Source organism: Microchirus variegatus (genome assembly GCF_963457635.1).
Source record: "Microchirus variegatus genome assembly, chromosome: 1".
NCBI lineage: Eukaryota > Metazoa > Chordata > Actinopteri > Pleuronectiformes > Soleidae > Microchirus > Microchirus variegatus.
In genome coordinates, this window is record NC_139802.1 from 15,539,416 (window position 1) to 15,673,924 (window position 134,509).

At 40.4% G+C, this 134,509-nt stretch overlaps 4 protein-coding genes across 12 annotated transcripts; 1 reads left to right on the forward strand and 3 right to left on the reverse strand.

Moving 5' to 3' along the window:
• Nucleotides 1-6,208: 6,208 nt before the first annotated feature.
• Nucleotides 6,209-86,023, forward strand: oxr1a (oxidation resistance 1a). Of its 8 annotated transcripts, none has more exons than XM_083893694.1 (15): nt 6,209-6,317; nt 43,509-43,591; nt 53,920-54,027; nt 55,626-55,739; nt 63,896-64,048; nt 64,886-65,070; nt 66,767-67,440; nt 69,875-70,040; nt 73,710-73,875; nt 78,318-78,398; nt 79,778-79,903; nt 81,975-82,127; nt 82,269-82,364; nt 83,684-83,757; nt 83,875-86,023. In XM_083893694.1, exons 2-15 carry the CDS (start codon nt 43,553-43,555, stop codon nt 84,008-84,010), a joined length of 2,271 nt encoding a protein of 756 aa, XP_083749820.1. In that variant the 5' UTR covers nt 6,209-6,317; nt 43,509-43,552; the 3' UTR covers nt 84,011-86,023. The 8 variants fall into 8 exon arrangements, with proteins under 8 accessions (XP_083749820.1, XP_083749819.1, XP_083749814.1 ...); XM_083893693.1 differs by having other exon boundaries at nt 6,210-6,317; nt 69,872-70,040; XM_083893688.1 differs by lacking the exon at nt 6,209-6,317 and adding an exon at nt 25,981-26,221 and having other exon boundaries at nt 69,872-70,040.
• A 1,766-nt stretch (nt 86,024-87,789) lies between these two features.
• On the reverse strand, nt 87,790-96,800 carry sqlea (squalene epoxidase a; the record flags this gene model as incomplete). Its single annotated transcript, XM_083893634.1, has 11 exons — nt 87,790-87,982; nt 89,053-89,140; nt 89,266-89,362; nt 89,476-89,618; nt 90,964-91,059; nt 92,219-92,390; nt 92,495-92,608; nt 92,727-92,823; nt 93,821-93,998; nt 94,849-95,110; nt 96,519-96,800. The coding sequence occupies 11 exons, from the start codon at nt 96,798-96,800 to the stop codon at nt 87,790-87,792; spliced, it is 1,722 nt and encodes a 573-aa protein (XP_083749760.1).
• Nucleotides 96,801-98,035: 1,235 nt separating this feature from the next.
• On the reverse strand, nt 98,036-102,385 carry LOC310924383 (uncharacterized protein). Its single transcript, XM_083886097.1, has 14 exons — nt 102,306-102,385; nt 101,772-101,848; nt 101,208-101,280; nt 100,729-100,841; nt 100,589-100,614; nt 100,273-100,410; nt 100,086-100,195; nt 99,888-99,983; nt 99,710-99,793; nt 99,505-99,631; nt 99,304-99,409; nt 98,622-98,804; nt 98,438-98,512; nt 98,036-98,172 (listed from the first exon to the last, which is right to left on the reverse strand). Exons 1-14 carry the CDS (start codon nt 102,331-102,333, stop codon nt 98,089-98,091), a joined length of 1,320 nt encoding a protein of 439 aa, XP_083742223.1. The 5' UTR covers nt 102,334-102,385; the 3' UTR covers nt 98,036-98,088.
• Nucleotides 102,386-103,197: 812 nt separating this feature from the next.
• Nucleotides 103,198-116,375, reverse strand: rnf144b (ring finger protein 144B). Of its 2 annotated transcripts, XM_083887892.1 has the most exons (9): nt 116,247-116,346; nt 113,805-113,866; nt 113,448-113,720; nt 111,836-111,940; nt 110,956-111,016; nt 108,589-108,802; nt 105,961-106,105; nt 105,738-105,827; nt 103,198-103,996 (listed from the first exon to the last, which is right to left on the reverse strand). In XM_083887892.1, the coding sequence occupies exons 3-9, from the start codon at nt 113,622-113,624 to the stop codon at nt 103,832-103,834; spliced, it is 957 nt and encodes a 318-aa protein (XP_083744018.1). In that variant the 5' UTR covers nt 113,625-113,720; nt 113,805-113,866; nt 116,247-116,346; the 3' UTR covers nt 103,198-103,831. The 2 variants fall into 2 exon arrangements, with proteins under 2 accessions (XP_083744018.1, XP_083744017.1); XM_083887891.1 differs by lacking the exon at nt 113,805-113,866 and having other exon boundaries at nt 116,247-116,375.
• Nucleotides 116,376-134,509: the final 18,134 nt, after the last annotated feature.

Genomic DNA, 134,509 nt, shown 5'->3' on the forward strand with positions numbered 1-134,509 from the left:
TCTTTCCTCTGTCTCTACCTCATCTCCCTCTTGTCCTTTCACCCCAACCGGTCGAGGCAGATGGCCGCACATCTTTGATTCTGGTTCTGTCAGAGATTTATTCTTCTGTTAAAAGGGAGTGTTTTTCTCTCCACTGATGTCTCGTGTTAATTGAATGTAACATAGCCATCAGTTCCTGCTAATGTGTCGAAATGGCCGCTCTGAAAAGAGCCAGATTAGTGGCCGATGAAGCCCTAGATTTAGCAGTCTAGAACGGGGCCTACACAGTATTAGCAGTGTGGGAAAGGAAATCTTATACATTTGGTTAACACTTGTTTTTTTTTGTTTTTTTTAAACAAACAAACATTATAATAGAGGAAAGATAGAAATCCCCTGCACAGTTGGTCAGTTGTCGGAACAAAAAATAACATTGAATATCCACCGCGCTCAGATATGACTTAACTTCCATTTATTCATGCGTGAGTGAGGGAGCTGAGGTAACCTGAGGAAACCACAGCCCAATCGTGCCGTTCGTTCGTGAATACATCAAAGTAATGTCATATCTTTTTTAATTTTGTTAACATAAAACAGGCTCCGGAATGACCATTTGTTGTCTGTTGATGCATAACGACATTAGTCTTATACCTGTTTCTGTCACTCTCCTTTTACTTTTTGGGTACATCTTGCAAAAAACCTGTCACTAACTTTTCTGAGTTTGGTCATATGAGTATAGTGTTGTTAGTAGACAGATTAGTGAGACGAGACCATACGTTATGTCTGCATTTTTGGAAGGAGGATATCATCTGTCCACTCTAAATACTTTGCAACAACCTCAGTCAACTCCCTGAGGAGTTAGCTGTCAATAATATCTTACATTTCTTTACCTGACGAGAACTTGAGCTCCACTGCAGCACATTATGTTACTCCCTTGGGTTTCCATTAAGTTAATGTGCAATAGAATTAATAAATGAATCTGATATGTGTTTTCACCCAGTGTTTTTTTTCCAAAGTTACATAAGCAGCAGCAGCATTCACAGTATGGGGACTCCAAGGCATCATTACTGTCAGACGGGTCATTGTGCTGCCAGCGCTATAACAGAGCGTGACGTCAACCCAGCCTCCCTATATGGGCTTTATATAGCACAGCAACTTATCTGCTGCTATATGTAAACACTGATTCCCTAAATGTGTTATGTTGTTGCTGCGAGGCAAGAAGCGGGAAGAGAAGCTAAGATGAGAAATTGAAGGCAATGCGAATGCAGCCGCCTTCTTTTTTTTTTACCCTCGGTCTAATCCGTCATAGTAGGGGAGCGATAAGCTTTTGAGTTAGTCCCAAATTTCCTGTTGTTTATGCATCTTTTGCCAAACCATGTGGATCCCGGTAGAGTCGGATAATCTCAGCGATGCCAGTTTGGCAGAGCTGCTAACATACTGCTGCCTCCTGGTCAGATCACAACAGCATGCTGAAAAACAAAATGACTCTGTGTCTGTTTGCCTTCATTTCCCATCAATTTATTAATCTTTGAAAGCGTTTGCTCGTAGATTGGAATCAGTCAGAGCTGCTGGCTTTATTGACGTGCGGCACTGTGCTGCTCATGAACTCTTTGCTTAGAGGAGCAGAAGACGGAGAGAGTGGTGCAGTCTCCGCTCAGGACAAATCCTATTTACAGAGAGAGCGAGAGACAGAAAAACACACCATGTTAAACCAATAGCACCACGAGGAGCAAGTTCCTCACTGGTGTTCGAGGAAAAGCCTGTTAATCTTGCTCCCATTTTTCCCACCACTGCGATGGCTGTGATTGTAGGGTCGTCAGTCGGACTGTGGGCCATTCGGTGAAAGGACAGAAGCTGTCAGGGAAGCGAAGGATGTGCTTTACCATCTGTTAGGACAACCTTTAACCCTCTGTATGCTTCTAATACCTCATGCGCTCTGTTTGGCCTGTGTGAGATAAGAGTGTGTTCACACTGTACAGTGCACATTATCTCTGATGTTGTAAATTCCTAGTGTTGATGAGCGTCTATGCCTCCATGCCACTGCCATGTGCTTTCACGGGTGTCTGTATGGCGAGCCTTTTTAACATTTATCTGGTTGTTGTAATAACAACTATAATTGTGTGTGTGTGTGTGTGTGTGTGTGTGTATATATATATATATATATATATATATATGTGTGTTTGTGTGTGTGTGTAAGTTTATATAAATGTATATGTGTGTATATATATGTGTATGTATATGTATATGTATATATGTATATATGTATATATGTATATGTATGTATATATGTATGTATGTATATATATGTGTATATATGTATGTATGTATATATATGTCTATATATGTATGAATATGTATATATGTATATATATATGTGTGTATATATATATGTATATGTGTGTATATATATATGTATATGTGTGTGTATATATATGTATATATGTATATATGTATATATATATATGTATATATGTGTGTATATATATATGTGTATATATGTGTGTGTGTATATATATATGTATATATATGTATATATGTGTGTGTATATATATGTATATATGTGTGTGTATATATATGTATATATGTGTGTGTATATATATGTATATATGTGTGTATATATATGTATATATGTGTGTGTATATATGTATATATGTGTGTGTGTATATATGTATATATGTGTGTGTATATATATATGTATATATGTATATATGTGTGTATATATATATGTATATATGTGTGTGTATATATATATGTATATATGTGTGTGTATATATATGTGTATATGTATGTATATATACATATGTATATTTACATATAAAAACTGCATTACAGATATCTGTAACTGTAGTTTTGACTTGTAAGCATGACGTTGCATATATGGAGAGTGAATATCGTGTTTGTTTGTCCATCCATCCACTCATGATCATGATATCCTAAGAACAATTTGAGAGCATTTCTTGAAGTTGGATTCCAAGGTTCTCTCAAGGTCACTGGGGCCATGCATTCATTCGTTTGCTGCTTGTACAGTTTGAATTGGTTGTGTTTGAAAATGATTTACAACAGTGTTTTCCCAAACCCTGGTCCTCAGGGAACACTGCCCTGCATGTTTTAGATGTTGCCCTGCTCCAACACACCTGATTCAAACGGTCAGCTCATCATCAAGCTCTGCAGAAGCCTGATAACCAGCTGTTCATCTGAATCAGGTGTGTTTGAGCAGGGCAGCGTTCCCTGAGGACCAGGATTGGGAAACGCAGATTTACAACCTGCACACATTTACACATTTCTTTCCATCCTTCTTTGCGAGTCAAACACTCACACACACTTGGCTGTTTTGAGACGGTTTGGCCTTGTATGTCAGTGAAACGGAGCTAGAAAAAGGGCTTGTGCTCTAGTGATGAGGCAGTAATTAGTACCAACTCCTGAGGGAGTTGCGATAGACTTCACACAGGTTGACACACACACTCTGTCTCCGTCTTTCTCGCCGTGTCTTGTCTGTTCTGTCCTCCACCGCCATTAAAAGCAGCGGCAGGTCTTTCTCTGTTTCTTACTCATTTCCAACCTCATTATGTGCCAGCCAAACAAACAGACAGCTTCCTCAAAATAGTCATTAGTAACATCGGCTGCCTTTGTTTGGCTCTGTTGCATCTTGCAGTTCTGTATAGAGAAGATAACAATATAAGAGAGACAAATCAATACAAATAAAACAAAAACAGAAGGGGATACAGTGTTCTCTTTTTTTGGTTTTAGTGGTTAGTATTTGTAGAGAATGGTAACTGAGGGTGTCTGTCGTTCTTCTTGCTGAACAGACGGACTGTGGGTAACACTTGTGTGATGCCGAATGGTGTTCATTCATAGTTCACTCGGTCTGCTCTGTTTGTCTCCCTCTCCCGACTGTTATGGTTTGTTCGATTTGGAAAAGAACACACGTATGCAAATGAAGAAGAGCAGCGTTTCCATCACGTGTGGAAGTGTGGAGTTTGGCACACTCGGGTGAAATGGGCAGAAAGAAAGATTCTGTTTGCTTCAGCAGTTTTGCTGGAATGATTGAAAGTGTATGGGAGGGAGTGGAGTGCTGGGAATCTTGTATTGCTGTTTCAGGACTTTTTTTTAGGACTATAGATAGATAGTGTTTCACAAGCTATTCTTCACTTTAGGTTTTTACTGTAGTGGCCAAAAATTATTATTTCCCCCCCAGTGTGTTATGATGTGATGTGTGTCACTCTTGCTGTCAGTGTGGATGCGAGTTATACATGAGTGGATTGACATAGTGTTTTGGGATTACCTGTTCAGATTAGCCCACATCTATAAATGTTGCAGATCCAGGACCCCGTTTCCCCTTTAATTGGCTTTGAGTTGTTGTTTTTGTTGTGGGCCAATTTGATTTGACCCAGACTTTGAGCCAGCAACTTTTGATGCATTTTACATAAGCAGTCTCTTAATCTTTTACCCCAGAGAATAGAATAGTGGGGAGAAGAGTGTTGTTGTTTTTCACTTTAGGGAATGCTTGTGCTACTTTTGTCACATTTGAATGCAGAAGCGGTATTAAAGAGTTATTTATTTGGATGGATATGCCAAATGGCCTTTGATGTGATGATGCAATCCACAAGAGTATCAATCACCAACTTTTAATTCTATCCAACTCTATTTACGTGAACCAAATTTCACGCCACTGCTTAATGGTCGTGGTCTGGATTCTTTAACGTGCCCACAACCCCAAGTCCAACTTGAAGATTCCAATTTGAGCAACACCAGGATAAGATGACGGGTCATTATAAATGTGTTAAGATTTATTTTGTGGGAAAAGTGACAGTGCTAATATGTGTTGTACACTCTGTTTCTCTGCCTGTGAGGTTTGGTTGTTAGTGATAAAATGTTCTCCTCGCCAAACTCATTAATGAGGTGATTTATGGAGGAGGGCTGGAAGTGGTAACGGCAGCACTGGAAAGGAAATTTGACACATAAAAGTCCGTAGAAAACACTGGTGACAGCAGCGTTGACACCATAAACAGAGATGGCCTATTACAAAAGTATACTTTTGACATGAATGAGTTCATTTACATTGGTCCATCTTGTATTTTATTTACTGTAGAGAGACAACCTTTATAGGTTGTGTGCATAGTTTTCTTTAAAGGGGACAAATTATGCAAAAATCTACTTTTTAATCATTTAAATCCTTATGTTTGGGACTCTGGAGGCCCTATCAGTCGGCAAAGTGTGGAAAAAAAGATGACTCACACGATGTCCGCGAAACGTTCAGTTCTTGGCTCCACAGTGCAGCACAGAGTCCTACACAAACTTCCAGCCTCAGAGGATTTATCTGTCCAGTAGATGCATGTTATATATGACGGCAATGTGCCTGCTAGAACCTGCAAATTATCACTTTTCCAAATTCTAACTGCTGTTGGCTCCCAGTAGCCTCTGTGGCTGATGTAATTTCCTGTCCCTTAAGTTTTGTTTTACTTTTTTTTTTTAAGGTGGACCTAAAGAGAAACTGCTAAACCGAGCGTTCTGGAAAGGGCTGTTTTGTCAGGGTGATTTAACTGTTGTGGCACATGGTATTTTGACCAAAGCATGTCACAGACATGTGCATTAGGACACCAGGGAACTAGGTTAACTAGGGTGTAATATGACCCCTTTAATTAAATTATCAGAAATATGAGTAAAAAAAATATGGAAAAACAATAAATGATTTGATGGTTGATGATCTCTGATATACGTCTTTAACTTAAAAGGTTTTTAGAGTGGACTTGTTTTCGAGGTCAGACGTCGCGACGGTCTTTATTGAATGAAAGAACTACACAGACATAGGATGTTACTCGCTGAGATGTTTGTTCCCAGCTAGGTTTAACTGTGACTTTGTTCCCCCGCTCTCCACCTCCAGTGAGTCATCTCTGCAGGGCAAAGTGATGCTAATAAATTCACCCTTAACAAGGCTACAAGTGGACTATTGATTCTTTTGTCTGAACTTCTTTGCCACTGCAAAAATGGTCTTGGTCCTGATTACAGCTCAGTGACATCAACAGCCTCGCATGGAAGTGTGCTTTCATTCAGCAGTGTCTGTGTCAGTGAAGTAAATGTAACACTTTTCAGTCGTATTACGCGTGGTAATAATGCCTTTGCTTCCGTGGTGTGTTTATTTCCTCGCAGACTGAAGCAGAAGTCTCAGTCCGTGGACATTGCCAGTCAAGGGTTCTCCCCGACTCTGGTGCCGGCCTCACCCCTCAACAGGGCTTCGCCACCTGTTGCCAAGACGACCACCGTCCTCGCAGTGCAGGAGAACAACACCGCCAACTCCCAGCACCGCAGCCCCCGATGTGGCGAGCTGAAGAGGGGCTACACCATAGGTAAATGACACACTTTATATTTATGTAGCAAGTGATTCAAAACAACAACGTTATTTCTGTGGTAGGACATTTTTATTAACTCTAGGCAAATGATTTATCTGGAAAATTCCTCAGAAAAGTATCAACAAACTATTATGATTTGCTTTTGCAGAATGGTTAATTCTGTGTTTTGATCAATGACTGGCCTTCACTTCCTGCCATGTAAACTTTATTTATGAGACTCTGGTGAGATTAGTCCCTGTGATGGCTCCTCCTGTCTGTCTACTCCTGTGTCAGAGGGCTGGTGGTAAGTCGACTTTCCCACTGATGATGAAATGAGTTTGAGCTAAACTTGTTATAAACTCCTAAATGCAATGAATCTTTGTTCACTTCATTGATGGGATTCAGTTAGCGAGCTGCGCCGGTCAAGGTTAGAAGGAGGGATTGAGTATGTGCCTTTTAGCTGATGCTAAAAGTCTATTTTATACTTGTACTGACATCTTTGATGCTTGTCATTATACTCCAACCATTCTTCTTCATCTTACAGATACAGATTTGATATAATCTATTGACATGTGCCTCACAGTCCTACTTAGTCATCACGTGTATATGCACGGTCAATCGAGCTCCTTCCTACTCCACCTCCGTTTTTCGCCACAGAAAAACAAACCGTGAACGGGAAGATGGATCTTGCTTTGGTTCTATGCTTTACATGTCAGTCGTGATACAAATTCATCTCTAGCATGACTCTCGTGGTTGCTGTGTTGTCCAAAGAGAGACGCAGCTGCCGCCGTATGATTTCTGGCAACAGTACTGTAGTTTGTACGTCGTCTCCTTCTACTTCCCGGTCAAAGACCGGAGAGAGAATTTCCGTTCTCCTCCAGTCCGACTAAGTCTATACATGCACTGTGTGTTGGGTAGCAAAGCGTTATGATCATAACATTACTTTGCCCAATAAGGTTTTTGTAACCGTGTTACCGTTTACTGTCGATCCTGCGGATCTGAACTCCAACATCCTTGCTTTAAGATTGTTGGATCGTCGCATGAGCCGTGTCGAAGTTATGAGGTAGCAAACGGCAGGAAGCTTTTCATCACGCCTGTAATTTTTATGGATTCATATGCTGCAAAAATATGTTCTGCCAGATTGAAACCTTCCGAGCGTTGACAGCTGTTGTGCCAAAAAAGTGATCAGCTGCCAGTAATTGATTGCCAGTTACGTCTTAAAGCCTCTTAAAGCTGTTTTGACTCCACTTTATATAGCCAGCGTCTCCAGCATGCTTTTATCTGCATTAAACAGTCGTAACCTGCACATACACTTATCTCAATGTCCCTGGTAGCAGCGATGGTTTGTCTTTGTGATATGTTAATGTTTCTTGTAACTAAACAATCATATTTTGACCAAAGAAGTGTTTATAGATTAGGGCATAATCAGGCAAAACATCTAGATGATGCAATTCGAGGCAATATTATTGTTTCAAGGAGATGTAAAATGAAGCTAATGGGGTGTAATAGAAAGGTAATATATCTATAAATGCAAGTCCGCCTGCCTGTTAATCCCACAACTGTCATTTGACTCACCAAGGGCATGAGTGTGTGCACTTTGACGTTGTTTGGAAAAGGAGAGAATGGTGATGGGTTAGTGTGATACATAAAGCAACAATTTACTAAAGTTTTAATATAACGTTATGTTTTATTTGATCCAGTCGTTTTGCTTTTATAAAACGCTATACAAGGTTAATCTTTTAAAAGCTGGAAAAGTGACATCCATTCATTTCTATATATATATCTGACTCACCCTTGAGGCATATGCAAAGACATTTCAGGAATAATACATCATATCATATCTTGGGTATATATGGGGATATGTTGGCGCATAGACTCCAAACGATGCATGTGATGAATTTAATATAGTGTGAAGAATTAGTAAAATAGAATAACGGGCTTGTGTTGTGGTAAAATGGTGTGGAAATGTAGAGAAGGTCGGCCGTGAGGGAGAATCTGAGAAGGTTCAAACCACGAAGGACTGAGCACGTACACGAACAAAAGAGAGAGCAGAAACGGAGTCAAAGTCAAAGTGTCTCGTCATGAGTGATCTCATCAACAACAAATTAACTGCTGACATTTGAATACCTCATATCCGGCTCTTATTTACCACTAATCATTCAATTGCTCAAATCACTTCTCAAATTTGGAAATACAAAAAAACGCATTTAGCCATTAAAGCGGACCTAGACCGGAAGTTCCAATTAGCGCTGTTTTTTAGTGTGTATCTGCGTCATTACCTCGTTTACGAAGCCCTGAATTTTCGAAACAAACAGTTCAGCCATTGCTGAGAACGCTGTGTTTTATTGTAATCTCAGGCTCAGCGAGATCTCTGAAAAAACCCGGTCCGGTTACGTAAACAGCGGTTCTCCTGAACAGCAGATCGTCCTGCTCCGGGCACTAGTCCGGGCACATCCGGTTGCGTACATTGAACCGCAGAAGAAGAATAACGTCCGTTGTGGAAGTGTTTCACGAGCGACAGTGTCTTCTGACTCTGGGTCTGACTCCGCATCAAAGTCATGAAAGGGACTGCGGCGGGGAGTCGTGACGAAGCTATTTTTAAACATTGTTAAAACAATGTTTTGATAATGAGAAGCAGTGCATCCACCGTTCCAGAGGGGGGAGCTGCCCTTCTGAGAGCGGGTGTGCTGATTATGTCACTTCTGGGTATTGGCCAATCGCAAGACAGCTGGGAAGGCTCTACGCTGGCTGGCCAATCACAACACAGTCTGTCTTCTGGGTGTGCGATACTTCAGAGAGGTCTGAAGTATCGCGAAAAGAGAATTAGAAAAGAAAATTAGAAAAGAGGGATTTCTATCAGCTTGTTTACAGCAACTAGGAGGTTTTTGACCATAAAAACAAGTTAATGTATGTTAGTAGACCTCCATAACTAACATATATGTGCAACAGGACCACTCTATGTGAGCTTTAAGTACAAGTTGAATTTAAGGGTGGAAAAACTGCTCATTTTACACTGCTCAACTAAAGGCAAACAGTGAGTTAATTTTGATCCACCCGTTTATTTTGGTTTAGTTTGAGTTCTTGGGTTATATGAATGTCCTTGAGCAAAGAGTCTGCAATTAGTGTTGCAAATCAGTGCAGCAGCTGAGCACTTTGCTGCCCTGGCTGCTCTGCGGGGAAGGTCAGGGCTGCGGGTGCTCAGCTCACAAGGAGAATATGCTTCCTGCTCCTCATGCGTTTGTATGAAGCTCACAAGAGTGCGACACTAGCAGAGTCATCGCGCTTCGACTCTGCTCCACTGTGCCTGGGATTGACGCTGGAGAACGGATCGTCCTGCAGTCGTCCGTAATCGGTATGGTCGCTGATAATCACTAAAGGAAATTGCAGGATAAAAGCTTTGGCAGGAGGACAGGTTCACCGACTGTTGATGTTTCAGCCCTCTCTTATCAGCCGCTGTCCATTCTTTGGCAACGGAGAGCAACTGTTGTTGAAATGAGCGGTCGGAAGTCGCGGTCAATCAGCCGTTAAATCAAACATGACTCCACTTATTGGGCTACGATGTACACAATCTCGTAAAAGTGTGAATCACAGCACAGCAGTGGCCCAGATAAGGACGAGTTTTCACTCTAGAATGTTCAGCCGTTTGTTGTCTTATTACTTCTGTTGTATATTTTATAATGAGACATTGATTAGTGATTGTCCTGTGTCTCTAGTCCCTGTCTCTATTAGAAGGGCCCCGTGGCCAGGCTTCTACTTCGAGACAGATCATGTTAATTTATTCTAATGGGATAGTAATAATGTGGCAGGCAGCATGCTGCGCTGTCTGCCAGGCTTCAGACAGACCAGTCATTAGAGACACATAGAGCATTCACCACAGACGTTTTTAATAACCTGAGCGTTGATGATACTTCTACCAACCAGGATTGGCACCAAGTGCATTTCTCTCCTCTTGAATCACAGCAGTGATTGATATGCTGATGGTGCTCGGATAAAATATATTTTCACGGCCATCTAACTGTCCTTTAACTCAGAATAAAGAGGAGCTGGTGGGAGTCGGTTGCCGCTGATGTGGGCAATGCAAAGCTGGAAATGGAAAAGCGAGCGATAGAAAGGAGGTGGTGGAGGAAAGGCGGACAGTGTATGAGGTGTTACAGGAGGTGAGACTAAACTCATTTGTCTCCTTTCTCATGTGAGTTTATTCATTTTTTTAGATAAGTCCAGAATACATGTATTCACATGCAATGTGACAAACAAGATAATGGGGAGAGGAAAGAAAAGAAAAGAGGGGAAAATGTTGAAATTTAAAGACATTGAAATGGCAAGAAATAAAGAGCAAAGAAATGACAGAAGAGTAAAGAAATGACAGAAGAGTAGGGGCCAAGAGAAGGAGAGGTATGGTAAAGTCTATGATCCGCAGATGCCTGCAGCGCTGCTTTGTGAGAGGGTGTGACTGTTGACACCCCTGCCAGGCTCCAGGGATCTCCGTCTGACAGCCTCAGAGTCCCACCACCATGTCTGACCTTTACATCATTATATCCAACCTGTAGCTCCTTTCAGGAGGCTGGCAGGGGTAAGAGAACTCAAAACACGAGATGAACCCAGTGTCCCCCGCAGCAGTACATTCATTAAGTGTGACTTTTAGTCTGCCTGTCTACAACGAGGGGCATTTGAAAACAGTTCCACGATGCTGCGTTTTGAATGCACAAAGTACTCTTCTATCTTTTGTCTTATATTATACAGCTCTGCATGCACATGGCAGTTCTTTGTGTTTGTTCACTGTCCAAAGTAAACAGGAGATATGCCACTGTCCCTCCTGTAGATGTCTTTACATGGGCACCAAGGTAGAGCCTTCACAGCATGTCACTGCAGACACTCACTTTCAAAAGAGCTGCTGCACTTCTCACCCTCCTTTAACTTCCCTCCATGGCTTCTTCGCCAGTTCCTCTTCTGTTCCCCTCACCCATTCATTCCCTTCTTGTTTTTGCTTTTTTTTTTTACCACCCTGTGTTGCTGTCCAACTTGTTATTTTCTATTTCCTGACCTGGGCGTTATAGGAAAAAAGGCGCAGCATTTACAGATTGCTCCAGATTGTGGCACCAGCCTTGGCTCCAGTCTAGAGAATAATTTTTATTCCCAATATGCCGGGGCCACACGACAGTAGATGCAGAAGAGCTGGGAATGGCTGGGGAACACCCTGAAGCACTACTTACTTAAATTGTGTGAACACCAAGTACTATTCCCAAGTGATGCAAAGAACCGTCTCGCACTCGTCGTGATGGTTTTGAGCGTCTGGCGTATTTTCGGCACGTACTGCGAGCCAAAATCTACTGTTTTAAGTCAGACTTTGATGAATGATATCATGTGTATAGTGTTTTCATTCTGGCAAATAATTTAGTTTACATTGAAACTGCACAGACACACACACACACACACACACACACACATATATATATATATATATATATACACACACATGTATATACATACATACATACATGTATATGTATACATGTATGTATGTATGTATGTATATATATATATATACATACATACATGTATATGTATGCATATCTCGTGTGTACGTGTATACGTATGTATATACATGTATGTGTGTATATGTATATACATAAATGTATGTGTGTTTATATATATATACATGTATGTGTGTGTATATTTATGTATATACATGTGTATATGTATACATGTGTATGTATATACAGTATATATATATATATATCATAGTGAATCAGAACTTAAACTGTCATCAGATATTCTGTTCAAATGTTGCCCTTTCAATAATTTTGTGTCCATGTAGCAACTCCTGCCACTAATGTGCATCGTTACCTCAGTGACGAGTGCATGGCCTGCAGGCAGAAACAGAGGCCCAGCAGCACCGTGTCTACAACACCTGACAAGGGGAAAATGCTAATGAGCAAGACAGAACCACACATGTTATCTTACCCTACGCCTGGAGAGTGGTGGACCTCGCCACTGCCTCCGTGTGACTGATTATTCCCCTGTTAGTTATTCATTGGCTTTTCACTGCAGGGTCGAAGACGGGAGAAATCGGTGCTGCTGTAGCAATACACTAACTTGCTCCACGCTGCCGCCAAAGTTTGCTCGAAATGCAGTTTCACGATGGGGCAATTTCATGACGGCCAGAATTTAATTAACAGCTATTCAATGTATTGATGCAACAGTCAGGAGTCCAGTGAAGTGGCCTTAGTGACTGTTGCTGCTTTACTTCTGGTACTTGCATATTTTGTTTGCGTGCAGACACACAGAAACGGTTTTATATACGGTGTTCAGCAGCAGGTGTATGGTCACAGCAAGACATCCTTTGAGGAGCTAATCACTATGGCAGTTGACAGTTAGTGCCAGTGCTGCAGGCACTATACCGGTGTTCCTCTCTCCTTTTTATTTGATGTAATGGTCTCAGGTGGCACGTCTGTTGTGTTTAAACCTCCACATCATAGCCAGAGGTGAAGTACACACAGGCCATTGGGAAACATCCTTCTGTTTTTGCTATGAAAGCGGGACAACTTTCATGTCTGTCGCTGTTTTCCACCCACATATAAATAATGTGATTGACCTCAGTGGTAGTATTTATTCTCTAGCTGGTTCCAATGCCTAATAATTGCGTGCCGTGATTACCACTGTGCACAGAATATAACAAGCAGCCACTTACGCGTGCACAGTTTTTTGTCCGTATTGATTCACATTCCCATGCTCATGCCACAGAGAGACATGTCTGCCTCATAATTATCAAATGTGACCAAAGCAGGGACCACATCCTCGTACAGGCGAGCTTTGACCAGCACTCGCAGCATCTCCTTTAATTCCATGTCAATATATGAGGCTAGCAGCTCTGTATTCCTTGGGGCTGTGGGGCAAAATAAATTGACACAAATAGAGCAGCGATATGCGTTCTTCTAGTTCTAGATAACATATAAAATGTTTACTTTCTCACATAATAAATGCATTTTGCACATGGTATTCATTCACCTACCCAGTGTATGCTAACAGGAGTGGCAGCAGCTTATTTCTGTCAGGTTCTGTGGGTGGTGGCTGTTAAAGGCTGTGACATAAACCATTGTCAATTGATGTTCTAGATTTACTTGAACGGAGTCTTCTCTGAGGCTTTAAATGTCGATTTTTATGTAAAGTTAAAAAGAAAGCGATTTAGAAAACATTTATATTCTTTTTAGATGCAAAGTAAATGGGTCTCACCCACATGCTGTTACTGCAGACACTGTGGGATGCCACTCCTCTGTTTTGAAATCCCCCCCTTAAGTATGAATCGTCCCCATGTTGCGCATCAGTATCAAACCTGCACACGCTCTGCCCCAGTGAATGAGCGAGAAGGAGAGAGGGATGGGGTGAAAATGGGAGGAGAGAGACAGTGTAAGAGCGATCTGTCACGCTCCGACAGCAGCACCCACAGCCGTGCCACGGTGCCGTTGCCAGCAGAGCTGCTTGCGCACAGCGAGATAAGCCCAGGCCTCCTCGCCTTGGCGGTATAGGCTGGTCACGTTGCACCAGAAGGCAGCTTAGCTTAGCCCCCACCACAAATCCAATGCAGGGTCTTTCTTTCTCTCTCTCTCACCCCCTCTTAATTTCACTTCCTCCCACGCAGCCGTTCTGTGTCTCACCGTCTTCCTGTCTGTCTCGTGGTCTCTGGCTTTTCTCTCTATACTCCATTTGTGTCCGTCACTATGTGACACTGCACATTGACTCAAGAGATCAATGTAGCACCACTGAGTGAACAGGGCGGTTAATGAAAAGAGATCGAGCATTTGGAATCTGTTATCGCCCCCAAAAAATAAAAGTTTACTCCCTGATTATCATGAATATAAAGGTCAGAATAAAATGGGTTGCGAATGACGTCTGCTGTGCTGTATGTATTAGCTTTATATAACACATAAGTGTCGGAGTTTTGTAGCATGTTAGCAAATCTAGGTTCACTATAAGATAAAGTGGTAAAAATTAGATGAAGATGCTTGATTTTTGCATCCACAATTTTAGAGAAATTTCCCTTGCAATAGGTATTTTTATATTCCTAATATGTGTTCATTGTTATATCTTGTTGAGGTGTGACCTACACTACTGTTCAAAAGTTTGGGGTCACCTATACAATTTTTTTTTTTTGTTTTCCATTAATTGTCACACTTTTATTCATCAAAAGAGTTGCAAAATGAGTAGAACATATCGTCAAGACATTGACAAGATTAGAAAATAAATAATAGTAATAATAATATAATAATAATTTTGCCCTTTCGTCAAATAACCAGCAAAACTGTTTTCAGCTGTGCTAACATCATTGCGCAAGGGTTTTCTAGCCTTCTAACGTGATTAGCAAACACAACGTACCACTAGAACACTGGAAATGGACCTCTATACACCTATGTACATATTCCATTAAAAAACAGATATTTGCTGCTAGAATAGTTGTTATCCACATTAACAATGTATAGAGTGTATTTCTGATTATTATATTAATTGAAAAAAAAGTGATTTTCCTTCAAAAATAAAGACATTTCTAAGTGACCCCAAACTTTTGAATGATAGTGTATGTTGAAAGGGTAAATATTAAGTATGATATTAACAGAATGCATTTAAATGATAAATGTAGACTTCAAAAATGCCTAAAATGTGCGTTCTCGTGAATGACCATAAGGCTGCAACTCCCCTGGTTGGACATTCCAAATCTGTGTCTGCAGAGGTCCATTAGCGTCCACATGACTGACATTACTTTGTCCCTAATTATCCTTACTCTATCCAAACGACTAAAGCCAATCTTTCACCAATCTTTCTTCTAGGTACGAGTTCTGTGCTTATAGTCTACACAAGAATCCAAGCCTATTATCTTGGCCCCACACAGACAAACTATCATCTGCACGCGCTGGAGATAAAAGCAGATGTGAATTATATTGCACAACAACAACCTCCACGGTTAATCCCGTGAAAGTGGTGCTGCCCACAGGACACCGCAGTCTGTACGCCGTGCATTGATAAGAAAAGCCACACAACAAACGCACCACTAGGGCTAAACGCTAAACGACACCAGAGGCAGCCAAATCACACTGTTCTCACAAACTTAATTGGAATATCTGACACGTACTCATCCACTCTCTCTGTAAACAAGAAAAAAGCTAGTGGAGTTGTTTTTGTTCCGCCGCCGCTTGTGGAGAACGCGCAGTGTTTGCAAGACTGCGTTTCTGATGGACGTTCCATGTTGGCGTGCCTCAGACAGATGGCAGCGTCCTCGTTTTTTGGGAGTTGAGACGCTTCCGTTGTATTCGTGTCAGTTTAATAATACGCACTGCAACACGAGCAGGGTGGGCAGCCATGCAAATTATACACACACGCACTTACACACATACACACACATATATACTTCAGACACAATTTCCACAAAGGTTAATAGTTTGTTTCAGTCATCTCCAGATAGCAGTGAAGCAGCTTTGACACAGGCTTGTTTATTATGCAGAGAATGTCACCGCGGTTTTTCCAGGTTTTGACTTTTTACTCTGGGCTTATTACTCTCTGTGCGCCTTCATATTATCATTCAAAGCAAACCGGTGACATCACTGAATTAATCACTGATTTGTGATGCTGGCTTGAACTTTTTAAGCTTAACAGCATGACCTTTTTTCTTTTTTTTTACATGAGGGTGGTTGGTCATCATGCAAAGCTCACTGATTGATTCAGTCTGACCTTGTCTGTGTTTGTAGCCAGAATGCAAGAGCATATGGTTTCTGCCATGGTTGCATCAAGTGGAAGATCCCTGAGGGAATTAAGGTGGATTGACATTTAGTTCCAACGCTGGAGCAAATGTTCAGAAAAGAAGGTCTTACATTGTGATACTTAATAACACATGTGGCTGTAGGTATTTATAGTCTCACTAAAAGGAATTACAGCAGAGGTCAAGGTGTTCTCTTGTGCATGCAACACACACACACCTGGGGGAAGAGAATCACTTATCCTTGGTCTGTCTCAATGTCATGAAAGCCAGTATGATGTTATCTCTGCCCCAGATGATACATTTTGTCTGACATTTGTCATTTCTAAATGCCCCCCGTAGACATGTGCGTGTGCGCCGCGAATCAATTCCGTGCTTTCCAGCTGCTCCCGTGTCCTCCGTGTGTTTTTGTGTGTGTGGTTTTTTTTTTCCCCAAAAGCAAATAGCATTAGCTGGACTTGCAGAGCACTTCACATTCTCCCGTTTCAAGGGTACTGAATGCAGATTGTCCTCCACAGCGTGCTCCGCTGTCATATGTATGAGTCAACGCAGTGTTGTAGAACTAAATCTCAATGCTGACTCACAGCTGTGCCAGAGGCAAAAGGCCACAATATCAGTAACTACCAAGGCTACTGTGTTTTTCTTTCTCCTTCTTTTTACTGGAGATGGAAACAAAAAAAATAAAATGTTTTCCTCTGTAGTGCAAGAAAGCAAAGTAAGGCAAGCCACTTGCTGCTAAATTTACTGCAGTATTAGTGTAATACAAGCGTTGGTCGGATTTATTGGCTGGCTGGTGTAATTATGTCGACTGGGAGTCTCTTGGTGGCCCTCTTCTCGTTGGGTACAATTTATAAATGCCACAGAGCAAGTAATCCCACAGTTTCCCCGCTTAGTTTGGAAAGGGCTCCAGCCATCCTCTGGCTACGATTGATTACATATAGCTCAAATGAAGAGTAAGCAGTTTTCGGCCCAGGCCCCAGCCCCTGCTATTGATTCATTTTACAGTGGAAGGAAAATAAGGTATGCCACTTCACATAACTGTTGATGTTTGTTTCCCCCGTAACTCATGGGTTCACAGGCTGCTTTTGTTTAAAAGCAGCTCTATATTCTGCCTGTAACTAATGTACATTTTCTGGTGCAGAGGTGGAGTGAAAAACCCATATTTATGTGAGGATCAGCATCACACAGAGCAGAGTAAATCAGTCAAAGCTTCCAAGAAGCCGATAACTACATAGTTATGAAGTTATATTTGCACATATGTTAACTGGATTTACCAAAGCATGAGAGTTGGTGTAAAAGAGTAAATGCAAAAGTGGTAAAGTGGAAACCCATTCATATTTTTGGATCAACCTACCATGAATGATGACATCTAACAATATGACCTGTTAATCTGTTACTGAGTTCATTCATTCAGTCATTATTCAGTCAGTAATCACTGTATTTCAAGAGTTGATTTTAGTGTTTTTGTAGAATTCTTTGTCCTTGTGAGTTTCACTTCCTCACTGCCATAGTGACTGTAAATGGGAATATTGGATCCAGGCCAGAAATGGTTGGAATAGAAGAGAATGACCACTGATTGTCATCCATCCACCTTGAGCCATGCGCCCCTCCCTCTGCATCCTGTCCTCCAGCTCCTCTTGTGAGAATGTGGAGGACTTCAGTGTTGTACATGCTCCGGGGTCACATTTGCAATGTAGCAAGTTTATCCAAGAGGAAGACTAGCCAAAGGACAGGATTCAGCCGGGCCAGGGTAGTATGATGTCTCCTCCACATGGGTCATTGCTCTGGACATTCAGTGGATGGCACGGCTCTGAAGGACAATCACAAAGAAACATGGCAGCATAAACCTCCTTCTCTTCCACTGTGAATGCATAGAGAAAACACACAGGACTTTTTCATTCGGTTTGTGTTGTCGCCTCATTTTAAATCTGTTTATGCCTTCACTTCTGGAGCACACTTGCAACAGCAGCATTTTTGTAGAGACATGCCAAACCTTGTTGAATAAAACAATGATCCATAAATTACATTACTAACGGTATACAGCGGATGCTGGGTCATGGCCGTGTGCCCTCCGTGCTCAGACAGCTTCTATGTGAAGCCTGAGGTGTGGTATCAGTCTTCTGCTCAGACATGACAAAGTGCAAACTGAGGGCATTAAGCTGCCACATTGGTTTGATTGACGCGTGTTGTCATGAAGGAGCAGCATATACACATTCACCCCCTGTCCTTACTGCGAGAACATGCATCAACACACACTGGACTGAACATCTCCTGCACATATTGTGTTGCGTTGTGTTAATTACTTGGTAGAGAATGTTTGTGACTTAACGTAGAACAGTATAAGAGATTTTTTTTATATATTTAAAACAAGATTTCTGATCTTCCAGCCTCTTAAATGTGAATATTTTCTGGTTTCTTTCTTCCATTTGACAAAATCTATAAAGCAAGTTGTGTCTGTGTGTTGAGCTGACCGTTATTCAGATCGCCCTAAGATTTTGGATATGGGTTGAGCATGGCCCGATGGTGTGCATCCTTGATTTACAAATTTTTTTGGAGTAATTTTAATTTTCGCTGATTTATCATGCTACATGACGCAGGGGCGCCATCAGGATTGTCAGAGTGTTAACAACGGGTGGGCAGGAGGAGAGGCTGTCCTCACGGTGGGTGAAACATTTTCACACGGTTCAACTCAGAACATGGTGTTATACTGAAACGACGAAGTCGGTATCCATTCACCAATAAGTGCGCACATATTTATTTAGCATTAGCTGTTGTGGAAATTCTCTGCTGCTGGTGGGGAATGAAATAGAGAACTTCTGCGGGCCGACAAGTTTTTGTTTTTTTTGCAAAGAAAATCTTCACAGGAGTGATCCTAGCTGGATAAAAGACCCAGGGCATAGTGAGCTATCCACATTTATACCTGAGCAACTCCCCTTTCGCATTCCTCCAATAGACAAGTATTCTACCTTTCCAGGCGGTTTTCACACCTCTTTGTCCACTGTAGTTATCGGGGAGCAAACTCCCTGCGGATGATGCAGGAAGGTGCAAGTTCAGGCCAGACATGAAAATTACACAATATACAATACACAATACACAAAAGGACCTGGTATTCTGTGCTGGGCAGGTATAGGGTGATGGGCAGTTTAGCTCTGAGTCAGAGACATTGAATTTACCATTACATAGCATACTACTATTTTGCTGCTAACTTGACGAACCGGTTTCCGAAGGTAAGCGATTAAGGCTACGATTAGCATTAGCGTAGCTAGCTGTTTTGTGACCGTCAGCCACGCTAGAATCTCTTTACAAGGCGTATTTGATTTGCATTGTGCCTAATGAGGTCTTTGTGTTATGTGTTTACGTTGCTTATCATGCATTAACATAACTGAAAAATCTTCTTCAGCTCCCACTATAGGAATACATTCTTCCTGCGGGCACTGCACTAGTAATCATTAAAACAGAAAGATTTTGGTTTGTGGACAAAACAAGACATCTGAGCACGTCATCATTTCAAGGTCTGGGGAACATTTTTCAACATTTTCTGACATTTTATGGACCAAACAATCACAACAGATTAATCAATTATGAAAATAATAGTTAGTTGTAGCGATATGGCTAATGGCCATGCTAACAGCCAGGAGATGCATCTTAGCTTTGCGCCAGAAATGACTCCAGACTTTATATCACTGTTTAAAAAAAATTATGCAGACAAAGAAGATATTAGTTTAAACACGTTTTTGGCTATAACGCGGACTAGCAGCAGCAGTAGTAGCTTACGTGTAATTTTAGTAAATAGTAACGTTATCTTCAGCCACAGAGGTAGCAACTTGTGTGCTAATACTTTGATATCATAAGAAGACTCGGTGCGACTCTTTATCAATGAGTCCCTTCACAACACAGTTAATTACACCTTCATTGTGTCCCAATTCACCCATGTTACAGCGATTGCCACTGCGTCCATTTAAACACACCGTCCTCTCACACCTCCGATGATGCAAATATGTCCCCGTCTAGTATAATGTAAGAAACAAATTATCCGTCCACCGCATCTCCTGGGGTAGACAGATTCATTATCCAATTTAGCACACTTGTGGAACTATCAGGTGATGGATGAAGAGTGTCCAGGGGTGAAGACAGTTTTACAGCGGATAGAGACAGTGCAGAGCCACTTACCATCTTTGTCGTGTTTAAGACGTCCATTTCTTTCTAATTTCCTCGCGTAGCGCATTGCTCTGGTGTGGTCTCCGTCTGATCCCTGATGCATGTTGAGACAGAGAATCTTTGTTCTTCTGCTCTGGCTGAGTGATTTATGAGAGGCTTTTTAGCGTAATGATGAATTATATGACTGTGTCTGAGTTTAAAAGCAAGCAATTAACTCCATTCGGGAGAATCCGGCTCAGATAATAAAGTGGACACAGAAATAACAGAACATTTATTTTGTTTATTTGCCTGACAAAGCCTGAGTCCTGCAGACTCTCTTCTCCCTGTCAGGTTTATTGTGGCCTCAACCTTCAGCAGCACAAGGCTGTGGCTTTATTATTTTAATAAATAGCCCTGTATGAAGCAGGCAATGATGCGTGTCTGATGCTTGTCCCTTCTCTTTTCCCTTCTACACTCACCCTCTCCTTCCTTTTCATCTGCCACTGTTACACCTTTTTATTCCCTCACTTGTCTTGTGTCTTTCTTTTTCTCTACCTGAAATTAAGTGCACCCTCATAATTAGAAGGAAAAAAAAAACAAGACGTAATGCAGGCACAGAGAGAGGAGAGGAAGGTGGGAAGTCTGGAGGAGAGAGCACAGCTCTCAGCAGACTGATGTGTTCTTCCTGCTAAGCCTGCGGCCATCAGTCGTCGAGGCCACCCAGCGTCTCGGAGCGGCCTTAGACAGCACAGAGGCCCAGAGAGGATAGATGACCACTAGCGGGGGCAGTGGAAGCGGCGGTGAAAGATAGCTCATCGATCACAGCCAGCCACCCTGTTGAACTGTCCTGAGAGGAAAGCCCAGGCAGTAATGGTGTGTTGAAATGTTCCGTCAGTGGTCCGGTGTCAACACTTCAGCGTCTCCTCCTTGTCTTGTTTACGGTCTCTTTTAGAGGCATTAAGCTGGATGGCAGGGGTTTATTTCCACACTTTGACATCATGTATTCACACAACATAAAATAAAATACTGTATGTGTCTCTGTTTTTAAAACCACAAGACTTGTCCCCTTTTAACAAGAACTGAATCTGTAGCAAAAGGCGGAGATCTTGGGGATGGGACAGAGGGTTGCCGTGGAAATGTCCTCTCGAGTTTCCTACAGCTCAGGGCCGTGTGGTGTCCTGTGTAACTCCACTTTACAAGTGAAAAACACTGAAGGTCTTCTGACCTTGAAATAAAACAGATTTTTGTTTACAATCTTCATTATCATTCCATGTTTCCAACATATTTAGTATATTGTTTCTGTGGAGTTTGAGACAGAGGATAGAGAGACTAAAGAGAACTGTATGCTTGCTCCCATTTCCTCTCTTAGTTTCACTGTATAGAACAGGTGAATTGAAAGGTCTCATTTCCTGATTTCATCAAGGTGAGCATGTGAATTTCTCTCTGCACAGTGACCTATCAGGGGCGCACGATTTCCTTGGCCAGATTACATCTGTTTCACTTCACTTTAAGCCTTATTGCTAATCTACACTGACTACACGTTATTGGGAAGAATATGGTTCAGTGGTAGAGTGAGTCATGTTTTAAATGGAAGGTTCAATTCCCAACTCCACTAATCTACATGCCGACGATGGGTTCTTGGGCGAGACACGTAACCCCAGCTGTTCTGAGTGTGAATGGGTATGTAAGATGTGCGATAGAAAAGAAAGCACTGCACATAGATGTGTGAGTGAATGGTAAATCTGCAGTGTAGAGCAACTTTCATCAACACGAGGCACATGAGCATGTTTCCCTTAATGTCCCACTTTCCCTTTAACTCGTCTTTTCCTGCAGCGGCAGGCCTGTCCGTTGCTTTGTTTATCGTTAATCGTTTCTGTCGGCGAGCTTGTTGATCGAGCGGAGACTAACCGAATGATTTTAGTATCAATGCTGATGTCGTATATATTAAATGACTCATGGACCATAAATGTTGGTGTAGTGCTTTCACTGCGGCCCACACGAGCTGCAAAAGGCTCCCATATGAACAATGTTCATGTGAAGTAAAGGGGGGGGGGGGAAAGAGAGTGAGTGACAGCAGTCAGACGTGTGTCACCACAGTCGTGACTAATTGAACAGCACATTCCAACACATGATCTAGTGATTCAGCTCGCCATTGTCACAGCCTTTAAAAGCACCAGGCTCTTTTGAATATTTGGGGCCCACTGCTGGTGTTAAAGACATGTGTGTTTGTTGTGTAGCTGACAGCGCTGAGGAGCTCGAGCTTCACCTCCCAAATGAAAAACGGAGCGAGGGTGGGATGTTCTGACAGCACCTGTGATTACAGCCATTGTCTGGATGCCTCAGCCTGATTCTTCAAGCAGCAAACTGTCTTCATTGGTCTTCATGCCTTTTTCATGCCTGGCTGCGATATAACGGTGCAGAATGCTTGTGGTTCATGACGCCACGTGAGATCCACGTCTTCTGCAATCACTTAACCCATTACCTCTCAGCTAAAGGCTTGTTTGTGTCTACCAGCAGGTGCGTTCGTGTCACATGACCGCGATGTGTTGCTGTGTTTAAGTCGCACGGTTCTACACTGTAATTGGAAGAACGGAAAGGAGCAGATCACGGTTGTGTGTTTGTGTGTGTGCATATTCTAACACAGTCGCTCCAATGCTCTCACACATGCTGGCGTTAACTCCAGCATTCTGCTGCGGCTCTGCTTTCGTAATCTCGGTTGTGTCGTCCGTCTGTCTGTCTTTCAGTCAGCGGCCGGTAGAAAAGCATCAGCTCTCCGTTAGCCTTCGTGTGTTGTTCTGCAGAGAAACCGTTTTCCTTCCTCCCTGCTCAGGATTAGGCTGCGGCCTACCTGCCTCTCGAATGGAGACGTGCTGAGATTAGCACTCACTCCCTGGTGCCCCACTCTCAGATGATGACAGAGCCTCATACACAAAACCCTCTCAGGGGTTTTGCTGGCAGCTGCTGACACCAGGAGGTTTTTATACGGGTGCTTGTATAACAAGACTTCACAATTTTAATGTCATTCAGTAGAACGATTCCCTGACTTGCACTGTGCTCTCAAGAGCTGTTCTGCTCTCATTAGATAATATAAAAAAAGGGAAGTGATGTCATGGCCCTGTGATGGACTGGTGACCTGTATTTTGAACAAATAAAACACAGCAAATGTCAGTTAAGTCTCTTTATGTGCCTTTAAATACAGAAATTGGACAATGTATAACAAAATAAGTTTGATCATTTCCATGCAATGAGGGTCTTGTTGGATGAGCACAGAGGGATTTCTTTCATTTTCTGTCTTTGGAGTTCTCACTCTCTAGGCCTTTATGACTAGCTACCGCTTTGTGTTTGGTCTGCACTTCTGCCGAGTATATCTGTAGAGCAATTAAGCTGAAATGCAAAGCAAACTGTGCAGGAGGAGCCCAGTCGGGCACCTTCCCAGGATGTTAGGGATGATTTTATGACCGCTCTGGGCAGCTGGTACAGCAACACAGTATATCAGGCAACTACAAGGCTTTGTGGGGGTGACAGGATGCCAGACTGAGACCCAGTGATACACACCGTCTGTGTGCCAAGTGTGCCAGCAGGGTCCTGTGCAAGGTCGGAGAGGAACAAAATTAAATCTCCATGAGTTGTTCACTCAAATGTTTGAAAAGAGTTAATATCCAGCATACAAGTCTGAAGATTCTAATTTGTAAAAACCTTGTTGTACAACACCGATTTGACCATTTAAATAAATAAATGCAAAGGTTTCAATTCATTTCCCTTTTTTTTAGTTGATTATTTATTCTGCAGGAAAATTTGACACAAGCTGTTTCGAATAATCTACCAGATATTAACGATTTTGTTTCTTGGGACTATGTTACATTGGATTGTCCCGATTAAATAAATAATTTCCATGAATAAAAATCCAAACGTTATCTTTTTTCAGTTAGTCAAAAATAGGTATTGCATGGTTCCCCCCCTCTGGTTGATTTTGTATTACAGTAACTGTGATGCATTCAAGGACTGATCCTTGAGTCAGACAAAACAAATAAAGTAAAATATTGTAATTGTGTGCGTTTGTCCTGCACTGCCCTGTTTTTCCAGCAGATGGCGTGTCTTCAGTGTTGAACATGTTGCCCTGCTGCTGTCTCTGGTTCATTGGACTCACTTATAACAGCTGTTTGAACCTAGCACTGATACCAGGAACTGCTGTGATGTTTTTTTTTTTTTCTTTTTCTGGTGTAATTGACACACACACACACACACACACACACACACACACACACACATGGTGTCAGCACCATCCCCACATTCTTCTCTACTTCACCTGAAACACCTCAGGATATATCTGCACTCGTGAGCCCTGGCCCTAAAAATGAATAATGCAAAACAGTATTTCTAGTTCACTGCTCCCCAGAGTCTGCTGCCCCTATTATTACACCCTGTTCTGGTCTGTCATCTTCTTATATCTCTCTCTGGATAAGCATACACTTATATGTCATAGTTCTTAGAGTTCTTGTCTTGCCCTGTGAGTCACATAATGGCACAGAAGTGTACTTTGACCCTCCCAATGTGAAAGTCTCATTTTATTGGAGTATTATTATGGTCGGTGTCAAACGAATGCCATTCCCCTTGGTCCCATTAAGTGCCACACTTAGGGCTAAGAAATGTCCTAGCCGAACTCTGGAAATCACTTGGGCTGGGATGGTATTATTTATGCATTTGTTTATTTAACTCCTAAATAAAGATTTATTTTGAGTCTTTTACGTGCACAGACTGACTAATATAGCTGCCCCCCCCCCTCAATCTCAACATAAAAACATAACATAGACCCAGGCAGTGAGTAGACAGATACTGGAAAATGAAATTAAACATCTTAATACCTCCTTTAAATTACTTTCTTCTTCTCTGGGAAAACTACTACCCCTACTACCTGGATTGTTGGAATAATGACTCATCTGAAAACAGGTTAACTCTTCAAAGAATAAATGTAAACATTGCAAATTTAAATGTTTTGCATTGCAACTGTCAAACCAATTATCTTTTCATTCCTCTGCTTGACAAGCAACTGGGATATGAGGGTGTTGTGAAAATGGCAACATTCACTTATCTGTATTGTGTTATTTGTATTCTAGCAACTTTTAATTTTACTCCATTACATTTCCCCAAACTATCTTTGTTACTTGTTACTTCCAAACAAATTCAAAAGAGTTGTTAATGGTCTGTATTTATATAGAGCTTTACGAGCCTCGATGAGCTGCTTTACACTATAATTTTGCAATTCACCCATTCACATATTTCAACGTGGGGTTTAAGTTTCTTGCTCAAGGGCAATACTTCAATACTTTTACTTCTTAAAACTTAAATCCATTTTATATCAGACAAATTACTTTTTACAGTAAGTACAGTAAATGTCATACTTCAAGACTTGTTTTACGTAAGTAACATTATTAAAAAGTGACTTCAGCTTCTACCAAAGTCATTTTCTGCTAAGATATTTGTACTTTTACTCAAGAACTTTATAAGAGACTGTCAATAACACATGATTATACACGGAGTGGTGATTCATTGGTTAAATACACAGTAAATCTCTTGTAAATGGCTGGTGCGCACATGCACACACACGCACGCACGCACACACACACAGTTTTAGTGGGTGTGTTCTGTGAACGGGGGCAGTATAACTGTGTGACACCGCTTGGCTCCACTAGGGGGAGGAAAAAGTTTGCGCTTGTTGACAACTCTCATATGGTTCCTGTTGAGGAATGTTTGTTGTCGGAAGCTCGCCAAAACTCTGACGGTGTAACTTTTTTAGCCCGCCGAGCGACATGTCCGCGTAGTTTGCGACGCTTCCTAAACGTTTTGTCGTGAGTGAACACGGCGACAATGGACTACATATATTCTATCACGGGCAGCGGCGCCAGAGTTGTCAGAGACGCCATCTCTCACGGACTCTGGTCCGGGTCGGAACCTCAGGACGCGGATAAGCTCCGGCAGGAGCACCACCACCACCACCACCACTCAGGACCACAACACGAAAGCGTGTTCACCCTCTACAGACCAGGTCAGTGTGTGTAACAGTGGACACGTAGGCCACTCGTCCGTGCACGTTGCCGAACTCCGTTGAAAAACTCTTCACTTTTATGATTTCAAGGTCTAAAATATTTGTTCTTACTCCATAGGACACAACTGAGTATCTCTTCGTGTACGACGCGTGTCCCTGTGATTTTCGGCTAGGATATCTTTCCAATTTAATGGAACTTTATATTCCGTTTTAGTTTTAACTGACATTTCCGCAGCAGTGTCATCAAAGTAGAACGCCTTCGCTGTCGGTTTTGAACTGCCTGTTAAAGTTCAATTTATTGAGGTTATGCAGCCTTTTTTTTAGACAAAAGCTGTTTAAATTGCAAGCCGTAAATTTGCACATGGCATTTAACGACAAGTTTTTTGTTTTGATGAACTTATCGACTTTGAAATCCGTGCTGTTGCATGGTGTCAGCAGCTCAGTGAGTGACTGTCAGTACTTCCTAAAACGCTGTCATAACCGAAGGCTACTCAAAGTATGTCGACAAGAAGACGGAGTTAAGATTTCACCAAACTCTGTACTCGTGTGTGCCAGTTTGGGCTGAAGGGGGAAGGCGAATCATGATGCAACACTAACTGTTGCACACATCTTGAGGGGTAGACTTCCTCTGTAGTCAGTATTACTGTGTTCCTCTGTGCTTTGTGGTTTCCCCTTTTTTTTCTTGAATATTTTAACGTATCAGAAGGTTCATGTACTCTGCAGCTGGTATGTCCGTCTTTTCACTTAAATGTCTGCTGAGGTATTATAATACCCAAATATTTCACATCAGCAGACAGTGCATGCTGAAACCATCCAGCCAGTTAGTGAACAAGCATGTCCTCGAGGCTTTTCGTGTCACAGAGCATCTCCATGTTAACAAAAATTGGATTTGTTTTTTTCCCCTGTTCATACTTTCCCCTCTCACATAATTTATTATGAGGCCCATCGGTGCCGTCTCTGAATTTGAATTAACAGGGAGAAATCTGATGCTGTTGAGTTGAGACAGATATCATCATGTATATTATTGCAGATTGTGCAGTGCACTATTAGTTAGCATGAGTTGGTTGTTGCCAACCAAACACGGACGTTGCAGTGTGAGGGCATCTCCTCACCCTGCTCTGGTTTAATGTACAGGCGTTTTGCAGCTCCTGCGGAGTCATCAGGCCCCAAGGCTTGGTGCGGGGCAGGTTAATTGTTCGATCTAATTAGGGCAAAGATTAATCCGATGCATGCTCAGCTGCTCTTGAAATGCAGTGGATGGCAGTGGGGGTCATTAGCAGTTCTCGCACCTTTCTTTCCCAGCAGCAGTGTGGACTGAGGGGGTGGCTTGTATCTGCAGGCTACTGCCCTGCTCAAGGCCTGATATGATGGACATGATTCAGGTAGTGGAAGTGGGCAGATGATGGGAGTGGACCATGGTTGGAGCTGGAAAGAAAGAAAAGTTTTAAAAACGAGAAGTATAGAAATGCTGCTGCCTCCATTTTTGTTGTGTTTTAGTAAGGACATGCAAAAAAAAGTTTTGTGTGAAATCTTTTCACAATCAATGTTTGTGGTTGGTAGTGCTCTCTGAAACTGATCAAAAAAACTTCCAATTTACACTGGCTTGAACATGTCCAGTCAGTGTACCTGAATAGTCACGTGATATGTGTTTTGACACATATTAGCCTTGATAGATGACATGAGCTAAAATGTTGGACAGTGGAGTTTTTGTTTGAAAATGTGTTTTTTAAAAGAATGTTTTATAATATGGATGTACCCTCAGCAGGGCTCGAGAGTATGACCAATTTGGTCGCATATATGTGAAAATCATTCAGCCGCGATTGGTCTGCCCCTTCTCTCCAGCCTGTATCAAACGATAACTAATGTTCATGGTATTTTTTCCTTCAACAAACGTCTCGGTTTGCAAGTTGGGCAGATAGTTTTTCCCCCGTTGATCTAACCAGTGAAGCAATGTCACCTTTTAATGTACTTGAACCAGTGCAACCAATGCAATGACGACTTTGTGAACTCACATTTCCTGGGGCAACGACACCTCTGTGGCCAGTAAAGTGTGAAGGTGATGTTTCATTTTTAGTTTAATAAGACTGGGCATTTGTTTCCCAACTTCTGAATAAACGTCTATCGGGCACTATCAGGAATGTGAAGAAAAAAACCATAGAGGCCCTTCATGGTGATGACTAAAACTAATGAGACAGGGATACTGTATCGCCACTGGTTATCACATGACTTGAGGGCTCCACATTTAAGTCATATGATGGCACCTAAATCATCACGTTACTGTACTGTCTGATGATAATTTTTAGTAAATAAAGGAAAAATCGGGCAGTTATTTTCTCAGTAAATGGGAAGAATAAGGAAATACCCTGACCCTCAAACAAATCTGTCAAACATTTGCATTTAAACTAAAAAAAACTTGTTAGGGAGCCTTTAGGCTCTGTCAGATTTCACGGTGACACAGCTTTGAGCCACCGTAGCGTCACTGAGAATGCGTGTCAAAGTTGGGTTCACAAGTTGTTGTTTTTCTGTCAGAGCCAGGGACAGATTTTAAATAAGCCACATGATGCGACACATGCCACTTTGCTTTCACATGCACAGCATGACACACGTCACCGCGACATGAATTATCCAACTTTGTTTTCTGCTTTGACTTGTCTATTGTTACTATCACACAGCAATGTCTGGTATTGTTTCAACTGGCAGAGACAGATCTGCGATCTCTGGCAGCTCCACCTGTAGTAAGGTGTAGATGATAATATAGACTAACACCTGCAGCTATTGAAATTACATACTACAGCAAAGCGTGCTCCTCAGAATTGTAATCAACAATCACAATCATGTAATCTTTCATGAAGTACAGCAAAATTACTTTTTACAGGCACTCTGTAGTCTTGAAATTAGCTTATTTTTGTTGTGTTTTGATTATCAATGTGAGTGACAATACTAGGAAGGCTGTTTTAGACTGATGTAGGGTTTGCCTTTTCTTTGAAATGCCATTATAACAGGTTTTTGTTTTGACACTATGGGTATCTGTCAGTGCAGTGCTTTGATATTTTAAAGTATATTGATGCAAGCTACTTTCTGGAGAGTAGTTTAATGTCAATCTGTCCTCTCAGCCGCTTCAAAGGATGTTTAGCAAAATTCTATTATTTGCAGATCCTCTCGGATGTTAATTCCCAATGTTAATTAGGACTAAAACTTTGGTTTGTTGACACAATATTTTTCAACATTTTCTGTCATTTCATGGACCAACTCAGGCAAATGTGATATTTACATCATTTGTAGGGACACAAATAGGAATCATTTCAGGTAAATGGGCAGTATTTAGTAAGACACACGACTTGTGATCGTGCCAGTAATGGAAAAAATTTAAATAAGTTCATTTTTCCAGCTTTTTTATCTTTTAATTGTCTTGTGACTCCATGACATTTGTCTTGGGAGTTCTTGGGATCATAAACCCCTTTTTGGCAACATAGAACCTAAATTCATCTTATATAAACCAATATAAACAAGCATAACCAAGTCTTTGCTTGTTTGTTTGTCTATTAGTAAGATTTAAAAAAGCCATTGATCTCACTTCCATAAGGTTTTCTGGAAAGGGTGGATTATCAGCCGGGGGTGAATACCCATTCAAATTGTGATGCAGATCCCAGTTTGGAGGTGGAATCATGACTTTTTACCAGAAGTAGGGTTTTTTTTCACCCAGCATTTTCTTAAATTTCACACCAAACACTGCAAGATATCAGTGAAAAAATATCTGTCTCATTCAGAGAAGTAGAATGACCTGCATTGTTCTGTTGCCTCAGCTATCAGAGCTTGATTGAATTTAAGGGCACTGTTGTGCTTTGGTGGAGGCATGTACTCTACTGAGTGCCATTATAGTTGGCTACTGTAATACATTTTGCCATTTTTAAAAATATAAAAGACGTGCGCCACTCTTCTTTTAATAACATCAGATGATTCATCAGAGCCACAGAGGAAGAGCAGCGTTGTCCTCTTGACATTGAACTCTTTCTCTGCATTGCTTAAACTCTTTCTGTCCCCAGGGTCTTCATGTATTTATCACTGTTCACATTTACCCTACGGCTGACACCAACTATGCCGCAATTACCAACGTGATTCAGAGAGTGCAATCTGCTGGTTCTCTCAGCTCTGTAATTGGTGATTTCAATCACCTTAATTTCCAGGAAGTCCTTGAGCAGTTTGTATTTGCACGCTGCTTGACCCGTGCGCCATCAAGAGGATCTGTTAAGGGAACATTAGTAGCAGGATTCCCAATGGGAGTGCCAGACCACAACACTGTACACCTGCTATGCTCCCACAAAGATGGATCGAGGGTCTGAACTCACGACTGCTTCTAGACTTTTCAAAGAATGTTTCGGGTGGCAACAGAATCAGACACCAAGCTGAAACCATGTCCTTCTTCAAGGACATTGTCTTCAATATGATAACGGTCTGACTCGCTAACAGTATGACGTATCAACTGTTCAAAAAAATCATAAGATGAACAGTGTTACCAGTTTTGTAAAACTGAGCACAACCGATGTTTATGGGAAGGTAATTATGTTTTAAACTAGTAATAATAAGTAATTTTAGATTCTACATGTTATGACAGTGATAGAATACCTTCATACATGTCAGATTCAGAAGCGTGTAGGGTTGGTTTGCTGCTCTTTTCAGTCCCAAATTAAATCTCCAGTACTTCTAACCTATGATGCTATTGGAAAAACTGGTGCCATATGTATTTTGACACCAGGTATGGTTATTTGTGGCACTTTTGTTTGTCCAAAAAATGAGGTCAATGTTCCTCCTTCCTCTGTAAATGTTTGACAAATGTTTGTTTTGAACTTTGTGTTCTATATGTGTTAGTCAGCTCCTTGACAAATCCATGGCAAGAACACTGAAGCAGTATTCCTTTTTAACTTCTTTAATCCTTAGATTTTTTTTATTATTGCTATGGAGACAATTTATCACGTCAAATTCCTTTCCCCACATGCGATTGATAGTCAAGCAGATGAATGTGAGGAGACACTATCGCCGTTTGTGTTCCTTCTGTCTTGATCTCAGCAAACTTGTCTGGCTGAACGGAAAATAAGCCGTCTGTGTTGGCAATCCAGCCTCTGTTTCTGGTTTTCCATTTCAGACTGCGGTGAGACGAGGGCTGCACTTTGTGGAGGATTTTACATTAATCATGTCACTGATCGCCTTCATTTAGTCCTGTAGACACATTTGTTTTTCAGAGCCCTTGCTTCTACAAAATTAAACCGCACTGTAATTTAAAACGCTTTCTTTTACAATTAAAGGCCCTGCACTGAGAATTGTTCTAGTATTACCCGTTTCTTACAGGTCTAAAATGTATGAGTGGGAATCTCTATCGATGCCTTATGATTAGGTTTGTTCACGATTCTGAGGGCTACCTCAAATTGTAAAACTATAGTCAATGCATCAGGTTATCGATCCACATAGCTTGCTTCTCTTTCAGAAACACTTTCTTATTGTATGTGTTGATCTTCTCACCCTGATAGAATGAATTCCTATGTTATGGGCAAGAACTTTGGGTGGGCTGACTTTAGAGGTGGGATGTAGTGATTGCATTTTTTTTTTTTGCTTTTGCTAGCTTATCCAAACATCCAGACTGATTTAGTCTTTGACAAAGTCAATTGCAATTCACTATTAAAACTTACTCTAACATACACCATGAGATATTAATCATACCAGTGATTACTAATATTAGCAAACTATAATGAACTCAACTCAGGACAATGACGGTTTTCAGCTAATGTGACTAAGGGAAAGCCAAGTTAATGCACATGTTATTTGAAAAATCTACATGAACCACTCCCCTCCTCAGTGCATTTCGACCCTTAATGTATACTCCCTGCCTGTGCATTTGGCCTGTATTTGTCTAAAGGCCGTCTTAAAAATTGGTTCCTGGACAGATCTCTTTGCTTTTGGCTCAATAAAATGATCTGATAATGCAGAGTTTGTGTTTCTCATAGCTGAGCTCATCACTTCTCCTGTTATTGATCAGCGCTGTAACCTGAGTGGTTAGTGTGTTGCCGGCTGGGATGCAGAGGGCCAGGGATCCGAAAGATGATGTCAACCGATAAAAAGTGCACTGATGGCGCTGTAAAGGTGGATGACTACTATGTATAGATGTGCATGTGGAAACCTTGCTCTATTTTCTGCCATCTGCTCTTTACCGTCAGTGTTCTCATGACGCAATCCTCAGATTGATTTATAAATCCAGTGTCATTACGTAATAATAATGAGTGGACGTTGGTCATTAATGTCTCTTTCTCACATCGTTTGAGCCACAGGACTGCATTACTGTCATAGTAGGGATGAATTGTTATTGAGGCTACTGCAGGCATACATTATGTGCACATATCATCACAATTGATCGAATACGGAGTTGCACATCAGCCATCATTCATCATGCCCCATTTTAGTACTTTCACACACACGGACACAACTTAAACTTGGAAAGAAAGATTACTCAAAATGCAATAACCTTATCACCAGAGGCTGGGTGTTAAATCAGTGAGCCTAGTGGTGTTAGCGCTCTGGGGCGACCTCCTGTTTTAAGCTGCATGAACTGTGGACCGCTGTGTGTTGCAGGTACAGTGTTATTGTGGAGCACAATGTGCAGGATGTCGTTTCATCCCAGCGGTGTCGGTGTCTGCATTTCAGTATCGACTCGTCAGCCATCAGCGGCTGTTGGTTCAATATATTGGTCCAGCTATTGGATGGATTACCATTACATGTTGTACAATACAGCTCATTGTATCATCTGTCCATCAGTCCATCTTTATCCTTGTTCTTATTCTTCATTTGTCCTTTTAAGAACAGCTGACATTGGAGGAGAAGCACCTTCAGTGAATTTAGAGGTTCCATTTACCCGAACCATAACCTACGTGTCTTGGGACTGTGGTATTAAGCCTGGGTACTTGAGTTGCAACCAAGAGTCTTCTTGCTGTCAGTGCCCCCTGTGCCATCTTGTAAAGTACAGTGATTCTCTGAAATTTCCCCTAGAGAAATCTCTAAAAATATCGTGAAATATCATGAAATATCTACCTAATATTACAACAGACACAGTTTACCCACAGGATGCCACACTTATCATGTAGTGCCAGCATCAGGTCAAGCTTCCTCTGAATATTGCAGACAGGTTTGTGACTAGAATATTTTCATCAGCACTCCTTCCTCTGAAAGCCTTCACCAGGTTTGTCACTATGGAAACAGTCATGTTCGTGCTGTCAGAATGTTAATTAAAATTATCATCCCTCAGCAGACTGAAGTCCCATCGTTAAAAGTGTTGCAGTGTAGGGAACTTTAACCGTATTATCAGCAGCCCTGCTGGAGTGTGATCGGCCAACATGGGAGAGTGTTAATAAGAGGACAGGGCAGATCCAGAGCCTCCTCTCCTGGTGCGGACATGCCCACATGCACACACAAATCTGCAGTTCAGCAAAGTTTCCTATAAAAGCTGAGTGGTATAGTGGCTGGCTGGTCTGCGGAGGCTGGCTGCTGTGTAATATAGAGCTGAGTGGTACTGAGAGTGTTGGCAAAGGGCTGTTCCCTGTCACACTGTGTTCTCAGTGTTTAAGGTGACAGCTCCACTAGACCCATGTACTGTATATTCATTACAATGGGAAGGCTGCAGCCTCTGCAAGCACTGTAGTAAAGATATACAGCAATAATGGGCTTATTCTTGGTGCAGGGTAGTTGGACCCTTTCTCCTTCTAAGTTCTTATTCAGCGCTCTTCATATTGAGACTTTAGGTTAAGAAAGTTGGAGACCAACAGAATTTTTTTTTTTTTACTGCACCTTGAAATATGAGACCTAATAAAAGGATAAGTAACTTTTAATTGCTTCGCTGCATGTTGGAGACATTTGAAGGGACCTATTCAAGTTTGTTGTGTGTTCTATAATGCAAAGATGACGGCTTTTATACATGTAAAATCAATCCCTGTAAGAAAAAAAATCCAGTAAAAGCTTTGACAGTTTTTAACTAAAATGTCATGCACTCGGAGAACGTGAACTTTACATCCCACGTTAAAAATAATATTGAACTTTGGATAGAAAGTGACAGCCTTAGTATCTACAGTAAAAATATATTAAAAAATAATAATTTTGAGTTGGGTTTTGTGGTATGTTATGACTCTTTTGGTGGATATGACGGCAGTTAACAAGAGGATCCGTTGGCATCCTCTATTATTAAGTGCTCAATGTGGATTGTATCTGTCTATATTTTTGTCTGGAGCCACACAGGCCCTGGCTATAGCTACAGCCCTCCTGCCCCCACACCACACTGAGCTTGGCCTCCGACCTCTCAATCACACTCGTCAGACGATGTGTAATTATGGTACCCAGTGGATAACTTTCTTGTGCACATGAGAAGGAAAATGGCTGCAATAAGATACTCATGTCTATCAAATGACACAGTGTTAAGATAACAGTCCCAGCAGCTTACTTTTAAAATGAGTTTTTGGCTGTATCAGCACTTGTTACTCTCATTTCTGTTTGACTAAGCATCTTAAAGACTTTAATTGAAGTCAGAGGTGAACTAAATGTCATGACTTGGTGTTTCTTTTTTTCCCCCGATGTTGAAAAGTTACACAAAGATATTACTTTATACAAGTAGGTGCTGACTGTATAGTCCATTTTGCTTTCCTAGCACTATGTAGCTATTGTGCTTCTGCTTGTCTCACTCTGTGCATCGCAGGAATGTCTCCACAGACAGGAAAACTAAACACAGAGTTGTGCAGTTGATGGACTTAATCAGCATTGCGTGAATTGATTCCATTGACAGTGGTTTGTATGGAACGGCTTTTTGTTTAGATTTCAAAGTTACTCACTACAGCTTTAATCCATCTTCACAACTAACAGAATAGAAACATTGCCATGAAGCATTGGTTCATTGATGTGCAGTATTGCCTACAACGCTACAGCGCAATTTGAAGACCGTAGTCAATAATGCAAATCAATAAGTCACAGTATGATGTGAATGTGCTCAGATTTAACTTGACAAACCACAAAGGTTTGATGTGTTGCAAGTGTGTTAAGTCTGCATTTTAGTATAGTTATGTTAATATATCCATCCTTTGTGCACCATTAACTACTAAGCCTCTATTCTGCCCCCTCCATCACAAATATTTTGGTCTCTGGCTCTCAAACTAAAGTCCTGTACAGCACCTGTTTAGTATGTCTGTGGTGCAGTGCTCTTGCCTCCCCTACTGTTATGGGGTTTTCTAAAAATAACATCTGGTGAGGGCTGCATATAGCCAGCAGGCAGGGACAATAAAGGGAGCAAAGGGAAATGGGCTACTTGTATATTCAGTCTGACCATGAGGGAATGTTAGTCATAGTTTAGATAGTTGTTGACTCTCCTATTCCCTATCTTCTTAATTTTTGTCATGGCTGTGTACGAAGCAAAGGGAAACTCCTATATATTTATAGCAGCTGTGATTCATACTCGACAGATTGTGCATGAACAGTACACAGCCTCGTGTACAAGTAGGATGCGTTCACATTTCTTCGTAGCTCTTTGAATCTGATTGAGCAGATTCAGGGTATTCTTAGCATCTGATGGTTTAAATGTGTAAGTGATGAAATGTTTAAGTTGGGAGAACATTGTTGCTAGGTAATGGCAATGTAATTATAACATAATGTAACATAACATAGTGCCAGTAATGAAGGCAGAGGGAAAATGTAGCATGTATGGGAACTTTTCCTAAGTCGATATAAATTATCCTGACCTCCATATGCCTGGATGATAGTACATCATGTACAGAAGAATATTAATTTCCATTCTACCAAATTTGAAAATCTCCCAGCTTGTGATCTCATGACTCATCTCATAAACCGTAAACATGATACAATTTGAACTTTATTCGTACAGGACCGTCATTTACAAAATGGATATCATGCTGTTTAAGAAGGCCCGTAACTAGTGATTGGGAAAAAATAGTGGGAATGGGTGGTTTTCTCAGAGTAGCATACAAGTTGACTTCACTTGAATGATGGCTCACAGAAGGTTGCATAGCAGTTACAATCTAGAAAAGCACTCGGAGAGCGCAACTGAACCCCCCAACCCGCCACGGATCATGTCCAAAAATCATTATCGTTATCATTTGTTCCTGGTCCCATTGTGGACTGTTTCCTGAAAATTTCATCCAAATCCATCTGTGACTTTTCGATTTACAGACAAACAAACTCTGGCTAAAACATATACCTCCTTGGCGGAGGTCAATAAACATGTAAAAGTAACTTCTATGTGCAATAAGTGAAGTTGCTCCCTGATGGCCATTTAAGAGAATACAGGCAATTCCATATTGGAATACAGGCTATTCAAACTAGTTGCAGATTTTTTACGGTCAAGTCAAGTCAGTTTTATTCTTATAGCCCACCATCACCAACACAATTTGCCTCAAAGGGCTTTACAAGTATGTACATCAAGTGACGCCTTAAACTGTCACATCGAGTGAGACAAAACTCCACAAAAACCCTTGTACATGGGGAAAAATGGGAGAAACCTCAGGAAGAGCCACAGAGGAAGGATGCCTCTTCCAGGAAGGACAGACATGCAGTAGATGTCACATCTACTGCATGTCACTTCTGTTCCCATACAGAAGATTAGGCAGATTACGAACAAAACGGTTGCTGTTCTATTAACGAGATCATCAATTTGACTATGACTAAAACGAACAAATTACCTTGAAAGATCACTCACATAATATTCTCTTTCATTTGTGTTGAATAAACCTTCATCATCATAGCCAAACAACATCGCGCACTGATACATGCTGTGCAATTTTCTAGAGTGTTGGGTAGACAGAAGACTGTGTCCTGGGCCTTAACTCAGCCTTGCTCAGATAGGCATGACTTCTTGTGACTCTTTACATCCCAGATTGGTGAGAAGGCAGGCTTTGTTCTTCCAGACACACAAAGCAGCTCCTTTCTGAGTGAGTCATACAGTCGACCCATTGTTGTTGTATTTCTGCCCATTAATTAGCCGAATAAAAATTCCTTTATGGGAAATGACAACAGTAAAATTGTTTACACTGTGGTATCTTCTGTTTTACTTGGTTGAACAACAAATTAAACTAGCACCGCAAGCGGTGGTAACGGGTTCGAGCTTGACGCTACGTCGTGATCCGCGCCCACCTCGCCGCTTGCGCCCTGATCTCGTCTCTCGTTCATTCGCTGCTTGCTGTCGTAGTTCTAATTGGTGCTGTCCGTGCGGATGTTGGGCTGTGGAGTAAAGTCATATATTATTTCCTGTTAAGTGCGTTACACTTTCTGTCGGGAGGACATTGTTTGCGTGTTCAGGATAGGTCCCTGGCCTCACATACCAAGTTCCATGCAGAGCGGTCAATGTACAGTAAAGTTAGAGGGCACTTCCTGTTAAAATGGCTGACTTCCTGTTGGGTCAGAGCGTGTCTATTAACATGTTCAGGGAAGTTCCCTTGACACACATATAATGTTTCGTGGAGATAGAGCAACGTACGGCAAAGTTACATTCTACTTCCTGTTTTGGCGTTCCACTTCCTGTTTGGAGTTTAGCTTTTGCAGACATGTTCAGGATAGGTTCCTGGTCTCACGTGTCAAGTTCCGTGCAGATTGATCAATGTACGGTAAAGTTACAGGGGACTTCCTGTTTAAAATGGCTGACTTCCTGTTTGGTCAAAGGTGTGTCCATTAACATGTTCAGGGAAGTTCTATTGACTCACATATCATGTTTCGTGGCGATCGGGCAATGTATGGCAAAGTTACATTCTACTTCCTGTTGCGGCGGATCCACTTCCTGTCAGGAAGTCATCTGTTGCTGACATGGTCGGAGCGGTTTTGTGGTCCCACATATCACGTATGAGGATTATACAACAATCCCTGTTATAGCAGCATAAAAAAGTGTGATATGTAATGTTATATCCAGCAACCAGGGGGCGCTGTTTTATAAATTGAAGATTTTCATATAGACTTCTTCAGGGTCGGACTGTAATCAATCCAAGGAAGTTTGGTTCAGATTGGAACAGGATTTACAAAGTTATACCAGTTTCTTTAGTGTTGCACAGTAGATGGCATAGTCTGCCAACACCAGGGGGCGTGGTTAAGACATTGAATATTGTCATATAGACTACTCCAAGGCATCAATCCAGGGAAGGACATTGGACCCTCCATCGCAAAGTTATAAGCGTTTCGTTGTCTGTTTTTACATATCAGAATGTTTGCCAACTTTAGCGCCCCCTATCTCGTACGCCGTGCGACATTTTAAAAAACTTTTAATAACATTTGATCCTCAACTCGTCCACATTGACCTCGCCAAGTTTGAAGGTGATAGCACAAAAGTTCTAGGACAAGTTTGTTCATATGCCAAATGTAGTTATGTCTGCTAACACCAGGGGGCGCTGTTTTCTAAAGTGAATATTTACATATACACTTTTTCAGGGTCGGACTGTTATCGATCCAAGGAAGTTTGGTTCAAATCGGAACAGGATTCACAAAGTTATCATCATAAATGTACTATTTTTGGTAAATAATCCTCTCACCACCAGAGGCGCTGTTTCCGAACATGATCGTTTTTTCATATTCGTCTTTAAGACCTATCGATCATGAACCACGGCAAGTTTGGTTCATATCTGACCTTCCAATGCAAAGTTGTAAGAGATTTGGTCAACATTAGAATGATCGCCAACTTTAGCGCCCCCTATCTCGTACGCCGTGCGACATTTTAAAACAGTTTCAATAACATTTGATCCCAAACTCGTCCACATTGACCTCGCCAAGTTTGAAGGTGATAGCACAAAAGCTCTAGAACAAGATAGATTTTATAGCAAATAAAATTCTTTCTGTTGCCACCAGGGGGCGCTGTTTTCGAAATTAAATATTTTCATGTAGACTTGTTCAGGGTCGGACTGTCATCGATCCAAAGAAGTTTGGTTCAAATCGGAACAGGATTCACAAAGTTATCATCATAAATGTACTTTTTTGGGTAATATTCCTCTCACCACTAGAGGCGCTGTTTTCGAACGTGACCGTTTTTTCATATTCATCTTTAAGAACTATCGATCATGAACCACGGCAAGTTTGGTTCATATCTGACCTTCCAATGCAAAGTTATAAGAGATTTGGTCAACATCAGAATGATCGCCAACTTTAGCGCCCCCTATCTCGTACGCCGTGCGACATTTTAAAACAGTTTCAATAACATTTGATCCTCAACTCGTCCACATTGACCTCGCCAAGTTTGAAGGTGATAGCACAAAAGCTCTAGGACAAGATAGATTTTATAGCAAATAAAATTCTTTCTGTTGCCACCAGGGGGCGCTGTTTTCGAAATTAAATATTTTCATATAGACATTGTCAGGGCTGGAGGAACATCAATCCAAGGAAGTTTGGTTCAATTTGGACCAGGACTCGCAAAGTTATAAGAGTTTGTTTTTTTGTCGCAAAAATCCGACTTTGCACCTCGCACCTCGCTACACCGTTAAAGAATGTGCTATCATATTCAACACGCATCATCTACCATGTGTTTTCAATGTTTCAGTGTCATTTTGAGTCGGATACGACAATCTCTGTAAAAGTTATTACCGAAATCGTAAATTAACTTTTTTTTTGTATATTCTCTTCCACCACCAGGAGGCGATGGTTTCAAACGTGATCATTTTTGCATAGGTGTCTTCAGCAACTACCCACCATCAATCATGGCAAGTTTGGCTCCGACTTGACCTTCCATCGTAAAGTTATAAGCGTTTCGTTGCGTGTTGGGAAAATTTGGAATTTTCGCCAACTTTGGCGCCACCAAATACGTCCGCCATGCGATATTTCAAAAAAAATTTCAGATTAGATCGTACCTCAACTGGTCCACATCGACCTCGCCAAGTTTGAAGGTGATTGCTCAAAAACTGTAGATTTTGGTATCTACGGCAAGTTATGCTGTAAATTCGCCAAAAACGCCTCCGTTTTCGCCTTCAATCCAAGATGGCGGCCTTCCTGTAGGTTTCACAGAAAACTTGTGATTGACTTTTGCCCATGGCACAACCTAATGAACGTGTGTACCAAGTTTCGTTCATGTACGTTATTCCCGACAGGAGTTGACCTAGTAGCACTTTTTTGCGACAGTCTGAAGCCCCGCCCACTTCCATTTTTTGACGCACATTCACCGAACCACTATTTTACAAAATTTTCAGCAAGGTCTGATATTGTCCCGAAAATTCGTGAGGTTTCGGATACGTTCAGGCCTTCAAAAAGGCACTTTTTTTTGGTGAAGAATAATAATAATAACTCTTTCAATTACAATAGGGTTCTTGCACAGTCGTGCTCGAACCCTAATAACTAGCGACCTCAGGTCGCTTCCATTAGGAATTTCTCTACTGTGCTGTTCAGCTGAGATAAGTGAATTGGCTTTATCTAGATTGGCACTGACCACAGACCCATTTTTTCCAGGTCTTTACATTGCAGCCTCTTCTGCACCTCCTATTGCTCCCGATTCTGCCATTCTGGGTATTGCATCATGCTGTCTCCATGCATGTAATACAACATCTTACTGCTATTATACAAAAGCAAAGACCATGCATCTGAACTGCAAACACTTGTCTACATATTGATGATAAAACCATAATAACCAAAATCTTAATCGCTGCATATTAAAAGCTGTGATTTGGATATCAAATGATCTTTCCTTCTGCAGAATCAGGGCTTATTTAAAGATAACAGATTACCCTGTTTTCCCGTACAGTAGGAAGAAACCATGACCTCTGTTATTGAAGATGCCCTGGTTCTGTGCTCTACTGTGTGTCTGGAATGTGAATTAAATGCTCATTTCTTGTGCCACCAACCATGGCCAGGTTTAATTTTAGACCTATCACAGACTCCCTGTGTGCGAATCCCCTTGCAGTTGCTAATGCACATCTTTTATTCCCTCTCACTTCCTCTGTCTGTCTTAGTATCTCACTGTCACTCGCTCTGTATTATTTTAAAGTCTGAGGCACATCTTTGCATTAACCCTTGCTGTGCTCAACATTGCTCCAGCAGAAAGCTGTGTAGCTGTGTGAAAGCAAATCAAACTGCTTCAAAAGCAAGCCTGTCTTTGCAGTCCTGCAGTGCACAAAGTAGATTGACACCTCTGCTGTTTGATTACAGAATTAGGTTACATGTAGTCTGTTGCACTTGCATGGCCTGCAGTTCAGCAGAGAAAAATTGGATTATATTTCATAACAGAAAGGCATGGAATCACACTCATGAGCTGATGGTTCTATATAGGCACTAAAGCACAATCAAATCACACTAATATGTGTTCTCCCACTGAAGGCTAAAAGGGATTTGGTACACCACAGTTTTTGCTCAACCCAACTCCTTATCCAACGTTTTAGAGATGCTATAGTTGTCAAGCTTGGCAGTGCCGATAAAAAATAATCTAGTATTTCCAGGAGAGTGCCTTCATATTGATTGAAATACATACATGTATATTATGTGTCCAATAATGTCTGGAACAATCATTAGTTCCTGACCTGGGGATATACACCCATGCGTGGGGACATAGTGTAAATCTAAAGGTGTTGATATGCTAGAGGAGCACTGCTATGCACAACAAAATGGTTTCTAACGCCACACTCAAGGCAGTGCACGTTTGTGTGATCTGGAAAATACTCATTGGATGTACAGGAAGAAAATGTTATGTAGAATTTAAAACATCTGAACGTTTTTGCAGCAATGCTTGCTTCATTCTATTCACGTCCTGGAAATTAGCTGAACAGCAGCCATTGGTCTATGAGCTATTGTTGCTATCCTTGGTACATTGACTTCAGAAAGTCACAATAATTGTCATTCCAGTGTTGCACACAAAAAACAAAATTTTTGCTAGTTAATGGTAATATGGTGAGCAAAATGCAACACAATATTTAGTGTAACATCACAATCTCAGTATCACAACTATCAACAACTGTACTTAAGATTTTCTAGCTTCAGACTGCATTTCAGGAACACAATCCACAGTATCATCTTCACAAGGCTGCTGGTATTTACACCTGCAGCTCTGGTTTCCATTCCCCCTTATTTTCTGGCAGACAGTCCTGAGCCCCAGAAATAGCAACACTGGTGTATGACTCATGTTTTGAGCTATCTGGGATGCCTGGTGAGAAATACAATAATACAGGGATCCATTAGTTATGTACAATGCCTACTAAAGAAAGATGTGTAAACAGGAGGCATCGGAGGACTCTGGGGTTCAACGCATGTCCAACATTAATCTTTAACCCAAACCTTCTCCAGTCGGCTGCTTTCTTTGCTCTCACATCTTCTTCTTGTGCCAATCTGCAAAGGCTCATATGTTTATCAAGCCCATTCTCCCTTTTCAGACTAAAGTCAAAGACCAAAGTCAAAGACCAAAGTCAACCCTTTTCCTAGATCTTCTCCATCCCTAGTAGTGTCCTTCCCCCTTTCTTTCATCTACCGTCTTATTTTTCTTGTCTTTCATCTAGTTGCTTCAATATTCCGTCCACCTTCTTGCCTTCATCACCATCTTTCTCGATTTCTCTACTAGGTCCAATAATTCCCATGTACCATCCCCTGCATCTCTACATCTCATGTTTATTCCTTACATTCTCAAATTTGAACCCTTTGAACTGTTACCTGTACTTATCGGTCCTTACTTTATCTTCCTAAACAGTTTTAAACCCTTAAAGGAATCCTAAAATATTTGCGTCTACTGTGATTACAGGCATTTCATGCCTCCACTTTCTTCTACTACCGTCACATCCTCATGCAATATCCCCTCATTACCCAACCAACACACAGCCCTGAACCCTCCCTTCTCCTTCACCCACCCTCTGGTTCAGCCCCCACTTTCCCTCTTCTGCATCTCCAGCTTTAGCCTCTCTGCTTCCCTGTTGAATCCGTCCTCTTCTCCTCTTGCATCCAGAACGGCGGTGCTCTGATGGAGGTCACCATGGTCTCTGTCTGCTGTGAGAGGAAACAGGGGGAGGAAGGCAAGGTGAAGAGCTTTCAGCAGCTGTCATTGCACCGTTTGGTGGGCTCAGAAAAAAAGGAAGGGACAGTGTGATAGTGAGTGAGAGCGGAAGAATAGAAGCAGAGCGAGGAAGGGAGGGTGAGAGAGAAGAGAGAGAGAAAGTGGTCCAATGCTCACAGCTCACATCGCTGGCTGGCTGGCTGGCTTGCTCACTGTTGACGGATGAGCTGTCTACCCACGGGGCTGGGAAACGGCAGCTTGTGACAAGCTGGGGAGAGAGGAACATGAATGTAATGCGTACCTTGCCTCGCTTGCTTTCAGATACCGGCCAGAAGAAGACCCCAGAGAAGAAGGATGGGAGGCGCATGTCCTTTCAGAGACCTAAGGGGACCATAGAATATTCTGTGAGTAACATGCAAGCAACTCAGCTGTTTCTGGTATCTATGTTATATGTTTTAGACACATCTCTGCTCTCGTCGCTGCTGCTGCTGCTTCTGTGTGTGTATGTCTGCTGCTGCTGGTTTCTGGTGCGCTGACAAGCACCAGTAATATTCTTGTTGTAGCTGTTGTGTTTCTGTGTTGTGAAGGCAGTGCGTCTGACCATGCTTGATAGCTCATTAGTTAGGGGTAAAGCCCGTAACAAGTGTGTCTAATTCTCAACTGTTTACATAAAGATGTATGTGAATCTATAATCCATAGGTGCAAAGTTGCTCATACAAAGCTTATGGAAACAATGCATGCTCTGCTACAGACTCCCTGTGCAGGGACGAAAACACCTAGCTCCATTTTGCATGTTGACATTTAGGAAGGAGACCTAAACTGTCGCAGCTCCTTATGTCTCTTCCAGTCTGACCAGAAGAGGACAGAGAGGCATGAGAACTGGCAGGACATCTATTTGTTTTTCCACTCATTCTACATGCAATGCATCGACAAGCATTCCACCACACAGCCCACTCTGCTTGCGAATGACCTTCCAACTGCGTTGTCATTTCAACTGATTTAGCTGTTGTATAGGAAGGGGAGTTGAGACACAGAAAGAGAGACGGACAGGAATGCTCTGGTTCCCGAACATAAACTGAAAATGCTGCCTGTCTTAGCTTTGCCTGGTTGTGTTCTTCAAATGACCCTCAAATCCAGCTGCAGTCAAGCTGCCGTTCCTTGCCTCTCTCTCCGTGGCAACAGTGAGGAATGAGATTGCTGTGGCTCAGCTCCGAATGTCTGCCTGTCTGCTGAGGAGAGAGAGAGGATATGAACAACAACAACACATAGTAAGGGGGCTTGAGTCCGGTGAGAATATTTAAGGCAGTATTACCCAGCTCCTCCTACACTTTGAGGGTCACATGACATGACAGTGTCCCAGTGATTGAGCCACAGCTTTATCTTAAACTCATCTCCCCAGCCTGTCCCATAGACAGCAATGTTTCCTTATTTCGCTTTCCAGCAGATAAGTTTATAATCTATTTCCTGGCACCTACAGGAAAAATGAGGGCTTCCTCTTTTGCTGCCTTATCAATACCATCTCCCTCCCCCTTCTTTCTCCTCTACCTTTATACACAGGTTTCTGTCTGTCCCTTTCTTTGCATTGAGAAATGACATGAACAGCGACAAGCCATCTGCTTAGACACTGATAACGCTAGCCCATTCAGCCAAGTACAGCCATTGGCTGACCTCCATCCAATTTAAAAAGTGTTTGAAGTCTCTTGGAACAACAGAGATAGATGATGAGAAGGAAAGATGCAGACAGCACAGAGGTGAGCCGTGCAGTGGGTGGGTTGGCTCACGCTTTTCCATAAACTGCATGAGAGGGCGGCCAGTCAAAGTCAAACCAAATGAAGAAATCAAATGAAAACAAATGCAGGCCCCACACATCTATCTTCAGACATGGAGTTATCACACTGTGTACATGGATTCTCTTGTTGGACTGCTAGTTTGCTTTTTGCTTGTACGTTTTCCACATTCCCACGTCTAAGCTTTTAATTGTGTAGCTTCGAATTACTTAGTGGCATTGCACTCCTGGTTAAGTGAAATAAAATATGGCGACAAGGTTAATCAGAGATTGAACATTGCAAGAGACAAGAGCAGGCATAATATTATAAGACAAGTTGCAGGCAGGTTAAAGATAAGGGAGATTATTCTGAGGTGTTCTTTTGTCCATCCATTCATTATCAACCACTTATCCTTTGAGGGTTGTGACAATGGGCATTCGTGTAGTGCTTGCACACTTTCTCTCACACATACGGCCAATTTAGAGGCTCCAATCAACCCCAATTGTCATTACTTTGAACTGTGAAAGAAAGTGATGATACCCTGAGAAAACCTGCATACAGGGAGAACATTCAGAACCTTCCTGTTGTGACAGCAATGTCATTGTCCTAGACCAGGGGTCACCAACCTTTTTGAGACCGAGAGCTACCTTAAGGGTAAAGAATAATATTAAGGGCTACCATATTCACATATTACGCACCATTTTTTTTTTTTTTTATCATTTAAATTATTAATATCATGCATTCAATTGCATACACAGTCATTCCAGTACAAAACTCCTAACAATTATCAGTTTTTATAAACAATATCAATGATATTTTACTGAGTAATCATATGGATACATGCAAGTGAAGTGAAGTGAAGTGAGCCCGCGGGCACCTTATTGGCTGCCTGCGGGCTACCAGGTGCCCGCGGGCACCACGTTGGTGACCCCTGTCCTAGACTATTATTATTATTAAGTCTTAATATACATTGGAAATAGAGTGATATGTTGGAGTTGGATTGGACATGGCTGACATATCCTGTTGCATTGGTAGTGACTGGTGAGATGTCTAAAGGTATTAACATCCTTGGCAGGTAGGCAGAACTCGGCATAATATTGGTAATTTCAGGTTTATGGTTAGGTTTAGTCTTTAGATTGAGCATGTTATTGCAACAGACATGCACTTTTCAGCAGGCAGACAGACTTAGGAATAACACCCTTTCCGTGCACCTTGACCTCCTAATTTGTCCTTTTACCTCTTGCTATCAATGCAATGTTGCAATATGGCACCGGTTACCTTTTTACATGCTCAGTGTGTTCATAACAATGATAAAAACCATAACCAAAGGTAAAATCTACACTATGTGACAGACTGGAATTGTTCATTATTATTAAGTCGTGTCTGGTGGATCTTTGGCCCGAACCTAGCGAGTAGCTGCCCGCACTCCCCCTTATTCTATCGCTGTGCTCTCAGCAGAAATGGCACAGCAAAGTTCTCGTTGGTTTTTGTATAGTGACACTAGAGAGCACTTTGTAGTGGGAAGTGCCGTCTGAATTTTTGTTTGGAGAACAAAGAATGAACATAACATATAAAACATTGACGTTGAGGAAGATTGGTGTGATGGAGCAATGTGAAATGTCTAAAATGACACCACTAATGGTAATAAAGATATTGCTTTATCAAATTGATGCTCTTATCAATGGCTTTCTATAATATGATGCTGAGGACAGGCTTTTCTTAAATGTGTCTGCCTTAAATGTTATTGAACCTGAGTACTTTTAGTCTAGTCTATAGATAATATTCTCTTTTCTTGTTCTTGTGTTTGCACAAAAATACATTAAAGGCATTAACATTAATTGCGGTTCCTCTTATCTCAACACCAGAGGGCAGGATCTTCTGTTTAAACCAACAAACTCCTCTGTGGTGAAGCACTATCTAGCCTTAATAATAACCTTAGGGACAGCCATGTGAAATGACTCACTGAATGTCACATTTTTACACGATACAAGTTGTTTCGTTTAGCAAAGCGTGCCCAAAGTTTTGAGCGCTGATCCACCATAATGGCTAGTGAAAACAACACAGCACATCACACACGATCACATGACATTAGTTGCTTCATCATCATTATGTGATGGCTGGAGAGAAATGTACATAATATAAATATCAATATCGTGGTATCGTTTGTCCAGCTGCATATCGATATTTCAGAGTTGACCGATGACGGACTTGTAATTTAATACTGGTTCCTGACATCCATCCCTATTTGTGATAACTTAATACTACAAAATAGTTATGGTGGCCAGTACAAAATATTGAGGTTTCATACCCAGTACCAACAAAATGTTGACACGGTACATAATCTGTAGTAGGATTATGATTATAGTTTAGTGTTAGCAAAGACCAGCAGAGTCTGTCGCTTTATAAACAGTCTTGTTCCATACCACATTCACTGCAACTGAACTACAAGCTTCTCACCATGCCTGGCTATGCCTTTTACACCGGTTACCTCCAGTTACCCCATTCTCTGTCACATTCACTGTCCTGTCCTTCATTTTATTTGCATGTTTAATTCATGTAAAATTCTTGCCGGCACCCATACCATGTGAAGGAAGGCAAACATTCATTCAAAAGACGATTAGATAATTTTTCTATTGTCACACAAGCTTGTTTTCAGTCATTTTAAAGTACATTGTGTCAGTGTTTTAATCTTGGGATGTTTAGAGCTGAGCAGCTGCTCATCTTCAGTCAAACTTTAACGTTTGTATATTCAGCATTCTACTAAAACAGTATAGTAGATCCTTTTGACCCCTCATAGTCGAGCACTATTTTAGCTTTTGCATTTTCTAATTTGCCTTGCTGGTTAATGTGCATCATAGGTTCCCAGTTTTTGTGAGTCTGTGCAAGGGTTATTAAAACCTGAAGCAGGAATTCAGACCTGACCCATGAAGGGATTTATGAGAGCTTTAAAGTGAGACAACACTCGTGTTCCCCCAGAAAGGGACAGAATAATATGATTTTCTCCCCATCACTTATAGCCGGTCTAAATTTAGGCCTGCAAATGATCAGCAAAGATGTCGTTCCACACAATACACATGCCATTAGGGTAGTAACGACAACGTCACCATGGCAACTGTCATGCTAAAGCTGGTCTTCATTCTTCATTGTAAATTGAGAAGCGATGGCTGTGATAAAGTATTATGGGTGATTAAACTGAACACAGGAGTTTTAGTTCCAGTTTGATGACGGAGTCGAAGCATTACATTGATTGTTTTTTTTTTTTTTCACTCTTTTCCACTTTTAATTTGCTCCTCGTTGGATAGACCAGGTTCTACGTTGATTAGCCAACGTAGAACCTGGTTATGCATATCTGCATATTAATCTGACGAAGAAGCCATAGCTCTGAGATTGCATTTTACTGCCTTGACTGACCTTTTGCTGTAGCACTCATAGATTTGTTCTCATGTTCTACTCTTAATGTGCTTACCACGATGTCAGTGGACTCTTAAATGGAGCTATTAGTCTCTAGCCATCCAGCTGACTGCCCTTGTTGAATCTCTAAACATCCTTTCCTGTTCAACAAGGTGACCATTAGCAAGGTGTCAGTCATTCAGTCAAGATGGCTGCCACAGCCTTCCTTTACCCTTCTCCTTGGAAGGACAGAACTTAAGATGAAGAAGCTCAATTATTCATCCCCATTTCTGCATGAATAATGGGCATTATTGATCCAGGGAATAAGAAGATAGGGTTCACCTGTCGTTAGTGGCCATGATCCTGATTACGATTACTCTTTCTCTGTCTTTCTCTCCCACCCTTGTGCTGCTGCCAATGTGTCAATAACAGGTCTTTAGCAGTGGGTCACATTTGCATGTCCCCTGTACTCTGCTTCTTAATCGAGTTGGAGATGGCTCCTTTTACACTACGATCAATTAGGGTTGGTGGAGTCATTTTAAGGTGCCTTGATGCCTCTGTGACATACTAAGCTTAGTGTGTTGCTAATTATAAGTGAATAAATTACATTTTTGATTCAAATTTATTTAGTGACAGAATTGGCATACAACCTTTGGCAATGTTTATTTAATTGAACCCCAGACAATTTTACCCACATTGATTGTCTGAGCTCCTGATACGAGATATCAGAGCAGTTATTATAGATTAGGTTAACAATAAGAATGTATGTAGAATAAGATGAGATATTTCTGCAACATAAGCCAAATATGTCACCCCTGCTGATGATTAACTCTTTACCTTCTCTGTTCAAATATACAGAGCAGCTTCTTTTTATATATAAGGTCACAAATCCTAAATTAAAGGTTTTAAATACTTGAGTAGATGGGTTGAATGATGATCACTCATTACACACCACAGTACTCTGTAATGTGTAATCGGGCTTTATTTAATTGCTTTTTATAATACATAGTAAGTCAGAGGGACTTTGCCACTATGGATCAATGACACAGAGTTTCTCTCAAAAAAATTAATTAAAAAAATGCTACATGAGAAGATGTCAGTTGTCAGAGATATTGTAGATCATACACATTCTGAAGTCGTTGGTATTGTCACCTTTTTATTGCCACGCTCAAGAAGTTTGAACCTGATTTACTTGATTTGATTACCTGTGTAGAGACACGCAAAGTAGTATACTGCTTTAAAGTAATTAGCAAAATGACTAGAAAACTCCAGAGAATCAGAGATTCTTGTTTGCTCAGCTGATAATTGAGGGTATCCAGAGGTTTCTCACAGCTTGGTGATAAGAGTTTATTCGTACCTCTGAAACCAGATTATGTTGTTCTTTACATGCACCATATCTAACTTGAAAAAACTGTATCATAATTGGGATACTTGCATGTAAATGCAGCAAGAGCAATTATGGAATTATATCAAACTTAAAAAAAACAATATTGGTGTATGTTGTAATCCCACTCTACTTGTTTGTCTGTCAATAAACTCCTGAACTATCCTTTTAAGGGATAACAGAAGCTCATCTTTGATCGAATGATTATATTACATTTGAGCTGATGAACAAGTGAGACTCTGAAGGTATCAAATAGCATTTTGAAATGTGAAGGTTACCTTCTAATTAGATTTTCTTCTGCAAAGGTTGACATTTAATCAAGCTAGACGATTGAATCGGCTAAACAAAACCGCCGTTATTGTGTTTCTACACTTTGACCCTTCAAAGTGATACATGTGTGAGGTAAAAATACATTAAAAAGTAGTTTATACCAACATCACTGTACTTTGTCGTGAAAGGTCACTGTGACCTAACAAAACACGTTGGCCATAACTGAAGGACTCGGTTAATAATAATGAAATAACTGACATTTATCATGATATGATTCGTCTTTTGTTCTAACTTCAAACTTAAATATCGTCTATCTATACGCACATAAAATCAGTGTCCGACGATTGTCGGTACTCGTGACTTAACTTTGTTTTGAACACTGATCACTCTCGCACTTGGACGAGAACAATTACTGCACTGGGGACTGCTGGGCATATTTTGGAAGTGTATTTTGGGTTCACAATTTGACATAGGAGTGTGACGTATTACTATGTTAACACTGCTATATCACACTGTCTTCAAAATATTATTTGCTAGTGTTCCAGTAGATGAACTCTTAAATGGCAATTTGTGTTTATTTGTTTTTAATGTCTACCATATTAATTTGTGCATCAACTCAAAGTGGAACCTATTTTAGGAAACTGACTCAGATTCAACCATGATGACTCAGATTCATTTGATGGGGATGCAACTTGGACTTAACTCCAACTCTTCTTGGTGTCTCTGGCTCAAATACTGCTGACTCGATTTGACTTGACAATAGCTTTGCTTATTCGACAAGAATATCCTGGAAGGCCAAACAAACTCCAACCTATCTTTTCCTTTTCTACAAGAGAGAGACAGATTTTTCCATTTTCCTTTCTAGTGCAGAGACTTGCTCACCATGACGACTTGGAAAATCAAACTCATGCTTCCAACCCACCACAGTCCATACTGGACAATGCATTCCCTTTTTTGTTCACTGTCACCAAAGAGAAAGGCACACATTGCTGAGTCAGGCAGACCAACAGCGTGACTGACTGACCTCAGCTGTGATTAGTTTGTTCCCCTAGAGGACAGGGCATCCAAACCCAGTGTAGCTCACAATCTGGTCCTTGGTCCCCACTTAGCAACCTCTCAACCCAGCCTTGCCCAGTGCTTTCACGTCTAGTGTTAATAGACCTATCCACTCCATTAAGGAAACGGGAAGATGTGTAAGAAATAACCCGAGATTACAGGACTGCTGATTTGCAACAGTAACTCTGCAATAACTTTTTTCGGCCGCTTTTGTGAATCATTAAATGTTTCTTGATCACAAACTCTCAATTTATGTTTGATCAAACCCCATCCCACACTTTTTCAATTACTCTGTAATATAGAGCAAAAGGAAAAGACAGATTGCAGTGTTGATATTAGGGCTGAACAATTTTGAATAAATATCTACTTGCTGATTATTTTTGACATTAAGAAATGTTGCGCCTCCTGCGATTTTAAAATTGCAGTAGGCTGTATTGCGATTTCATTAAAAATGTGATTAATTGATCAGCCCTCGCCGCTGTCATTGCACTGCAATCATAATTAGACTTTAGAATTGCTTTTTATAATAGCGCTATTTTTAGTACACTGTCCTCTAGGCAGTGGCAGTGTTATTGTTATTAATCTGTAGTAGCTTTGTTTGGCCCGAGCATATTGGATGTATTCAGTGGTGGATCTTACCTTGTTCCACATAACCACAGTTGCAAATCATACAAAATTACTTGTTAAAAATATGGAAATATAGAACTATGGGCAAACTTAATATGTAATGTTTGGATTCGCAACAGATCCAAATAGAGTTCACAGCCTTTATGTCACTGAGTTTTCTGTTATTGGGGTTATAGTGAGTGTGAATATCTTGTGGTCTTGCTTCTTGCTGTGTTTGCAACACTGTCCAATACTCAGATAAGCATGATTTTTCCCTGACTGACACAAATCATGTGAGTCTATAAATGGGATATTTACCTTGACATGTCACACACTAATGTGCCGTCTTGTGCGTCTTGGTTTCCCTTAGTCATTCACCGGTCTGTGACTCTGTCTGTCTGTCTCTTTCCTGCAAGGTTGTTCTCCTGGAAACAATCCATCATGATATGAATTTAGAGTCACACACACATGCACACACAGAAAGAGAGCAAGAGAGATAGTCCAATGACTTTTGCACAAACACACGGTGCGATTATCCTGTCCTAATTATACACAGCTCGGAGTCAGCTCTGCCTGTCTGGTTCTCAGGGGTTCTTGCCCTGAGCCCTTTTTATCACGTTTGCGGTGGCTCTCTTTACCTCTCTCACACAGACACTTCCTGACACGGCTGTCATCCTTATTCGGAATGTAGAAACTCCCATGGTTACTACATGGTTAACTAGTTCAGACACATGGAGCACATCTCTGTTGCATAAACTGTAACTGGTGGAGACAAGCAGCACCTGTGTCACACTGTGATTCAGTGCAGCTGAGCACAGGGAACAGACACAACAGCAACAAACTACATTAAAAATAAACCAACATGGTAGCGATGTTTCTTCTGCTTGTGTGTACCTTTTTAAAAAAAATTAAGTTTATTGTTATGTGAATTAGAGGATTGAGTGATGAGTGAGGATTGTCTTTATTGTGATCTAAATATGTGTCGTGTTGGAGCTGCCAATCAACCAAAGTACTGTTTTGATAAGCCCAACCCACTTGGTTAGTGTAGCCACACCTGTCGCACATTTTGTTCAATCACATAGCACATGCTGTTCACAATTATGTAGATGTATAATCTGAAACAATCTTGAGTTCATACAGATTGAACAATGGCGGTTCAGTGGCAGTTTTGCTGGCTGAAATGGCAACTGTGCTGCCGCCATATTTTAGCAGCTGTTGCTAACAGTGCTAATGTTAGCTAAGCTGGTAGTAAAACATGACATCTTAATGTTTCCAGTGGCTGTCGAAACAATATGTATGTACTATTTGATACTGTGATGAAAGACTGAGGCGATTCAGCCAGAGATATACGCGATATACATTTAGACGCTAATAACAACTGTGCATTTGCTTCTTGCCTTAGAGGTAGCATTTGGTTACTTCTTGAGGTAGTATTCTCGTGTGGAAGGAAAATTATATATTTTAAGGTCAAAGGTCACAGCTGAACTCTCTGGAGCCAAGAAGAATATTTTCTAGTCCCCAAAGTAATGCGTGTTCGTAACGTTAAATCATAGTAATGAATAACGGTCCAAATGCTGACTGTTGGATGGAGATGATGTTTTGACCAGGAACATGAGCCAAGAACATGGACCTTAGAGAAATGGAGGGGTGTCAGCTGTTTTATCACAATAACAGGAACATCTTTGGAAAGAATTCCTAATAACTCAGCAGTATTTATTGCTGCTTTTATCGTGTAGACAAATGCAGTTTAGTCAATCCCCTCTGGTGTTTTTGCTTTGGAAACCACAATTTTAAACATAGTTTTTTAATATACTGTAGCTGACTCCACATCAGTTCAGTGTATGGAGAAATCCCCAAGCTAGAAAGACCTGCTGTGGTTAGTGGGTGTTGCTAAGCCAAGGTCAGTCTCAGTTCTGGGGAGTGAGAAAGGGATTCAATAAATGGGGAAATGATGAGGTTTTGTGTGATTTCCAGTTTTTATTTACTACATGTTTAATAATAAAGAGGAAACGTAATCTTTTAAATGATAGACTTGAAAATAACCGATGTTGCTACATGCCTGCTGCTGACATTTGTGCCACACACCTTTTACCTGACAGCTTTCTTTCGCAAAAGGGCAAATTAAAACCTTTCACGTTCTAATTATGCAGCACTGTTTCTGTCTCATGCCTTCAACTCTTCCCTTTACAGCTTGATGGAATGTCCCTGAACTGAAGCAGGAGTATGATTTCTGTGTCCTCTCTCTTGTCTTATGGTCCAGGTGGAATCGCGGGACACGCTGAACAGCATTGCGCTCAAGTTTGACACCACACCCAACGAGCTGGTTCAGCTGAACAAGCTGTTCTCCAGAGCAGTGGTGCCTGGCCAGGTGTGAGCCGTCGTGCACGCCTTCACTGACAGATCACGTCATCAATGTCCCACAGCATCTTACATCTATAGCAACCCACTCACTGCACACGTTCATTCTGACACACTTTTCATCGGTTTGCTTTGATCCCACAATCGCTTGCTAATCTTCTGGTTTTGAAATAGAAAGTTTCTGGAGAGCATCACATGCTGCAAGTGTGTAATTTCACTGAGACTTGCTAAATCACTAACCGCATCCCTATAATCTGTATTGCCTCGTAATTGCCTGTTAATTACAGTGTCGCTTGTCCCATTAGAAAACAGTTAATTGCAGAAGACCTACTTTGTTTCTAAAAATGTATAATAATATATGTGGTCTTTAAATTCTATCAACGATGCCTGGTTTCCGACAAGATGTCACAAGCTACCCATTTTAAGCCCTCTCAAGACACTGCCAGCTTGGCCTGGCTCTTGTTCTGCGTCATGCTTCTCCTTTCATTTCCCACATTAGACCCAAATTCTAAATCTGTTTTGTCGATGAGATGACCGTGAAAAACGTCTCGATTTAATATTTTGTATTTCCCAGCATCAAAATTAAATCCGGACGAATTGAGAGAAGCGGCGTTCACCAAAGCCACTGGCTTCACTCCTCTCGGCTCTCTGCAAACAATGCCGAGTTGGGCTGCGTCCAAACAGTTAGGCGTAGAGAGCTTTGACTGAACCATCGTTACTCATCTTTTTCCAAGTTATACACAACAAAAACAATCATATTTGCACCTGATGTCCTAAGTACAGTAAATGTACTCAGCAGTGGAAACAGGAAGAAACAGCTCGAAGCTCTGTAGTTAGACCAATAACAATAACATGATTACATGATTAATGAGCATTACAGGTGCTGGTGAGCACAGTGTGTTCATCAACAGTATCATGGCTGCTTCCTACCTACCTAACAGATATGAGAGTCCTATCAATCTGCTCATCAATCTCTTAACAAGAAGTATTTAAATATTACTTAAATAGTTTGTAAATCTCCTACTTTGCCACTACATTGCACAACAGATGGAAGTGAAATGAACACAGACGCACACATTCCATCAGTACATAGTGTAGCTAATTAATTTATTTGAATCGATTAGAAAATTGCCCACATATTTTATCAAGTCATGCAAAATCAGTGATGCCAGATTCTGCAAAATAAAAGTTCTCTGATTTCCTTAGGTTATTCAGTTGCAGATCAAGTAATTCCAAAGGCCATATCCACTATTTTTTTGGATTACACGGATTAACTGAGCAAATAATCCATAGATTGTTCTGTATGGCTAACCGCTTTGTTCATTTTCCATGAAAATTATCAGATACCCTGTCCTCGTCACTGCTAATAATTACATGTTTATTTTCATGACTTTCCTTCTGTCTGTTTATCCTTGTCAAATAGCCTGAAGCTTTTTACATCATGTCTTATTTGCCTTGTCAATTTTATGGTTTGACTGTGTGTGTGTGTGTGGGGGGGGGGGGGGTAGAGAGGTATTTTCTTTATCTCCTCCTGTGCGTGCATGTGTGTGTTGTGTCTTTGCACTGTGGCAGTGCCTGTGTAAGTACAAACTCGGATTGTGTTTGCAGGTTCTGTATGTTCCTGATCCCGAGTACGTGTCCAGTGTCGGAAGCTCCCCTTCCCTCAGTCCCATCAGCCCCCTGTCACCCACCTCCTCAGAAGCTGATTTAGAGAAAGTGACGGTATGTTTATCACTATTCCAATCAACAATCACATTGATTTATAAAAAATAAATAAATAAATAATAATAATAATTGAAGATGTTCTCCCACTGAAGTTGTTGCTTTGCTGTTTTGTGAATAGATGGGAAATTTGACATTTTCTGTTAGCCTCGATAGCCTTCTACAGTGTTATCATTCAGCCAACTATCAGATGGAGTGGAAGCTAAACATTGTAATTATTTGTTCAGGGCAAGTTCAACATTGACAATCAGAAGATTCTCCATCATGCCAGACTAAATATAACATCTTTGTTCGAGTTCATTTTTGGAAGTTATTTGTCAGTGACCGATATTGAATTATTCTCCAAAACACCATTTTTTGTCTGCTACTCCCTGGCTGTTAATTTAGACTCTACAAACAACGTTAATCTTTCCACCCAGATAAGGATACACGGTGGCTCACAGACTCACACACATACAAAGCTCACCACTTTACACACACTTACACCAAGCCATCCAATGCTGATTTATGCTTCAACCAGTGCTGTCACATTTTACAGCTCTGTTCACCCTAAAAATGAACATCCAGGATGCCAATGAGGATGACATGCTGTCAAGGACAGCAAAGACCAGACAAGGTGCTATTGGAACCTGCCTTGGATTTCTCAAGGACAGGGTGGGAAAGGTGCACTTAAATTACAACCAGGCACAAAGGCGTCATGCATTACTTTTTATCATTGACCGTCTCGTGTCGATTGCTGTGTAAAATGTAGATGTACTTTACGTGACAGCTTGAGGACATTAAATCTCACAAGTACAAATTTGTCAATGACAATGCAGTTTCACTGAGGTGATTATTGTTGTCTAAACTCAATCAATGTATATATATTAAAACCAATCAGCAGCAAAACATGATGAATATTATTTACAAATTAAATTTGGAATCTTGGATTCATACTATGCCCTTAATTAACCTCTCCTCTTGTTGTTTTGTGCTGGGTTTATTCCTGGACTTGTTTGGCCATATCTAAATAAAGACATTGCGGTTTCCCACCTGGTCCTCCCAGCATCACAAATGTAGCATGAGTCTGGCTGCATGTTGTTTGTGTCGAAAAGCTTTCCGGTCTCGTTCCTTCTAAGAGCACGAGTATGAGCCATCTCCCTCGGGTATTGTGTCTCGAGCACCTGAATGAGCCCATCATTAAGCACCACAGCGGTCCCTTAAGAAATTCTGATCTCCATGGAAACGGACCTCTTGTTTTGCTGTCTTTTTTGCAAGAAAATGGATCATGCCGTCTCCCCCTTGCCATCACTCTCACGGCTGCTCGACTTTAGTGGAGGCAGCTTTGCTCCACAAGCTTTCTCCTCTCCATCGACTCTAATCTCTGTCTGTTCATTTCTCCACAGCCGCCTAAAGAGAAGGGCCCCATTCGCTTACTACTTATCTATGTAGGTCATGCCTTCAAGAACAGGGGCATGTTCCATGGCTCTCGACAGGGTAGGATCAGAGAGGGGGACTGTGACTGCATAGAAATTAAACTTTTAAAAGTGATGCCATGCCTGATATTTAGAGCAACTAATGAATTGAGATGCTTTGCTCTCCCAAACAAGCAGCAGGCAGCAGTTATTCAAGCAGGGGAAGTGTGCTTGGAAGGCAGAAGGGAAGGAACATTACCTCACTCAATGTGTCAACTCTGAATGCGTTTGTCGAGGCGACTGTCAATGCATGAAAATGTGTGTCTGTATCTGTCATCTCTGCAAGTTAGTGTCATTCCATCTCTTTCTTGTGTGTGTGTGCTACATGATACTTGTATAGAAGGAGGCAGCATCCAGGTGCCGTTTTCATTTTCAAATCAAGGGAAGGACCTTAATAACTCTCTCTGCTCCTTTTTGTTTTCATTCTTTCTCCAGAATCCCCGGCATCTTTTAATTACAGGCCTATTTTGGTGCTCGGCAGACACATCTCCATGAGGATATTATCTAAATAAATGGCTCTGGGAGGTGTAATGCAGAAGCAAAGCAACCAGCAAAAAAGCTACTATAATCCTGAACGAGATGAGGGTTCTAAAGAGAAACTGCTTTCAGACACCTCTTAAGAGTCAGATCTCCTGATGTTTAGAAAGCTATTGCGTGTTTAAATAGCCTGACAAAAAATCAAAGCCATTAAACATAAGGGCATTTATACTACAGAGTGTTGCAATCATTCATTTGCAGCAACGCTGAAATGTTATGCATTTGTGGGGCTTTTTATTCAAGGTCTGTTAGCATTCATGCAGAAAGACAGTACAAAAGGACCCAGAACAAGATGAACTCAAGGCAATGCACCGTTTATTATATATAGAATATAGTAGTGTTTTTCAATCATCTGAATTGTCAGGTTCCATGGTCCCCTGTGTATGTCACTCGTGGTTTATTGTTTTATATGTATATATATAATTGTAAAAGTAGTTCTAGTTGGTTTTACAAATTACCAAAAGTGATAAAATCACCAAGGGCTTCCAGCAAACATAGTTTTTCAGTTAACATGATAAAGGCTGTTGCCAGAGTTGGTTATGCAGACATAAATGGTTCCTGAGACCAAAGAACAATTCTTATTGATTGATCATCTTATTGATGGTGATTATACACTCAAGATTGCACAATCATGAATAATACAGTCCGATTATGCCAATAGATCCACTTAAATCCTTCTCAGTGGCCCATTAAGCTAACATTAGCTTAAATCACCTCCTATAACCTGCTATGTCATAGTGAGGTTGCAGTTGTAAGAACCCCTGAGTTTAATTGAGAAAAGCTGTGGTCAATTTCTAATAATCTTTTCATTAGAAAGAGTGTTGTATTTCCTCTTTTAGAGGTTACAACATGTGGCTAATGGCTTTGTGTGGAAACCTAAGTTCTGGAATAAAGTTGCTGTCAGCGAGATTGTCTTTTGGCGACAAACACCCTAAACTCCCGAGCAGAGGACCGTATCTTCTGCTCCCACGATATTGAGCTATTTACATGAATTTTAACTATAGTATTTCATTGACAGGCTAACTTTTGAAGATAATGTGCACGTCTCCTGCCTTACATAGCTTCACAAAGCATGGAGAGGGTTCATTTGGAATAAGTGGCAAACGTTGAGAGAATCTCGTGGGGAAACATGAATCCATCATATGCTTTAATGCCATTGTTATACAACGTTTGCCCGTTTCTTAGTAAAGTTAAAGTTTTTCCCTCCACTTGCATTGCTTAGTGTCTCTGTGATTGAGCTGAAGGCCAGATAAGGCAGCTTTGAAGTGTTTTCATGCTCTTGCTCTGCCTGCTGGCCCGCTGGTATTGGCAGCAAAAAGTAACACATCTTGCAGGCATGGATTGTTGGCTGGCCGTCTGAATGTGTGTGTGCGTGTGAATGCATGCACAGCAAGCTGAATTTCCGGCTGCCGTTCTTGCTATCATTGGATTATTTGGCAGCCACCAGCTCACCGGTCTCGTTGCTCTCCGTTCATCTGTGTGGGCAGACGTGTCCTCTTTGTCCTTTCCAGACCTTAATCATGCTCAGGGTGACACACACATGCACGCTTACTGACTGTGGTGGTAAAGCTGCTTCTGTGACCTTCTATGTCTCTTCCTTTTTGGCACATCCTTCCTTCCTCTCCTTACTGGGGTGTGAGCTAAAATAAGGAATTAAATCTATTTCTGAGCATTCCCGGTGCTACAGGGTTACTGCATAGCACCTGCTAAAACCCTTTTCCACTTTGGTGAGAATATATTGGTGTGCTTATCAGCTGTGGTTCTGGGATATAATTTTAGGTTGTATGTACACCGAGTGGACTTGAGGGTTTTTGGGCCTCAGAGGTTTGATGTATCTCATCGACTGCAGAATGTGTCCAAGCCCACAAGGTGGAGCTGTGGATTGATTTTTGATGCCACCATGTGTCACTGTCAACGTCAAAGCTGGGTGGTATTAAAATGTTTCCTGTCTGAAATCTTAATTAATACATGTGGAAACAATTGCATCGGATATTTTCAAGGAATTTTTGAAATGAGCGATGCTTTGGGGAAAATACTACAGTCTTTTTATTGATGCATTGACAACATATATAATGTTGTCCCTGTATTTGTATGTATTTCCCAGGACCTGTCTGTTTTTTTTATTTGTTTTTTTGGAAATATTGGTTGGAAACTGAAAGGATATTGATTTGTGATTCCCCACCGCAGCCTTCATCTAACACTGCAAACGGCACCAGCATCAGCTTGGTCTCCGGCAGATTACGGTGACGCTGTCCTTCCTGCATCTATTGAAACCCTCTGGAATGATTGTCCGTGTGACTGCACTGGGCCTGATTTTTCTCCTCGGCAGCTTTCCTTCTTCTTTTCTCACCTCAGCACTTCTCTTTCTGTACAATCCATTTCAATACTTCTCTCGTCTACCGTCCCCATCACCAGTTACTCACAGTCTAAGGCCAGTGCAGCAGCTCTTTCATCTTTGGATTTCAGTGCACTAGGCATTCATTCACGCTTCACCATCCTCCTTTGATGTTGTACACACACACGCTGACAAGTACACACTTAACTAATCTGGCCGCTTCAGGACTACGACCGGTCGGGAGTCACCTCAGATGAGGTCAAATAAAGTTTGTCTTCATTGTAGGATTTCCACGAGGTTGAATCAAATGATATTTATGTATATAATGTATAGCCCCAGATTATAACGTACATTATCGCAGGGCAGAAACCTCACGGTGTTATAGAAAGTAGAGAACCCCAAACGTTCATAAAAGGAGCAAGCACTTGATGTCAGAGGGGGAAAAAAACAACACAAAAAATTCCCTAGGTCATCACAAGTCTTTATACCTTTTCATCAGCTTTCTCTTTTCTCACCCTGCCTTTATGATTTTTGCTGTGTTAAAGTTAAAGGTCATCATGGGTTTTAATAAAGACCCAAGCCAGTGCAGCTTCATCCCTCACAGTCCCCTACTCCAGCACTAACTGAGTAAAAATTGGTTGCCTCGGAGGCCATTCCAGGACAAACTATGGTCATATATTAGAGGATTTCGGGAGCAAAGAAAGCAGCAGCCCAGAAAAGCAATATTCCCATGAAATATGTGGAAGGGACTGTGGCTGAGTGACGCTGGGGCAATGGACAATATTCTTTTTTTATTTACCATTATAAGGTAAATGTTATGTCACAATTAAAAGGGCCAATAAATAATGACTTAATTTGTGTTGAGACATCTATTATGCGAGGCTGTGTGCCACTGGTCACTCAAGCATATCCTGAAAGACACAGAGAGCCATATGGGAGTAGCCTTTTATTCCCATTGACCACTTTATATGCAAATACCGTTTTCCACTTGATTTTCCATAATCCATAAACTGCATTTTCACCAGTCATACTAATTACAGTTAATCGGCACATATTTCTAATGTAGAATGAGCAACGGAGAATTTGGAAGGATGTAGTGTGCTTGATCACTAGACTGGTTGAGTCTCACCCTCGGGTCATTAAAAGAGATTGACATCTTCTAACAATATGCCACCATTGGCAGCCTGTTCAGTGGACCAGCTTTTATCTCACGGTTGTTTCCCTTTATTTTCCACTGTATACTCAAATGTCTGCCAATTATCTTCCCACACCAAACTTTTGATATATTCATATTTACTTTTGAACGTGTCAACATTTGAAAAAGACAAATACGAAAATAAATCAGCACCCATCATGTTGTTTTGCCTTATGAGCAACAGCTCTGCGGCTGATGGACAGCAAGTCTGTCTTTGCCGTCCTCTCTTGTGTGGACTGTGTGGGATGTGTGACTGGTGTTATCACACATTACACCCCTCTCTCAAATGTGTCGGTTTTAATGACTGGGGATGTAAGACCTGTTTCTTGTCCGTGTTTATGAGGGTGGATGTGTTTTGACACCTGGAGTTGTTCATTGTGCAAATGTTCCTGCTCCCAGCTGTGTGTGTTATTAACTGCAGACTGCGGTAATTCAAATCATTTTGACTGAAAGTTTTGTGGGTTTTTTTTTCTGGTATCAACGTAGCATCTTCATCCCGTCACAAAAACCACATGCAGATGTGTTTGTCCGTAGTTTGATTTATTCATGGCAACTGCAACTACATGTTTCTTGTTTCTAATTGTAAAAAGTTCACTACCTCTCAGCTTCTGTCCTTACACGTCCCTCTCTGCTGTTACTCTTCATGTTCTTCTAGGCCAGCTTGAGTCACTGGGGAGGTGAATGAAGGTGTTATGAATTGCATTTGTGTGATGAGGTGTGTTCAGTTTAAGTGGATGATGACCTGGTGGAGCACCTACAGTCTTGACCTTCACCAGCTGGACCTCTTATCTTAAATTCATTAACAGAAGATGCCCCTTCAGATCCAAAAATTGTGTTTTCTCTCTTTTTGAGAAGCTTGTTTTCACTGTAACAGATACCCCCTCCTCTTCCTTCACCAGCTGCCAGTGTCTGGACTGCTTGTGTCAGTGTAGGTCAGTAGCTGCGGGCTGTTTTGTCGACTGTGCTTGGAGATGGAGAGAGGGAGGGGAGGGAGGTGTGTGGAGGACAGCAGACAGTTGTTATGGGCTCAGGCTCTCTTCTCAGAGCACGTCGCTCGCTGCTGTAGCTCTTCACTGCGCTTCACTTCCCAACCGGTTCCTGTTGGCCTCTCCTCCCACTCAAAATTCCTCTCAATGATAACTTGTACACATTCCTCTCCGTCCTTACACCAGACACACTCTTCCATTGCCTTTAGCTCCCTTTTATCTCCTCTTCTTTTTTATTTATTCATTTGTTGTTTCTGATGTATCTTTTCTCGCCCCTGTTTCTTCTATGCTTCACTTCTTCAGTCCTCAGTCTTCTGACTGAGTGTCTCTTCAGCAGCAGTCTTTCAGTGTTGCAGACGGAGCATTGTCAAGTCAATCAGACCACTGTCCTTCAAAATGTCCCCCCAGTGAGGGAGTTGTCCTTGTGGAAAGTTACTCAGACAGGCTTGAGTCATTCTCTCCCTGTGGCACAAATATCGCCTGGCAACAGGCCACTCGAAAAAAAAAAACACCAAATCCACCACACCTCGTGTTTCCAGCCCAGCACACTCACCATCTGTGGCAGATTGCAGTTATCCTGGTAGTTACCATAGGGAAGATAAGGAAGCAGCATCAAAGCTGCATTATAATGCATGTGTCAAAATGCATTTTAATTCCTTCTTGGCCGTGCAACATCAGGCACAAACAAGTGTGAGTGAAATATTAGCATTTTTTAATCTGCATCATGTCCGAAAACATTCATCAGTGCTTTTTAATAACCACACTCCTGCAGTTATAATGGGACATCACTGAACGCTCTAATGTGAACAGACATACAACCTGTCCATATCACTCCTGTGTCCAGGGGCCCATTGTCCTGACTGTAAGAAATTCATTATATTACAGCCAAATATTGAATGGCTTTAAACTGGCATGCATTTGTTAAACTAAAAGAACAGTCTAATTATTAATAATGAAAAAATCAGAGCTTTAAATTGGCCATTTTTACAAACATGTCCACTTGTGATTGTGTTCTTACAAACTGTGCTGCCTTCTGACCCTTCCACTCCGAAGTTTCCAAATCCTCCCTTGCCTAAAATAAACTAAAGTAACTATCTCGGTAACTATGAAATAACACTCACCAGGCACCGGGCTGTGCAGAGAAAAAGTGCAATTAAAGCATCACCTTCGTATGAATGTTTTTTTTTTCAATCTGGTGAAGCTCAAGCGCACAGGAGGCGTATTAATTTTGCTCATCATTGGCTTCCTTTTAATGCGATTGTCCCGCTGTGCAGAAAATATCTGTTTATATATAGATAATACATTTAGAGAATCACACCCATTAGTTTGAAATGTGACACAAATTAGTTACACCATGTATCGCCAAGCGAACCAAGCCTGCTCAGCAGTGCTCATTATTTAGTCTCCTTGGTTGAAAGCTGTGCAGAGATAAAAACATCATACATCAGTGTGGATATTTATGTGTAGGCGCCAGAATAAAATGGCCCACATAAACATTAGTGTCTGTATCTGTCAGTTTATTAACAGTCAACAAGGTGAAGTTCCACTAAAACCAATGTACAACGGATAAATAAGTGCGCCTTGAACTACTTCTCCTGCAGTATTTTAACAAAAGCCCTTCCCTGCATCCATACCCTCTCTACCTCCAGGACTCTGATGGCCCCCCCAAACCGGAAGGGGTTCACCCTCCAATCTTCTCCGCCCTGCGCAAGCCCAGAGTGGTGTCATCCACCTCCGAGGAGGAAGAAGCCCTCACAGAGAAGTTCCTCAAGATCAACTGCAAGTACATCACGGATGGAAAGGTAAGATGCAGTTGTGCTAAGTTAAACTCCTGCTCAAACTTCTCTCTCAATCTGATTCACTAGAACCTAAAACACCCTGCAATCTTTGAAAGATGCAGGTGGTTTAATGACATTGGTTTCTTTTCTGAATGAATTAGGGCTGTGATGATTAATCAATTATTAATCAAGTCCTCAGCCTCTGAATATTTTTTCTGGTTTATTTGCTCTTCTATAACCTCGGAGGTGCTCTTTTGTTTTGTTCAGTTGATCAGTTTTTTTTTTGTTCTCCGTTTTTACCACAACCCATTCCACATATATAATATAATTATATATATTATAAAAACATGTGACTCCTGGAGAAACACATTCTCTGGTTAGATGTTGTGTGTGTGGCAGAAAAGCAGTTCAGCTACTAGGATATAATGCATACACACACACATTACCATACTTACCCAATGCCAAACAATGATGACTGTCCAAGTATGTCCTCACTATCTTGGTTTCATACCAAAAATAAAGTCCACACAAACCACAACCATGTACAAACACTCACACACGCACACAGATCCATGGTATTGAACCACTGCTGATTCACTCCTAGGTACCAAATGAAAGCACTGAAGTGGTCAGCGCTGCCAGTCAATAACTTCTACTTGATTTAGGACATTTGTGGTCACAAATGGATTCAACCTCCAACTCTGATTGTGACAGAGGTGCTTTTGATTATCTTTTGTGGTAGATAAGGATGCTTAGCTATTATTTTTTTTATTTATTATGATTATTATTTCATTTTATCATTGGCATAAATATTGTTTCTTTGTGTCCTGAAGCCATCCCTCTCATTTCCTGTTTTGGCAGGGTGCAGTGAGCGGGGTGTTGCTGGTGACACCCAACAACATCATGTTCGACCCTCACCGTATGGATCCCTTGGTTCAGGCCCACGGCTGCGAGGAGTACGGCATCATGTGTCCTCTGGAGGAAGTGCAGTCCGCTGCAATCTACAAGGAGATCACCGACACCAAGATCAGAGACGCCGTCCCTGAGTAAGAGAAAGCACATATATAGGCTGTAGTGGTAGAAGAATACTTCTTAATGACTACACATTACATGTAATTATCTGGAGTGCAGTATGTGCAGCCATAAAAACCAACACTGACCTCTGACTCAGATTTACTCCTACATTAAGTCTTATTCTTACTGCTATAAGCAATGTAATATTCTGCTACACGTACGGTCAGATTAACTCAGCAGCCAGTCGACGGTTTACCACCAAAATAACAGGGAAACAAGCAATTACACCGATGTTAATGAAGTACGTCTTCACCCTCCTACGTAATGACTGCTTCCCCTCTTTGTGCAGTAGGAAGCAGCCACTTGTGTTTCCACCTACAGATTTGTCTGAGTAGTTGTTCCTTTTTTTTTTTAACTGTAACTGATTGTTTTAATGTTGTTGGAGCCAAATGAATGCTCCAACAAATATGGTGTATTATTAGATGGGGTGCAGAGTGTTCTGCCGGTAGCACGGTCTGGGCAGAGCTGCATTTAGCTGGTTGGAGTGTTGCCCATTGAGCAGTTATTGTGCTGGCAAATTACTGTTTTTGTGCCAGGCCCAGATGTTTTCTCGGCTGTTGGATTCGTCTCCCCTCTCTCTCCCCCTCTCTGTCTCGCTCCCTCCCTCCATCTGAACACCCAGCAGAACATCTGCCTGCAGGATTCGATTCTGTGCAGTGTCATGGTGTTATACAAGTGTTTTATCAGTTTACATGCTACCTCAGCAAAGTTTTTGAAGAACAGTTTTTTTGGTGGGGGGGGGGGGATTTGTTAAGAAGAATACATGTCTGCATGTCTCACCCCACACAGGTGTGTTCAGTGGCCTGGCAGAAAGTCATGTAGTGAGGATAATGATGCACTGACTGCAGTATGTACAATGAGAGCCAGCACCGGTGCTAACAACTGTGCTTTTCAACACAGTGTTAAAAGGTGCTTTAATCGTCCCTTTACACATTGTTAAGGTGATGGTAAGCCTAACCCTACCCTGTTAAGCCACACAGTTGTCTACTTCAGCTTTAAATCAGACAGACTGCATGTGCAACTCAAAGCAGTCAAACCTGTTCCTCTTCCTGAATCAAAACTAGTACAAATATGTGATTCTGTTGACACAGATCAAGGCAGACCATGTAGCTCATTAAGGTATAACTATGGCCTATTTATGTGTGACTGTCAGTTGAGCAGAACTGATGATAGAGTTTTATTATTTAGTTAATTTGATATGGGGATGAAATTATTTAATTTCTTGTTCAATGCTTTATTTTCTTGGTGTTTGCTTAAACAGCGCGTTAAGCCCTAGTGAACACTGGATCCTTCATTTTCAATTATGCAACTACTTTCTTTGATTACACCGTTTTGTGTGCAACTCGGGCTTTCTATAAAAGACCGACAGTCTCAAACCCCAGATTTAATTTCATTTTCTGGTTAAGATGTGGGATTTTCTTTAGACGTGTACCTCCCTTGGAAAAGCCCAAACGCATTCATTTTAAAACAGACTTTGGTATTATCAGGTTTTCCTCTATTGATCAGTGTAGTAAGGAAGGGCATGGTAAAAAAGATGCGTCATGGGGGCATTTTTAAGAAAACCTTGAGTTGAATTCTCATTTGTAAACAGGCTAAACATGGGGATATTTTGAACATCATGATTGATAGAGCTGCACATGTCTTATTATCTCTTAATCTTGTTTTCAGTGACCTGGAGCCTCTGCCAGCTGAGAGACATCCTTCCCAGCAGAAGGACCCAGAGCATCGCCTGAGGGAGCCAGGGGCCAGTGACAGCGCCAGCACGGCCCCACGCAGCAGTGAAGGCTCCTTCTCCGAAGACGTCTTCACTGAATCTGAGCTGTCCCCCATTCGTGAGGAGGAGCAAACATCTAATGAGGACCTCCGCCTTGACAAGTCCTCAGGCGCTTCCACGGAGTCTGTGAAAACTGTCACCCAGATGGAAGCTGCTGGCACCGGTAACCAGGCCGCAGGCAGTGCCCGCGGCTCAGTCAGCCAGCCAGAGGATCTCTCCATGGTAAAAGCAGAGGACAATCCACCGGACACTGCCACAAAAATTAATAGCCAGTCCCCCGTGGGGTCCAAGCAGCACAGTGTAGAGAAGCCACCAAGCACACCCACTACCACTACCACCACCAGCAGCAGCAGCACTAGCCAGGCCCAGTGTCCAAGCAGCAGCTCCTCTCGCCCGGGCTCACAAAGCTCAGCCACCCCTGGTGCCACAGACACCACTGCTGTCTCAGCCAGTCCACAAGGGGGTGCCAGTGAGGGGACAGATGTCTCCAAAACAGACACTATGCAACAAGGCAAGGAGGAGAACGCAGAGGAGACTCAAAAGGACGCCACAGGGAACTCTGCAGAGGGTAAACCCACATTGTTACATATACATTATTTGTAAAAGTTAGAAAATTAACACATAGGACATTTCAGGTGATGAAGCTGTCCTCGTGGTCTTGCCACAACTATTCATTCCTATTCTTCACAAAGGTGCTTTAGGATCAAATCTCTCTTGAAGTTTTTTTTTTTTTTTTCCTTCTGCTTGATAACCTTTCATTTTCCACTCTGCGTTGCTACTAGTAATTGGAATGTAAAGAAGAAGGCAAATGGCAGCCTCTCTACTGTTATCAGCTTACTGGAGCTAGCTGGGCTTTATGCAGCGCTTTGATCTGTGGCTCTGGTGGTCTGGGCCACTCCTTCAGGCGATAAGCTAAAGCCTATCAAACGCCAAAATGCCACAAACACACCTCATGCTCGAAGGGGAAACACAGTGACGACTAAACCCATCATCAAACGTCTTCTGAAAACGGCATTCACAGGCTTTGATTTCATGTGGATATTTGACAAACGCTAAACTGCAGAAAGCCTGAAATATGATTTATGTGTGTTCAGGTTAAATCTATGGACCTTTTAATCATATAGAATAAAATGGGTTAAAAAACGTCCACATTATCAGTTTAATCAACACCATTTGCTTTAATTTGTGCTATTAAAATCCATATTTATAACAGTCTTATTTATTTATTTATTTATTTATTTATTCAAATTAAATTGCCCTCAAATTAGCTTTGTTTGTTCCTGTGATTCCAAATCAGATTTTGATGTTTATCTCACTAGGTTTCCCATATTCTCACATTTAGCCAGGGGCATATTTGTATATGTTATCATATATTTAATAGAGGAAAGTTTTCATTAGAATTATAGCAAGTCCTTCAGGTTTATTATTGTACCAGTAATACCACTGCTATACAGTATTTCCTGTATTTGCATATTTCATGTTTTGTGCTCTAGTCATTTATTTTGTAACTGCTGTGAATAATACAGTCGGCAGATGTTTAAATCATGGTTGAATGAGCAAGGCATTAATGATTTGGTTTAGTACCGTCTTTATATGTCCAACATCCAAGCATAAGATGTTGATAAGTAAGTCAGTATTTGTTAGTTTTACAGCTTTGGGAAAACTACCACACATCATTGAATATATTTTTGAAAATTGCTTCTTTTTCTTTCTTTTTTTACTTAAAAAGAAAAAGCCTTGAAAATGAAAAATATGATTTATTTTTTTGAGTTGGTGGACAATGTGAATTTATCAGGAGCAGGGAGAAGTTTGGGGTCCAATCAGGTTTTGGCTTGGTTCAGGGGGAGACTAAAGGCTGAAATCCATACCTGGAATATTATGTTTTCTGTTTTTTTGTCATAATGGAACTCAAAAGTGGTCCCTCATTCATCACAGTGTCTTTTTTCCCTCTTTACTAAGTGCTGGCTGCACAACAGCTGCCTTTTCAATTGAAAATACATTTTACAAAAGCCTTTTTTAAACTTACTTAACGACTGTGATAATATCACTCTATAATGTAGCAGTGATGGATTATACGTCTCAAATAAGATCATGTTTAGTGTTTTGAAATAAATCAGATGCTGGACTGTAGTGAGACGAATAATATACTATTGTAGTTACAGTAACGGACTGAAAAATATATTACTAATATCTAGTATTTACTGCCTTATTACTTATTTGTGCACCAGTATAACCCATTCAAGTTGTGTACACTGTTGTGATTGCAAATAGGTGTCTCTCCCTCCTACAAGAAGCGGGTCAAGTCAGTGGGAGAGAGATTTACCATTTTCTCCAGAGCAATTACTGTCTCGCAGAGAGCTCTACTGCAAAAGCAGCTCTAATTCACAGGAGCCTCAGCAGGGCTGCACTTTATTCGACACACATTAGCACAGCCCACACCAGGAATAGCAGCGACTTGAAAAACAAGCATGTTGAAAATGAAATGTGTCTCCCTGAGCTGTGTTTTCTGAGCACTTTGATGGTATTTAGTCATTTTTGACAGTATGTGCCAGTGTAATGCTTCTGACACAGTGATCTCATTCAGCCTCCAGAGGCTGTGACATCACAAGAGGCAACTGATAATGTTCCATTGGCTGAAGACTTGGTGCCACTATTAATTATAGTGCCTCGCTCAATTCCGTTAACTGTTGTGTTTCTGTCTCAAAATGACTAAAGCTGGCTGACGTTGCCAGTAAACAGACAATGGTAAACTGGGTCACATCAGTGAGGCAAGTATTGTGAAGAGACTGCACAGTTTGTCAAGATGTGTTTTATATTTTTGGATGGCAGACATTCAAACAGACAGGATAGTATCAGTTTTCTCATTAAGGTGTCAGCAGGGAAGCAAATATAGCACTTCTTTCAAAGCCACAGTATTTTTTTTTCTTGTTTTCATAGCCTGGCACTTACATCACTGCTCATTTTTTGATGCTTCTGTGACCGTTTCTTCTTTCCTTCAGCAGGTACAGGGTCAGCGGAGAGCCGGAAGCACCGCACCCACAAGTTCTTGTGTCTGCGGGTGGGGAAGCCCATGAAGAAAACGTTTGTCTCCAATGCCAGCGCCTCCATGCAGCAGTATGCCCAGCAGGGCAAAAAGCATGAGTACTGGTTTGCTGTGCCGCGGGAAAGGTCAGTAAAAAGCTCTGTAAAACCTGCCATTAACCCAGGGCACAATGCATTAGAATACAAGCAATGAATTTCTATGATATCGACTGGAAGCCTCTGATCCTGTGTCCTAAATTAATTTAAAACCTTGAAGCCTATGCTGTACCAGCTTAAAAATAGAAAAAATACACCATTACATTCCACTGTTGAGTTTCTGAAACACCTTCAGCCCTTTTTTTTTTTTATCTGAAACTAATCAAATATGCATTCTTTGTCAGGTCTGACTCCCACTGCGGCCTCTGCCCATCTCCCTCTGAAATTATTTATTGTTCATTCATTCTGCAGGGAAACGCACTCTCTCTATTCCTGTGCTGAGCAAACCTATGGCGTATGCAGCACTAAGGAAGTCTCTGTCTCTGTGCAGTCACTCCTCAGCGACATCCTATTCTGCATGTGTTTCATGAGGTTTGTCTGACCTGCGCTGTTGCCCTCCAACTAAAACTGAAAACAGTCTTGCATCAGGATGCGTCGCACGGTGTGGACGTACAGTTGCAGAGTCAGCAGTCTCCATAATTATATTAGAGCCATTTGCACTGTCAGGAGACACATTACAAGGAAATATGTGTCTCCACATAACTTGAGCAACATGTTTATGTAGGGAGTTGATTTTAATTAATGAACCACTTATGGCTTAATCTGCTGAGTCATTTGTTTTTGTTTTTTTAAGGCAAAACCTGGAGCCATAACTGAAACACAGCAAAAATGTTCTCTGGCACCGATTGAACACTATAATGTCTCTTTCTTTTTTTTTAAGACTGAGGAACAGAACTAACTGTCATTGGTGAAGAGCGATTGTTTGACCCAAGCTGCACAACACGTGTACAGAGTTTACCGCAGAAGCACACACGGTGCTCTGTCTCTCTAGTGACTAATCACATTTGAATCTGACAAACAGGCATGTCCTTTTCATTTAGTCATGGCACCAGAAATGCATCTTTGGTTATGCAGTGTGCTGAATGCCGTAATGACGCTGAAATCTCCCTCACTTCATTATCCACTGTGTACTTCAGACATCTTTCTTGTTAAAGCGTTGTTGTTTTCATGCACAGGTTGCCTGGCAACAGCATTTCTCACCTGGTAAACAAGTTTGCTGCGATGCTCGTTGCTCTTTGGGTTGATAGCCCAGAGACCAGACAGAGTAGAATTAAAACTAGAATTTAAAACATGTTACTACTTATTCTTTGAACTTTATTTTATCTCTCTTTCAAGAAGACTTAAGTGTGTGGGAGGAATGACCATAAGCTGTTCACACGGACATCACACAGCGGTTTATAGTGTCTTTTCTTGCAATGCTGCATGACCTAGATGGGAAGTGACCCGCTTGATGTGTCTTTAAATGTCCTCGCAGTGGTGTGAGGGGGAAAAGAAGGCTTTTGAATGAGCCATACACAATGAGGATCATCAATGCAGCTCAGCCTACTGAGTCTGCCACATCTCTTTCATGTTTACCAGCCATAGCAGTGCGTAACACAGTCTGTCATCTCCATTTGTTTTCAGCCTCTTCACGGGTTACGCTCTACTATCATATAACCTAAACGTTAACATACAAGAAAAGCTTCCTCTTTCGCTGCATGACTGGGTTGAAGAAGAGGGGGAAGGGTCAAATTTAAATGTTGGGCAGTTGCAGGAGATAACAGATGTGTTTTTATCTTCATCGTAAGAGTTGTCCCTTGTAAGGAAATTGATATTCCATAGTGTGTAATGTTAAAACTGCTCAATAGTCTGCTTCATATTGTCTTTAAACTTAATGTTTAACAAAGCATTTCAATCAGTGAGGTTTAGCGTATACTGTTATTAACTTCCAATAAATCCACTTTACAGCAGAGGGCTGATGAACTCTGTGAAACCTTTGGTAGCTTAGCAGCAGATTTATCAGAGACTTTCCTGCAAAGGTTACAAACTAAAGTGCAGCACATCTATCGCCTCATTATCTGGCTGCAATGAGCTGAACAAGCTCGGTTTTGCTTAAGCGCTCAATCGCCCGGTGGTTATCAAGTTGGTCGAGTCATCCGGGGTTTTCTCTAGAGCGTTCCCATCAAAGGTGGCGTGTTCGCTGCTTTTGACTAATTTCAAACATGGACACGTATGAAAGCAGCAGAGCAGCATGTTTTGGAACCCAAGGGAGTTAAATTCATAATCCAGATTAAAACAAACTCACTGATTGAGTGAATGTATAAATTATTAAGCTTTGAATAAGATGTGCTATTACATCTGACTATAATTACATTTTCATATTTCATCTATTGATTGTGTTGCTTAGATATATTCTCAGAGCATGTGCAGTACGACAGGTCTGCCATTAAGGTTTGTTTATGCTTAGTGTTAGATATTCAGAAACAGACAGAGCGTATACTCTAGTGTATAATTTAGTCCGAAGTAGTGCATGTCCTCAGAATCTTACAAACGAAAGGGATGAAATGGAGCAGTGCCACCAGAAGTCATGGGGTGACGGTGTAGCAAACAGTTATGGCAGATGGTCGTTGCATACGTGCAAGAAATTATAACAATATCAGAAGTTGGTAATTTTACATTAGCACATCGTCTTCTGCCATTGCCATGTTTGTCGTGAGAAACCCCCAGGTATTGGCCTCCAGTGCATATTTTGCAGTCATGCCAACGTACGATGCACATGGACGTATATGGGAAGTGACGGTTGTCATAATGTGAAAGCAACATAAAAGGAGCCTTTACACTCTGTGTTTTAGTCTAATGTTCCAATGCTTCCTATGTCATTCTCTGCTGACACTGCTACAGCTAAAAAGGAAAAAAGAGACTGAAATGAAGATGGCAGGTGGTGGTGGGGGGGGGGGGGGTCCTACATAGAGGTAGACTCCTGCAGAGGAGCTGGCCCTCTGCAATCATGAGAGTTGCTCATATAAAAAATAACCAGGGAAAACCAAAGTTATTTCCCTGAATGTGAACACTATTGAGCTCCTAGTAGCCTCCTTCAGTAAAAGCTGTAGCCAAGTTGCTGCTAATCTGCAGAGCCGGTTAGGTTTTGCAGCATAGTTTAACATGGTGATTAAAACTGGGTAAGAAGCAACCCACTGTTGTAGTTATCTCACTAATCACCAATCCTGCTTCATCGTGCAGACCTGTGGTGTTAATGGTGAGGAAGAAACTAGCTCTAATGAGAATGAAAATAGGGTTTAGATTTGTCGGATCTGCAGAAATACTAAAACTGCTTGTGTCTTTCCGAAAAAAAAAAAAAAAAGCAACCGTCAGCTAATGTGTTCACTCTAACAACTGGATAATATATGAATGTCATGTGCTTAAATCTTATTGTGCTACCCCTTAAGTGGTCAGCAAATGCAATTAATGCGAGTTTAACCATGTGTAACAGTATTTCTTCCAAAACAAGATGCCTACGTTTCTGATTCACAGGCTTCCCTGCGCAAAGTAATGGCTTGTGTTGCAGGATATTTGTAAACAGAAATAAACAGTGTCCCAAAGGCATAGCACTTGTTACAGCTCAGTGGTATAAGTGGAGTGGAAGCAAGATGTTTTCTAACTTCTTATAGTAGTAAAGGATTTCGGAATATGCTCAGAATCCTGATTCACTTCATGTATTTTTTTACCATCTAGAAAACCAAGCCTCTTGTCTCGTGTTTGTCCCTGTGTCTCCACCTGCAGGTCAGACCACCTGTATGTGTTCTTCATGCAGTGGAGTCCAGACATGTTCGGTGAGGGTGTTGGGGGCGTGGGACAAGAGCCCGGCTTCATGGTCGTCAAGAAGAATGAGGTGTCGGAGATGGAGAAGGATGAGCCCATCACTGATCTTAATGTCAAGGAGTGGGAGGTAAGGTCTTCAGAGCTAAAACTGCTCACTCACTTTGCTTACAATGCATCTGTTGTTTTGTTTTACGGCTCACAGACATGGATTAAGTATAGTCCTCCACTATGGATTAATCCATATCCTGTGAAGCCAGAATCTCACCTGGTGTATTGTTTAGTTTATCATTACGTATTAAATTGTGTGCTAAATGACTGTTGATTTTCTTTCGTCATGTAGTGCTAAGTGTACTGTGCCGATCTTTGGTTTTTAACAGTGCAGTTTTGTATTATGTGTGTTTGTGTGTTTTGCACCTTTGTGTCCCACTGCATATTTCCTTATTTGATGGTTGACATTTTTGTTGCCGTGAACTTTTTAATCACATCGTATTTTCTGTTCACACGTAATTTCTGTGAACACTTGCTTTGCTTGGAAATGTGCTTCTCTCAACTTCCAACCAAAGTGTTTTGCATGTTTGTGTAATTGTTTATGCTTCTTAGTCGGTGTAGTTTCATCACACGTGTGACTGTGGCTGGTGCTGGTCAGCATTTGGCAACTTTTATTTGCTGAATGGTACAAAGGCATATAATTATGCTCAACTTGTGCACAGAATGCAGTCGTTGAGCAACGTCTAACTGAGCGTTTTAACTGAATTGCTGTGGGTTTAATCATTCTTCCTCTTTGCCCGTTATTGTAGATTGACAGAAAGTTTAAGTGAGACAAGGATGCATAGACACAGCTGTCCGTCTAGATTTATAGCACTATTAGTGCAATGTTGCTGCACCGTGCACAGCTTGGGTGGGTTTTGGTCAAATAAGGTTGTTGAGAAGTCTGTGGATAATGAAAAGGATGCATTCACTGTGTGAGGGAAATCAAAACACTCTGGAAGCAGTAGCCAGGATTTAAATTTTAATGTAAATGATTGATTCAGGGAACATGGTCGACTGATTTGTTTGTCCTTGGACTTAAGGCAAGCAGAAGCTACGTGATACTCTTTGAGGTAAATAGGAACCTGCTGCTCTTGTTTTTCCTGTTAAAGACGTGATTTTAACACCTTCACCTTTCGTGAGAAACATGGACGTTTTTCTGATATAAAACTCTTAATATTTAACAAATAATGTAAATACCATGAAGTGAATTTGAATTATTTTATTCCCTTCATCAAGGAGTTTGTGTTTTGATCTTGTATGTCTGTCTATCTGTCCGTCTGTCTGTCTGTCTGTCTGCAAGCAGACTAACACAAACAGTAAAACACCAATTTGGATAACATTTTCTAGGAGACGTAGGTCATGGCAAAGGCAGCAATTACTAAGTTTTGGTGGTGATACAGATCTGAATTCAGATTTTGTTGAAGCAATTAGTAAAATTGCAAGATGACCCTTGGCATAAATTTGACTTGGTTTAACCAAGTGATTATTTGAGCTATTGCTGTCTCCCTGTCATTTTACTGTCTGACCATTCTACCCTCTGGCATAAACGGCTTGGCATAAACAAGGCATTGTTTTGTCCACATAACTGCCACCCACTGGATATTTTCTCTTTTTTTGGACAATTCTTTTTCAACACTAGAGACACGTGTGAGTGGAAAAATCCTTGTAAATCAAACAATTCTGATATTCTCAACAACACAAACCTCAATGCCACGTTGAAAGTCACTTAGATCACATTTCTTGCCCATTCTGATGCTCAGTTAGAACTTCTCTGCAGGTCATTTTGACCATGTTTTCTCGCTTACATGAACTGAGTTACTGCCACGTTAAACTGGTTGATTAGGTATTTGTTTTTACCGGCAGTTGGACTTAAATAACCTAAAGAAGTGGCAGATGAGACATATTTTGTCCCCTGTCACTTGTAAGCTATCGATCAAAACGTCAAGGGAATGACGGGACGTCAACTGTGTCTTTAAACCTTGCCGTTTGTGGGAGGGTATCATCGGTTATTTTGGCCAACAGGAAGCCGGCTTCTCTCCTGCCTCGTGTTGTCATTGGTTTTTACCGGTGTCAAACAAATCACAGAGGCTGGAGAGGACCCCAGTCGAAAAAAGTGTTTCTATTTTAGTCGCACAGGCTGACTCCAGCTGCTTCTTCACGGGTCTGAGCGGGGAGAACTTGAAGGGATTTGTGATGTGACTTTCCAGCTTCAGCCTCGCCCAGAAAGCAAGACATGTTTTCTAGGAGGGTGAAGGACCCAGAGACGCGGCTTACTCCAAAGTACACACGTGTATGTTCCTTGTGCTTACCTCATTTTTTTTTACTCTCCACTGATGTGTGTGTTCTCGTATGTTGTCTTTTTCCCGTTGTTGTTGTTGTTGTTAGCAAGCCATGCTACCTCGCTAGCTGAGCTAACTAGCCGGCTAGCCTTTAGCTTGTCAGGTCTGGTCCCGTCTACTGACTGAAGTGGCCGCTGTCCGTCCACTGTTTTCAGTCAGAGCTGCTTCTGTCAGCTCGTATGTGTCTATTGGAACAGTTTATTAGGGTGTATGTGCTTATTTGGCTTTCCCTCAGATAAATGCAACTCATGTAGTCATTTACAAGTTTCTTAAACGTTTTCAAAATAGGGCTGCACGGTATTATCAGGAAAACATGCGATGTTGAATATGACGCTGTGGATTACGATTGTTAAACAAATACTTCAATATATGGCGTTAAGTGTCTTTCTGCTTTGCGTTTACTACCAACTTAGACCTAGACATTAAATGACTGTAAAGATACTGGAAAAGGTTCATGCATGTATATAGAAATTGGACTTTGTCTTTCACTTTGCTGGTTTTAGCCAACCAGAAAGTATTAATATATTAATTAGCCACCTGGGGGGACACCGTATTGTATTAAACACACCATTTGAGTGGAAGTCTATGGGAAAATTATACTACTTCTCACTTTGACATGATTTACAACATCAGTAAACAGTTGTCAGTTGTGCTGACTTTTTTCCCCACTGGTGTGATTGATAGCAGTTATCATCCAGTAGGTACTTGGCACTTAACTTGGCGCCTGTTAAGTTGTGAAAGTAGTTCAAAATAGGTGTTGAGATTCTTATAGACATCATGACCAGCTGCCACTTGATGGCTCTGCTTTAAACTTGCGGGGTCACATGGGAAGACTTGACATTTATGTCATGACACTGGTCTCCTCTGATAAAAAGGCAAAAAGAAATCACATAGAAAAGAAAATTAGCCGCAATTGCCTTGGTGGTTTAATGTAACTAAATGTAGTCCATAATCTACCCTCTTTGGTTTCTATCCATAAACAATTTGATTTAATGTGCTCAAATACAGAGGAATGTCCCATGTTACTAATCTTACTAAACGTATCAAATTGTTGTAAAGTTGCAAAAACTTTTTACTAAGGATTTATATTTGGTCCTGAGCTTCTGGAAAGACTGAAAAGTTGTTTGCTTTCCCTGAGTTACACTGCTAAATCAATCACCAGAACGGTGTGCTGGCAAGCAAGACGGCATGTTCAAATCACTCGCTGGAATAGTCATGATTTTCTCCATTCATAGTTATCCTGATAATTGGAGCTCAATACAATCAACCTTGTAGTTTGTGATAAAATTGTATATTGTTCCATCTCAAGTTTCAATATGTATTTACTGTTGAAAGGTACGCCAGTATACATGACTGCACAACTAGGTACTTTTGTGTTTTTCATGAGTTTGTAATCTTTTTCACAAGTCTAGAAATAGCTTCCCTGTGTGTGCGAGTACTTGAGGACTATTAAACGCCAACGTATGTTGAGCTGCAGCTTTTGGTCGGAGAATGCAGCAGCCTGGGGTGTAACTTTCCTGGAATGGAGCCATGTTTGTAGGTCGATGTGCTCGTCTGTCTGGGTTGTAGTTGTGTGGATTGTTGTTCCTGACAAAAAGAGTGGTTTAACATTCATATATTTGACAAGTGTTTTGCGGTTAGAGCAGTAGACACTTATTTATTGTTGTTGCAATGGTGAATGCTACCATTAAGCTCTTATGCACTTCACAGCCTTCTCAGACTCAAGAGTTTCTTTGATTATTTGCATTTGAGCTTGACTTAACAAAAGGTTGAGTTGAATTAAAGTTTGCTTTTCCCTTCAGAGCCTTTTTCGGTCTTTGGTTGGACATGGTGAACGATTCTCATTTGAAAGGCTTAAATGCGAGTTTGTAGGGCAGTGGATTTGATCTTGTTTTTAGTATAACTATGGCATATAACCTTAGAAATATGAAACATTTTACACAAACATGCAAAATGACTCTGATACAGCTGACCCCATTCTTTTTTTCTTTTCTTTTTTTACCTAAAGTAAACTCCTGATGGTGTCCGAAAGCTGTTTACATTTTGTTTTTCCAATCTTTCTACATCAATCCTGTTGACTTAACTGGAAATCACACATCTTAGTTTGAGTAATTTCAAACACTCGTCATTTCCTCCCTATAAGCACCACTAAAGTTGGTAGAGTTTTATGTTCCACCTGTTCCTGTCTTTGTACTACCAGGTAGTGTCTCTGACGGAGTACCACCGTCGGATTGACGCTCTAAACAGTGAAGATCTGCGCTCACTCTGCAAACGACTCCAGGTGCCCTGACCAGCCATGTCTTCCCCCTCTGCTCTGCCCAGCCCCGCTGCTGTCTGCACCAACACGGTCTCCTTTAGGCTCCATACTTAAGGCTATAACATCTGCAGCTGCTGCTGCTGTTGTTGTTGCATACTGACATCAAACACACATTTCACCATTGATTTAAATAAAAAAGTTTGAGTAGGTTTCATGAGAGATGGAGCTCCCCAAATCTATTCAAACCTTTTTATGCAAGCAAAACTGAGAATAACTCAAGATTCAATCAAGCATTTTGTTAAACCATTTTTATCAGTTCATTACAGAAAAAGTTGGTTTGTTTGGAGTGATGAACCCAATGTGAGCCAGCCTTATCTCTTTGTGTCAGGCTTTCCTTTTTAGACCCTCTGTCATTAGTGACTCAGTGGTGTAGCCTGCTTATTAGCTAGTGATTATAGTTAATTGTGCTGCTTAGAGACAGATACTGTATATATTTTTATACAGCTTACCCAGAAAATGCAGGAAATTCCCCTTATGTATAAAAAGAAATGTGTCTTTGATGAATAGATCATCTGGCATTTAAGAATGGTCAGAAGAAGAACGGTCAGAGTAGTGAAGAACAAAGGGATGGTGTATTAGTGGAAGTAAGACTCCCCTGACAGGGTGACTGATGTTTTGTGAGTACAATGCCGATCGGCCCTATTTGAATGAGAACTGAAACATGAGAACATCCCAGGCATCAGTGGCGAAGCGCTTCACAATCAGCCTCCTTTATTGAGAAAGATAAATAACCCTAACAGTCCGTTGGTCAAAGAAGTCAAACAGTTGAGTGCAAATTATTCATTGGCTTGTTTTGAGTTACTATTCACTTTGCATTCTCATTCGTCTCCCAGACAGTGTCACTACCCACTCGCCCAGTTCTGCCAAACCATTCCTAGTCATTTGTCAGGAAGTTATTGAACTGCCATCATCAAGTTGTTTGATTAGCACTGTGTTATTTGCAAATGCTACATTTAGAATTTCAGTTCAAATATTTGAAAAAACTATTGTAAAATATTATATATATATATATTATATAAAATAATATATGTTTTTGTTGCTCAACAAAATGACCTTGTGTTGTCTCTATGGTTCAAGCATTATAAATGTCCCTGTTGGATTTCCCACTCCCTTTGTGTAGAATTAATCTTAACCTGTCCCACTCCCAACTCTGTGTTAGTGGTTACTGCTGTAAACAACCTGCCTAGTTTTATCTGCTGTTAGTGTGTGCTAGTCTGATATAATGCAGAACAAAGATTGTAGCCATAATCAAACCCATCCAGTACCGGTGTTTACTGGGAGCTTAAGCATCTTGTTAGTGCACAATGCACATCTGACTTCTTTTTTCTTTTCTTTTTTAATAGATTACCACCAAGGAGGAGGTGAACTCCAAGCATGGCACGTCCATTAAAACGGAGCTGGAGCCAGAAACCTTCAAACCCAATCTCAGAGAACCCAGTGACCTCCTGGAGGCTGACCAGATAGAGAAGGTAAAGGCTGTCGCTTAAACCTTGCTGTCCAATGTTAAACCTAAGTAATTATGACTAGTCTACGTACATACAGTGTTGAAACAAAGTGCACATCAGCGGTGGGAAACATTTACCTAAATTTAACTTATTTCTTGAACAAAATTCAAACACTTTTAATGTCCCATGTGTATTTAGAATAGAATAGCCTTATATTGTCATTGTATTGTGTACAACGAAATATGAGTGGCACTCCCTTTGATGCAATTTACATTCAAGTATAAATAAAAATAACATTAAAAGAAATTTTGTTAAAATTAAACATTAAAAATAACATTTAAAAGAAGAAAAAAAGGAAAAGAGATTTTGTTAAAATTATATACATAAACTATATATACACATAATTTGCAGCAAACCTATGTAAACAATAGGGATGGGAATTTCACAAATTTTTAGAGTCGATTGTCGAGGTCCACGTGTCAAATTTTTTGTCGAATTTTTTTTTTTCGCAGCAGCAACAGCAGTAATGCAGGGGTGGACATTATTCTATAGTGTACTACTACATTTTAGCCTCAAAAACATGGCTGTAATGTCCATTATTGACCATCAGAACAGCGATAATAAAAATGAGGGGCGAAAAAAAGCGGACTCTCCGCTGGAACGCGTGTCGCCACTCGCCAGATGGCTCAGGTTTTTGAACCTGCGCTCGTTAGGTGTCCACCAGAGTGAAGTACAGTGATCCTGACTGGATGAGATGCTGTCTTCATTTGTGTATCGCTTGTGTTATGTCCCCCACCCACCCCCGTCCTAAACTTAAGCGCAACCTCGTTCGCACTGCACGCACACACACACGCTTGGAGGCGCACAGCCTCTCGAGAGAACGAGCCGGTGACGCGCGCACGATCATCTGAGAGAGCAGAGAGCCTGGACAGCAGGATCACCTTTTCGTGCACAGCTTCGTTAACCACCGTGGTTGTGAAATTTACGTGTTTGTGACACTTCGACTTTTTTTACTTTTCATTTTTTTGTCGAGGTGCGCGCGTGTCGATTGTCGGTCGATTTGTTGACAAAAAAGTCCCATCCCTAGTAAACAAAAAGGCAAGTCAGAAGGGAGAAAGTGTTGACCTGAGCAGTGTGACATCGTAAACATTGTAATATTACAATACAATGTCACACTGCTCAGGTCAACTTAGAGTGATAGTATACCCTGTTATTATTAACAGCTTAAAGTCTCATCAGTAATCAAAGGAAAATCTATTGATGCTTGTTTGTAAAATGTTTGTTATAATGTTCTCTCTGTATCTGCTGCCTGTGAGATACACAGAGAGAGAACATCATAACAAACATTTTTGCCTCACTGTTGATTAAGGTGTGGCGTGTGTCTTGCAGCAGACTCATGCACACGCATGCACACACGGACGCATAGAAATACAGCTCCAAATGAGTCCCAGTTGGCATATTGACCAATAGATTGTCAATACGTAGCTTCTTTTAATCACCTTGGGGATGAAGCTCAGAGCTCAGGCTCAGCTCACAGCAGACCAAAGGTGAGCTCAGTTGGGGCTCATCTCCGCATGCCTTTGTTTCTAGCCTCCAGATTTCATGACTCCATGCCTGGAGGATGTGCTGAACTGACAAGAAAAAGGAAAAAGGCCCTGGTAAATTATTGGAGATGGAGTAGAGCATTTAAAGGCGTTTATTTCATACAGCAGAAAATGATGCTGCATACTGTAAAAAGTTGTTGCCTTACTTCCATGTCTGTTTTATCTGTCCATTAAAATGACGCATACACTACACTGCTCCTCCAGTGCTTTTGTCAGCTTTATCTCCCGGTACACGGCAGCCACTGTTAATCCTTCAGTGTGTCAGCAGCAGGGGCAGCAGGCTCTCAGGGAGTGCTGGACCTCTCCCTTTCTCTGGAGGCTGCTCTGTCTGTCTGGAGCCCTGTTACTCTTCTTTAAACACCAGATGGTGTTAAAAGGTCACTGCAGATGTAATTGAGCATTGGTGGCTGTGGCCTTTTGGTTTTTCATTCCCTTCTTTCTTTCTTTTTTCTCCCTCCATCCTTCCTTTTTCATCAACGCCTCCCCCACAGCTTGCCAGGAATCTCCCACCACGGACCATTGGGTACCCATGGACGCTGGCCTTTGGCACATCAAAGCATGGCATGAGCATTAAGACGCTGTACAGAGCCATGCAGGGTCAGGACACCCCGGTGCTCATGGTCATTAAGGACAGCGACGGCCAGGTAAGCTTACATGTTCAACACAAACACTTTGGTGTTGCACTGCAATATGGATGAATCAACGTCTGACCTTTGTAGCACTGATACTTTTCTATAAACTTTCATTTTAATCTCAGAGTTAATCACTGTTCCTTGTTGCTCCAGGTATTTGGTGCACTGGCATCCGAGCCCTTTAAAGTCAGCGATGGTTTTTACGGCACAGGCGAGACCTTCCTCTTCACCTTTAACCCAGAGTTTGAGGTGAGGGTTCTGCACTAAATTTGTCGCATGTTGTCCCTGTTTTATTTAGGTTTTCATAGCTTTCGATATTTTCTTTATGCGAGGGCCTTGCTTTACAGAGGCCACCAGTCATATCAGCATACTATGCAAAAAAACGGCATTAACCCAACCCGTAAATTAATGAAGGAGGAGGAAACTTCTGAGAGAAGTTAAGAGAGGTGAAATGTGTGTTTACATCCTTTCTGGCATATGAAGGCCATCATTGTCGTTCACTGACACGCTTGGGAAAGGGAGTGGGTTGTGGAGATGTCCTTGTGTTTGTTGCACTCTGACTATTAGATATCACTCATTCTTACACACTATTGTTCAGGATTTTGTCTCTCAGTTTCACAATGCTGTTTTATTATCAGCCTTGTTTATAATCTGCACAGAAATAAAAGGCAGATGTTAGCAATGAAAAGCTTAATGTGGTCGATGGATACCCTGCAGACCTATTGTGTAAACCCAAATCAGGGAATGCTAACTTTTTTATATTTAAATGATGCAATTTTTGTATTACACTGGATCACAAACCTAATATGTTGTGTCATTGCTTCATTGTGGAGGTGTTTGCTGCCTTTTATGCCCCACGTCTCTCTCTTTCTCTCTCCCATACTCACAAACATGTTGATCCGTCTCTCATAGTCTGACTGGCTATCGGCAGAACCAAAAGAAATACCGCCTGCGTTGGTGTTCCATTAAAATCCATAAAGGTTTTACTGTCCCCAGCAGGCCGTCAGAATCTGACATTAACTCGGTAGATATGGCTTTCACTACGGGGTTGTGCACCGAGTATATGGTTCTCAGTGGACATCAGCTCCCGACGCTTATGAGACGAGAGTGTTCTGTGTGTGCATGTGGCTCCTGCTGACCGATTCACTTTAAAAGTTGATCATCTGGCACTTGCAGTAGCCTCAGAAGTAATAATCCTACCAAGTTTGGTGAAAATCATCCACCTGTTGTTGGCTTCAGAGCGACTGAAGTGTACTGTCATGCACCATATGAGATGTACAGAGCAATGGAATCACATGTTGGCCACGAGAGTTCTGGATACGTTACAATGAACACATTACGAAACAAGCTGTTTACCCAGTTTGTCAATCACAAATCAATTCTGTAGTGACTTAAAGCATGCACCTGGGAGTTCCTCAGATGTATAAAAGTTGTTACTGAATCATCAGGTTAGTTAAACCACCTGCAAACATGGGTGTATTCTTTTCTCGACAGGTAAAAGACTTGTAAATGATGTCAACAATGACAATGTCATGCAGCATCCTCTAATGTTTTTGTGTTTGCACTAGGTGTACAAATGGACCGGTGACAACATGTTCTTCATCAAGGGAGACATGGACTCCTTAGCATTTGGTGGAGGAAGGTGAGTTCCAGTAAATATCGACTCAGTTTAAATGAAAAAAAGCTAAGTTTCCACCGTCTGACCTGATGTGACCTTGAGATAATCTAACTGAAGTCTTCTTGTTGTTTTCTCTTCCAGCGGAGAGTTTGGCCTGTGGCTGGATGGAGACCTTTACCACGGCAGAAGTCACTCCTGTAAAACATTTGGAAATCCCATGCTCTCGAAAAAGGAGGATTTCTATGTGCAGGACATAGAGATCTGGGCGTTCGAATAACACAACAGTTCATCACAGGGAAAAACAAGTCCTTCAAAGGGCAATGCGAGGAATTCTCCTTTAGAACAATGGCAGAGTCCCAAACCTTAACTGCACATCACCGAGCTCTCCAGGCCGGAAGCCAGCTATCGGATGCTTGTTGTGCATTACTACTGCAGTTATTACAGAGCTTTTTTTTTTCTTTTGTGAAAAATTACCTTTGTGTGTATCTTGTTACAGCCTTGTGCAGCGTCTTTACAGAACAGTGGGTAAAGCAGTTGCGGTGATTGGTGAGAGCACTGTGAGATGAGGTCGCATCAGAAAGTTGAGTAGAGGGTAAACAGGGAAAGTAGCACCAGACGTTGAAGAGGGATAGATCATCGACTCTCCTCTTGGAACGAGAGGAAGTGAAGATGATGGCCACTGAGGTTTGGGACTCCTGCGACTCCAGAGAACTCGCCTACTGCTGCAGGTTGTGTATCTGAACTTCACAGATCCTCAAGGAGTCCCCCCGGCACCTTCACAGATCCCGTCTAGAACTCCGCTCATTTGGTAGGATGCAAAACTCACTGTGCTGTCAGCGTTGACGGAGAGACACTCAGTCATAGGCGGAGAGAGAGAAGCAGACAAAAACATCACTCGCATTCCATTACTCTTGGTGATGGTGGTGTGCGAAAACTAAAGTTGTTATTTGTGGTCAAACACCAGTATACAAAACAAAAAAACAACACATCAGCAGCAGGATACGATGACTCTTAACTCGGAGAAGAGAGCATATTCATCACGGGGATGGGGGTGTAGTCTTTTCACACTATAGTACAGTTTTGGGTTTGTCTTCTGAGGCTAAACTTCTAGAGTATCGTGTATTGTAGTCCTCCTGTTGTTCACTGTCATAGCACATCATCTGAAAGCACATAGCTATAATCAGACCACCCATCGTCGTAATGTTCTGTTCAGTGGGTGTACGTGTGAGTCCAGCTAACGGCGGTTCCTCTCGCAGGGGCTGCTTGCTGTACTGTTCGTAGACAGTAAACGTGTTGCAATAGATTTGTGGAATATGCAAATAACCTGTCCTGTGACCTCAAACACCTGCAGGTTCCGGGGCTCTTTCGCTGCCGCCTGCCGCTCTTTCAAGGGAGAAACTTGTAAAGCTTTTACGTCTTGATACACAATTGCTTTTCGGGGTATCATTTGAAAAGCCTGAGACGTGGTTAACTGTTTTACATGCATATATGACAATTATATAATGGTATATATGATTATATACATATGGAGTTATATAATCATATATATTTTGCTGTTAAGTGTGACAGTGACCTATTTGTGCTGATATTTCAGCTGTTACAATATAATGTATATTACCTTGTAAATTAATGTTAAAATAGTTACTCATATATACATATATGTGTGTTTATACACACATATATGTATATATGAAACACATAATGCTATATATAAATATATATATATATATATATATAAAGTGTGGATTGGTGGGTTGCTTCTAGCACTTTAATCTGGTGTAAAAGCGTTAAAACCAGGTTCCTAGATTCTCTTAGCAGTAGCTGTACAGTAGTTTTTTTGTTTTTGTTTAGATCATTATGATGTTAACTGTTAGAAAGCTTGCTGCTACCAATATCAATAAGGGTTTGCCCTGACGCTGTGAGCGTCGGAAGAGGACGATTCCGCTGATGTAGGAAGGCGGGGGGTGGGTTGGCCACGGTTGAGCACACGGCAGAAGGTTTCGGTGTCTCCTCATCACGTGCTGTCAAGTGAGTCTCCATAGGTTCAGATAGGTATGAAGGTAGACTGAGCGCTGATGGGCACATGATGTTGTATGTCCAGTACTGACACCTCCCCTCCCCCAAGGAGCTTTCACCCACCCCCCACCCTCCCTTTCTGGTCTTCCACACCAGTATTTGTGTCCTTGTGGAGAGTCACAAAGAATAATATGGATAATTCTTCCAATTATTTCACCAGAATACAATGTATCAGTGATGTATAAATAACAATAAAGCGGAATTAATTGTTGTAACCTGGGATACAATTGAATTTGTGATGTTTTTTTTTTATTATTTTAGGCTGTGTAGCGCTTACCATCTGCAGTGTAGACTCAGTGCAACACAAAAGGCTTAAAAGAAATTAAGACATCACTTCCATTTGCTCACTGGAAGTTCTTCTCTCCAATAAATTCCAGCTGCCCTCCACAGTTCAAGGTTCCCGGTCAAATCATAAAGTCTGATGCCACAGCTCCAAGGTAAGCATGTGAACTGCAGCTGCTCACACAGATGGATTTTTTTCTTATTCAGTGACACATTTTGACACATTTATTAATTCTTAATGTGTCCCTCAACTCTGTTCTGATATGTAAACCAATTTCTTAAGCAGAAAACAAAAGGAATGTCATTCACACATGCTGATGTTAATATTCTAGCCAATGCTTTGTATTTTTTGAGAGTTAAAAGAAGTGAATGGATTGTGGGTAATGTAGGTGTCAGGTTTTACCAGGAAGAAAACAGACTTAAATATATATACATGCGTATGTATATACATACATACGTATATATATATATATATATATACATATATATGTGTATCTATATATATATACATGTATGTATATGTATAGACATATGTATTGTATATGTATGTGTGTGTATATATACATATATGTATTGTATATGTATGTATATATGCATATGTATGTATACATATATGTATTGTATATGTATGTATATATGCACAGGCATATGTATTGTATATGTATGTATATATGCATATGTATGTATGTATGTATACATATATGTATTGTATATGTATGTATGTATGTATATACGTGCGTGTATACATGTGACAACAAATTACTTATTGTAGCTGTCAACATCAGCAATTCTCTTGACCTTCAAAATAAAAGCACAGGACAGTGATTTAATCCAGTTTATTGAGGCAAAAATGTTCATAAACCAAGAGTGATCTGAGTGACACCCCACTGCAGACTCCTTTAGCTGTGAGTGAGCGCCCTCTAGTGGTAGAGTCAAGTCGGTTAAATCACTATAATAATGGTATTTCTTGACCAGCAGCGGACTCGTCTTCTCTTGTGAGTCTGGAGATTATACAGCAGAGTCTGCTGTTAAAATAATAATAATAAAGACGTTATGTGATTTATTTAAAGGCTAATCAAGCACGTGTGAACATGACCGTTTCTGCATCAGCTGAAGTGAAGCGACACTCCTGCATCATTTGCTGACACAAGCTTTTATGTCGTCTGACGTCTCAGGTTCCGCTCAAATCTCCCTCGAGCGACACCGAGTAATGTGTCATGTCTTCCAGCAGGACCAGTGAGGCACAGGGATCATAGTTTTGTCATATTTAACTGCACAGTCGGCAGCATGGACACCGAGAGGGTTTGAAAACAGTGTGTGCAAAGACAACAATAATAGGAAGGCAGAGGAAACCACATCAAAACATGAAATAATGAGTTTGAAAAAGTGCTACAGGCAATTTGCTCAGCAATACAAGGCTGGAAATGTGAACTTGAAAAGTGTGATTGTTGTGGTAAGAGCTTGCTCTTGCTTCAGATTTATAATGACACTACAGGTAGTGATGGATCCCTGTTTCAGTAAGGCAGACAGCGGTACAGTGTAGAAAATCCTCAGTAGTAAAAAATAATATGTTTTGGAAGGTAAACGCACAAAGAATCGTCAATTACCAGTTTGTGTTGTTTTTTTTGTCCCAGGTTTCACTTCCAGCAAAGCAGCTGTAGCCGCCGACGTTACAGTGGCGCCGTGTCTGTGTTTCCTTCAGTACACCAGGTACTTGAATTCAGAGTAGATGAGCGGGAACATGACTGTGCAGGCTCGGTACAGGATGGCTCCACTCTTATACAAAGCCCGAGGTTTGGTCAACCACGACTCACGCTTGAAGCTGACGTAGATTGCGTACAGAGCCACAGCGAAGAAGTGTCCGATAAGAGTCATGGGTTTGGGTGTCAGCCTGATGAAAAGAAAATATGCATCACAATGTTATTATAATTGAACTAGAGTCTGTAAGTCTGCAAAAGCCGTTCCATTTCTTTTTCATTTAGTTTATTTCAAATATCTTCAACATTTCCTAATCATCACGTTTAATAGGAGTCGACATAAGTATAAACTTCTATGTTCCTACAACTCAATTTAACGACTACTTTACCCTCTGTCCAACTATTATTATAACACAACATGCAATTTATAGAATGTTCTCAATAAAACATACAATGGTAGACAATACTTCTGGCTTTAAATACCATTCCGGATTAAACTGCTGTTCTTCATCATTATATTTATTTAAAATGTTTTAAACTGACTTGTGTTTTTACTTTATATATATATATATATACACACACATATACTTTTTAAAGTTGTTTTGGTACAAAAATGTAGTTTCCATCTAAACCTATGTCTCTGAAAATTACTTCTTCAAATCTGGGTATTTTAAAGTTAAAACCCAAGAATTTACAGAAATCTAAGTGAGTAAATGCCCTGAAATGTATAAGAAGAACTAAGTTTTGTCCCTCTCTGCATCAAAAACTCACTGGACGTCATTGTCTGCAGAGGAACTGTTGACTTTTGTCTGCACTTTCAAAGTCATTTATCCAGGATTGTGTCTCACTGTTGTCCTGCTTTTGTCTCTGCTTCAGCAGCGTCAGCCTCTGCAGCTCATTGTGCAGACGGTTACGTCAGCCAATCTTTCCACGTGCTCTCAATGGAAGTCACTGAGTGTAAAGGCACAGTATGTCAATTCTGCTACTAGGGGTCTCTAATTCTAAACATGACCAAAAAATACCTAGTTTGTTTGATGACATCAGGGAGCAGAAAAACCCACTGAACATTATCGCAGAGACACTAAAGCAGATGATCTGAAATGAAACGGTCCATTACCTTGTCTGGAAATAAGGATTTGACTAATATGAGTATTCAACAAAAGTCCTGCTTTAAACAGCAAAGAAACGAGGCTAATTTCCCTATCTTAAAAATAATAGAATTGTATTTTCCTGTTCATTACGTGCGACATTGTTAGAAACTCACACTGAGAGAAGTCCAATGGGTCCAGAGACGCACTCTCCGCCCAGCTTGAAATACTGGAAACAGGCTTTCCTCAGCTCGTGGAGAGACTCTAGTTCACACAAAGCCACCATTATTATTACTATTATTATCACTCCATCTTATGGCAGCTTTTTGTTTTGTCTTGATTTGAATTCTTTAAGCGATTAAGTGGTGCAGGGACAGACGGGGACTCACCGTCAGTGGCTGCGAACAGCTCGTACAGAGCCTGGGCCAAAACGTTCACCACAAAGGAATGTGATGACTTTCTCTCCCAGTGGAATTTTTTCTTTGCCTATTGAGATGAAGAAGTAAAAAGCAGGTTAATATTATAAGCTAGTCTGGCGTGAAATGACAGCACACTGTGTTTGAATAAACATGGGATCCATTAACTCGTCACAAATTCACCTGCAACATGTTCCCGTCGTCGTACAGGTCGGGGATGTTTCTGAGCAGGTTCCTCCAGATGCGGACGTCGTTGAGAGCCACGCTCATCCCGCCTCCCGTCAGAGGATGCCTCATGTTGTACGCGTCGCCCAGGAGCAGAACGCCTGAGGAGAGCAGACCACGGGCGGTTTGTGTAACAAAATACACGTAGCTTCACACACCGGTTTAAAAAAAAAGCAAAACCTTGCAGATTCAACAGTTATTTTACTATTTGTCTGAGTATTAAGGCTGATTTTTCCAATACTACGTTTATACGTGGAATATAGGGTGTCATATTATTTTTCTCACTACACTACCTACCTACGATATAAACAAAAATGTACTCAAATCAGATTTAATTTGTATTCGAAAATGTTCTATTTTGTGACTTCTGCACAATTTTCTCAAATTTAAAAAGTAAATAAATAAATTTGTGATATAAAATGAATCATAACTTTGACTCAGTAACACATAGGAAGCCTGAGGATGTGACCTATAAACACATGTCCATATAAGGGTGTTCATGCGGCACGGCGCAATAAAGGTTAATGTAAGGTTACACGTGTTTGTTCTGTGCACTAAATTTGTATTTTTTTCCATCCAAAAATCTATTTGACAGTCTGTTTTTTATCACCCGTTACATCTTAATTTCTTGCACTCTATTTGCTGCTCTTTTTAATTTAAATTTTTAATTTTATTCATTATTATTAATAAATTCTTTATTTTTTTATTTCTTAATTTTTGAATTTATAAATGTTAATGTTTAACGTTTCTGTACTTGCTGAGTCTTATATGAAGCATAAGAATGTGGCCAAAAACAGTTACTACATTTCGTTTCGTTTCGTTTTCTGACGTAACTGGCAACCCATGGTTGCTCGGCAGCTGAGACTCTACTGACTGTAATGATTGGTAGACGGCGGTAGGTGGCGCCACATGCCAAAACATGATTTCAAAACATAAACATGATTTTCAGTCTGCAAATATATATTTTTCTCTGTGACATATTAGGAGGATTTTATGGCCAGTTGCTTTAGATTTATTACATAATGCACATTTAAGTATTCTGATTCTTAATAATTGCTAAATAAATATTTTTTTCATATCAAATATATACGTGTACTCAAATTGGAGAGACCATCAATAAATGTAATGTGTATCACATTATGAATATTATTTAACTGTTATATTTTATCAGATGATCAAATGTAAACATATATCTGCAGTCATCTCTAAAGGCCATTAAAAATTTAAATTTGAATTCTTAATGCCACAGTCTTAATCTTCCCTTCAAACACAGACTGACAGCAAGTTAGTGGACAAACAGTAAATGGTTTAGCTTTGTTTTAACACACATCAGAGTCCACATTGATCCACTCCTTTGACAGCAGTGCATAACATATGCCGGAGTCAGTTGAAAAGGTTCCCTCAGATCGCCTGAAACGACAGACGCAGTCGATATCGCTTCAGTACCTGGTTTATTGACGGGGGAGGGAGGGAGGAAGCTGGCGGGCATGGACCGGAGTCGATCATTCTGCAGCGCCACCATGAACGGCTCCTGTAAATGCTCTGCAGGAAGGAGAGAGGAAAGAGAAGGAGCACAGGTGGTCGATCACTCAAAAAAAATTTTTTTGGTGTACGTTTATCAGCACATCAGTGTGACCGACTCCGCTGACACTCTTTCAGCTGCACCTCTGCCTCATACTTTACCTTTGATATTTCAGCTTGAATAGCAGAGCGCACTGTGAATGTCAAACCCTTCAAGTGCAGCTGGGGCATCAACAATCATCCCCAACACTGTGTTCCTCCAATAAATGCTTTAAAAGCACAAAACCTGTGACCTGTGACCTTCTCTGACCTCCACCAAGGAGGTTATGTTTTCACTGGAGTTTGTTTGCTTGTTTGTTTGTTTATCTGTCTGTTATTTAGCAACATAACTCGAAAAGTCACGGACGGATTTGGATGAAATTTTCAGGAAATGTCCACAATGGGACCAGGAACTAGTGATTACATTTTGGGCGTGATCCATATACACTATCACTGGTTACAACACTCGCTGTCTGACCCAGGCGCGCCTGCAGGGTGTATTTTGTAGGGCACTGAGCTGCCTTGGAGTGCTTTTCTAGTTTGTTTATGGATCAATAGTGAATTATGGAATTTTATAAAGGAAAAAAAAGGGCAAAGTGCTATATATTCCAAACTCTTTAAAATGTATTTAAACTGCATATAAAAGCACTTCAACACCAGTCACTTCACATATTGGTTTCTTAATCACCTTGAAATTTAAAGTCTCTTATTCCTAGTTTGCTTTGCTATGTATTTTAAAAACCACGGCCCTGCAATATTGTCAGGTGGGACTGCAGGAACATGTTTAAATTTTAAATACTCAAAAAACTTGAAATACTTTGGGAAATAAAAAAAAACAAAAAAAAAAACTGCAACAAAAAGATCTTCTGTGACCCATGAGTGACCATTTATCACTTAAAAACAGTTCCATAAACAATTAAAGCAGGGCTGAACAATTTATCATTTCCAATTAAAAACTGCAATTTGAGACAAACACACTTAGTTTGTTGCAATGTCTTCTATTTTTGATTGGTCTTGTCTAATGTTGCAAAGTAAAATCTAATGCATACATGTTGGAAACAATTAAAATAGACGTTCTCAAGTTCTCCTCCTTACAAAAGGCTACAGAGTAGTAACTGTTGTTGTTGTGTGTTTTGTGTACCTGGCAGTTGTGGGTGTATCTTCTCACTCATGTAGTCGGAGAGGTTGCGTGGCATCTCTCCCCTGATGTCCACCAGCACTCTGGTCTGTGAGGAGGAGATCTGGTAGACGAGCACCGGGCTGGGGTTGGCCAGCACCAGCTCAGCGTGGTTGTCTTTAAACTGAGGACAGTCCTGAGGAAGAAATGACATCATGACGTCAGAAAATGGTTAATAATAATTTGAAACAATTCAATTGATTGAAATTGTCCCCATTTGGCTGATGATGTTCTCTTTACCTTCATCAGGCATCCGACAAAGTGAGAGGAGACCTGAGCTTTCCCTGAGACCAGACTCTTTCTGAATTTGGAGAAGCAGCCGTCAGCCACCACAGTCAGGGCTGCGTGGATTTCCTGCAGGACACACGTTTACATCGTCATCATCATCATCGTCATCATCATCATCATCATCATCATCATCATCACACTTTAAACATGTGAGATATTAAGCTTCTGCTCATCCTGTCCTCACCTTGATCTCTTCAGTGTCTCTGTCCTTATACTGGACTCCTGTGATGCAGCCGTCCTCCTCCTGCAAACTGGTCACGGTGCCTTCTACGAATGTGACACTGGGGGGCGCAATTAGACAGAGTAAACCATTGTGTGGTGGAAACGCTTTAAATGAACTAGACTTTATCTGTGCCTTTTCTAAAAAAAAAATAAAAATAATAATATTGCAGTGGTTTATTGAACCCAACCACTGATATTTGCATTAAAGTATGCAATGATTTTGCCAATAATGTCAATAATTGCTGTTATAAAATGTTAAATAATTAAAGATTAGGGTGTGATCTGAGTGAAAGTTGAAGAAGCCCTGTTACTTGTTGTTTAAATCTTCTTTATGGACCAACTGGGTGTCTTCACAAATATATACATGTTATTCCATTATTTCGCCTAGTGTGTGTAGGACTCTGTGCTGCACTGTGGAGCCAAGAATAGAACTTTTCACAGACCGTTGCCCTCACCAGCACTCTCACATATTTTACGGACAAAACGGAGCTCCGCGAGCAACAATTCCTGGAATTTATTGTCTTGTGACGTCCCAAGGAGCGCGGAAGTCAACATCGCGTGTTTTATCTCCTGTACTTAGACTGAGGAGGACCACAAAAACATGAGTGAGTCATCTTTTTTCACACTTTGCCGACTGGTAAGGCCTCCAGAGTCCCAAATATAAGGATTTAAATGATTAAAAAGTTGATTTAGCATAATAAGGGACCTTTGAACTTTGAACTGAAGATGCCTTTTGGATGAAAGATGAAATATCTATAACTACAACCAACTAAAGATGACCTGGATGATTCTGCTGCCTTAAAGTCAAACATGAACGAGGTTGGTATGGTGGTGTGGTGATAGCACTGGTGCCTTGTAGTCAAAATGTTCCTGCTCCAATCTTCTCCCACATTTTCTGCAGGCACTTCCTCTCACAGTCCACACACATGCAGATTAATGTGAGGTCAATTAGAGACGTGACATTAGCAGCAGCTTCAATCCTTCACTCTGCTCTGAACTCCTGTTTGTTCTCACCCTAAGCGCCAGCAAAAAAACGTCGTCATGGTGTGGACTCACTTTGGCTCTGCGAGGGCAGCTCTCCTCAGGCCCATGATGAATCGACCGTGATGGAACGCCCAGCCACTCTTGATGTTCTCCTCCTGCTGCGGGTAAGAAAGCTCCACCTCGGTGCTGCTCCCTATGTCATGGATCACGTAGCCCTTCACCTCGTGAGCATCCAAACCCTCCACTGACCCTGATGGAGGCCAAACACACGCGACAGGTTACTGTTTCAGAGCCTTCATTCATTATTCAGTCAGCATGTGTGAAAAGGGACAAATGCTAAGAGGCTACTACACGAGCTGGAGAGAGCTACTGTAGGCTTAGAGTAATACTCGAAAATAATCATTTACCCCTACAGTTTATCTCTCTATATCTCTACATGAATTTTAAGTTAATTAAAACCACACTTTTTTTTCTTCCGTCATTTAGAAAAAAATAAAAACATTATGGAAAAGAAATATCCTGATACAGCATATCAGGAATATTTAAGTATAAAAGAGGTGTGTTTTTTTTGTACAATGTGATCATTATAATCCCAAACTAAAACTCTCATGTCACATGTTTTTTGGACACTGCATTGAAATCATTTGCCATTTAGATGATCTAGAGAGCCAATTTTTCCAAGTTCCAATTCAGATTTTACAAGGATTTGAGGTGTGTTTCAAAAATAATTCTATTATTGTATGCGCTCTATTTAACTACTGACCATTTTTAGACAGGTACAATAGTGTGGTGACATTTAATTTCAACTACTGAGTATTAGTGTAGAAGTCCACAAATAAATTCATCACATATTTGTTTGCTTTCAAACGTACAGCACTTCATCTCAGTTGCTACTTCTTTGTGCGTCAGATTTGACTGTCGATGGAAAAAGACAGAAACACGAGTCACCAGATTCTGATTCAAATATGGCTCCTCTTGATTGGTGCAAAGAGATGATGTCATGTCACCTTTCCCATCTTAGCGCCGCCCACTTCACACCAAAACAACAACAATGTTGAAATATAAGATCTGCCAGGACACAGTTTCACTCTGTCACTGACCTTCCAGGCCGAGCTCTTTCAGAGCCGCGTATCCTCCGGGCTGCAGCAGCTCCCCGACGATTCTGTCAGGCTCCTTCAGGTCTCTCTCAACCACAGTCACCTTCCTACCGTCCCGCGCCAGCACAGCTGCGATTGCTGATCCCAGGACTCCGGCCCCAACTACCACCACATCGGGATCTGGATCCACTGTGGAGCCACTGTCTGAGGCACTTCCTGTGGCAGTAGAGATCTCTGCATCTGCTCTTTTCCTTATTCTCCGGCTCTGGAAACAAGAGACGAAGAACCTCAGTCCACACACAGTCCAGACTGAGCAGCTCTACAGAACATATTTCTGTTTTTTTTTGTTTTAGTTTTACAGTGCATCAAATAACAGAGGCGTTTCAAGGGAATACGGCGTCACCAGGCAAAAGGGACCCAGGGGGCCCCACATTCAACAAGAGCAAACCTTCCACTTCATTCCCAAATGAGGAACAGAAGCATATTCATCTACATTACATTATCTCCTTTATTATCTTTATCTATAACAGTGATACAACACTTATCACAGCTAACAGATAGTATTTATTCTTCTTTCATTGTTTTCGTTTGGTCACAGGCCATTTATTGCCTGTTACTGCTTGTTTTTACCTTTTTTATTCCTTTACTTTGCTACTTAAAAACCTAGATTTCCCCAAGATGATCAATAAACAACCTCACTTTTACTTATGAGATATTATTGATTAAGCCGATTACAATTAAAGCTGTTTCTTGACACTTTTTTTAGCAGCTATTTAGCATTATAAACAATATTGAGCTGCAACTATGGATTATTTTCATCATCGGTTAATCCAGATGTGCCAAAGCTTATTTATACAGTATATAGGCTTGCTTGGTGTTTTAATTGCAGTTGTCCACATTATTATCTACTTAATTTTAGTTACTTAATTCTCTGTTTTTCATATTAATAGATTCATTTCGCATCATGAACATGAAGTTTACATCATTCCATATCAAAACATGCACTTTTACTTTGAAAATCAGTGAAATATCATCATGTTTATCTTTATTGTGATGTCATGATGGAATATTGTGTTATCATTTTTAGATCACATTGTCCACCTGCTGCTGAACAGTTGTTTTTTTTTCCTACTCTTCCTCTTGACCAAACTAGACGCTCATTGGCCTCTTTGAGATTGACACCCCTGGATTTAAATAACGACTCTTTTCTCAAATAAACAGTTTTTTTGTTTGTTTTCAAACCTCAAAATTATATTTTTTTAAATGTCTTGTTTTTGACCACAAACCAAAATTATCCAGTTTAAAATATTTTATTTTTTAACTTGTTTTAATTAAAAAATAAGAAAAGATACTCAAACTGATAAATCAATTGTTAAAATAGTTGGGGGTCAGATTTAATAATGGATTAATCGTTGCAGCCCTGAAACAATAGACACCTATCCAATCCAATCCAACTTTATTATAAACAACAGCTCAAACAAAGTGTTCTGCACATCAGAGATAAATAAAACAAATACAATATGGAAACATAAGCACATATACAAACAAATAAACTACTGTATAAAGTATAAAAACAACACCAATTACCAAGTCCTACAATAAAAATTATAAAAGGGAATTTTCTGTCTTTTATTCGATCTGTAGAAGTCTTCTGTGGATTAAAAGTGTCTTACCTTCCTGCATGTGTCCTCTGGATGACTGTCGCTCCTCTGGGCTGAGGTTTGGGGGATGAAGTGGTTGATGACGGGGACAAAAGAGAGGAGACTCAGGGGTAAAGTGAGGAGCTGACGGAGCCGCAGTTTGCGCTCCTGACTGTATCTGATGTAGGAGAGCATGAGCCCGGCTGTGAGGAACAACACTGCGGCCATAAGCAGCTCCCTGTGGACAAAGCTCCACACTGTGTCCGACTTCTTATACAGGTACGTGAAACTCGCTATTCCCAGGAAAGTCCACATCTTTATAGATTAAATAATATATATAATAATAATACAAAATAAATTAAGTTTAAGGTGAAAGGACACTATTATAAAGTTATAATAATAATAAAAATAAAAATAAAAATAATACTCTGTTCAGTCAAAACAAAGTGTTACCTTTCATAAGTCATAATAACTTGTGGTTCAATTACTACTTTTTCTAAGAGGACACACAGACAGTGGAGGATTCGCTGATTTAAAGTCCCGCCTCCTCCACAGTTCCACCAGCCAATCAGCAGCGACGTGACAGTGAGCAGAGCTCACGCTATCCGCCCATTGGACAGCGGCGCCGGTGCTGGTCCTCCCCCCGGCCTCTGATTGGACAGACGGGCAGCGAGGATGGTAGTATGATGTGATGTCAGTGGAAAGGTGAGCAGACCCGAGGACTCCTAACAATGAAATAACACGGGAACAATTTCACATGTATTTATTAGGGTTCGAGCACGACTGTGCAAGAAACCTATTGAAACTGAAAGAGTTATTTATTTTGTTACATAAGAATAATAAAAAAAAAACAGTAAGTTTTTTCATGTAATGTATTCACTAACAAAACTTAAATCTAAATCACTAGCTAAGATCGATCCTTTTCTAATGGAACTAAAATCCAAAATTTAAATCTCTTAATTTTATAAACATTATGAAAAGTTTTTCAGTTAGCTTCATATTAGCTGCTAACACTCACTGTTTGCTTCATATTAGATGCTAACTCTCACTGTTAGATTCATATTAGCTGCTAACTCTCACCTTTTGCGTCATGTTAGCTGCTAACTCTCACTGTTAGCTTAATTTTAGCTCAACATTCTAGGTTATGATCAAAGAATCACATAATCACACAAAGTTTTTGCTAAAAAAACAAACAAAAAACAAAAATTGTGGATGAGCCATGTGAGCCACCAAGTGGAACCAGTTGGTTTGGTATGGTGCGTAAAGGTAATGTTCTTTGTAGAAACGCAAGCCCAGAGCTTTTCCGTTCCAAACCGTACTGAACTGTACCATATTTGTACCCCAGCAACCATCGGAATTTGGGCGAATATCGATCATTCGAAAACAACGAATCAGGACGTGGTCTGTAACTTCCCATACACTGATCAATCTGCTCAAAACTTCATACATGAGACAAGGCATAGCGCCACCTGCTGGCAGCACAGCGGCTACAAGGGCCAACACAACGCAGCTTTGTTAATATTGTGATTAAAAATATAGTGTACTACCACTATGAGTGACTCAAACAGTTTATTAAGAAAGTAAAGGAAGAGGTTTTTTTTAATTATATGTAGTGATTAAAGATGGATTCATATTTTTCTTGCTTCCCTGATGTGACCTTTGGTTCACCGTTCTGCTGGATATAATCCTGAAATAAAAAAAAAAAAAAAAATGGCATGAAGCTGCGAGACAGTTACAATTATTGTACAAAAACATGTATATTTACTCAAACATGAAACCTAACATCATAGGGCCCTGAGGAAGGGTCAAAATAAATTGAATCATCATAGAACTAGCACTTAGAAGGTGTTTTAAGCACTTTAACATGTACCGTTTTATTTCTCTAAAACTACAGATTCTCATTTCACTGATGACTCACAAACAAAGATTGGACCTCTATGTTTGACACTTACCTCCATGTCCTCTAAGGTGGCAGAGCCGTCCTCCACTTTCTGTCCAAGACCATGACTGAAGCTGGAGTATCGCTCCTGTTTAAAGTGACACAGAATCAGATATACATGACATGAGTTACATACTGTACATGCTGCGTTAAACAGTGGCTGCCGCACCCACACACACTCACACTCACATACATACCTTCACCATATCAGTGATTATACCGTCCTCTATGATGCGTACAGCATTCCTGAGGCCTCTTGCAAACGTGTCCATGGCTCCGATGTGAGCTATGAACAGGTCGTCCAGGTCTGTGGACTCTCTGCGCACCTTAGCATCAAAGTTCAAGCCTCCTGGCTGCAGACCACCTTGTTCAATGATAGTCTGGAATAGATGAGACAAATGCCTAATAACCAATATCCCTGAGCCACTGCAACAAAGAGTTGCCCCCTGATGGCCAGTCAATAAATTGCAGGTTACAGCCACTTCTGCAGATGTTTTTTTGGCCAACCAGCCATTATCTATTATCTACCGCTTTATCCTCCACATGAGGGTCGTGGGGGGTGCTGTGCCAATCTCAGCTGACATAGGGCGATAGGTGGGATCACACCCTGGACAGTTCAACAGTCCATCGCAGGGCCACACATATAGAGACAAACAACCTACTACTCATACTTACCTAATCTACTCTCATACTTACATCTATTAGATTAAGAGTGTCCAATTTGCCTAATCCCCAAATCTGGATGTTTTTAGACTATGGAAGGAACGCGGAGAAAACCCATGCACACATGGGGAGAATATTGATCTTTATCCAACAATACTATACAATAACACCACCACCCAAAAAGGTGAATTACTCTTAATAAGTTATAAAGTTCACCTTCATAACCATGGTAGTGTTCCTGATGTCCATGGGGAACTGATCTGTGTCCCAGCCCAGGTCAGGAGAGCCAGTGTTCGCATCAACCGAACCCAGCATGCCAAACCTGTGCACGAGATTGAAAATAAGTGCAGTTTAAGTTTTAAGACACTATGGGTGTGGGGGAAAAAAAAAATTATGTTTGCAGTTCAAGTGTCTCACGCAGACGCCATGGCAACGTCATGTTCATAGGAGTGTCCTGCCAGCGTGGTGTGGTTGGGCTCAATATTCAACTTGAAGTGATTCTCCAGACCAAAATGCTTCAGGAATCCTATGACGCTCATAGCATCTATTAAAGGTGGCACGTAAAAAAATAAATAAATCACCATGACTCTTTATTCACATTTCTTGATAGTGAAGATCTTACCATAATCATACTGATGTCTGCATGGCTCCTTGGGTTTTGGCTCGATAAGAAACTGACACTTTAATCCGATGTCGTCTTTATACTCTGCCGACACATGCACGAACAAAAACGTGACACATACTGACTGACTGACTGGGTTAATGTTGTGTTAGCTCAACAGTAAGTACAAAACACTTACTGACAGCCATGTTGAAGAAGTTGGCCATGTGTTTCAGTTCAGCAGCGACATCAGTGTTGTGCATGGACAGGAAACCTTCCCTTCCTCCCCAAAACACTAAGAAGACAGAATATGATAAGTCATTCTTGTGAGCCCCGTCTCACGTCAGGGCCCCGGGCAACTGCCACACCCCTGAGTGTAGATAAAACACCTTCATACCAAAGTTTTCTGCACCCAGCTTCTTGGCGATATCCAGTCCCTTTTTGAGCTGAGCGCCGGCATAGGCCAGAACGTGACAGTCAGGGTTTGTGGCAGCTCCATTCATGTACCTGCCACATGTGAAGATAGTATTATGATGGTCCTAATTTTGTTGTTGTTTTCTAAAGATTAGTGGAAAAATATTGACCTTGGGTGGGCAAAGAGGTTACAGGTGACCCAGAGCACTTTAACTCCAGTCTGCTTCTGCAGCTGAAGAGCCAGATCAGTTATTTCATCCAGATTCATGTTGGACTCCTTCAGTGTGGAGCCCTCCGGAGCCATGTCCCTGTAGGAAATCACAACATACAGTAGCTTTAATTGATTGTGTAAAATCAAACAAAATCAAGGTTTTTGACACAAAGGACACTTATTGCTGAACTAATTTCACTTAAACTGCATTTAATGTTGGCTACATTGTCACACAGTATTCACACATGATTAAAAAAAAGATTTATTTTGATTACCTGTCGTGAAATGTGTAGTATTTAACCTGTAAAGACAAGCAGAGGTCACGTTACAGGAAATTTACCATAAATAATCTTAATAATGAAGCTCTGTATGTACAGAGGTTACTTTGATCATTAAATAAGGTACATTTCCTCACTCCAAGCTTGGTGAAAAACTCAAAAGCGGCGCAGAGTCGCCTCTTGGCCGATTCCATAGGCGTTCCTTTATTCCAGGGCCTGTGGAGAGTCTGGAACCCAAAAGGGTCAGCACCTGAGAGAGAAGATCATAGTAATCAAGGAAAGAAAGACTGTGCACAGATTAAGCAAATGAGTAGGCCTGTTATTTTAAGTAAAATTATGTTGAGATATCAGAAATACAGGCTTCAGTATTAGTGCAAGATGTTTCCAAACTTCAGTTTCCAGTCCAGATAAGACTGAGGAACAGCATCAGAAAACAGTGGCGACTGGTGACATTATTTTATGATATGTGCCATAACCACATGTCACCACTGGGAGACGCCAAAGGAAACGCGTTACAGATTTTATTATTGGCTAAATGTGTCTCTGCCTGAATACAACCATACTTCCAAAAAAAAACTGAACTATCCCTTTAATGACGTTAAAGTTGTTACCGTACCAGTTCCACAGAAGGAGTGCCAGTAGCAGACTGAGAACCTCAGCCAGTCCTCCATTGTCCTGCCCATCAGCACCTGTACACAACAACACACGTCTTAAATAAGCCGTGTGAATCAACTGTCAATCCTATCTTTGTGAGGACATTTTGTCCACACACCTTTAACAGACACAACGCAAATGTGCCTAATGTTTTTGAAGTAAATCAGCTCACTGTCAAAGTGCATCATGGATAATTTCCTGAATTTCCTGAATTTCAAAAAAAAAAAAGAATTATGATTCTTGAAAAAAAATTACAGGTCCTTGCTGAGGGCGATGCCGACTATTATGATGATAAATTTCAAGTCATTCCGAGAAACTTTTTGTTTTTGAGAAGAAATTCAGCTCACTGTCAAAGTGCATCATTTCCTGAATTTCAAAAAATCATATTAGTTGGATTAAATTTGACCAGTTTTTATTTATTTATTTATTTAATTTTTCCAGATCTTTACTCTTTATAAAACTTGACAGAAAAGTAAAGAGCAGTGTAGGGCTTTTGATGTATTAAGGTATTTAAGGTATAACCCACCTCCTCTGCATTGTAGTGCTTGAAGCACATGACATTTCCTGGTGCAGCAGTGGGTAGATATGGGATCTTGGAGATGCCTGTGCAACACATGACACAACATCTCATAAAACAAGATCATACGTATGCATGGAAGTACTAGTTGGAGTATACTGAAAACAGGTTTGACGCTTTGCAAGAATGAAGCATTGAGTGAAACATTTAAATCATAACTACAAAACCTTGTTTTGTCTGTTCATGTAAACACAACATACACAATTCGAATTAAAAAAAAAAATATTATTTTTTTTTATTTACACTTATTTACTGACTATCCTACTATGAAACAAACGTTTTTTGTACATGTTTGGAGAAGGCCTACATGCAATACCTCCACCTACCACTAGTAAGTACACACTAGAATCTCTGCTAAATTGTAACTCGCTTTACTAAAAGCACGTACAGACCAACGCACATATATATTTGTATATATACAGACACACAAACGCCAAAGAGTGCATGCAACACCTTTAAATTATTAAAAATAACGTGACTTACCCGCAAAGAACTCTTCCTGTTCGCTCATTTTCTGGACACAAACTGAAGCGTCTCTGTCTCAAGTCCACGTCCTTCCTCCAAAACAAAGAGTGCAGTTCCCTCCTCACACACACGGTGTCGCTAAATCCCTTTCAAATCCAGACTCTTAAATGTGACGCCACGGTAACAGTCACAACAATATTTCAGATCCTTATGGCAACAAGATCTATTAATAATCAAACCTTTGCACTGTTCTGTCTGTACACAGTATTGTTCTCTGTTTCGAGTATTCCTATTTAAAATGTATGCAAATAATTAGTAGGTAATCTTTTCTTCTTCTTTGTACATTGATATTTTATGATGTAGTGTCCTTATGTGTCTAATCTAACTGTACCATTGTGGAAACATGGCTTATGTTGCTCACATTTGATTATTATTGCATTTAAAACTACTTTCTACGCATTGTGATACATTCTTGGAATATACAAGTACTATAAAAAATATTGTTTACCAGTTTGTTAATAAATAATATTAATAATAATATTAATCTACTTCAGTAAAGAAAACATATATGACAGCCATGTTGAAATAAAAAGTATGCACTGTAAAAAAAAATAAAAATAATAATAATATTCAAAGTTTCTGATGAGATTTGGCATTTAAAATGAACTCTAAATGATTTTATATCTCTTGTGAAGGTCCTCCTTGTCAAGTTTGACCTCAAGGACAAGGATGTGAAGACAACAGGAGGGTTAAGACTAAAGTGAAGGAAGGCCCCAGTAAAAACACAAAACTACCTGACGCACGTCCAGTACAGTGTGTTTATTTCAATTACAATGGTGCTTTTTTTTTTTTAGAAAATATCTGCTGCAGAAAACACCAACAGAAATGTAGAAATGATAACAGCTCACTATACACACACAACCCATAAATACATATGAACACATTTTAGAAAAGTATACACATTTTTCTTTAGAGCCTTTGGTCTGGAACATATTCCAGGTGGAAACTTGCAGAAAAAAAGTCCTCTGTGCACCAATGGAGCCCTATTATACTTTATATAAGTACAGAATATACAGTGCACACTTGATGCCCTTTTCCTTCTCCTTTTATGAAAGAATGACTATGTTTTTTTTTGTCTGAATTTATAACCCTGTGTGATCCCGGCACTCATCCATATTCATACGTCTAACAGTTTTGCATAAGATAAAGATAGAATGGAAGGCAAAGCAAAAGCAACCAAGCACCAGGCACTGTAGAGTGAGGCACTTGAGCACCTAACACCTCTGGTTTGGCATCATCACGTTTGGCACATGAGGGTAGCGTTAACGTGTGTGTGTGACAGAGACGGGAAAAGTGACACATTCTCCTTGCAACCTCTTTGCATCTGAAAACAATGTTTGGCGAATGAATTACATTCAGTCTCCTCATAGTTCATTTCCACCGCGGCCTACAGTCTGTTGAGCCGGGAAAACATGCTCCAATGTTCCAACTTCTCAGGCTTCACACGAGTGACCCTGGGGTCCGACCAGGGACAGACGCCGCTGCTATGATGTGGACGAGTCTGGCTGGCTGAGGTCCTTCTTCCTTTTCTTCTTCTTCTTCCCTCTGCAGGGTTTGCAGACGCAGCACAGGATGCAGGGAGAAGCGAGCAGGAGGAGCGGCGACGTCACCAGAACAATGATGCTGACCCCCACCAAGATGCCCACCACCTGAAGGACAACACAACAGATTAATCAATTATTTGTATTAACAATTACTGAATACAGACTGGGACCTTGTGACGTTTTCAGCCATATTTCTGCTGTGTGAAACTGCGACGTGTGCGTCTTTTGCCTCACATTCCTCCTGCCTCAGTCGTGACGTAAAATGAGTCACTGTGTGCGCAGGAATGCTACACTGAGAAACACACGGCGCTGATAGGCTCAATCAGCCATGTGTGAACTCATTTGACAATGGTTTGAACGCAAAAGACCTTTGTTTATATTTTAAAGGTCACGCACTGTAGCTTTAAGTGGATGAACTGTGACCTGTGTAAAGCACTGACCTCGGCAACATCCAACTTTTGTGGGACAAACTAGAATGTCAAAGTCAATAATGACAATTTATTGAAGAAAAACATTTGACAAATTTCTGTTGTGGCTGAATACGATCCATAACATAACACACTTAACATACTTTTGGCTATGCAGTCGATACTACAATGCAACTTGTGAATGACAAAAATAATTTGTGATGCCCGAACTGTATCGACAAAGGTGTAACCTAGTCTGCTCCGACCTGTTTTAAAGGAACAAAAGCACTGTTGTGCTTCAACTCGGCACACGACACACAACAAGGAAGTTCAGTGCAAACTTGATGCAAGTCATGCGTTAATGGCCTTTGAACAAGGAAAAGTGGAAAGGAAGTATTTAAATTGGTAGATTGGTATTTGTTGGGCTGAATGGCCACCGTCATTAGAGGGCAGGAATTTGAGATTAGTGAGGAGATTAGTTCGGCTTAATGTGTGATAAAGTATTATTTGGGCACAATGGTGGAAAACAAACGCACTGTTAGCAAACAGTAACAGAAACAGGTGGCAGCAAGACATAAACACTGACATTAAATGAATCACAAGATCCAAACACTGCTATCCTGAGAAACACACAGAGAGAGTTTCATGTGGAGCTGATAGGCGTAATCAGCATTGTGTGAACTCATTTGACAGCAGTTTGAATACATGTGTTTGTATTTAAATTTATGCGTCACAGGATGAGCGACAGTAACACCATGAATAAGGGTGGGACAGGCTAAGTAGATTTGCTCTGAATGTAATTCAGCCTACACAGTCTACACTGTCTTCAAATGTCTCCTACAAAGGGTTTGATGCAGCTGTTATGGTCCCATGTCTAACCGTGTGTCCTTTGTGTCTTTGACCTATTTAATTTATGTCAAAGAAGGACATAGCCTAGGACTGGCTGTCCAGACTTTCTTGTCTTCTCCCCATCATGTGGCTCTGTACAGTCTGAACATGATTCCGCCTTCGAGGACAGGGTCGATCATAAGAGTCAGCTGTCCCGTCATCATTCAGCGAGCCACATGCCTCTCTGCTGATCTGTGTTTAATTATCTTGTTGTTAGTTTGTGAATGAGACAAACTATTGATAGTTGCTTAGATTTAATAACGGATTTCTGCTGCTTTCGCGCACATGTGGGTGGGATTTTGTGTTCAGTTACACTATACGTATTTTGATTTAATAGGTGATAGAAGCTAGACTTTCGTTTTTTCAATCTTTATAGACTCTTTTATTGAGACTGTTTTTAGAGTTCTCTTTTGGACAGCACCCATGAATTGCCTTCCTGATAATCACAGATTACCGTATTCCACCTGGTGTTACGTTGCTTTCCTGTACCCTCGTGACCCGGGGTCATAACACAGCTTATATCTGCTCTGCTCTCTGCTGAGGGCCCTCACCTGTGTTCTGTTCCACATCACAGATGCCCTGGAGTGTCCCAGCTTGTTTCTGCACGGCCCCTTGTCATAATGTCTCAGGAAGATGTCGCCCTGCATTTACAGAGCACAGAGGACGAGACACAAACGTTACAGATCATCACAATAATAAGCAAAAAAAAAGAAAAGAAACAGACGCTGAACTTAGTGAAACAGTGGCTGAGATGTTTTGAAGTAGGTCACTCACATCCAGATTCTGCAGACAGTACCAGCAGAAGGTGTGTTTGCAGCTCTTACACAGCATCTGAGCACAGCCCTGGTTCCTCTCAATGTAGATACCACACATGGGACACTGTTTGATGGGCATGTCGGAGTGGCTGTCGGAGCGGGCCCTGCGGATGAAGACAGACATATATGCAGTTTCTGAGAGTTTGAAGCCCACGAAGGTCTCCAGGCGGCCATGTGAAGTCTTTATTTAGCAGCAGGGTACAGAGTGAGGGCTCATTTTTAATGGGGTTCATTATTTTTGGGAGGCAAAGGACATGTAAAGTAAATATTCTAATTCAGGACCAGCGTGACTACTAACAACCACAAAGTTTACATTCTACAATCACAAGGAAATCTCATCATCAGACACAGGAACAGGACTTATGTTATAGGATGATCGTCATCAACATAATCTCTGACTGATTTTTATATTTCTAGTTCTAACTTTGTGTGTCTGTTGTTTGGTTCTTGACAGGCTGTTTCCATGTGACCCCACCCTTTCTAACTGAAACCTGTTGTACCTGGAAACCATGATGAGTGGAGAGAGAAGGAACTACAACACACAAAGATGCCTCCCAAAATGAAAACAATCAGCTGAAAGATGCTAAAATGCCAGGTAATAATTCACCATAAGATGTTATTACATAAGATATCTTTCAATCTTCACAACTTGGATCATCTGCCAGATAAAAGCACTGCTTATAGCAGCTATTTTTCCAGGACCAATTGTGAGTTGTTTCTTTTGGCAAAAAAAGTGCCATAAAGATGTAGAAAAGCATGACCAAATTATTTTGAGTGGACTCACAGAAGCAAAAATCTGTTAACTGCAGCAGATGTAGCTTCTGTGGCGACTGAAAGTAATCAGGGCGGCTCAGAAATGCGAGTTGCCTCAGGTCATATAGAAGAAATGACCAACCTGTTCTAAACCGAAAGTGATAAACACGAAACAGAATGTCAAACTGAAACATTGAGTGAAACAAAAACCCAGACGGGTGTGATTATTTGTCTATAAGGCTTGATAAACCCTTATCACAATAATAAAATAACTTCAACCTCACTGACCTAAAACCCTCCATAGCTGAGGTTCATAAAGGGACTTTAAACTCCTTACTCGAGTGATTGTAAAATCACAGCTACAATAACATTAGGTCTCACTCATCGCACACTGTATGTAGTTTTTACACAGATTACACTGCAGTTTAACACATGTAATATACTACCCATAAGTATGTCTTTTTAAGCGTATATATTTGCTTTAAAGTAAAATGTGGTTTCCGTATCCTAAGAATAGATGTGTTTTATGTTCTTAGGCAAGAGCCTCGCTTTGCAGAAGCCAAAGTCTTGCACTGCCATGTTTTTACAGAGGCTTAAACATTAGAATAGAATAGAGTAGAATCTTATGACACAGAAGAATAAGAAGAAGATCATCTGTGGTATGCAAAGGCCAACTTGATTCCTGATGCTCTTGGCAAAGAGAGGCATAGTGAGAGTAGAGGAGTTCTATGTGTGTTAAAATCTGCAGTCTTACCATTAGATGTCACTAATTCCTACACACTGGACTTTAAATCCCCTTATTTTATTATGATACAAATACATTGTGCTCTACAGCTTAGTTACGTTTTCTAAGAAACTTTCTTATGAAAAAATCTGAAGGGAAAAAAAGTCAGATGTAGATGAATGAGGCTCATTGTGTTCTCACGTCTATATCATGCTCTTCAGTACAAAAACAAATTCCTCTCTCTCTCTCTCTCTCTTTTTAACCAGCACCTGGTCCATCACAGCCCACTGCAGAGACCACACCGCTGCTACACTAACCCGCTGAACAATCTCCTTCTGTACAGACGAGAGGATTAACTGGCTCAGTGCCCATCCTTCACCTCCTTTTGGCACAGAGACACTGGAAATGCAGCACAACTCAGCAACTCTCCAGTGACATCAGTCAGTGGTGTTCAGGGCAGCACCACAGTAATGGGGCTGTACAACAGGGACTACACACAGAGCACAGGCCATTCATCCTGGAATAATGTTTACATTCTGCTCACGGTCACTGCTGGGACATGAAGAAAACATCGCTCCTACGATCTACCCACTGTAAATATAACATAATGATTCCAATTTAATAATAATACTTTAATAATTAAGTGCATCAGCTCCACATGACTATCTCTGCTATTTCTCAGTATAGAAGACAACATTACACTAGTAAAACACAAAGAAGTGTCCACAAAAAGTGAATTATACAGCTCAAAAAGCTGATTGTTGCCGACACTGTATACACACAAGCTCTCCCTCAGACGGATGTGATATTATTGTTTGACGTTTTCAGATGAAGGACACACCAACAAATGACCAAACAGAAGCAGAATAATAATGCCAACAACAACAACAACAACAAAAAATCACCAAATTGAAGTGTGAGATTTTCCCTCACTGAGTTTTCAATTGAATTTCAAATACACAATTAGAAATTGAGCAGTTATTAAAACCAATTATGGTTTGAACATGATTTATATACCACAGTAAAAGGTAGACACACCCAGTCTGATCTCACACACTTACTCTCATCTGGCTCAGACTGTGTGGCTGACCAAACAGCGAGCTGACTGACCTGCTTTCAATAGACGGTGAGGGTGACATCATGGGCTGGCGTTCAGGGCAGGTATGGCTGTCCTGCCAGGGACCTCTGCACCCAGAGCAGAAGACGGTGTGACAGGTGAGGCAGGACACAACGGTGGGCTGGCCCTCAGTGCCGGGCTCCACACTGCAAACCGCCTGGCAGTCGATCACTGGGCACCAGGCTTTACTGGGGTCCAGCTTCACCCCTGCAGACAGTAGAGAGCAGAGGTATTACACACTACATACAGTGGATGCATGAGTTGTACTTCTACAGCCGGGAATCTGACCTGTTGTATACATGGACCTGGATGTTTAGGAACTAAAAGTATAAGTGTCGAAACATTTAGTTACATACTTGATTACCACATCAACAGAAATGAATTCTTCTTTACTGTATTACTTGCATGGTTTCATCCAGCCAACCTTATAGCATCATGTAGCAGAAGTTAAAATGAAGTCACGTCCATTTATCATTTGTAAAATAATGTGATATGAAAAGATACATCTGTGGTAAATTCCACTAATAAGCATGACATTTTTCCCTGATTTCGCTACAACTTCACAGAAAAATGAAACCCTACAAGACAAAGAGCGTCTCTGTGTTGACAGAGTTAACGATGAAGCACAGCAGTTGTTTGAGCTTCATCGTGCTCTCACTCACAAGGTGTTGGAATAATCACATGAATGAGTTACTGACTGGCTACATTCACATATAAGGAGACACTGAAAATGTCTGTACATCACCAAATCATTGTGACAGATGAACAGTTTATGTCAGTAATGTAAAAACTATGGCCCACAGCAACGTCCTAAATTATAATAGAATATAGCCTGCACATGACTTTAGTGTACATTTAAGTTTTAACACTGGGTCCTAGTGTTGCACTACGTCCCAGAGTTACGTCCCCTTTCCCCTTATTTTTCCCCCGTATACACAGAATAAGCAGTATTTTCCACCCTTTTTCAAACAAAATAAATGGAAAGATTTGATTCAGGCTGTTCTTTAATTTAGCAATTATCAAACATAATTAACCTACATTTAATACACTAGACATGGAGATATACCTCTGCTACTGATTGGTAGCTTAGTGAGAGATGTTTTAAACTAGTTATGTATACAAATACCAGAAAGAGATGGATATAAAGGTGTTGTTTTAATATTTTAACATTTAAAAAATAAATAAATAGTTTTGTTTAGCGTCAGAATGACAACTTTAGGACTCCAGTCCAAAGAGGATGCAGTGTTAGCATGCTAAACACTGCTAACAGAAACATTAACCATCTTCAGAAACATGGTAGTATTCTATAAACAAAGTGGCACAACAAAGTATTTCTGTATAATAATATTTTTTCTTTTCTTAAAAGTCAATATACACTACTGAGAAGCTTAACAATTTTGATAATATTTATGATATTAACGTTATTATTTCTCATGTTAGCATGTTACATTTTGCTAGGTAGCACTAAACACAGCACAACTAAGGCTAATCGAAAAATGTTTTTAACTTTGCTTTGAAATGTATCTGTAAACACCAAAATACTGAATAAAACCATAAACTCTAACCAAAGTTATTATTATAAATAAATCGAAAGGGACCACATTTAATTTTGTGGCAAATCAGTGAAACACATAACAAATACTGTACATTATTCTTATTTACCAATGGTTTTCTATGAACGCAACGTTCTGAGTGTAAGGGCGAAAGACTAATAATAATTCACATGTAAATGCTCATGTTTCAGAACTAAAAAACAAACAGTGGAGCTGTAATTTGCCTCCATCAGCTCATACTCCTAGTGTAAGTCATAACAGAAGAGAAACACTGATGTAAAAACCCAGCCTGTACTTTGCACGTCTTTTATATTCTCCAAATATTGATCCTTATGATTTATGGCCTGATACACAATAACTTATTGACTTTGAAGTTTATAGATATTGTGCAACTGGAAACTCCAAATATAGCTGCAAGGCAAACCCGCCTTTGTAAATGTCAGATACCTACTTCATTTGCCTTCAAAAACACATCATTATACACAGGGCAATATCAGTTATACATAGGGCACATGAGTGATTCGCAATTAAAGGATCAATACTTTATTTTTTTTACAAGAATATATATATTTTTTTTACAATGGGTCTCTTAGAGTGATTGTTATTGATTTCAAATGTATTATTTTTATTATTAGAGCCTCAGTTTCAGTAACCTCCTGGATAATACTGATCCTGGTCCCACAATAACCCAGGCATGTGAAGCTCAGCATGCTGTGGGGCTAGTGTAATGCCTCCAGCTGTGGTGTGACCTGAAATAGCCCACTGTCTGTCACCAGCCATCAGCATGTTAACGCAACAAAAACGTACCTCTCTCAAACTTCAACCTCTGAAACAGCTCCACCTGATCAGCTGCAGCAAGGCTGGATATCTGCAATCAGCCCACAAACAAAGAGGCATCAGTCAACTGGTAATCAAATGTTGTGTTTATGCACTCATATGGATATTTAAATATATGGCTTTTCATACAACTGTATTGCAATTCTTATAGATAATGTCTTTTGTATGTGTTCCCTAATGTATAAATGAAAAATTAGGCTATTTCACATGTTTGTAATGCTTCATAGATAATCCAGAATAAAGTGGTCACATAGCAACTGCACATTGCTGCATAAAGACACTTGAGAAGAAAAAAACAAAGGTAGAGTTATTTAGTTCCAATACTGATATATTGAAACTGCAGTCTGTGTTATCTGCTCTAAGCAACACAGAGTCACATTTTTACAATCAAAACCATTATAATTCAGATTTAGAGCCTATAAATAAAAGGTTTTCAAGGCAATAATACAGTTGTTTTGCAAGAGACGTGTCACAAAATGAGAAACTGAGGAGCAGAATTTCCATTTGTTTGTAAAACAGCTTTTCATATGACAGACAAACTGTGAGGCATATCGTATGTCGAGCCACTCACGGCATTTCACTTTTATTTTGACAGCTCGCATTGCCACATTTTGCTCTGCACAGTCGTGAGAATGAGAATTTCCTGTAAAATATTGTTGAGCAAGGGCACACAGGATTTACACAACACTTGGAGTAATCCAATCCTCACTATTTAAAGAACAATTATCAGTGTTGTCTAAAAGAAAACTAGTTGGTTTTCTGCAGGAAAACCAACATTATTTTTGTATTTCACGGCATCTTCAGACTCCTCCTCATGACCTACATATCTTCAGTTTTCAACAGGACATACCTCAGAGTCCGACAGCATGCCAGACTTTTGGCAGGCCATGTCTGGGCAGGTGATGGGTGCCCCCCCACCCTCCATGATAGCAAGCACAACATACTGCTGCAAACACTGGGGATAGAAACAGCACAGCTCCATTAGTCTGGATATTGAATGGCGGCAATTGCAGTGTAATACATCACACACAATCCGAGGCCTTGCAAAAAGCAATACATCTAACAGCACAGCTTCACACTTTATCTGGATGAAAAACCAATATAAACCATGCGTCACATCAAAATATTGAAATCCGCCGGTGCAAATTGAGATGTTGTGCAAATTGAGCAAAAATAAATGGCCACATAAAGAAGGATTTCTAATCTGCACGTCATAAGTCATTAGTTACCGTAGCAATGACTAATGGAAAAGTGGGAGGAACTATGCAAACATTGCGCAAAGGCCAACAGTTTGGAGGAACAGAAACTAAAAACATCAACATGTCACTATTCTGTGGAAGATAAAAAAAAAATATATATCATAAAGGTGGGTGATACATCTCTAAACTCTTTTGTAAATGCAAAGTTGTTGTGTTCATCATGTGCTTTCCCGTGAAACAAGATTTACTGTTCAAAAAAAAAAAAAACAGAGCTAGAATAAACACAAACACTCTCACACAAGCGATAGTGTGTGTGCTGGTGAACAGAGCTGGAGGAGGTTTATACAGCATGCTCCAGCTGATAAGTACCGTTTACAGTGCCTGTTCTTTCCCGTGATACAGTGCATGTTTGTGTTCTAGCTGTATGACCCTGTGCTTGCAACATTGACAATTTAGCTCACACAGACAAAGATTAACACACCTGCCACTATCTGACAAACCTTTGTGTGTTGGAGGAATAACGCCAACAGCTCGACATGTACCACACACACATGCACGTACTGGACAAGCACAGCAGATCTTTATAGTATACTTCGGTCATAGATAATCATCAGGGATGAGTGGATTCTGCTGGATAGTCAGTGTTGATATCAGTGCGATACTGGATCAGATATCAGACAAAGAAAACAGTAACATCCGATAATGAAAGTGAACTCAACATGCTGGAAATGTCTGCCACACAGATGGGAGTTTTATGTTTTTGAAATGTTTTGGATATAGCTATGAAGTATGCTTAATAATCCTGTGGATATTTTTGAAATCCAGTGTTTGGTAAATAAGAGTAGAAACAGCTTGAAAGAATCATAAAAAAAACCTCATGGAAAGACAGTCCTGTGTCCAGACTGTTTCATTTCACGACAACTGCACTGTGCCAGATTTCCCAATAAAATGACCTATTTTAGGATTCTAAAGCAGGAAGTGGTGCTGCTGCAACAAAGAGGAACGTCCCATTTCAAGTAAACCAAATGATGGACATTCGCCAAAATGACCGAAAACAACAAAAAAACATCGCGTTTGTGGAATTTTCAGTATTCCACTCAAGTATGAGTAATGTAAGCAGATGATAAACACTTTTTCTTCTTCTTTCTTAATATAACCTGGAGGTCATCTGTTCTGTCACAGAAATCTACTGGTTTGAGTCCCATCACAACTAATGAGTCTTTGTATTGGAGCTACTCAAAATGCGGATATGTCTCTACTTACAGCTGTGCAGAAGCTGCAGTCGCAGCTTTGCAGCTGGTTGGTGGCTGCAGACGGCTGCTCACTGAGGCACAGCTTGCAGAAGACCTCAGGCCCTGGCTGGGAGTCAATGCCTGCCTCAGGGGTCCCAGGTTCTGAATCCCTGGCTTCCGGGCTCAGGGTGGGACTCCCGCTGGCCATGAGGGGGCGAGGCAGGCGGGGGAAGGAAGCAAGAAGGAATCAGGCTGCTCCTAGTCCTTCTGCTCGGGACAGAGAGGGGCTACAGCCTCCATATTCCTGAAAGAAGAAAAACACACAAGGTCACGCATTGAGCTCATTATGTTCCTACACAGTTGACCAGGACTTAAGATAACACTGCACCATTACTGTTTGTTATTCCGTCAGGTGACTGCTGTGCCAACAGTGATGACTTCACCCTCTCGCTGAAACAATACACTATCATTGTCTTGGTGCTTGAGATTTGAATTAGTCACTGTTTGAAGCTGCGTGGCACAAGGCAAAAATATAATTATGGGTTATTACTGCAAGTATTACGGATTACTCAACAAGTCTGTACAAAATGGATGCCTTTCTCTTTGCCCCAGGTCTGCGTTTTCCCGTGCAGACAGAATTCATGATGGTTGATTACTTTCTCTTACACACACAGTAAATTCAGCCTTAAAGAGCTGCAATTTAAGCCAATGCAAACATGCTTACTATCATTTTTACAATGTTCATCGTCCAGGCTTAGCATGCAGTCAGTCCCCAAACCCTACAATGTTAGTTTGGCAAGAATTAATCAAAGTATTGAACAAATATACATTTAAGTCTAAACTTTTACAAAGTGGTAGACTGATTATTTACTTTGGCCAATTTATCGGAACCAATTTTACAACCTATGGGTATGGGCGGTAGGGGCGGGTCAAAATATAGATTTGGTAATATAATATATTAATATATTATTGTCATCTTTCTTTGCACAAAACAATGATTGATATGCTAGGGCGTTATCCTGCCAGTTTCACTCGCTGGGCATCAATAATAGTTGGGAAACTTGGGTTAGCTTGGATATCTTACAGCGGCATCATGGTGGAGAAAGCTATGTTAAGAGATGCTCCATCCACGTTCAATACATAGACTTTATGCACTTTGTTCTCTTTGTTGGGAATAAACAGAGAAGTCCTGCACTTTTAACTTTTCACGGACGTTTTGTTTTCTTCAGTTTGACAGATATCGTCATGCGTCGCGTTATGATTGTCTTGCAACATGTTGATCATTACAGAATTGTTGCATCATGACCGTTGCACTTCCTGCTTTAGGCCACTTTTGCTGCGTGATTTTTCTCCTAATGTCACTGCATTTCAGTGTACTAGACATTTCAGGCTCAAGTGTGTCCCATCGTTAAGAAACCCTTAAAAGAGACCTTGTGCAAACAGCTGTTTAATGACATCACTGAGCTATAATGTAATCCGTGATTTCCACATTTGATAATCAGACTATGCACCCATATAATAACATTATGATCTACTTAAGTATTTTAGGGCAGCAAGACCAGAGGTTTAAGCTGGTGACCAAACCCAAAAAGATTGTTGATTTTGATTTTGTGACTAATCCTGTGGATAACAGTGGCTGTGCAGTGTGCACAGAACAGGGTCATGCAGTAAACAGTGTTGTTAAAAAATATCCATTATAATCATCTCCATTTCAGCCGAGTGTCAATGTCGGCCACTGTAAACTTTGGGGGCAGCTCGATCAATGCAGCCAAAACCATGAACACAAGTGTCCTGATTTTTTTGTGTGTGCTCTATTATTGTGAACTGGTATATCGACCCATGGTGGCACACATGCAAACATCATCACTGACAGTGGAGCTTGTGCAGCTCGCTGCTATTTCTGCACAGTCATGGAGGATCCTGCATAGCTGCAACAAACATCATCTGTTAGGGCAGCTTCGAGTAACAGTTTCTCAGTTAGGTATACACTGGTAGAGGTGTTTTACCTAAGCAATATGGCATCATCACCTATAGGATATGATGACAGTTTAAACTTTCATTTAATGACCTCACTATTAGGGCCGGCCTTTAAAAAAAAAAACACCAAAAAAAACTGCAGTCTGCCCAGTCTGCATCAGAACTGTTGGGTCAAGTCATCAGTAAAAAACTGTGAGTATCAACTGTTTCTTTAAGGTGTGGATCTGAACATTCAGGGATTAGCAGGCCGGTCGTCACAGACTGCCACTGTGGAGGAGGCAGCTGCATGGTGTGTAACACCAGTTATACAGTAAATGCATCATTTACACAGCTGCAGTCACTTTTTTTTTGGGGGGGGGGGGGGGGCAGCAGCATGAACTGAGGCAGATTATGGAGGGAGGGAGTGAGTGAGTGAGTGTGGGGAAAAATGCAAACCCTTCATTGAGTGTATATGAGGTGGAGGGCACTGAGATACATGCTTTCAATGAGCGTGTTTTTGTTCAAATTCTGTTAATAGGACTGAAATATGACACATGCAATTAACCCTCAGGCTTTTCTGACAACATGTAAAAGCAGTGTGCTACAGAGCATTTAAAACACAACACTGAACAGTATAGAGTAGAAGAGAAAATGTGTTGTTATGGCAATGGGACAGTAAACTAGGTATGCATACATAATACATGCAAGATTTAATGTATGTTCATGTAAGCACTATGTGATAATTAAAAAAACACACACAAAAACTGACGCATACTACTTCGTGCAGGGTGTGCTGTGAGTGTGTGTGTGCGCGTGCGTGTGTGTGTGTGTGTGCGCGCGCGCGCTGCAGACAAAAGCAGAGACGGGGACCTACCTTGTCTGTGCTGGACCACTGCTTGTAAGAGCTTCCTGAGTCCAGAGCCGCAGTTCACACACACACAGAGACACAAACACACACACGCTCACGTGTGTTGTTGACACAGTCAGGTGATTCCACTGTCTGCCCTTTCGCGGCACTGCCCACGCTCACAGAAACACGACAGCCACCGTTTAAATGTCCTGCTCGCAGCTGCTGTGCGTGTCCCGCGTATGACTGTGTTATGTTTCCATCCAGGAAGCTGATGGTTATGCCAGCACTCCCACACAGATTTTTGGCTCTCGAATGCCCCCGCTGGTCACTTGCTGAACATCATGTTGCGTTCAGAGGCAGTGGGTGAAAAATGGGTGTCACGCCGGTTGCTTGTGAAATCAGTCCCACCCCCAAAATCTACCGCCAAATCTGATTTATCTATCTATATATACATATACATATATGTATATGTATATATATATACACACACACATATACATATATACATTCAGTGCTTGACCAATTTATTAGACCGCCACCAAGCTCTTTAACCAAAATTATAATTTTAATGCCAAAATATAATTATTATTTTTATCCATGAATTTTCCAATGTACAAAACAACAGACAGAATAGTGACATAATTATTATTTCTTGATTAAGATATCAAATTATAGATATAGTTATTTACTTAGTTTGAGTGGTTGAATGCTACATGCTTGATTCATTTCTAACTTCTCAGAGTTCAGTGAGCCGAGTCATAAAAATCATAGAACTGCCACTGGTAGTGATGTGGTGTTTGTGGTGATACTTTGACTATTTGTGAAACCTGTGCAGCAGAACTAACACGGTAAACAGGAAGTGAGTCAGTATAACACAGAAATGTTTGTTGTTTTAGTTGAAAACACAAAAGTATCACTAGTTCATATGATATCGGTCATTATTATGCCTAATGTTTAAATGTGTCCATCCTTCCAGCTATGAAAATAAACTCTTATAATTTACCTTTTACAAGGTTTTTCAGTGCTGGTAGATAAACATTTTTGTAATTTCAATATTGTTGTTTGTCTATTTCAATCAGGTATATATGAACAAGTTAATATTGGTGCGAATCTGGATCTGAAGATTTTTTTTTTCTTTTTCTGAGGGTGAGCTTTATTCAGTCAGAAATAAACAAACTTGTGAACATGTGAAATCACCCTCAGGACCCTCCCAGTCACACAGGGTGGAACACCAGCAGCAGCAGCAGCAGCAGCAGCAGCTGCACGAGCGGCTTTGTTAGTGAGAATTTACCACCATTCCCCGCCCTTTCTCTCTCTACACAGGCATGGAATTCCCAAACTCAAGTGCGCATGTGCTTTTCTGACCAAGGGTTTTTCTGAAAAGCTCATAACAGTTGCTGTCAGGAGGATTATTTCATATTTCTGCCACACGACCAACTGAACAGACAGTTCAATCCCCCTGGCTTTTGAGTCTTCTTTATAATGCACAGTGATGAAAGAAGAATCACTGAATAAGGTAAGGGTTTTGCTCTCTCTATCTCTTATGCCTAATAGTATCTGTACAGTTTGCATATAAAAGTCTTTTTTGCCATTAATATCAAAGTAGTATGCCCTTATATTTTGACTTTTTTGATTATTTCGATTCATTTTATGTTTCTCCAACTGTAGCCGTGTCTGCAAACATACAGAACATAATTTGTGTTCTGCTTATACATGAAATGAGTTGTTTCAAGGTGGTAACATGAAAAAAGATGTGTGATAAAGTATACTTAGGTTTTGTGACAAAACATTTGGTCAAAGCCAGAAAATCTCTCCCTCCCCCTCTCTATCCCCCTTACAAGTTCCGTATATGTTGTGGGTTGTGGTTAAAAAAGAATTTAAAAAAGTTCCACATAGGTTGCAGCAGCATGTGAGACAAAGTCCTGTGACCTAGAAAAACAGAAGAAATTTCCCTGTAATGCAGCAAAGGTGGTAAACCCCTGGTCCTCTCCTCCCCTCCCCTCTCCTCCCCTCACGTTTACGGTGAGCGTGAGTGTGTATCAAGGATTAGATTTGGGCATACAGTTTTAAACTATTCAAAAGCATAAACACAGCACAAGCAGATGTGATCACTGTGGGCAAGAGGAAACAGTTCAGCATGTTCTAACTCAGTGTAACAAATATCAATGAGAAAGAGGAATTATGATGCAAAAGTTAAGGGACACCATATATGTCTAACGTCCCCTCTCCACCATAATGGTCGACATTAATGGAAAAATAGCCTTATTCTTCTGCATCTACAAAGAAACAGTGTATGACTGTATACCATACTGTATCTCCACCATGTTTTTCAGGGCCTGTTTTTGTGAGAAAAAAAAGATTCTTTTTAGGGGTGTATTTCTGATTTTTTTTTTCAGGGTCTGTTTTTATGTCTGCATACTTTACTATGTCGTCCAAAATTTGACCAAAAAGTTATATGTTGGTTTGTCGTCCAAAATTTGACAAAAAGAGTCATACTATGTCATCCAAAATTTGAAACATTTTCAATTTTTTTTTTTTTTAATTCCATAATTTTACAAAAACGTCATACTATACTAGGTCGTCCATAATCATACAAATATTTTGAAAAAAAATGTTGGTAAAAAAATGTTTTGGTACAAAATGTCATACTATACTATGTCGTCCAAAATTTGACAAAACTTTATACTATACTATGTCTTCCAAAATCTTACAATTTTTTTGAAAAATACATTTTTGGTCCTAAATTTGACAAAAATGTCATACTATACTATGTCGCCCAAAATGTGACAAAATGTCATACTATACTGTGTCGTCCAAAATTTGACAAAAAGAGTCAGACTATGTCATCCAAAATTTTCTAAAAATAAATTTTTGGTCCAAAATTTGACATAAAAACGTCATACTATACTATGTTGTCCAACATGTGAAAATGTTTTGGAAAATTTTAATTTTTGGTCCTCAATTTGACAAAAATGTCATACTATACTATGTCGCCCAAAATGTCATACTATACTATGTCTTCCAAAATTTGACAAAACGTCATTGTATAGTATGTTATCCAAAATCTTACATTTCTTTTGAAAAATTAATTGGTCCTAAATTTGACTGTCCTACTGTAGAATGTCATACTATACTATGTCGCCCAAAATGTCATACTATACTATGTCATCCAAAATTTTTGAAATTTTCGAAAAATACATTTTAGTCCATAATTTGACAAAAACGTCATACTATACTATGTTGTACAAAATGTGATAAAATGTCATACATACTATGTCATCCAAAATTTGACAAAAACTTCATACTATACAATGTCATCCAAAATTTGACTTAAAAAAAAAAAATGTTGGGTCCAAAATTGGATGAAACGTCATAGCATAGTATGTCGTCCAAAATGTGACAATTGAAAAAAAAAAACAATTTGATGTAATATAGTATGTCGTCCAAAATTTGAATTTTTTTTTGAAAAATAAATTTTTGGTCCAACATTTGATAAAAACGTCATGCTATACTATGTCGCCCAAAATGTCATACTATACTATGTCATCCAAAATTTTCGAAATTTTCGAAAAATACATTTTAGTCCATAATTTGACAAAAACGTCATACTATACTATGTCGTCCATAATCATACAATTATTTTTGAAAAATAAATTTTTGGTTCTAAATTTGACAAAAAAGTCATACTTATACTATGTCGCACAAAATGTGACCACATTTTATACATACTATGTCATCCAAAATTTGACAAAAACTTCATACTATACAATGTCGTCCAAAATGTGACAATTTTTTTGAAAAATAAAAATTGGTCCAAAAATATGTCGTCTTAGTTTTGGCAAAAACGTAATACTATCATATGTCGTCAAAAATTGGACAATTATTTCGAAAAATAAAAATTGGTCCAAAATTTGACAAAACGTCATAATATAGTATATTATCCAAAATTTGAATTTTTTTTGAAAAATATATTGTTAGTCCAAAATTTGACAATTTTTTAAAAAAATAAATTTTTGGTCCAAAATTTGACAAAAATGTAATCCAAAATTTGAAAAATCAATTTTTGGTCCAAAATTTGACAAAAACTTCATACTATACTATGTCATCCAACATTTGACAATTTTTAAAAAAAAATAATTTTTGGTCCAACATTTGACAAAAACGTCATGCTATACTATGTCACCCAAAATTTGACAATTTTTTTAAAAATACATTTTTGGTCCAACATTTGACAAAAAAGTCATAATATAGTATGTCGTCCAAAATTTGTCCATTTTGTTGTCCAAAATTTGTCCAAAAATTGGACAAAATCTCCATAGTATAGTATGTTGTTCAAATGTTGTTTTTTTAAAATCAATTTTTGGTCCAAAATTTGACAAAAATGTCATCCAAAATTTGAAAAATCAATTTTTGGTCCAAAATTTGACAAAAACATCATACTATAATATGTCCTCTTAGTTTTGGCAAAAACGTAATGCTATAATATGTCGTCCAAAATTTGAATTTTTTTTTGAAAAATAAATTTTTGGTCCAACATTTGATAAAAACGTCATGCTATACTATGTCGCCCAAAATGTCATACTATACTATGTCATCCAAAATTTTTGAAATTTTCGAAAAATACATTTTAGTCCATAATTTGACAAAAACGTCATACTATACTATGTCGTCCATAATCATACAATTATTTTTGAAAAATAAATTTTTGGTTCTAAATTTGACAAAAAAGTCATACTATACTATGTCGCACAAAATGTGACCACATTTTATACATACTATGTCATCCAAAATTTGACAAAAACTTCATACTATACAATGTCGTCCAAAATGTGACAATTTTTTTGAAAAATAAAAATTGGTCCAAAAATATGTCGTCTTAGTTTTGGCAAAAACATAATACTATAATATGTCGTCAAAAATTGGACAATTATTTCGAAAAATAAAAATTGGTCCAAAATTTTACAAAACGTCATAATATAGTATGTTATCCAAAATTTGAATTTTTTTTGAAAAATCAATTTTTGGTCCAAAATTTGACAAAAATGTCATCCAAAATTTGAAAAATCAATTTTTGGTCCAAAATTTGACAAAAACTTCATACTATACTATGTCATCCAACATTTGACAATTTTTTTTAAAAATTAATTTTTGGTCCAACATTTGACAAAAACGTCATGCTATACTATGTCGTCCAAAATTTGACAATTTTTTTAAAAATACATTTTTGGTCCAACATTTGACAAAAAAGTCATAATATAGTATGTCGTCCAAAATTTGTCTATATTGTTGTCCAAAATTTGTCCAAAATTTGACAAAATCTCCATAGTATAGTATGTTGTCCAAATGTTGTTTTTTTTTAAATCAATTTTTGGTCCAAAATTTGACAAAAATGTCATCCAAAATTTGAAAAATCAATTTTTGGTCCAAAATTTGACAAAAACATCATACTATAATATGTCGTCTTAGTTTTGACAAAAACGTAATGCTATAATATGTCGTCAAAAATTGGACAATTATTTCGAAAAATAAAAATTGGTCCAAAATTTGACAAAAACGTCATAATATAGTATGTTGTCCAAAATTTGGATTTATTTGGAAAAATATATTGTTAGTCCAAAATTTTACAAAAACTTCATACTATAGTATGTCATCCAAAATTTGACAATTTTTTTGAAAAATACATTTTTGGTCCAAAATTTGACAAAAAAGTCATACTATACTATGTCGTCCAAAATTTGACAATTGTTTTGAAAAATAAATTTTTGGTCCAAAATTTGACGAAAACTTCATACTATCTAATGTTGTACAAAATTAAATTATTTTTTAAAATAAAATTTGACAAAATTGGAGAAAAATGTTTTGTCCAAAATTTGACAACAAATTCATGCTTAAGTATGTCGTCCAAAATTTGAAAAAAAATTTTTTAGCCCAAAATTTGACAAAAACGTCGTACGTTAGTATGTCGTCCAAAATCTGACCGTTTTTTGGAAAAATACATTTTTGGTCCAAAATTTGACAAAAAAAAATCATGCTTTAATATGTTGTCTAAAATTTTACACTTTTTTGGAAAACAATGTTGTGGTCCAAAATTTGACAAAAAAAGGTCATACTTTAGTATGTCGACCAATATTTGACAAGAAAGTCATACTATACTATGTTGTCCAAAATTTGACAAAAAAATAATGGTCCAAAATTTGACAATGAAGTCATAGGTTAGTATGTCATCGTTTTTTCAGGGTCTGTTTTCTGTGGGGAAGGAAGGAGTTGAGCTTAAATTTCTAAGGTTTTGTTTCCTGTTGAATTCATCTTGTGTTGATTTACCTTTTTTTGTTTTTTTCCTTGAAGTGACCGAATGAAGGGACTTTGAAAACCTCTCCTCTCCTCTCCTCAGGTGATGACTGCCAAGGCCTCCATCATGCAGAGCCTCAACCAGGTGGTGCGGGAGGTGGCGGAGAAGAGCTACAGAAGAGCCTGCGAGCTGTTCTGCTGCCCATTCCACATCCCGTCATGTGAAGAGCTCACCTTCTGCTCAGGTTTAACAACAGTTTCGTTGTCGTGCTTGCATGCCGTGGTCTCGTGCTCACCAACCATAGTGTAGCAAACAGCCTCAAATGTGCATTTTTCATTAGTAAATAAATACAAAACATCCTGTAGCTGATTTCATTACCTTTTTTTTTTTTAATTTCCAGCTCAAAACCATCAGCAGACAGAGGACAGCACTACACAAGGTAAATACTTTCTGTCAGCACAGTCAAGGTTTCAGTTCCTCCTCAGTAAACTTGAACACTGTCTTTGCAGTAGGTTTCTCATTTTTTACTATGTTCAGAAATTCTGTGGTGGTGACACGTCTCTATTGCATCACCCTGGAACAACAACTTCCCTTTCTCAAATTCTGTTCTCTTTTTTTTTTCTCCCTCCCTCCCTCACCTGCTGCTGATACAACAGTGGCACTCCACAGTCTTCCGTCAACCGTTTTTATTGTGAACATCAGCAACTCCACCCTGATCAACTGTGTCATCGGAAACGACACCTACCCGTCTGCAGTGACAGAAAGTCAGCCTTTAATGCACAGTGAGTGAATAACATTCAGTATCAGAATAGAACATATTGTATGTAATTGTGTAGTTGTATCACATACACATACACATTCTTGTAGATAAGAGAATTAAAAAAAAAAAAAAAATGTGTTCTTGTGTTCAAAGATGAGAGGCAATGCAGTGACAGCTGTGGACAGCAGAGGGCGCCAGAACCTTCTCCACCACCACCTCATCTGTGTCCACTCCAACCTGCAGAACCCCCGAGCATCAGCATCGTAGGCTCCAGTCTCAGCGGTGTCATCATCGGTGACAACAACTACATGAATGTTGAATACGCGAGTTGAGACACACACACACACACACACACACACACACACACACACACACACACACACACACACACACACACACACACACACGTTTGCACAGCATCCATAGTGAGGACCCTCATAGACCTTTTGCCTTCCCTATATAACCATATCCCTAACCCTTAAACTAACCCAAAATGGTTTATACCTTTCTTTTGGTCCTCACAAAGCTACACATACAAGAACACACACTGCATCATCTGAAAATATGGGATGTTTATGAGGATAAAGACGACACAGTATGAGGGAGAACATCATCTTATTTTTGTGGTAGTTTATTTAACCACTGATTACTGTTTTCGTTATAGCTCATTAACCTCCAATGTGTATATAAAATGTTAGACAGCAGTAAAAAAGCTGAAAGATTTTCTCTGGACAGACACGTGGCGTATCATTAAAGTGACATCAGTGTATTGGTTTATCAGGGTATCTTTGCTGTGGTTTGACATGACTCAAGAGCAGCCACAGAACCTCACGTACGTCATAACTAATGTGGAAAAGATGGCCAGAGTTCATTACAGTTGTTGTTGTTGTTTTTTAACTACACACAAACCAGAGTCACTCCTCATATTGTTTTGTAATGCCAGATCTTGCGCCAGACATGAGGACATTAACTTGGGAGCAAGACATTTTCCCACATAGCTATGACCACTTAGCAGTGACTCATCTGTGTGTAATGTAGTTTGTTTAATTGTAAACTTGAATTGTGACTGAAATCCTCATCAAGTTAAGATAAAGGTGTTGAAGTATGGCCTATGGTCATTTAACAGTAAACTACTTAGTAGTTCCTTTTCATTTCTTTTGTATTATTATTTTATTCTGTTTTGTATTATTTATAATTATCTTATGAAACGTGTGTTTGACCTTTGAGTTCAGGTTATACTGCACACAGATGCTCCCATTGTGTCTGTGATGATTGTTTTCTTCTGAATTTTTAAAAAGGAGATGCGTTTTTGTATGCTTTTGTAACTATTTAAATGTTGGTGCATGTTTGAAATTTGAATAATAATAATAAAAAAATCAAGTTTAACTTATAAGAAACTGTGTGAGAAAAGCCTCATTTCTTCCTCTTCTTCCCTTCCTTGCTCTTCTTGCCTTTCTTTGTCTTCTCTGCTTTTTCAAAACTCCCGAGGCCTTTACGGACCATGCAGCCTCTCCACCAGGCCTGCAGCTGTGGAAACAAAGGTCACAGACTATGGTTTAGAATCAGGGTTCAATGCACTAAAACATTCTTTCCAAGAAATTGGGTGAGGACCCACCAACGGGTTGAGGGAAATTTTAGATCTTAGATCTTTAGATTTAGAACATAGATCTCATGGGATCTCGTTGTATAAATGGCAGTAATAACAGTCAGAAACGTGAAGCAAAACTCTGATATTGGGACTTGGATGTGAATGGTTTAGAACAGGGGTCACCAACCTTTTTGAGATGAGAGCTACCTTAAGGGTAAAAAATAATATGGAGGGCTACCACATTAACATTTTTTTTTTGTTTACCATTTAAATGATTAATATTATGCATTCAACTGCATACACATTCATTCCAGTGCTTACTCCTAACGATTATCAGTTTTTATAAACAATATCAAAGATATTTTACTGAGCGATCATATGGATACATGCAAGTGAGGTGAAGTGAAGTGAGCCCGCGGGCACCGTATTGGCTGCCTGCGGGCTACCAGGTGCCCGCGGGCACCACGTTGGTGACCCCTGGTTTAGAAGGTTAAAAGTGAACAGTTTGTCAGGAAATGCTACACCAAACATCCACAACAGATCTGAACTGTGACTGGAGTTCATTACCATGGTAGCAGCTCTGGCCTCCGCCTGCTTTCGGTGCAGTTTTTCCTGCTCCTCCCTGTCCTCCATCACCACCTGCTCCATCTCTGTGAACTAAACACAAATCAGCCTCTAATTAATCGCTGTAACGGTGACTCATTTGACCGTGTCTTGTTTAAACGCTGAGTGCCGTTAACCTTCCTCCTCGTCTCTGACAGTTTGTCCATATTCACTGTTCTCCTGCGGCGCACACTGTTCAGCTGCTCCTCCTTCTCTTGCAGCATCAGCTTTGTGCGTTGCTGTGACTGCAGTAGCTCCTGCTGCAAGTGCTGAACAACAATCGCCACCACACACAACATCAGCTCCTGCCTCCAGAAACAACAACTACAACAAAAACAGACAGTTATTATCGATCGTAACCTCGTGCTGATTCTGCAGGAATCTCTCGGACTCCTGGTGAACTCTGGCCTCCTTGTCCAGCTGTTTCTGCAGCAGCTGAGAAAGTAAAGAGACCAGGTTTAAATGTGTTTCTGATAGAGGATAAAGTTTGAATGGGTGTTGACAAGTTTTAATAAGTTGGATTAACCCTCAGCTGCTCCTCCAGATGCTCCTCAGCCTGGTTCATCTCCTTTTGTGTCTGTTGGAGCTGCAGCTCAGTGTATTTCTCCATGATCTTTGTGTAATCAGCCTCTAATGACTGCTGACGGTACAAGTCCTCCAAGACCTGAGGGGGTAAAATATTGTAAAATAATCTCTTATTTTGTCCTCACATAAAGCATTGATCACCTGACATTCTGCCACTTTCTCACCTTCAATTTCTTGGTGCTCTCGTGGAGCTCCTCTTGTTGTCTCTGTAGATGTTGTTTTCGCTGCTCCAGCTCCCTCTCTGCCTCCCTGTGTGGATAGAAAGACATTTTATAAATAAGACATTTCTGTTCCTCTTCTTCCACCTGTAACCAGACTCCACACGACATCACACCCAGAAAAAGTCCTCTTCTAAAATGCTTCACCATAAAACCTAGCGATGTAGTTCCAAACCTTTGCATCGTCTCTTCTTTCCTCCTCTGCTCCTCCTCTCTTCCTCTCCTCCTCGTCGCCTCCAGCTCCTCCTGCAGCAGCAAAGAGGTGAAACTCTGCCTCTGCTCAAGCTCCACGTGCAGCTTGTAAACCACCTGCTGCGTGTACTGACTGCAGAGAGACACGCGTTTACACGACAGTTAAAAGTTAAATTTGTTTGTGTGTGAAATACTCACCAGTCTCTCCTCAGCTTGGTCAGTCTGGCTCTCTCCTAAACACACACACACATGATTAAACAGATGTTTCTGTGCACAGTGATGACCATGACACACACACACACACACCCCCCACACACCCACACACACACACACACACACACACACACACACACACACACACACACACACACAGTGGTTGTTACTCACCTGAACTGCTGCAGTGCCTTGTTCTCTGCCGGCTGGGACTCTCAGAGTGTGTCCCAGTATGTCCAACTGGTCTGAACAGTCCTCCAGTACAGCTGCCAGTCTGAGGCTCTGAATCCTTGACAAAGACATCCTGCAGACAACGTCATAAAATAAGCACGTGTGCATGTGTGTTTCCTGCAGACATGTATAGGTCAGATTATGGTGTTTAAATGAGTTGCGGCCACACATGCGACTAAAATCACAACACGTCTTAATCTGATTATTGCTTGTTTTTAAAAATTTAAAAATATCTTATTCAGATAGTGCCATTCAATAACTTAAGATAATATAATATGATATAATCTTAGATTCTGGATGTTTATTATACAAACAATAATCTGATTACGTAACACTAAATTCCCTAACTTCCAATCTAATGTGAATGTAAATTAATCAGAATTTAACTTATTGTTTATTCTTATTATGACTAAATAGATTATGACTGATTAAATGGCAGTAACTTATTCAGATTACTGTGATAATTAATCGGGTTAATAATCAGTCTATGACTGTACCAAACACAGTCAAAGCAAGTTGGTAGGCTACACGGAACTGTCCCCCCAAAACGTGCCAAATACGATGATTCACAGGCGCAAATGTACGCCGAATTTACCAAACGGTTTGAATACATGTGCCGTTTTTCCGGGTTTGCGTTTGTGACGGATTCACGAGTTCACATCAAAATAAAGAGTTTTTCACTACAGTGTCTGGTGCAGCTCAGCTCACTGTAGCATGATGCTAACGTGTTTCTCTCCAAAGACGATATTTAGAAAACAACACAGCGAAAGTACTCACTTCACTTCTGTCCACAACAATCATCAACAACTGGGCTGAAAAAATAAAAAGAGTTATTAATTCACCAAGAGAAAACTATTCAGTCATAGTGGCCGGAGTTTGACCGAGCTGTCTCCATGGTAACAGAACAACAACAGGGTTTTTTTTCCCCTCACCTGGCAACTTTATTGAAACAATTGATTCAAAAACAAACTCTGTCCTAACAACACGGATATAAATGTAAGTAAAGAAAAAAACAATAAAACACCAGAAGGTACAATTAAAATTAGTTATCCATATTATTAATTAAAAAACAAGGTATCTAAAACAAGTCTGCAGCAGTTTTAAAAACATAAAGAAATACAAGTTTATCTCCATCCATGATAATACATATTTAAGACAGTCGATTCATAGGCAGATAAATGTCATAACAAGATTAAACATTATCACAACTGAAAATATAAAATTCTATTTGTTTATTTATTGTTGATTCACTTCAATCGTGCCCTTTTTTTGGTTTATAACTATATAATAAATCATGTCATGTCCTTCACACCCTGTCATCACTTAATAATAGCTAAATGATAAAGTCACACAGCAGATTTGTCTTCATCTGTCATTCATACAGAAACAATATCTGCGTGACACTACTGCCCCCAAGTGGCTCAATTGAGCAGGACAACATAATCCAGTCCAGTTGTTCTTCAACTTTTTATACTGAATACCAGCTGAGAAAATACTGAATTGTCGAGAAGTAATACCATTATGACCAACGTTAAAATACAGTGGTGTAAACGGGCCGAGAAAAAGTCAGCTACAGACTTTTCACAATAAGATAATTTGCCCTCTCTCCATCCTCCTCTTCCTCTTATGTACTTCACACACTAGTATGGTGAAGTCAGGTTAAGCTAAAGCAAAAGATAAGGTGACTTTTATTATTATTATTATTTTTATGTGTTGTTTAATTTTCTACACACTCTGGTAAAAATCCCTCAGCTCCACTCAGTATTTCCCGATTTTCCTCCAAGTACCAGCAGAGGAAGCTCTCGTATCACTGGTGGCACACGTACCAGAGTTTGAGAACCATGGCTCTAGTCGGATACAAATATTCACAACAACAACAACAAACAGGCTGTGTATTTTTTTTCTCGTGGCTCCCCCGAGGAGACGCCTCATTTCTTCTTCTTTCCTCCTTTGCCCTTCTTGCCTTTCTTTTTCTCCTCTGGTTTTTCTAATTTGACAAAACCTTTGCGCACCATGCAGTCTCTCCACCAGGCCTGTATCTGCGGGGTCAAAGGTCACGGAACACTGATCAGTGTAATATAATAAAATGGGTGAACCTGCTGGTACACGATGGTGAGGCTGAAATGACTCGGATTACCTTGGTTGCAGCACAGGCCTCTGCCCGCTTTTGCCGCAGTTTCTCCTGCTCCTCCCTGTCCTTCATCACCACCTTCTCAATTTCCTTGAACTGAATAGAAATCAGCCTCTCGTCAACAATCGTACCAGTGACTGGGGTTTGATGTGTTCATGTTATACACACCGGGAGCCGCTCACCTTCTTCTTCAGCTCCGTCAGTTTGTGCTTGAGCATTGCTCGTCTGTGGTGCGCGCTGTCGAGCTGCTCGTCCTTCAGCTGCAACATCTGCTTCGTGTGCAGCTGCAGCTCCGTCAGCTCCTGCTGCAAATCCTGATACAACAAGAATAATCATCATGAGAACCACAACATACTATGGAATATGTAAATAGTCAGTCAGGTTACCTCGTGTTGTTGCTGCAGACATTTCTTTGACTCATCGTGAAGTTTGGCCTCCTCCTCCAGCTGTGCCTGCACCAGCTAAGACAGAAAAGAGAACAGGAGTAAGACATTTAACTCCGGAGTCTGACTTGTCGTGGTTCTCAAACTGTCGTGCGTGAGCTTCTACTGGTGGTATTTGGTATAAAATGTTTGAGAACCACCGATCTAGACCAAAAAAGAGCTCATGGACGCACACACACTGATGGTGGATCAGTTTGAAAACACTTTCTGTGTGGGCTTGATGATTATGAACGCTTCTAGTCCACTAGTCTCACCCTCAGCTGCTCCTCCAGATGTTCCTCAGCCTCGTTTATCTCCTTCTGTGTCCTGTTGAGCTGCAGCTCAGAGTATTTCTCCATTATCTTTGCGTAGTCAGCCTCCAATGACTCCTGACGGTACAAGTCCTCCAAGTCCTGAAGGAGGGGGAAGAGAGTGTTGGGAGTATTTTATTTGTGCTCAAAGTTTCGTCTATCCGTCTCCTACCGCTTTATCCTCCACATGAGGGTCGCGGGGGTCGCTGGTGCCAATCCCAGCAGACATAAGGCACACTGACTAAATCCCCAAATCTGCATGTTTTTGGACTGTGGGAGGAACCTGAGAACTTATAGAACCACACACCCATACACATGGAAAGAACATGCAAACATGCTTTAATTGAAATAAAATGTGTATTTATTTACAGTCTGTGTGGCCCAATAAAGTTTTAGTTCATCCAAATGAGCAGTCAGCTTTCACTACTACTCTCTCACCTTGAGTGTCTGGGTGCTCTCTTGGAGCTCCTCTTGTTGTTTCTGTAGATGTTGTTTTTTCTGCTCCAGCTCCTTCTCTGCCTTACTGCATGGTCGGAGAGACACATTATTAAAAAGACACATTCATCAAAACATCCTATTCTAATATTCTTTATTATAAAATAATAATAAAAAAGAAATGTCCATATGATGGAGTTGCACACATTTGTATGATTTCTTCTTTCCTCTTCTCCTCCTCCTCCACTTCTCTCCTCCTCGCCGCCTCCAGCTCCTCCTGCAGCAGCAAAGAGGTGAAACTCTGCCTCTGCTCAAGCTCCACGTGCAGCTTGTAAACCACCTGCTGCGTGTACTGACTGCAGAGAGACACGCGTTTACACGTCAGTCAAAAGTTAAAGTGAAATACACTGATATTTTGTTTGTGTGTGAAATACTCACCAGTCTCTCCTCAGCTTGGTCAGTCTGGCTCTCTCCTAAACACACACACACACACACACATGATTAAACAGATGTTTCTGTGCACAGTGACCATGACACACACACACACACACACGCACACGCACACGCACACGCATGCACGCACACGCACACGCACACGCACACGCACACACACACACACACACACACACACACACACACACACACACACACACACACACAGTGGTTGTTACTCACCTGAACTGCTGCAGTGCCTTGTTCTCTGCTGGCTGGGACTCTCAGAGTGTGTCCCAGTATGTCCAACTGGTCTGAACAGTCCTCCAGTACAGCTGCCAGTCTGAGGCTCTGAATCCTAGACAAAGACATCCTGCAGACAACGTCATAAAATAAGCACAAGTGTGTGTGTTTCCTGCAGACATGTATCATCAATGACACATTTTAATCTCATTGTTGACCTTGAAGTTTCTCATAATGGCTTTTTAAATACGTTTAATATTCCTCTAACATCATGATATCCCACCCTCATTTTGAACAACCCATTTTAAACATACATAGAAAACATACACCAAATGGTATACCAGAATAATGATATAAATTATATGGTACAGTATGAATTTTACAAGGTTTTTCGATGAGCAAGCACTATAGGCATCAGAAGAGAGAGGGGGAAAAAACTCCCTTTTAACAAATAGGTAGAAATCTCTGACAAGACCAGACTCAAAGATGTGCAGCCATCTGCCTCGGCCGGTTGGGGTGAAAGGAAAAATGAGGGACAGAGGAGAGAAAGGACAAGAGGGAAGTGAGGTAGAGACAGAAGAGAGAGAGACCAGGAGCAGAATATACAACAACTGTACAGTTTTGAACAAGTCTTTATAGAACATCGTTTATACAAGCAGCAGAGACTGTTGATAAAAATTATACCTATATCAACTTTAATGCTCCACTGCTTTAAAAAAAAAAAAAAAGGATGGCGTTATAATCTTGTTATGATAAATAAGTCATTAAAATACAAAACACATGTCTTCCAAAATTATTATTAATTATGATTAACAATTTAAAAGAAATGCTGAGTCAGCATCCATTATAATAACAGATTTGTATTAGTAGTATTATAATAATAATAATAATTATTATTATTATTTAGTAGCTTCTTGAGCCTCTAACTATACAGATTTTTATTTTTAAATACTCACCTTGCTCTGCAGTCTGCCCCCATTGAAAGTGAATAGAACCCCACACTGAGGTCGCCTGCCTTTGATTCATATGGGGACTGCCATGGCAGGCGAGGCAGGGACTCACACATGATTATAACAAACAAACAACTCGTTTACGCAAGTGTTTTTCAGCTGGAAATGAACTTTTTTGAGTTATAACTCTCAATTCTGAGCTGCTTCTGAGTCAAGACCACAATAAAAGAGTAACCGTAGTAATGATCGACCAGAGTGTAACCAGGGCAAAGACTAGACCAAGACAGTTAGGGACCTGAGACCAAGTCCAGAACCCTAAGAAGAAGAAGAAGAAGAACACCAGCTGCTCTGTACTCAAACATATCTATAACCTACCTGAGGTGAATATGGCTCACAGATTGAATGGAACTTTTGAAAGCGATAGAATTCTTAGTCTTTGATGCTTTGCAGTTTGGGCATTAACATAATTGCAGTACTGTTGTGATGTCATTATTTCACCTCTTTATCTTTTTACATTCCATCCTTTTAACTCAGGAAATGCTTGTTGCAGAGATTTCCATCTCCTCCTCTCGTATGAGAGACTTTCCACGAGGAAGAAAACCTCATAATTAAAGAGAAGAATTAATAGAAAGAGACAGTTAAAGGACATGTATGTTGTATACTGTTTATTATTGTTGTCATCATCTGTTGCAAACCCTCCAGGGAGTTACAGCTTGTACGTTATACACTGTAGTTAGTACATGCATTTGCAATTACTATTATTTTTTGTAGGAATTACCCTTTGAGATTTGCATGATGCCGTCTGTCACATTTGTGAGTTTTTTTTTATTTATTTATTTATTCATATTTGTATTACTTTTCCTCCTGTGGACCTCCAGCTCCTCCTCTTCACATGGATGCACAGCACAGAATCGACCTACAAACACAGCATCACAGACAATGTATGTACAGAGACATGTGACAATGACAGTTAAAGAAAAAGAAGGCGTTTTTAAGGCAGAAACATCTCGAGAGAGGATTGCGATAAGGATTTAAGGTCAGGTGTTTATTCCTGCCAGCGATGAAGGGAAAAATCATTAAAAAAAACTTCATGATACAGTGCTTAACAAATGTATTAGAGCACCACCCAAGAACCACAGCTGCCCTATATGATCATGTTTCTGTAATGGTTACTTAACCGAAATTATATTTTTAATGCTAAAATATAATTATTATTATTATTATCCATGTATTTTCAAAATTACTGTTTTACAAAAAAAACAGGAAATAGACTAGTAAAGCAGATTATTATTTCATCATTAAGACTTCAAATTATAGATATTTACTTGCATTCCCGAACAGATTTATTCCATTTAGTGGTTGAATGTTAGGCTTAATTAATTTCTAAGAAAGTTGTCTCAAATTTTGGGTAAAAAAAAACTGAATTTAATTTGCCCACTAAACAATAACATTTTTAGTCAACTAAAACTAATAAATCTGTTAAGCACTGCAGATTGTGCGCCTATTACTATTATTATATGAGAGATGGATTTCATAAATGAAAAAAACATTACATTTTGTTACATGATACAAACTCCAGTCAGGAATCAATTAAAGAAGTCAACATAATATATCTATCACACATGAATGTACATTAAAAAATAAAAAATATTTTCATGTTCTTGTTTCATTTTAAGTAAAACAAAAAAGACAAAAAAAATGATACAGATAATCTGTTTTATGTGAGCTTCAGTGCACATCTGAGATTGACACTAAAAAAGAATGTTGACATATGAACATACTGAACTTTAATCCAAGGACATTTCTTTTCTCTATCAGTAACTTCCTGTTTGTGACGGGATCCATTATGAACACAATATCGTCAAGGAACCCTAATGTTTTCCTTCAGATTATTTTTATATTTTTTATTATTCTGTGGCATCTTTGAGGATTACATGCATAAACACTCTGGAAACATCGTCTCAGAGCTGGCAAAAATATGATATTGTCATAATCCTCAGACCCGTGCGTTGCCCCAGGGCTCTATAGCGCCCCCAATAGTGAATCTTACCAAGTTGTACCGAATTTCACTAAACTTGGCGGGAATATAGCTCAAGACGATTGTTGGTTGCTGATTTGCTTGATTTAATTTACAATACATGTAAATGTTTTTTTTCTTGTGCTTTTAGTCACGGGCAGGATAAAAACAGGTGATTCTTGTACTTTGTTGCACCAATCAGAATTTAGCACCCCGCACCTGCATCACACATGCATGTACACATGCATACGGTGCTGTATAACATCAGATGACATGTGGAACTCACAAAAACATGGATACGTGTATGTCCCAGCAGGGTTTGGCGCAAACGAAAGACGCCATGGAGGTGCTTTTTTGGTAAATGATGATGAATGATTTCTGGAGGCTGACACGTAATAGCAAGTCTAAAACTACTGTACATCTTATTCAAATATACAGTATCTAAAACTGCTACATCAATCAATTTGATTCTAGTTTATTTAACCGCCCATGTTGGTCTGAGTGGGGTTTTAATAATCACACTTTGGTCACCACAGTATCAGCAGGACTGGGGGAGAAAACATGAGGCATAGTTTGGCACTTATGTAAGTACATTACATTACATTACTATTTAAAACACATGATATTTCTAAATGTGGATTGTGTCAAATGGGGAGGAGTCTCATTA

Coding starts and splice junctions, on each gene's coding strand:
- oxr1a (XM_083893688.1), top strand. CDS start 26,044: ATGGACTACATATATTCTATCACGGGCAGCGGCGCCAGAGTTGTCAGA. Junction 70,041..73,709: donor TTTGCTGTGCCGCGGGAAAG/GTCAGTAAAAAG, acceptor CTCCACCTGCAG/GTCAGACCACCTGTATGTGT. Junction 79,904..81,974: donor AGGCTGACCAGATAGAGAAG/GTAAAGGCTGTC, acceptor CCTCCCCCACAG/CTTGCCAGGAATCTCCCACC.
- rnf144b (XM_083887891.1), bottom strand. CDS start 113,624: ATGGCCAGCGGGAGTCCCACCCTGAGCCCGGAAGCCAGGGATTCAGAA. Junction 111,941..113,447: donor ACTGCAGCTTCTGCACAGCT/GTAAGTAGAGAC, acceptor TTCTATCCCCAG/TGTTTGCAGCAGTATGTTGT. Junction 108,803..110,955: donor GAGGTTGAAGTTTGAGAGAG/GTACGTTTTTGT, acceptor TACTGTCTGCAG/GGGTGAAGCTGGACCCCAGT.
- LOC310924383 (XM_083886097.1), bottom strand. CDS start 102,333: ATGAGCGAACAGGAAGAGTTCTTTGCGG. Junction 100,615..100,728: donor AGTTTTTCACCAAGCTTGGA/GTGAGGAAATGT, acceptor TTGTCTTTACAG/GTTAAATACTACACATTTCA. Junction 100,411..100,588: donor TACTACACATTTCACGACAG/GTAATCAAAATA, acceptor GATTTCCTACAG/GGACATGGCTCCGGAGGGCT.